This window comes from Macrobrachium rosenbergii, chromosome 37 (assembly GCF_040412425.1).
Source record: "Macrobrachium rosenbergii isolate ZJJX-2024 chromosome 37, ASM4041242v1, whole genome shotgun sequence".
NCBI lineage: Eukaryota > Metazoa > Arthropoda > Malacostraca > Decapoda > Palaemonidae > Macrobrachium > Macrobrachium rosenbergii.
The window spans coordinates 32,855,187-32,999,365 of NC_089777.1; the positions used below are offsets into that span (position 1 = coordinate 32,855,187).

The following is a 144,179-nucleotide window of genomic DNA, read 5'->3' on the forward strand; positions in this document are numbered from 1 at the left end:
AAAACAGTTGCAGTAAGATTCACCAGGTGCTGGCGTGTGGAAGAGGTTCCCACACTTAGTTTAAAAGGGTCCATCCTTCCTTACGAGTGAAGTTAAATTTCTGGGGATGACTATTGACCATAAATTAACATGGGCTAGCCACATAAATGCCCTAAAGTTTAATGTTAAACAATCTATGAATATTTTAAAGGTTGTCTCTGGATTTAGTTGGGGGCTGATAAGAAATCCCTTCTGAGGCTATATGACTCTCTGTGTCGATCTAAGTTAGACTATGGCTGTCAGATTTATTCCTCAGCCTGTAAAACCAAGCTAAAGGAACTGGATGTTGTACACAACATGGGGTTGAGAATATGCTCAGGGCTTTTAGAACTTCGCCTGTTGAAAGCATTTATGTCGACACAGATCATTTACCCCTTGATCTAAGAAGGCAAGAGCTAGGGTTGCGATACATGGCTAGAATGAAAAGTGCTCCCAAAAATCCCTCCTTTCAAGCACTAAAGGAAACAGACTCTCGAAGTTTTTCTGGTACAAGAGCTTCTAAACCATTCCAAATTCGACTGAATGAGGATGTTAGGAATAATCACCTTAAATCCCAGAAAGTCCTGGAAGTAGAATATCCTGTAAATCCTCCATGGCTTATCCCAGAAGCATCAATATGTAAGAAACTGTTTAACAAAAAGGACTGCACTGTAGAAGAGATTAGGGAAAATTCTTAGAGCACGATGTTACCCATACTAATTTTACAAAAATTTATACAGATGGATCTAAGTCAGATAGTGGTGTTGGTTGCGCTGTTATCCTTGGTGATACAGCGTACACAGCTAAATTACCTGACTCTGCATCAATATTTACTGCCGAATTAACAGCCGTAGTGTCTGCCCTAGATTTAGTTTTTTCAAAGTAGTGACTCTAATTTTGTCATATACTCAGACTCTAGAAGCACCTTAGAAGCTATTAAAAATTTAATAGCTTTCATCCATTAATTGAAAAAGTTCAGGAGTGGCTTTTTCGTATATATTGTCGACGTAAATCAGTCTCTTTCTGTTGGGTCCCTTCTCACGTGGGATTCATGAAACGAGATGGCAGACAGGGAAGCGAAAGCTGCTAGTATTTTATCAGAAACCTCTTTTAGAAAAGTGCCTCATACAGATCTAAAAGGTCCCATTAGATCTTATGTTTTAAGTAAATGGCAAGAAAGGTGGACTTCTCCCCTTCTTGCCAATAATAAGAAATATAGAAATATTAGGGATAATGTACTACCGTGGTCTTCGTCATTCCAGCTTGACAGACGAACAGAGGTTATTTTAACGAGATTAAGGATTGGGCACACTCGTCTAACCCATCAGTTTATTTTAGAAGGAAGCAGCCCTCCAGAGTGTGCTTACTGTGACGAGACACTAACAGTGGAGCACATTCTGGTGGTCTGCCCCAGATATTTTAACCAAAGAGAGATATTTTCAGGTAAATCCTGTCTGATATTTTGGGAGATGAAGCAGATATTTCTGCTATCATCTCTTTTAAAGTGTATTAAAATTTTTAACGATATTTAATTTTATTTAATTTATTACATCACGTAGAATTTTAATGACATTAATTTTTTTTTTTTTTGTATATAGCACATCATTCATTAAACTTCATACCCTTATTTATTGGTCACATCACTTCATTTTATTTATTAATCATTTCCTTCATGAATTCATAACTTTAACATAATTTATTTTCTTTCCATTACGGCGCTGAATGGCCTTGTTGGCCCCAGTGCCTGGGCTTTTGCCCTAAATATCATACATCCATCCATCTAGTGGCTCCCCTCAGTCTAAATTAATCTACAAACGTGCTTTAGCCAAGCAGCGGCGCTTTTATAAGAAAGCCAAAAGAGAATGTTGGCTTTACTATATTAATGGAATAAACTCCAAGACCCCACTGAGAGTGGTGTGGCGCAAAATAAGGAAACTGAGTGGAAAATTTGTAGCGTCACCATTGCCCTCATTAAAAATAAATGACACTCTAATCACAGAGCCCACTGAAGTTGCCAATGAGCTAGGAAAACACTTTTCTAGTTTCCAGCCCTAACAATTATTCTCCAGAATTTCAAAGAATTAGAATTCTGAAATGTGTCTGAAGTTTGATTCGGGAAAATCTGAACCATACAACTACAAATTTTCCTAAGAGAACTTCGTGAGGAGCTCTCAAGTGAATCCACAGCTCCAGGTGAGGATACAATCATATATGAAATGCTGAAACACCTCCCAGATGATGCCAAAAATATTTACGGAAGATTATAAACAAAATATGGGAAACTGGAATTTTACCCAAGGACTGGAAAATATCCATAATTGTCCCTGTTAAAAAGCCTAATAAAGATGCTTCCCAAGCCACCAGCTATAGACCAATAGCTCTTACCAGCTGTGTATGTAAGCTGATGGAGAAAATGATAAATACTAGACTGGTTTGGCACCTGGAGACCAAAGGATTACTATCGCCATTTCAATTTGGTTTCAGAAAAAACCGCTCCACCCTTGATCCCTTGCTGAGGCTGACCAACCAAATCCAGCAAGGATTCGCCAAAAAGTGTCAGACCATTGGCATATTTTTTGACTTGGAGAAAGCATATGACACTACCTGGAGAATTGGCATCATGAAACAATTGTACAAGATGGGCATATGTGGAAGAATGGTCAGGTTTATATATTCCTTTTTATCAGACAGACTTTTTAAGGTAAGAGTGGGAAACTCCTTCTCCCAACCTTTTATGCAGGAGGAAGGAGTTCCCCAAGGAAGCGTTTTAAGTGTAACACTTTTTCAGTGGCAATAAATAGTGTGATTGAAAAAATCTCGCCCCTGTTAAATGCTCGCTTTTTGTCGATGACCTTGCAATATACTGCACAGGATATGATTCCTTGTCCGTATGTAAACATTTGCAAAGGTCTATTAATGCTATTACTAAGTGGGCTGATGAGAATGGTTTCAAATTCTCCTCTTCCAAAACAGTTGCAGTAAGATTCACCAGGTGCTGGCGTGTGGAAGAGGTTCCCACACTCAGTTTAAAAGGGTCCATCCTTCCTTACGAGAGTGAAGTTAAATTTCTGGGGATGACTATTGACCATAAATTAACATGGGCTAGCCAATGTAAATGCCCGAAAGTTTAATGTTAAACAATCTATGAATATTTTAAAGGTTGTCTCTGGATTTAGTTGGGGGCTGATAAGAAATCCCTTCTGAGGCTATATGACTCTCTGTGTCGATCTAAGTTAGACTATGGCTGTCAGATTTATTCCTCAGCCTGTAAAACCAAGCTAAAGGAACTGGATGTTGTACACAACATGGGGTTGAGAATATGCTCAGGGGCTTTTAGAACTTCGCCTGTTGAAAGCATTTATGTCGACACAGATCATTTACCCCTTTGATCTAAGAAGGCAAGAGCTAGGGTTGCGATACATGGCTAGAATGAAAAGTGCTCCCAAAAATCCCTCCTTTCAAGCACTAAAGGAAACAGACTCTCGAAGTTTTTCTGGTACAAGAGCTTCTAAACCATTCCAAATTCGACTGAATGAGGATGTTAGGAATAATCACCTTAAATCCCAGAAAGTCCTGGAAGTAGAATATCCTGTAAATCCTCCATGGCTTATCCCAGAAGCATCAATATGTAAGAAACTGTTTAACAAAAAGGACTGCACTGTAGAAGAGATTAGGGAAAATTCTTAGAGCACGATGTTACCCATACTAATTTTACAAAAATTTATACAGATGGATCTAAGTCAGATAGTGGTGTTGGTTGCGCTGTTATCCTTGGTGATACAGCGTATACAGCTAAATTACCTGACTCTGCATCAATATTTACTGCCGAATTAACAGCCGTAGTGTCTGCCCTAGATTTAGTTTTCAAAGTAGTGACTCTAATTTTGTCATATACTCAGACTCTAGAAGCACCTTAGAAGCTATTAAAAATTTAATAGCTTTCATCCATTAATTCAAAAAAGTTCAGGAGTGGCTTTTTCGTATATATTGTCGACGTAAATCAGTCTCTTTCTGTTGGGTCCCTTCTCACGTGGGGATTCGTGGAAACGAGATGGCAGACAGGGAAGCGAAAGCTGCTAGTATTTTATCAGAAACCTCTTTTAGAAAAGTGCCTCATACAGATCTAAAAGGTCCCATTAGATCTTATGTTTTAAGTAAATGGCAAGAAAGGTGGACTTCTCTCCTTCTTGCCAATAATAAGAAATATAGAAATATTAGGGATAATGTACTACCGTGGTCTTCGTCATTCCAGCTTGACAGGCGAACAGAGGTTATTTTAACGAGATTAAGGATTGGGCACACTCGTCTGACCCATCAGTTTATTTTTGAAGGAAGCAGCCCTCCAGAGTGTGCTTACTGTGATGAGACACTAACAGTGGAGCACATTCTGGCGGTCTGCCCCAGATATTTTAACCAAAGAGAGAGATATTTTCAGGGTAAATCCCTGTCTGATATTTTGGGAGATGAAGCAGATATTTCTGCTATCATCTCTTTTTTAAAGTGTATTAAAATTTTTAACGATATTTAATTTTATTTAATAATTTATTACATCACGTAGAATTTTAATGACATTAATTTTTTTTTATGTATATAGCACATCATTCATTAAACTTCATACCCTTATTTATTGGTCACATCACTTCATTTTATTTATTAATCATTTCCTTCATGAATTCATAACTTTAACATAATTTATTTTCTTTCCATTACGGCACTGAATGGCCTTGTTGGCCCCAGTGCCTGGGCTTTTGCCCTAAATATCATACATCCATCCATCCATACAACCCAACCATCATCAGCATGGCTGAAAGAACCCACTGATCCTTCATAGTGCTCGTTGCAAGGTGCAATAGTGCTCGTTGCAAGGTGCAACATCCCCAGTGGGAAAGCATGACTTACCCTGCTGTTGGTCTTCTTTTATTCTCCATATTTTTATATGGAAAAACAGATGACCAAAACAGTCAGCAATCATACTAACGATCATTTCCAGCTCGTGCAGAAGGATACTCATATATAAGGCAATGGTTTGTATCTATTTGGGAACAAATAGGGTATTATTTGTTACTTATCAGAAAGTCACTTTCAAAGCATAGGTTGGTGCTACTGTATTAGAAAGTCACTTTCAAAGCATAGGTTGAGGTGCTACTGTATTCATGTATATTATGATACATTAATGTTGTATGTTCTACAAACAAGAACGGTCGCAGACAGTGATGTGTTAAATAAGTGTGTCCAGTTCTTAAATGGTTGACACCGTTATCGTACCCCTTTCTTTTGCATTGACAACTACCATAATTGTATTAGTTAAGTTGCTTTAATTTGCTATTATCATCATGCCACAAATCTTGCCACATAACTGTTTCAAGAGACTAAAATGAATAAAAAAAGATGACCTTGTTTGTAGGTTACTTGATCTTATGATTTCAACAAGGCGATCAAAAATCTGCTCTTGCACCAATACCTAGATGGGATTAGGAACTAAGCTAACCCCATATAGTGGAAAAGGAATCATGATTACATAAACAATAAAACTGAGTAATAAAGCAATTTATTATTTCTATACACTGTTGGTCAACAAGTATATATTTAAAGATAACTTACACAAATCTTTACAGTTCTAGTCCAAAAATTGGACAATTAACATGTATACTGTAGTAACCACATTGCTTAATGGTTCCTACGACTAAAACTCATCTTAGAGACCCTATCAGTCAATATCAGAGATTGAAGCAAATAAAATGTCATACAAGAGTTAGGAAGTATAAAACTAGGTTATCCCATTATTGCATGGTTTGACTCGTAGAGACTGGAATACATACAGAACTTAATATATCATTTCACAACTTCAAAGGCTAAACTTTCGCACCATCACTGTGCCTTTTTGCAGTACGGACCATAAAAAGAAGAGGTCAAAGAATTGATGCTAAGTACAATACTGAAAGAGACTACAGTAAATTATAGAATACAATGTAGTCATATAATACAGCAATTCAAACAAAGTTTCAACATAGGAGCATTTACTACATTTCACATAAACACCACAAAAATATTAAGGTACAATTTTGCAAAGTAGTGCAACGATGAATAAGAATAAGTCTATGAAAGGCTTGTTACATTTCCAATAAAATGAATTAAATTCCAACAATTATGACAGCTGTACCAACATACATCAAAGATGTTATATCAACATACATCAAACACTATTAACTTCCAAAATTTGTTAGTAGTAATGATAAAAGTCTGATGAACACTTAAATATACACCTAAATATCTTATTGTCAATGCCTGAATATATTCACACTTACCTGGAAGTTATGATCCTCATGAGACATATCAAATCTTTTACACTGATGTAGCACATCCTCTACCTTTCCTTCTCTTCTATATAAGAATTTATATATATTTACACTCATACAATACATATACACCATCACACATATGCACACACACTATATGTATATATATACAGTCAATCCCTATCATTTGCAGGTCTGGTTATTCACTGGGTCACCCTATAATACTCTTATGATTTTTCGAAATAAATTAAAACTTTAAAATGGATGATAACTTGTTCCCACTGTGCATAGAAGAGTAGCGTTATATTCGCAATTTTCTCTGATAATCTGCGAATATCAGTGAAACAGAAAAGCAGTGGCAGAATATTATGGAATCTTTTGATCTGTTGAGAGAGAGAGAGAGAGAGGGTGGGGGCAGGGGGGACTTGCAAAATTTGGGGTTGATTGTTTATAGATATACACAAAATTCCTTGTCATCTTGCCAGGGTGGGAAGGGGTTACTTTTAAGTGTAGGAAAATAAGGTGACCCAAAAGGATAGAAAAATATAAATAGTATGTGGAATTAGTTGCTATGATTATAATTCTTCTAGTATCAAGTTTAGAATGAGTGTTAGTATTTCTACTTCCACCTGAGAAATATCTGTTCATGGACTTTTAAACTCCTCCATCACTCACTTTCAAGTTTCTGTGACCTTCAATTTCATTTTCCTTCTATGGTAAAATCATGCCTTCTGCCTAATTACAATAACAATGTTTCTGAATCACAAGCATTCAAGGTTTAATCCATTCAACTCTGAGCCATAAAGTGGAAGCCTCAAAGACTTGGAAATGACTACTCTTGACTGATGTTTCACTTCCTCTCTTAAATGATCTTAAAACTAAACATCCCCTATTGAGGTCTTACTCTCTACAAAGTGAAAATTGAAACTAGTTTTACATATGCTACTCTCATTAACAATAGGATTCACTGCAACATTACAATTGTACAGTACAGGATAAAGTAATCACAACGTCATTTCACTCATCAGTGCTTTTGTCTTTTGGACTCCTCTTAAGCCCAGCAGAATCTTCTGTAAATCTATTTCTCTCTTTCATTCATTCTTCTGTTATTTCACACATTCCTAAATCAATACAACATATTTTGCCTCTTTCTTGACCATTTTGAACTTCACTGTAAAAGGTCTATTTTGTCACTAATGCCATCAAAATACTGAATAATGGTGAAGTCTCAAGGGGGGTCTGAAGATAATATTTGTTTCTTTGAATACTTCCATAGTAAGCTTAACCTTATGCAGTGCTCTCTTCTAACTCATTCTGAACAGAAACATCTGACCATGACTTTAAAATAAGTTTTTTAAAAAGAACAATAACTGAATACTGTGTTTTGACTAATGTTCATTTTATTTATTTATTTTTGTTTTTTGCAACAAATTTTGCATTCATTATTATCATGAAAACAGGCAACTTTTGGCTACCAGCATCTATCACTTACAAAATAAATGTCTTACACGAACTTGAGAAAATTTACAAGTTCTGAAACCCTGCATTCTGTTTTATATAACCATTCTAATGGTCCTCCTTCTTAGATGACCTACTACATTTTATAAAGCATCTAATTTATTAAAAGAGGCACGAGTCAAATATATTTCAAGACCAAGAATGTAACATGATGCACTGTATCATGCATATTCCCAGAATGGGGAAATGGAATGCTAGCATTACCACAAAGCATATGGGTAGGTACTCTCTGTTCCAATAATTTTTAACCCTCTTGCACTGAAAGTAACTGTTCCCTACATGTCACATTCTTTTTCAATTAGCATATGAGCCCTAAAGTAACACCTCTGTCCTAGTGACAGCAAAGATGGAACAATCTCCAAGTACAAATAAATTTCTTCTATATACACATACTGTTATTGAGTATATTATATACACACAATATTTTATTTAATATATACAGTACAGTATTTACTTCATATTGAGATACCTATAATTACAGTATATATGCAAATACTGTATGTACATAATATACATATGTTAAATAAATCTGTATATGCATAAAATTTTAAGATCTAGCCATTAATCACAATTTTATATGGTAGATTTCCAGTGAAATGAAGTTTGTTCTGGTAACTGAGTGCGTCCTCAACTTACGGCGCTCAAAGTCATGCCATTAACGGCACTAACAGCAAGAATAGCATCAAATTAATGGTGCTGTAACTTGATGTAGCATCAACTTACAGTGCTGTAACTTGATGCAGCATCAACTAACGGTGCTGTAACTTGATGCAGCATCAACTTACGGCGCTGTAAGTTGATACAATATCAACTTACAGCGCTGTAACTCGAGTTCCAGCACCATAAGCTGTTAAAGCACCGATAACAGCGAAAAATTGACTTAGGGCGCCGGAATGGATCCCCCGCCGTAGGTCGAGGACCCACTGTATATGATATATCACATATTCAGACAAGACACCAGAGAACCATAACTCAATCCACCAACTGATCAACAATTGCCCAGAAAAACTGTGAAAATATGTCATTGCTCTGATTGCTTCTAGGGACTGAATAAAGGTTATGACAAAAAGTACTATTCATTTTATAGGTTTACAATAATTAATAACCAGAATAGATTTTCCTTTCATATTCTTGGTGGCTGATAATGAATGGACTACATTTGGAGCTGTGTTTTTCATAACCATTCCCTTTAAATTTGTTCATGCAAAAGATGCCAGTGTAACATATTAAGCAAGCTTCACTTTATGTATAGGCAATCCTTGCTTACCCTAATTTTATAAAGAAAATTACTGAATGAAAAAGCCAGCAAACAGGAGGTTGATTGCACTTGTATGTTAATGGACATCAAAACAATACTCATCCCTTGGATTTTACATTCATTTTCTTGATATTTCCTTCAAAAACTAAGATAATTTCTTAAAGCGGTTATTTCCTTGATGTTTGCCTCATTGCCAATGTGTATCTTTGCTATGCACCAAGAGTAACTAGATTTATTTTCTACTAAGGAAAACTTAATGGTATGGATTATATAAGAGCCAGTCTCCCATGAGGGTGCTCTTGGCTATACACACTATACCTTCAATTCAAGGAACAACCATTGCATGCATTCTAAATATGTAATGTACATAAATGCTGTCTTCCGTAAATTACACTCTCCTTCATAATACCTGCACCTAAGCAACTCTTCGTAAATACCATTATAAATTTGTTTTTGTAAAGCAAAACTGCAGATGTAAGGATGGAACAATGAAGTAATCTGAAGAAAGCAATAAATTTCCTACCTTGTCACAAACACTGCTACACCTATTGGTTTTGCATTTTGTCCTTTTTTACATTTCTTCTACTTTAGCTGGTAGCCCTTGAAATTTTACAGTTTCTCTGCTGGTGGTCCAACGTATTTTCCTTTCTTATATCTGATTCCCCATTTACCCAAATTAGTCCCTCTGTCTCGTCAACTTCTTTGGTTTTTAGATGACAGCTTTCATTAGCACTTTCTGTTTGTTGTTATTTAAATTATTTTCTTCCTTCAGCTTTTGTTCTTTCCCTTTGAATTTATGGTAAACAATAACAAATACTGATTACAAGATTATATTCTTACATCTACATGGGATGCATGCATATTTGAACACGTCAAAGCAATTCTCCAAATCCAATGCAAATTCAGCACTGAATTTCTTACCTGCCCTGGGCAGTAGTATTTGTAAATTACACCGTTGCCTTATTAGGTCAATGGTAAATTCCACTGAGCAACACAACTTCAAAAGCAAAGACAGATGGTGGCACTCATATCACAGCCAGGCCAAACATAATTCTTTAATACTGGAATACAGCAGTGTATATAGATATGTATGAAACATTACATGTATGTTGAAGCGTACATTTGTGTTCATAAGTGTATTTATATTATTAATGATACAGATTAAAATAAAAACTTGAAATTTCAAAACAATGGACATTACCTAGACTGGTGTAAGCACATACTATCACATTTTTTTTTTAAATTTTAATCTTAAGGTGTAATGACAAAAACAAACATGGATACAATTCAAGTTGAACCAGTCTGGAGTCATAAAATGATTATAGTAAAGTACAGCAGTTTTTTTTTTATTGCATCTTCAAAACAGCCATGGAATTCAATTGCACACCGTTCATTTCCTACATATTTTCAGGCAATATTTGTATTGAGAGAAAAGGTTTTATAATGAACACACATTCCAGAAACTATTCTTTTCCTAAAATTCAACACTACTGCAATATGAATCTCATGTTATCTTGTGCTTATTAGTTTCAGTAAACCTGAAATGAGACGCCAGAGCATTTACCACAAACCACCATAAACTAAATTAATTTTCATTTACCAAAGCACAATCACACAATTGTATAATTTTTTTTTCTTTATTCAAAGATTATTCTATGGCCTTATCAATGACTCAATTTATTCATTGAAAAATTGCTTTGCATGACACAAAGTCATTACTGACTACTACCATAAATCTGTATTAAAACAATATGGGGAAACTTAAAAATTAATTTTTGAAAAGTGAATTCGGGCGAAGATTAATCCAAATAAATATTTTGTTTAAAATTACATGCCTGACCTATAAATTTCTTGACAGCTGAGAGAAAAACTAATAAAATAAAATATAACTAAGATGAAATGACTATCCTATGAGGTGGTTTGCAGTAAATACAGATCACCATGTGATAGGGAAACACTGATAAACGTATGGTCATGAATGAATATTATGAATTTTCACTAGTCTGTAAGACACGGTTTACCATTAATCCTTAACAGATAAGGTTTGTGCTTCTTTTCCGGAGTATTTGATAATCAATAAATAAGTTTCAGAAAGAAGTATCGACACAACTATCAATACCAATAAGGTACTGTCATACATTACAGGAGTTGACTAAGAAAGCATATTACATACGCGAACTTGTGAACTGGGCGACTGTCAAAAAAGCACAAATGAGTTTTATATAGTTTCTATAAATTAGATAAAAAGCTAAGCCAGCATTACTGAAGTTCATCCAACCAAATCCAGTAGTCACTTATTACCAACTAAACCAGAGCATGGTCAAATCATCACTAATGTGATAGTATAATTAACGTTCCCATGAATAGTTCCTGGCAGTCCTTTGTAAAGGAGATTTCACTACTACTCCTCTACTTTAAAGTAAATAAAATCATAAATGTTTACATGGGTGTTAGTCACAAAAAACATTTTGACAACCACAATGGTACTAAAGACCCTTGCTAAATACCATTAACCCATGTAAAAAAAAAAAAATTATATCAACAAACCTGAACACATAATTAGGACTAATTTCTTTGAGAAGTTCACAATAATGACTGTATATCTGCATATCTTGCATCAGAAACCAACCAATCTATGAAGCATTAGAACGGGCCAGGCTAGATGTGGACTGAGAGGGTGTCATGTTTGAATCTACACCGCGGCTTAAGTAGGCTCCATAAAACTGCTCCTGTTCATTAAGCTGTTTTTCAAATTCTTCCTCTAATTTCTGTAAAGAAAATTTTTTAAAACTTGGTTATGTAAAATATGGCAATAACTTTTTTTGTATTAAACATGACTGTACACTATAGAACACCAAACAATACCATGATAATATCTTCAACATTCAAGTTTTCTGTTTCACATTACTGTACTATCACATCTCGGCAAGTTACTGCTAAAGAACATTCTTAATCAACAGCAAAAAAGACAAAGCTATTTATATCTGATTCTAAATTCATACATAAAAACAAACTAAAATAGAGTACACTGGAGTCTTCGTATGTATGCACAAATAAAACTTTCTTCATAAAAATAAAATCCTCGGTACTTTATCTGTGAAAAGATGTATGGTTTAGATATTTTCTTACTTTTACCTACAACATGGAAAGCCAGCCATTCAACATAAATGACCAGATACTTTTACGTAATTATAATTATGTAAATTTTTATACATACCTCAACAACTATATCAGTTAGAATGACAATCTGACCAGCAAACGAAGTCTATCAAGTCTCAAAGGTCTAGCCTAATCGACTAAAGTCTTGAAAATCCAAGCATCCAGTTACAACAAATTTTAAATATTTCCACAGTTACAACAAATTTTAAATATTTCCACATGGGTAAAAGTAAATTCAAACCACATTTTTCAACAATATTTGTAAAACCACAAATGCATCGATACTTTTGTTAAGGACAGACCTGCAAATTTTACGAAGATTTTTAAAATGAAATTTGTTAATCAAATTATTATCAAAGAAAATTCCAAATTTAATCATATACATTTCATTATTAATAAGTATTTACTTCATATATTGTTACTAAAATGAGTCTTAATCATTTAAAAAACTTGTCCAACCTACATCGAGTAATTGCTAATTACTAACAATCTCCACCATCACATCATTAAATCTTAACATGATTTTACATATTTTATTAATAAAATAAATAACCATCTGAAACTCTATCATGTTGAATCACACTGACAAAAGTTGTGGAGAAGCAATAACAATTGCAAGAGTTCAGCAATAAAAACTGCAATGTATGATAATTTATGAAATAAACTCTTGCATAATGTGATAACAAAAAACTACACTTGGTTACCTAATTATCAACAGCAAATCCTTATAATGAATAAGCATACTTTTATATGGAACAAGCCAAGAAGCCATGAACTTGCCTAGCAATATCCATGGAATAGAAACCTTGGGTGAATAAGGAGCAAGATATATGAGCATGCAAAGGATAGACAAGCATACTTGACTGTACTCTCAAGCCAGAAAATTCAAACCCCAAGTCTGTGGGAGGCCATGGTATGGAGATTCAGGCACAGCCTAAGGTTTGAAAACAGTGGTTATTTGGTCACAAAACAGCATAAGCATCTATATGTGGAGCAAAAGATGTCCGATCAATAAGGCAAAACTTTATTTCTGAGAAAAATTGCTGAGCAGCCCAAATTACCCATACAGTGGAACCCTTTCCTATGAGCATGTTTTAAGTACAGTACAATAGTTATGCTTAAAGCTGAAAGTGCAATTGCTTTATAGGAAAAGAATTTAACAAACCTACACAATAGAGAACTACTAACTCTTCAAAGTGGATGAAAAGCAGGATTATAAAGAGCTCTATTAATGACATGATGCTAAATACTTAGGGGCAAAACTTAAAAATGAAAATAGTCCTTGATAAATAAAACGTAAAAAATTTTTTAGGCAACCTACTAAATAAACCTAGGGTTTTATTATACTAGAACCTACTGGCATTTTCAGTCCTCTTCAATCAGATTTTTTTCCATCTCATACAAGAAATTTCCTGAGACTCAACAACATAAGATGTCTCATAACTGTAATACTGTAGCATGAGTACCAGTACTAATTCTGTGAGAATGGCATCAAATATTTTCAATAACAAAAAGAAATTCCTGCTCATGCACAAACAGGATGCCCACAATAAAAAAAATTAACCTGTTTTGTAAAACATTAGTACAGCACTTTCTTTGCCATACAATGTATATAATATTAATAGTGCCCAGACTCTGACTTACAACCTACTTATAGCTTACGGCCTACTCACAGTTTTCTAAGCAACCAGCAGCAGAGACTTGTTGTCGGTGTTTTTACTGAGCTTAGACCTATCTTGTCTGGTGTTCCACAGGGAAGTATTCTGGGACCTTTGCTGTTTTTAGTCTTTACTAGTGACATGATTGATGGCCTAGAAAATAAGATAGTACAGTATGCAGGTAATACAACTGTTGTTGCAGGTGCAACTAGCCCTAAGAGAAATCTGGAGCAGACCAGCCAGTGGTGCATGCAGAAGTTCTCCAGAAAAGCTGACTTTACCTATTAGCTGATCTATGCTCTTACTCCATGACTGGTTGTGCACAGATAACACTGCTCAATGATTCAGAAGATGAGACGATACTTGGTGTTGTCTTTAACTGCAAGCTTTCTTTTTCGGCAGTCAACAAACACTAATAATGTCAGATTCAGATCTGTCATACTTCTATTATGGCATTAGATTATTGTTGTCCTGTTGTGTTGGAACAGTTCCCAGGATCATTTAATGTTTGCACATTGCTCAAATCAGTGGCTAACATTTTTCTAATACTGACAATTACAATTCTGACCTTCACTACAAGAAAATGTTTAACCATCTTACATTAATTACTTTAGAAATAAATTTGTGATAATGACTTCGGTGCCACACCCTCGGTAGAGCATGCTACTTTGTGAATAGTCAGTATCCACATTCTACTGAATTACCAAAATACCACAATGACCAATGCCTGTGGTCTTTCGATTTTTACTATAAAACTGTGGAACAATCTTCCTGGCAGTAACATTAATGTAGATGGTCATATGTTTAAAAAAGCTCTCAATACTATTTTAAAGCACGGTGCAACATTACATCACATTTTTCTGTCCTATGCTGTACTGCTGTTTATGTATTAATATATGTGTATTCACCTGATGCTTGCTTTGCAAGGCAGTTCTTTTAGGCTTGTTCCATATGAATGTATGCATATTATGAACAAAAGTAGCACCTGTCTGTCTTTAATTACAACTGACAAACTTCCAAGAAATATAAGAATTAAGATTTTTAATAAAAAACATTTTCATATAAACCCATCACTTTTATATATACAATGTAAAAATTAATTTTAAGCTGCTACCTGGTTCAAAGACCAAGTCTACAAACATCGTTAATTCATGATCAAATGTCTCAGACACTGCAGTGTTATGCATAGCAGACAAGGAGTGATAGTACTGTACAACTATGCATCAATTCTAGGGTACTCATCAATAACTTCCTTACTTTTGTATGAAAAATAAAATTTAGTTTTGAAAATATAAGTCTAGTTTCACCATAGCCATTGAAAATAAAAATCTAGTTTCACCACAGCCCATACCTCATACTGCCTGCATCACATATCAGGATGGAGAATCAAACAAATAAATGCCTCAGACATGGCCGATTATAACCTGCAGGATTTGTACTGAGCTCACTGATAATGACCCAAGGCTCTGAGCAGTACAGGGGAATGAAAGAGTTGGAGAGCCTATTTGGGAGCAAAATAAGGTGATTACGTGTGTGTCTTGACTAAACGCTTATCATTTATGTTGAGATAGTGCTAGTAACCCTGAGAGTATACATCTTCAGGTGGATGAGACAAAGTAAATTAGGCAGACTCGTATATGTCCTCCCTTGAAGGCAATACCTACTATGTTGCTACTACCAGTACTAAAGAAATATCAACCCCTTTACATACCTTAGGAAAACTGAGCATAATTTACAGGGACCTCCAAGATTATATTTAAACTTCTAAGACACGGAAAGTACTCTGACCTTGTAGACTTTAATTCTTACTTACATAGTTTTCCATGTATCACATTTCTGTAGGCCCTACATATATCATGAGTCAGTAGGATGCAGTGTTTTTAGATATTGGTTTCCTATAGTGACCTGTGGAATGGAAACAGTCAAGAGAAGTTCCTTCTAGAATCTCTAGTCCTCTTGGAATAGGAAGCAAGAAAAGGGAGAGCAAAGGGTCCTATGAAATGGTCTTGGCTACCTTGGTTCAACTTTTTGCTAGTCTGTTACATAAGCCAATCGAATGGTTCTTCCATCCTAAGCACATGTGACTATGCATATCTCACTGACTCATTTTTTAAGGTGTAGAGGCCACAAGTGAGCTTTCTTTTCAGTGTGAGACCCAACAATGAGGTATTTTACAAGTGTTTGTATGGGGATTTGGTGAGGCTTTTCAAAACCAAAGACAAATCCCAGTGGGATACTTGGACAGCAAAATCAAGAACCTCATTCTGAAAAAGAAAATCAATATTTAAAGTTCCACTGAAGAAACCACATTAATCTTTGAAGTTCAAAGACTTCAGACACGGCCAATCTGTAGCCTTTAATTACTGAGACTGACAACTTCTTATGGCATTTTAGGGAAAGGTGAAAATCTGCAATCAGTAAGGCGATGGAACAAAGTGGATTACTGTCCTTATTGCACCAACTAAAGAATCAGTTCCAATTTGATCTGTAGATGCTGAAGTTTGAAGCTCTGCAAGATCTAGCAAAGGCTTTTGCTGTTTCTAAAGAAAAGCCCACTCTACTGAGACAACACTGGATAATCTCCTATGAAACTGCAATAATTCAAAGTTGATTGCAACTAGGTATCGTTCCTCCTGAGATTCTCAGCCAACAGGGACTAGAAACTGCTGAATAACTTGTTACTGTCAAAGAGGGGCTATCAAGGTACTTGGAGCCCTAAAGCTTGTCCAAGTACTTTTTCTCTGACAAGTCCAAACAGAGGGAAGGCAAACACTTTCAAATTGTTCTAAGGACACATTGGCAAGTTCATCTTTTAAGTTATTTGACAAGGTTGGTCAAAACAATAAGCTTTGACAGCCTGTAACTGAGTGCCTCTACCCTCATATAGATTTCTACTCCAAGGTGGCAAATTCTATTTAATCTTGTGTCTATATTTCTACTTCAAGATGGTAAATTCTGTTCAACCTTGTCTTCCCGAGTCTTGACTTATGCCACTGTTGATGAGTTGCCAGTCACAACTACAACCTTACATCTGATGAAGGCTTAGAGGCTTAAAAACAAGGCTTTCAATTCAAGGAGGATGTTATGCCTCCTGCACTGTTGTGAAAAGATCCTGACACCTGGCAGTCCAGTAAGTGTTCTTCCCATTGTTCTTTTCATGTCTCTGCAAACAGAACAGTCCCAAGAGAGGCACTAGTGATACAGTATTCTAACTAGAAATCATTATTTTCTGTCTGGTTGGAAAACCATTGAGCAAGATTTTGTTTGCTTTAGATCTTGTACACTGTTGCATGAACCAGTGCTCTCACTGTCTTAATATCCATACAAAGATACACTGCCCCTTGTCAACAGTGTTTGGTCTGACTTCTTCCAACTTATATGTATGCAAAACTGCTGACAAATTTTAACTAGGTGGTACAGGTGGTGAAACAGCTCTTTTGCCAATAATACCATCACCAGCCAGTCAGTCATCTAAGCAGAGCCTCAGGCTAAGTCAACTTCATGTCAATACTATGAGCCACAGGCATAAACGGTGTGTGATTCCTAATGAAAACTTGGGATTCTGTAGCCAAGCTGACAAAACAAACCTTGTATTGAAATATCTTTCCAGCAAAAATAAAGTGAAGGTATTTCCTTGAAACATGTATCAGATGTGAGAATATGTACCCCTGAGGTCCAAGGATGTGGGCAAGTCCTCTTCCATTGGTGAATGAAGACCCAAGACTACATTTCAATCTTAAAAGGAGTCTTCTTACCAAATCTGTTCAACTGCCTGCTATTCACCACCTGTTACTCTGGTAACATCTAGCACCATCTCTATTGTCCGCTTCTCCAGCATTACCTTAATTTCATTATCCAAAGCCTGGAAGCAAACAAGGTCTTGCCTCTACATGCTGAATCAATACTGGAAACATGACGATGGGATCTTGCCAGAAAAGGAAGACTTTAGACACCCCAAACAAATTCTATCACCGACAGCTTTGAACCTAATCATGGACATATTTTCTAGACTACTACCACTGAAAGAAAAGTCAGTGAGGAAACACTGTTCTCATCTCTCACCCTCTTAGAGGAAAACTTCGCCCCAGGCCAAAAAGGGTCACTGCTGCCTCCTAGCTAGTGTTCTGGGCATCTCGCTGCTTTCCATTCCCCTGGTATATCAACTGGGGCCAGTTGTTGAATTCTCAATAAAAGAATTTGGTCTTGTGATGTATTCTGATATCTTGGGAGCCTCAGATAAAAACGAACTCATTCTACATAGTTACCTTGGTTGGGAACTCCTGAAGAAACAACTGTAGTATCAATCTCTGGCACACACAAGTTGACTGAGGGAAGGAAATCTGTTGGCCACTGGTTTATCATATCCACTGCCTGGGCCAACCAATGCCATCTCCATGTCATGCTACCCAAATGTATCTCAACATCAAGTTGATCAGGTCATTGCTGGCTAGTATACTGTAGTTCTAAGCTATGCAGTCATCAATTTTCCAGTTTCTGCTGCCTCTCCAACTTGAAGTTGGACATCCTATCCAGCACACCAGAGGCGGCAGCCTTGTCCTATAGAGTCACGGCTGCTTCATTTACTGGGAGTATAGTTTTCAATAACCATGTGATTCGTGCAAATATAAAACTTCATTTTCTTGGCCAGGGTTACCAGCACATCCATGGCAGCACTCTTACCGTGTCTCATCTCATACAACTTCTTGGTTAGAAGCAACTTCTAGGGGCACAACCAGTCCTGGAACATCTCACAGGAGAATTTGGGCGAGCACACCTTGATTGTGATAACCACCATATGGCTTGGGCAGGTCCCAGTCAAAGATTATGCATGTGACTGTTACCTGACAACTCCTTACTTATTTGTTGAGGCATCCTAAAAGGTAATCCAAATGTAGCTGGGGTATTCTGCATTTATTATGAATTTTATACCATCATAAATTTATTCCAATGCCTAAAGACGTTTGGATTATATTTCAAGTTCTGCATGCAATTATCTGTTGTCTGATACAAAAAATGCAGGATTCTTTTATAAGCCCTTAACTTTTTAATGCTTATTGTTGAAAATAGGAGCATTAAGCAACATAAATCTGGGGTAGGATGTTACATTAACCCTTAAGGGATGGGCTAATTATATATCATGCAACTCCCAGACCAGGCAAACTTTAAGGTTGGCCAATTTAAGAAAAAGCACATCAATGGGAAATGAAAGATATGCAAATGCACATAGTGCAAGAAAAAATTCTAAAAAAATTTCCCTACCTTCCATGGGAAGTTGAAAATTACTATTTACAACGCTCTCTCACAAAACACTCATAAATTTTACCAAGTTATACATGTTTTTTCTAATAATTTATTTTATTTTATTTTGTAAAATTATAATTACAGCTCACACAATATCATAACAGATAAGAAATAAAATCAGTAACAAATTGTGAGCATATTTATTATAAAATAATTACAGGCAGTCCCCAGTTAACGGTGGGCTCGGTTAATGGCGATCTGGCTTTACGGTGCTTGTCTAGTGACAAAAATCACTGATTTCTGCTGATAATTGGGTACTGGCGCCGATACATACCTAACAGAGGCGCCAATAACCGAAAATTGGCACTTTTCGGTGCTGATAAGCCCGAAAACCGCCGGAAATCGCTGATTTTCGGTTATCATCACACCCCCAGAACAGAAGCCCCGCCGAGAACAGAGGCCTGCCTGTACATAAATTTACTGAGATTGGGAAATGCAATAACTTTTTTGGGATTTATATATGTTTTTTCTAATATTTCTTTGCAAAATTACAATTATAACTAACATCATATCGTAAAAAATAATAACTAAAACCAACAGCAATCCCTGGGTATGTTTATGAGCAAATAAATGAAAAGACATGGGAAAGAAAGGAGCAAGACATTCCCCCTTCAAGGCAAGAACAATACTAAATTCCATGAGATGCCCACGACTGATTTGAGCTCAATTCTTTAATTGCCACAATTCATTTACGGGCCATTGAAGTACTGGAAACTCTTTCCCACTCGATACAGCCAAATCATATGGCACGTAATATTAAGACTCCTCAGAGGGGATCCGTCCACCACCCAAAACCTGTTTTAGATCCTCTATTGAGGGGATCCGTCCATTAAGGGTTAAAATAACAACAATAATTCACATATGAAGATTTTTCAGTTATTCTTGCTCTACGTGCAGCAGCACTGAATGAACTATTAGCTACTTGCAACAGCTAATTATATAAGTACAGGCTGTCTCTGGTTATCGGCAATCCAATTTTATGGCACTTGTCTAGCGACAACAATAACTGGATTTTCTGCGATGATAACCGGATTTTTGGCGCTGATATCCGCTTATCGGCTCCAATACACACCTAATGAAGGCGCCAATAAGCGCAGAAAATCGTTGATTTCAGGTTATCAGCGATTTTTGTTTATTGTCACGCTGTCACGAACGGAACCCCTGCCGATAACCGGGGACTGCCTGTATACTAATGCGTACAGTGCCTGTTAATATGAAACTTAGTAAATATTCGATGGGCATTTTAGAACAATAACAAGTTTGAGTATGTTGAATGCTTCAGCTATCGTGATCCCATGATAATTAAAAAATTTAACGATGATGATAATATAAATGAGATGAGAGAAAAGCATTCCAGGCTAATACACTAATTTGAATCACAAATTTTAAATGTTGCTATACTATGGTGAACTTCTTAAATCTAATTGCTGTTCCTTATGCTGTGCTCTATCATGTGATGATTTTATCCAAGTAACCAAACGAAGTTAAAAGCCAACTACAATAATATGCCAGGAGAAAGGGAAGTTGATGTCAATGTATTATTTCCCAGAGTTTGTGATAATAATAACTGGAATTGGAATATAAAATTTAGGCCAAAGGCCAAGCACTGGGACCTAAAAGGTCATTCAGCTCTGAAAATAATGTTGAAACAACTGTTAAGACAGGGTGGAGAACAACATGGAAGGAAAAGAATGTAAATGTAACAATAATAATCATGAGGATAGCACAGGGGCTAATGAGGAAAACTGAGTAGTTCTAATGTATAAGTTGTCAACATTTTTAATAGTAGCATACTGGTTGTCAAAAATTTTTAATAGTAGTCTACTTTTAAGGTCGGTCAACTGGTACTTTATTCAAGGAACACACTGATGAACATCTTGCATGTTTATCATTTTATTGTATGGTATTTTTTGGCTTCAATAAAGAATTATCACCATTACAAACTAACCATCCCCATGGATGCATTTTCAATTTAATAGCATATCACCTGCATAATGTAATTTTTAACCTTTTTCGGAGCACTACATAAACGGCAACTCAGTTTAGAAAGTCTTTCTTTGAATATTTCATCTGAATGTTGCCAGGATATGCTGTATGAATGTAGCCATTACCACTAGCTGACATATGACCAACAGTAATTTTTCAAAGCATTTTTTGGTTTCACTATTGAAGATATGGATTTTTTTTATTAATAAGCATATGTCTGTATTTATTTAAGATGAATTGACAAACATGCCCCTATATTTATATCCCTGAATTTTATATTTTGTGTACTGAGTTACCTCTCAAGTTGTTTTGTATGCCCGGAGTCTTTTCACACTTACTTTTAGTATACTGTGTTATACTTCACTGTTCATCTTACCTTAAAAGATAACCACAACTTTCATTAGAGTAAATTCAAAAACATTATATGAATATATCAGGAAACAAAATCCAGTAAAAAAAAAACTTATTTAAACACATCTACCTTAAAACTGGAGCCTCTTGTGCAAAAAAAACCATTGTCTCCTAGAAATTTGGTAAGCGATACTGGGATTGATAATGTTAAAACCTGTAATCAGGGTGGGTTGAAGTATATCAAATTATTATCTGACTAATGTAGGAAATCATGACATTAAAAGTGCCATTCACAATAGCTGGGATATATAATTTGTTTGTTACCTTTCAGGAGGAAGGTGATGGAATTACATTACAATATATATAAGGAAAAATATGTTAATGATTTCCTTTTGCATGAGTTGGAGTGGTTCTTCCAGAAAGAAATGCTTCTGTGAGACTGCAAACTTAACATACTACAGCTTCTCCCCTACTTACTACCATTTATACTTATTACCAAAAAATATACTGCATAACTTGAAAAAATAAGATCATGGCATAATATAAAAATATGAGACCCACACCAATAAATACCTATCAAAGGTTAATAACACCTGCTTACTAAGGCTTAGGAAGAAAAACTGGATTACATGAAAAAAAAAAATAATGCAAAGTAACTAACGCATACCTTTCATGCGGAACACAACATAAATGCATGTAAAAGTTAACTACAATGAACATAAACTAACCACTGAATTCCAGTTCACCACTCATGAGCTAAATAATATAAAACAGTGAACTTATTCTCCAAATAAAACAAATTTAATCAATAAATATAAATAAAAATAAAATATATACCATGAACACTTTAACAAAATACTGGAACAATTGGTATCAACAACAAATGAAGCATTGCTCTCAGAGAACACACACAGAGTGAAGCAGGTAACTGATAGGTGGCTGAACTTTCACGTGGCTCACACAACTGCAGTGTCTGGGACATCAGAAGCCCACATACATAAGAGTGATGGATTTGTGATGAAAGAAAAAATAATAAACTTATAAAACTAATACATAAGTACTATAACTAAAAACTTTGTGAGACATAAAAGAAGATGCATAAATATAACTGCTAACATATACCTTATATGGTGCTTCCCACATATACACCCATTCCAATTGATGTCTACTGGTTGGTAATATCACTGATCAGTAGTTAGAAATATCTGTATTACTATTTGCTGATTTAACAGGACTGAATACCATATGCCTTACAAGGCTGGGTGAATTGCTTGTTCTTATGAAAGAATGATCATGACAACCAATAACACCTTGGTACTAAAGGTTCTTTACCATGCTTCAATTTTCACCTCTCATTTAGAACAAATACAATTCAGTTATCTTATTGAACCAATTTGTTTTAATGAGATATCAGTGTTTTGGTTTTAATAACTAATAAATAACAAAACACTGTATTGTGGATGAAGATGCAGAATAGTTAAAAGTATCCTAGAGTCCAAAATTTCAGGCTTTTCAGAAATAACCTACATAATTACAGAATGAAGCTAAAGGGAAATGAAAAATTTTTTTTTCATGAAAACTCAGTCTTAGGGACCAACACATCATTCAAGTGCTACAATCCATCTAAAAAATGTTGGCAATGAGTATAAACTGAACTAAAAGTTTACCTCTAACTTCAAACCTAACAGGGAATGTCACAGTGAGTACCGTGTACTCTAACAAGTGAGACAGAAGTAGGGAGCAGCATTTCTCCATCAAACTTAGATGTACAGACATCATCCTGGAGAGTGTCATACAGCAAATGATATTGGAAAGAAAGGATGGATACAATGGTGAGAAAAGTTGAGACCAAGCATTCACTGCTACCACAGGATATAACAGCTGTGCATCATTTCCCAGACATATTACAAATTGTATAACATTCCCAGAAGTCTGCTTCAAACATTTCAATAACCAAATGTTCAGAGCTGATAAACCACGACCTCTAATCTATTGGACTGAGCTTAATTTTGGTTAACACCAGTTAAAATCTCTGGTCTGGACAAGAAAAGACAAGAAAAACTTCTCCAGGGGCCTTTGGTTCCTCTACACATAGGTGAACCAATCTGGCAGGGCCAAGAGAAGGAACACTTGTTTCTAAATATGAAGCAGGAGTGATGAAATGTAAATTGGAGTAGTGGCGCACCACTTGAGGAGTACAGAAACTAGCTCTGCTAAAACAAAAAGGCATAGTTAAAAAAGGTCTTACAAACTGTCATATCAAAGAATACCAACCAGAAGAACATTCGTAGTTCTCTGGTTGACATTTGGTAATCATCCCTCCATATCTGAAGCAAATGGGATTAGCTAATCACTATCACAGACAAAAAGCAGAGAAAATAAATGGTAATGCTGGCATAAGGTCAAATACCTGTCCATGCACTGTGGTGACTGTCATTTTTCCAAGGGACTGTAGCATCCAGAAAATTCAACTACCACGAATGTGGACTAATTATAAGTAAGTTTGTAAGACAAATATAATTAGGATACTATTCCCAACTCAATCATGGTAACAAATTTAATAATGAAAAAACAAAACCCAAAAAATACCTACAAGAATTCAAATAAAATACAAACAGTAAAGTTCTGATACTTTAGGAGACCATACCAAGAAAGTCTACAGTAAAAACTAATTACAAAAAAATTAAGACAAAAATACATGAAAAAGACCCAAAACTACATTACCTGTTTTCGTGGTTTGAGATTGTCTTTCCAGTCTCGCACTTCGCGCTGGTATTCCTCATCCTGACACTTAAGTTTGTAAGTTTCATGTTCCATTAACATTTTTCCTACAAAAAATAAAGAACATAAGCCTTGAACTTGCTTACAACAGCATACTGATTTGTACAAGTTAATTCTAATTTTCACGTTTGAAAAAGGCAACAAATCATGGAGCAAACAAGACGGAACTCTAAAAGCATCCTACTTACGTTTTTCATTTTGCAACTGCTCAAGTTCTTTAGCAGTGGCTTCTGAGGCTGCTTGAAGTTCCTCTAGCTTATGCCTGTGTTTCTGTTCTGCACGACGTTTCTCTGCCTCATATCTTCGTTTTTCATTTTCTTGGAACTGAAGAAAGAAAGCATTAACTTTACTAAATTTAATCATCAATTAGAGTATGTTAAATTTTTTAATTGTCGTACATGAAGTAAAAAGGTCAGTTTTAGGTCTTAAATCAAATAAAGGTGGCACTTCCCAAACCAATCAACAGGTACCCTTCAACACAATAGATGGCAAACTACAACTTACCAAGATAAACAAAAATTAAAGTAATATCAGCTCAAACAATAATACTTGATATCCAGTGATATGCATTTATATATTTACTAGCACAAGAAAAATTTTCAATACCGCTTAAAGTGCTTGATACAAGGCACAATGAAGGTAATGCATCACTATAAGGGACGTGACAGCTACTGAAAAATTTTTCCCACCTTTTTGAGTTTATCTTTTTCATCTTCTTGAGAATCTGGAAGATGTGTGGTGCTGATTCGCATACTCTCACGGAACATTAATTCTCTTGCTTTCATTTCTTGGCGTATCCTCTTTGGCAACTGTCTCCTTTCAACCTGTAATGGAAAAAGGTTGAACTTTTCTGCATAGAATAGCTTGATTGATTGAGCAATTATGGATTATGTAGAGGCACTAAAATAGCTTGAGAGTATCTTAATTCTCATTAGCATCATTATCACATCAGATTCTCCATTGTAAAGTCACACATGAAAACTTCATACAAATCATATACTGTACATCATCCACCTTTGAGGAAAAGGTAAACGTTAAGAGCAGCATATGATGAATGTGGGGTTGGAAATGTTGATGATACCAACCTGTTGATGAAACAGGCCTTGAAAGTGAAGGAAATGACACAAGCAGAAATTGTACCATACAAACTAATTTTTAAAGATATAAAAAAGGCACACAGAAATCAGAAAGTATTTCTCAAAGGACAAATCTAGAACCCTAGCCTCTCCTTCTGCCCTTTCCTTCGCAGAAGCTCCGAGACCAGCCACCCCTACTCCTCCTTCTCCCGTAGGACAAGAACTGCATCACCAAGTTCGTGCGGCATCTTCATCATCATCATTCAATACTGCCGAGTCTTAGTGTGAGACTTTGGTAGAAGTGGATATCTAGTATTAGCATACCTTTATATATATATATTTTCATAGGTTAGTGGTGTTTTTCTTTAAATTACAGCAAGAGTTTTTTTTAAATAGTAATATTTAATAAATCTAAATTTATGTACAGTATCAAAAATACCACAGCACTGTACAGGTACAATACATGTACAATGTGCATTCTCTCCCTTTCTTTCTCTGCCTATACTGAAGTCTATTGCTGATACTTGTCCTGTTCACTACAAAATCATGTATTGTACAGTACTGTATTGTATATACTTTGGTTACTACCCAGCCATCTTTGTTAATAACCAATTGTCTAGGTTGAATACCTGTAAAATTTATGGTTAACAACACACTACAGTACTGGAACAAGTTTTGAGAAGTCAAGAGTTATTTGCTGATTTTCGATTTTTGCAGGGACTGGCACCTCTCACTCATGAACTGCAAGGGATAACTGTACTTCTCCTGCCGAGTTTTATTCTTCTGAGTATTTAAAGCATTGTGAAAAATGAACTGTAAATAATCACAAGCGCATCACTGTCTCTACTTTTAACTTACTGCTTTTCTTGTCTCAATATAAAGATATGATGTGTGCATGTGGCAGGGAAGGTTGGGGTCAGGAAGGACCCCCAAAGGTTTCAACCCACTACCTAGTTTTACATCCTTGTCTACATGCATTAATTCTTTTCTTGACAGCCTCATTTTATAGTGCATCCTACTTCACTGATATACAGTAAACCCCCCTGTATTTGCAGTCTCATGACTCATGGAATCACCTGTTCGCAGATTTCTCTATGGAACATATATACGAATTATTAGCTGAAAATTTGCCTATTTGCAGTATTTTTCACTGAGAAATATTCACTAATTACTGTATTTTCATATAATTTTCATGACTAAATGCACTTTTTGTGATAAAATTATTAAAATATTCAAGTACCCAGGTAGTGCTCGAGTTACGATAATTCGGTTTTGCGATGGGGTAAGCAATTAATACTTATAAGACAGTATTTATAAAATATTTTTAAATTTCGTGCAGGCAGCAGCGAGAGAGACCAAATTACAATAGACCAACTTCTTTTCCTCCATCTCTTTATCCCATCTTCTAGTTAAAAAGTAAAAGAGAATGATAAAAGTATTGTCAGTAAAGTTATACTCGTGTAAATATGTACAGCCATGAATAACTGAATGAGAAGCTGTTATTTTACTTATAACCGAATCAGATAACAACAGCTGTTTAGCTTGTATTTCAACCATCTTACAGTAGTAAACAATTACAGTAGTTAGAGTACAGATGACATTAAGTAGAATAGGACCGATATATTTTTACATTATACCCTTATTCAGTATGGATAAAAGATCGGCAAGGAAATGTACTGCTAAATTTAAGATGCAAGTTGTAGCTGAAGCTGAGAAAACAATGTTCAAGCTGCTATGACTATAAATTATTGTGCATTGGTAACATGGATGAAGCTCAACCATAATTAAAATTGGAGAGAAAGTATTTTCATCAAAACTACTGGGCATGAAAGAACACATATTACTGCTATTTTTATGCCAATAATCGATACTACGTAAAGCTCGTATTATGTTGAAATCGAGTGAAAATAGCAAACAGAATCTTGATTTTTTTTTTTTTTTACACAAAACAAACATGCGCCAAAATGGCCAATGTCATCTATTAACGTATTTAAGTTGCATTTCAACTTAAAAACACTTTGTATAACGAAAAATAACCTTGCCCCATATAAAATAAAGTATCTAGAGATTCATTTACGCTAACTAGAAGCAAGAAAAGTGCTCTGAAATTAGTTAAATACGGCGAAATAAACTTACCACGTAATCGATTTACCAAACCAAAACTTGATCACTATGATCGCAATTTATAATGCAAAAGCAACATAAGAATATATATAATATTACTGGATACAGTGAATTAAAGCACAACATTTTAAAAGATCCATGAAAAAGATGCATATTCGTTGTTAATGTTTGTATGACATTATGTGAATATAGAGTACACATTCCAGATATGTTTTTTCCAACAAACAATGGGTTTTTTAGAACCTAACCCCATTGTAATTGGGATAATACCTGCATATGCATTGTTAGTTTTTTGTGTTTGAATTATCAAAATACGCAGTTCTAAGTGTTTTTAGAAGGGTTCCAAGTATTTGCGGATTTTAGCTATTTGCAGGGAGCATGTGGTACGCATCCCCTGCAAATACGGGGGTTTACTGTATAGTAGTGTTATTAACCTTGTTTCTTTCTCCTTTCCTTAGTATTTCCTCACTACCACAACTATTTAAGATGATTTAAAACAAACTTCTTCAAGGAACTGTGCATGTGATTTGTCATATATAGCAATAAAAAATGTGTTTTACTGTCAATGTTGTATTAGCACTACATTTCCTTTATACAGGGACTGCACCAAAAATGGTGGCTATTCACTTACCTTGTGTTAAATATGACAGGACAGAATAATATCTTAATACAGTACCTCTAGGTCTCATTCGTTTTGTAGAGATGACTGCTGTAATCCCCTTATGTTGTTACTTTAACCTTAATTCAAGAATTTTGTAATTTTATTCTTTATCATGGGACTTCAGCATTCACGGTAATTTCTCAAATATGTGCAAAATATGCAAAAATAATGAAGAATCAAACCATTTTTGCTTGGATTTGGTATAATTGTTGATAACCCTCTTGAGAATTGAACCTTGAACATCTACTGATCTCTGCTTGTACCCCATCACAACTGATGATAAGTTAGTTAATACTTATGTTATGTGCAAGATTTTCCAAGCTCTGACAGATTTGGAGAGATCACAAAACATGATATTACAATTTTCTGTAGAGCTGTGATTCATAAACAAACCAACAAATAAAAAATGGTAAGAAAAATTCTGTGATGCAGAGAGAAACGGCCTAAAAGAAAATTTTGTTCCCAATTTCATTACATATGGATAATTTAGTTTTTTAGTTTTAGAACCAAGCATTACATTCTCTCCAAATCTGATGATACTGATTAAAACGATAATCTAGTTTTTTTAATTTTAGAACAAAGCATTCAATTCTCTCCAAATCTGATGATGCTGATTAAAAGAGCTTTAACAAAACAAAGCTTTAAAACTTCAACTCCTGCAGGTCTTGCCCTATCTATTACTGGACCAAGCAGAATTTTCATCTTTATTGTACCTTTTAGGTTCAAGAAAATAAGTCTGCACCCATCACAAAGATGGATGTTCAACTTCTTCAAGGTGCATATTCCTGAATTTCCTGCTTTCAAATAACAAAAAGCAATAACTTGACAATATAGTGATGGCTGTATTAGCAAAACAAGTAATTTACCTGCTGCCTTTTGACTAGCTCCTCCTCTTTTTGCTGGTTGACTCGTTTTACCTGCTCCAATTCTTTTTCGTGTCGTACCAACATCTGCAAAGATAATACTGGAATCAAAACACAATCTATATCCCTATGTCTATAAATAATTAAATATACTGTAAAGGTTGCAAGGCAAAAGGTGAACGAAGGACCAAAGACTAGCCACCTAGAGAAGAGCAATATGAAGGTATAATGTGTTTTTATAACAGACAAATTTACTCTGGAGCAATTCACCAATAAGTAAAAGAGGTAAAGTCAACGAAAATCTTACGAATATATGAAAACCAGATAGTGGTCCTATTGTCCAAGTTGACAACAAAGATAATATCACACAATACCCATACGACAGGAACCTGTGGCTGAAAGGTCTGGTAAAAGATGAAACCTACTCAAAAAGGTTGCTATGCTTTAATCTATACCAAAAAAAGATGAAATATTACATTATTTGCTCACAGCAGATCAGAAGAATTATGGAATAAATTTTAAATCATATACTAATGCAGGGTTACAATGTCTATGACAGATATGAAATCCATTCATGTCAGAGATTTGGACATAACCACAAAAAAATACTGGAGGATTTGTATGCCAAGTGTGGGAAAAGTAACAGGTTAAAGGACTGTAAATCAAAGAAGACAAAGTGTACATTTTACCTAAGTCTGAACATATTTGACATTAGTTATTCATAATATATGACCAAGTGACCTCACTACAAAATAAAACTTTCAAGCCCAACCCTAAAACATCTAAAATATTTGGAACTGAAGTGTTTCATCAATTTCCTAACATGAATAGGCTTATTCTAAAGAATGGTTTAACCCTAAAAACCAATAATCTTTAAAAATTCGATTTGCTGAAAAAATTGGAACTTCGTGTAGGGTTCAAGAATGTGTCCACGAAATATTATGCAAAATTTGCCTATTTCTCTAGTTATGGCCTAAAATGTAACAATAACTATAACCCATAAAACACCAGTAGCGCAAAATGATTTAGTCTGGTATAGTTTTTGCGAATGGAATGTTAATGTCAATAATATCCTAGTTTTTGGTTATTCCTAGCCATGACAACGCATACCATGACGCCGACTGACGCACTGTACGAGTTGCCTATAAGAGCCAGAAGGACACGTTTTTCATGCATTTTCTAAGACTGTTTTTTCAAAAAAGGTCCAAGAGTTCATTTGCTTCTAGAATGAAAAGCCAAAAAAGTCCAGGCTAGAAGAAAGAGTTCAAGAAATTACCATTGGAGCGACGGAGAGAGAGAGAGTTGTCGCCATCAAACGGCATAGCGATCTCTGCTGATCCACCCCTAAACGCCTCACTACCAAAGGGCAAAGATATTTTAGAAAAAGAAAGCAGTAGCTCGGAGGCTGATATTATAGACGATCCTTAAAATGATTAATAAGTGAAGCAAGACTTGATGAATTACAATCACGAATCCCTAATTGTGAATGTAAAGTAATTCCCAGTCCATTTGATGGATTCTTTTCATCCCTAGAGTAATACCTTGCAGCAAGATCAGACAGGGGACCAGGAACCTAAAATTTATAAGAATGTGTCTTAGGCACATAAATAATCAATTAATATTCTTATTTATAATCATTTTGCATTAATTAATACCCAAAAATAAAAATTAAAACCATAGAATTAATTGTAACACAGTCTTTGAAGTCCCTTTTACTTTTTTATGTAACTAAAACTTTGAAGGCCCGTTTCTAAGTTTTTCGCCTTTAAAATGCATCTCAGTATTGGACCAATCTAAATGAAATTTTAAATATAACATTGGTACAAAGCCGATTTTTAATATTTTGAGTTTCTGATTTTTGGCAATTTTTTTTCTGTAAATTTTCCGGGAAAATTTCTTAAAAAAAAAATTCATATCTCAAAATAATTGAAAAAATCAAAATCCCCGGCTTTGAATAAATACGTGGTTCAAATTTATCACAAAAACCAAAAAGCAAAGGAGGAGATGCATTTTGAAAATGGCCATTTTTGGCCGCTGCTCTGAAGGTCAAACAAAAATTTTTCCCCCAGAAGTTCCACACAATATCCTTTAACAAACCCCTTGTATCAACAACCTGTCGTTAAAAAAGTCGGAAACCGGCCGATCCCCTTAATCTAGTTTGATTTATGACAATTTGGCTAAAGAGCCAGGCACTAAGACTGTAAACAATACATTTGTGGTGAAACAAATACTGTACTTCTTATTCATATATAATCACATCATAAGTTTTCTTTTATTAATTCCACATCCTCTGCTTGTGTATGATGCTTTTCATCTTGCATTACTTTCTCCCTTACAAGGCTTCCACAACTGAATATGTCAGTTTAACATCTTTTACATTGTACAATAGGGTGCTATTACTTTCAGTAAAATAAGAATAAATTCACATTTACACAAACCTGGTGTCGCTGAAGGAAAAATATATCCTTAAGTTGTCTTTTGGATAACTGATGTTTCTCATGTAAATGACGCTCTTCCATCTCCCAGAGAGCTGATTCACGTGACCTTAACAGCTGGTGCTTTTGCTGCAAGAATTGCCTCTCAAGGAGTGCAATCCTCTCTCGATGATCATCTCCAAGACGTTTTAGAGACACCTAAAAAATATGCATATTTTTTTAACGAGGCTTTATTATCTGACTAATATATATATCACTTATAAATTTACATTGAGAGTTGGAAAATTTTGGAAAAAACATGAAAAAAGGGATTATTTGTAAACCTTTCTATCCATTAGCAATTCTAAAAGAATGCAAGAATGTTTTCCCAAGTATTCTTTACATAAATCATATTGTTAAAATACAAAAGACATCTGTGCATGAATAGAGGCTGTAGGAGAACATTTCCCTGGCACAAAATGAGAAAAACTGTTTGACTTCAAATACAACGCATAAGGGGTTTTTGTTCAAGTTCATTTGCATTTCCAGTTAATACTGTTTTCATGCATAAAACCATACCTCATGAGCTTCATGAAGTTTTTCCAGGAAGATCTTTTCTCTTTCAGTCTGGTCTACATCTAGCTTTTCTTTTCTGGCTTTAAATGCATCCTTCCTTTTGTCCTGAAAAAGAAATGTACATAATTTAAAAAAACCTAGAGCATATACTTCACTGGTGTTGCTATAACTTGCGTAACTTGTGTATTACTGGTAATTGTAACAAAATACACAGACCCAATTCAATATTTCTGAGGAGACTTACAACATTCTCTGCCACTGTTCATGCCTTGACATGATTTGATGCTAATCATGTTCTAAGGCACAGCAAAACAAAAAGAGCTAAAAATGTCTGTATTTCTTCTTTTCCATGTGAAAACATGCTTTCCCTTAACCTGCAGAAGAAAATTTCAGTTTGTTAATAAAAGGAAAACTTACCTTAGGAAGGAGATCTATTTCTTGCTTTAAAAGTTTTAATTCTGTTTTCAATGATTCACGGAAAGCCTTGAGTTCACGTTCTTGCTCTGCTCTTATTTTTTTGCTGGCATTCTTCAGTTCAATTTCTTGCTGACTTTCAGCCTTTTCAACCTGTAGAGAGTAAACACAAAAATAAAAATTTCTTAGAGAAACATCAATGGAAAAACCCTTTTTTTTTATCCTTATTAAACAGCTAAATACTGCTATTTATATCTAAAAACATAAAATCTAACTTTTCAAGAAACAAAAATGATTGTGTGTGTCACAGCGAGAAGAGCAGAAATTGCCCATGTACTGACCACCTGCATCCTCAGGTATCCTGCAGCTACCTGTCTAATTATCCATGTAGTCTAAATATGAAGCTACTAGAGATCAGTACTGATGTGAGGAGGAACAGTAGCACCTCTACTTGACAGATACTTTTGGGGGACTGGCCTCTGATAAGTAACAAAGACCCTGCACTTTCTAGATATCTTACAGCTAACAGCAATTCCACATAGTTCCCAACCTAAACTAACCTGTACTTTACATTCAACATCCAATTTAGGAGATACAGGGGTTCTGTTCCTACGCCGAGTCGTAAGCTGAAAATCATTGTAAACCGAAAAATCGTCAAAAATCGAAAGAAAACTTACTTTTAATGCTCTGGGTATATTGAAAATGATGTAAACTGCATTTTTATTCAGTTTTTCATAAAAAAACCTCCAAATTTTGATTATTCTGCCATTTTGGAGCCATATTTCTTCCGTTGGATTGGCATACGACACGTCATAACCCTGGAACATGCGCCGCAAACTGGGAAATAATTTCTGAATATATTTGAAAAGTGTCATAACCTCAGAACGTTGTAAGTCAGACCCGTCGTAACCCAGGGACTGCCTACATATCTAAAAATGTATCATCTTAAATGGTAGCATAGGAAAAAATAATCATAATATGGTAGCTGATAAGTACAGACACCCACTAAGTTGAGGTTTACCTGTAGCTAATTATAAGTCTCATTTGTTCACAAGAAAAAATCAATCTGCTACTTGTTATAATAGGCAGTCCCCGGTTTACGACGGGTCCAGCTTACGATGTTCCGAGGTTAAGATGCTTTTCAAATATATTCATCAGAAATTATTTCCCAGTTTACAATGCATGTTCCTGGGGTTACGACACGTTGTATGCGATCCGACAGAAGAAACATGGCTCCAAAATGGCAGAATAATCAAAATTTGGAGGTTTTTTTAAGAAAAACTCAATAAAATGCAGTTTACATCGTTTTCAATACACCCAAAGCATTAAAAGTAAGGTTTTCTTCGGATTTTTTACGATTCTCGACGATTTTTCAGTTTACGATGATTTTCGGTTTACGACGAGGCAGAAAAACAGAACCCTCGTCGTAAACCGGGCACTGCCTGTACATACGAATGATAGACAATTTGCAAGGAATTGAATGAGAATTTTTGTAGATCCCTAGCCTGCATCTCTTTCTGGTGTTTATGTTATCATATTTGGTAATAATAAAAAAAAATTTATAGCATTCCAAATTTCTGCATTAGGTTGCCCACGGATGATTAAAAAAAAAAAAATCCACAGGTGTTACATATCTGAGTCCTCAATGATACCTAGAAGGGACTGCTAATTTGCAAGTGCCTAATCTAAAGAATGGTAATTCAAAAATATATAAAAATTCTATTTATGAACATACTAATGAATCAGTTACATTATGATTTTCATGAGTGTTTGAAAATTTTCCTCACCTCAAGATAATACCATACATAAGGCCACAAACTACAAAACCTAACAGCTGAATATGAATGAAGTTAAACAGCATGACTTTATCTATCACATAGGTATCAGTACTGTGAAGCATATCATATGTATATAGAGCACTGCATTGTTACAGGAATGACAAAACAGGCAAAGGTGTATTACGCTAAGTAAAAAAAAAAAAAAAATAGGTTACACAAAAATATCATGAAAAAATGGAAATTAGCATATAATGGAAAGCATTCGTGCCAGACCTTTTGCAGTTCCACCACTAGCACTTGGTTGAATTTGGAACAAAATAAAAATAAAGGGACAAAATCACTCATGAATACAAATGTATTCCTCTATATTGGAACTTAATATGTAAAACGTCTTTACACCAGGATACTAACTCTAGTGATACACGACAGAAAAATTATATTTTTATGATAAAATAAAGTTTTATATATACTTACCCAGTAATTACTTAGCTAAGAGTTTCTACTTGAACGGCAGCTTAAATTTTGAAATTCGTGGTAGCGATTCTTTTGTTTTTGTGTAGGTGACAAGACCCCACCCACTTTCGGGGTAAGAGAGAGGACCAACTAAGCCAATAGACCAATTTGTTTATGGAAAAAGTCCACGCGCGGGGAGGAGGATGGGCTCCATTCGTAATTACTGGATAAGTATATATAAAACTTTATTTTATCAAAAAATATAATTTTTATGTAAGTAACTTACCCAGTAATTACTTAGCTGATTACACATTGAAAGGGGGTGGGGAATTGTGGACAGTAAAATAACAATTTACATATGAAAGTTAATGGTCTAAACAAGGCTAACATTGAGACAATGTTTGTTGTTTCCTTATCTGGTGAGAGAGCTGCACGGATAATTACTGCCTCTGGTTGGCGCTCATCTCAACCTGTAGAGATGTGACAGTATAGTCAGAGTCATCTCTACAGAAGTGGGATATTCTGCAGCGAAGGAGTGCTCCGAAGGGTGACAGAACATACAGCAGAAACTTTGTGACAAAGGAGAATACCAAAGGTCAACAAAGCTCAGATCATTGCCCCTGACCAGGGTGCAGTATCAAAAAACAACAAAAAACTAGTAACAGAATCACCTACACCATAAAAATTAACATGACCACTACCCAACACTAAAAAACTGGTGGGCACTCCATTGTTATACTCTCCAGGCTTCCCCAGAGCTCGACACTATGAACAAGGTGAAGAGCTAAACACAGAAGAAAGGGTACTTCCTACACTTCCTCACCTGTCACTAAGCCAGCCAAGGACATCGGTCCTAAGGTACTGCAGTTTTCGTAAATAGTTCCCACATCCCACAGATAGTGCATTGCAAATACCGACTTGTGCTTGAAAGCTACTGATGTAGCAACTGACCTAACCTCATGAGCTTTCACTTTCATGATTTTCAAATCATTTTCTTCCATTTGGGCGTGAGATTCAATAATAAAGTTCCTCAAAAAGAAGGGAATAGCATTCCTAAATAAGGGTCTAGAGGGATTTTTGACTGAGCACCATAAATTAGAAAACAGCCCTCTTAATTTTCTCGCTTCAGTGCAGGTAGTACCTGAGGGCTCTCACTGGGCAAAGCACTCTTTCTTCCTCTTCCATGCCTAAAATATCAGAGAGGCTCTTAATTGTGAAGGAATGAGGCCAAGGTTGTGAAGGGTTCTCGCTCTTCGCCAAAAAGCTTAATAGGGTGGAACAGACTACGTCTCCATTTGAAAAGCCAATTCTTCTGTCAATCGCTTGAATTTCACTTACCCTCTTCACAGTGGCCAGCGCTACTAGGAAAATAGTCTTCTTAGTTAAATCCCTCAGAGAGGAAGAGCGCATGGGTTTGAAGTGATCACTTGATAACCACTAAGTATCACTTCTAGATTCCAAGTGAAATTCTCATTTCTAGAGCTTTCTTGGAAGACTGGCTGGTGTGCTGGAAGACTTAATTAGGTCTGAAATATCCTGATTAGCAGAAATGTTGAGGCCTCTGTGATGGAAAACAGAGCTGAGCATTGCTCTGTAGCCTTTTATGGTGGAAGAAGACCTTCCTAGAGAAGTCCTCAAGAAAAGAAGAAAATCTGCTATTTGAGGGATAGGTGTCTGAGAAGACGAAACTCCGTTTCTTCTGCACCAGGTCCTAAAAAACTTCCACTTTGCCTGGTACAGCTTGTTGGAAGAGGCACGTCTACATTTGGGAATGGCCTCCACTACCGATCGCGAAAAACCTTTCCCTCAACAAGTCTACTGACAGTCGAAAGCCTGTCAGGGCCAGAGTGGACAGGCCTTGACAGAAAATCCTGCAGTGCAGTTGTCTGACAAGACTTGGAATAGCAGGAAGGAGCCTTGGAAAGTCTATGAGGAGATCCAGAAGATTTTCGAACCATTCCTTCTGTGGCCAAAAGGGGGCCACCATAGTCATCCTTGCATTGCTGTGGGAGTGGAATTTCTTGAGAACTTCCCTTATTCCGAAAGGTGGAAAAGTGTAAAGGTCCAGATTCGACTAATCTTGAATCATCGCATCTGTTGCCCACACGAGAGGGGTCCAGAACAGGATAGCAGAACAGAAGTAGACGGCGATTTCGAGACGTTGCAAATGAGTCCAAGGTCGGTTGTCGCCATAATCCCCAAAGGTTGGAGCACACCTGATTATCTAACATCCACTCCGTCGGAAGTTATGTATACCTTAGTTTAACCAGACCACTGAGCTGATTAATAGCTCTCCTAGGACTGACCCGAAGGATTAGACTTATTTTACGTGGCTAAGAACCAATTGGTTACCTAGCAACGGGACCTACAGCTTATTGTGGAATCCGAACCACATTATACCGAGAAATAAATTTCTATAACCAGAAATAAATCCTCTAATTCTTCATTGGCCGGCTGAAGACTTCAGAGTGCTAGCCGAGAACTCTACCCACTCATCCAACGAGGAACTATTCCATCGGAAGGACTTGATTCCGGCAGCTTAAGTTCGTCCGCCAGGACACTGCATTTGCCTTGGATAAACCTTGTGACTAATTGGGTTTGTTTCTGGTCTGCCCAGCACAACAGATCTCTTGTTATCTCACACAGGGAGAGTGAGTGCTTTCCCCCTTGATGTCTTATGTAGCCAAGGCTGTGGTGTTGTCTGCATGCACTGCAACTGTCTTGTTGCAGACTTCTGTTGCAAAATAACTGAGGCCCAGGTGAATCGCTTTTAATTCTCGTAAGTTGATGTGAAGCTGTTCTCCTTCGGGGACCAGATTCCCGAGATTTCTTGGTTCCCAAGGAGCACTCCCCAACCCAGATCCGATGTGTCAGAGAAGTCTAGGTCGGGGTTCGCTGGGAGAGAGATTTCCCCTCCGTCAACCTTTTTACTGATTTCACCAATGCAAGTCCTCCTTTATTTCTACTGTGATAGGAAAGGAGTGAAGATCTTGATTTACCTTCCGATCCCAGTAGGCTCTCAGGTAAAACTGTAGTGGCCTCATGTGCAGTCTCCCCAGTCTGACAAATTGCTCCAATGAGGCTAGTGTGCCTAAAAGACTCATCCACTGAGTTGCTGTGCATGAAGGGTGAGAAGAATTCACCTTCCTTAAACATTCCTTTACTCTCTTGGGGGACAGCAAAGCCTCAACTCTGTGAGTCTAACAGAATCCCAAAATAGAGAATTCTCTGAGTGGGAATTAGTTGAGATTTCTGGAGGTTTAGCAAACAAGAGTCCTAAATCTTGAGTCATGCGAATCGTCTTCTGTAAGTCCTCCATGCATTGATCCTTCGTGGGAGAGTGAAGTAGCCAGTCGTCTAAAAAAAAAAAAAATAAATAAGATCTTTACCCCTGCTAGATGTAGCCAACCTGCTAGGGGGAGCGAGTACTCTCATAAAAACTTGTGGGGCAGTTGAGAGGCCAAAACAAAGAGCTCTGAATTGATAAACTTGGTTCCTGAAGACAAACCTGAGATATTTCCTTGAATCCTCATGAATAGGGATATGAAAATATGCATCTTGCATGTCTAGGGAGATCATCCAATCCCCCTGACAGATGGAAGCAAGAACCAATTGTGTTGTTTCCATTTTGAATTTTGTCTTCACTACAAAGGCATTCAAAGCACTCACATCTAGAACCGGTCTCCATTCCCCTGAAGACTTGGGCACTATGTAGAGTCAATTGTAAAACCCCATCAACTTGGAGTTCCTGACTAATTCTATGGCCTTCTTGCTGATGGGAAAGGAAACCTCTCCTGAGAGGGCCGAATACTTCTCAAACGGGAGTGTTGGTCAAGGGAGGCCTCTCCCTGAACGGGATAGAATAACCCTCTTGAGTACTTTGACTGCCCACTGGTCTGTCCCTCTTGAACTCCATCTCTCCCAGAAGAGGAGCCTCGCACCCACTGGGGCATGGAGAACTGAGGTCTCACCTGTGGGTTGAAGATATAGTTGATGACTCCTTAATGGCTCGGGGTGTGAACCTAACTGATCCTCTGGTCCTAGATTGAGATCTCTGTCTGCCACCCTGGAAGGGCCTAGACAGCAGAGGAGGGGAAGTCCTGGTGGGTACTGCAGACCAATCTCTGTTGCTTCATCAACTGTGTCTGTCAGAGATCCTGTGTGGACTTCTTATGAAGGCTAGAAACAATCTCACTAACAGTTGTCTGCAGGAAAGGATGATGTTTGTCTAGTGGGGAAAATAAAAGCGCTGACTTTTGGGATGAAGTAACACCTTTAGACATAAAGGAAACCCAAAGTTCCCTTTTCTTGAGCACGCCCATTGCGTAAAGCGAAGCAATCTCCTGCGAACTGTCCCCCACTGCTTTGTCCGCGCAGGAGAGAAAACAAGGCTCTTGAACTTTCTTGGCGACAGTGCATAAACACCAGTCCATGAAACTTAATATTTTAAGTCTTGAAAAGACTTTTCAGGAGATGGTACATCTCATGTCGAAAAGAAGACCTACGCTGATTGTAGCTGAGACCAGAGAAGTCCCCCTTGGAGGAGGCAGCCACTCCCAGGGAAGGAGCTTCCCCAGTAGAATACGACAAGTAGTGAGACCTAGAAAGATGAGGGGGGGGGGCCCACTAAAGCAAGCCTTCCCCTGTTCCCTCTTCTCAGAAAGCCAGTTCTTCACTTCACTAAGTGCCTTCTTGGATGAGGACGAGAGAACCACCTTGGGTAGTTCAGCAGTGTCCGAAGGCTGACTACTCATCATGAAAGGCGAAGCCAGGGACAAATGAGTTGCAAGTGAGAAGAATTCGGAGGAATTCTGGAGTAAAGGCTTCAGAAGTGACACATGAGTAGTTGGAGAATCTTGATCTAAATCCTCTTCTTCAAATAAAACTGGAGACAAGGGGGCATCCGATGGAGGTGCCTTAGCAGCGGATGGTCTGTGAAGAAGTTGCAGAATGTTATCCAACTTGCACTGAAGCGGAGCTAAAGCTGGACCCAAATTTGAAGTGGACTGACAATACATCGCCGAACTAGATAAAGCTGGTGCTTGAAGCTTAGAGGCCGACATCAAAACACTGGTTGGTTCCCCGAAGCACTGGCGGCAGGCAGAGGAGACGATGCACTATGATGAGTCTGAGAAATCGGGTGCTACAGGAGGCTTAAGCACTGCAGGAAGCTCAGCTGAATCAGGGCGATTAATTAAAGGTAATATACGGCATTCGCTCGAATCTGGGCGCTTAAGCGAAGAACTTCATTGTACACTAGAAGCAGGGCGCTTGGAACTAGAAAGAAGGCCCTTCTTAGATGAAGAGGGGTGACTCAAAGCTCGTTCCTGGCATCCAAGAGAGGAGAGCCGTTCAGGGCTGCCCCACTTACTGTGAGAGGGTTGAGGACTAAGAGGAGGCTCCCTCAACCTTTTGCTGGGAAGCCGAGGAGCTAGATCCTTGGAAGAAGAATGCCTCTTCAGGGGATAAGACTTGTCGGGAAAGCGCCATTGACACCTACAGTACGGCAAAGAATCTCCCGAACTAGACAAGAGCTGATGCACGTCCGAGATGCCTTTCCAGTGGTTGTCTCTTGAAACAACCTGGGATGCAACAGGCTGGTCCAAGAGGGCGACTGCCCTCCCTTGGGCTAACTGTATGCCTCCTCCCTGGTTCAGGGGAGTATGACAGTGACTGACGCCTGGGAAAATCAGCGGTACGAACAGCCACCTCATCCACTAACACTTCACTTTCCTTTTCTTGTCTAACTTATCCATAAGGACGAACATCGATGCCCCCAACTGGGCCACTATACCTACCACCATATTAATTCTCTGTTCAAATTTATTTTCCATGCTGGCGAAGTGATCGGGCTCGGAGGTGTGACAATCAGAAGCAAGAGTAGGTGGTCTAGGAGTATTTACTGATACAGGGGAAACAGGAACAACAGGAGGAGATACAGCAGGAATAACTACATTGTTAGATTTAGGAGTTGTCTGACTAGCTAATTTCTCGCCAGCTTTAGCGGCTGCCTTCCTCTTGCGATCTCTCTCTAATTTATTCAAACGAGAAATCAGTCTTCCATTTGTGTTCGTCCCAATCCCTGCATTCGTCGCATGTCAAATCAATAGTGCAAACTTGCCCTTTGCAATCTGTGCACAGGGTATGAGAGTCATAGGTAATTTTCATCAACTGGGTATTGCAGCCATTGCTGCAATACCAGAAACTGGAAGAGCTAGTGTCTGACATACTAACTAGCTAAAAAGTCATAATCAGTAACAAAAAACCAATCAAGAAAAAACAATGCTGAAAGGCTACCATACAAAGAATACTTCACCAGATGGGAAGAAAAAACAACTGTCAAAACCAAGCTGCCTAGTCACATGATGTGTGAACGATACCAGCAGCAGAAACAAATTGGTCTATTGGGCGGGGTCTTGTCACCTACACAAAAACAAAAGAATCGTTACCGCAAATTTCAAAATTTAAACTGCCGTTCAAGTAGAAATTCTTAGGTAAGTAATTACTGGGTAAGTTACTTATATAAAATGTGCCTTTAAAAACAAAAACAAAATTGTAAATCATGTAATTTCTTCTTGCAAAATATGTTTCATTACTTTGATTAAATTCTCATGTATAATATCTATTTTCACATGATTTTTTTTAATATAATAATAAATAGCTTTAAGCAGTAACTGATCAGCAATAAGAGGGGGCCTACAGAAGTTTCATGGGGCTTAAGGATTTTTTTTATTAATTTCACTGAAAAATAGTTGAGGCAGCAACACAGCTGAGGAAAGTATAATTTTTTACAGCACTGTCTACACCTTTTACAGACACAAACAGCATTATTCATCATTTAATAAACTGTAATGGTACTGGTGTACTAGTAAAAATTAATACATACTTCTTACATAATAAAAGTTTACATAGCCTAACACTTACCTGTTGTTTCTGTTGCCTGTTCAATGCCTCAACTTCTGTGTCGTAACTACGCAGCAACTGTTGTTTTTCAAAATCAAACTTCTTTTCTTGTTCCATCTTGGCAATGTTGGCTTTTACTGCAAGTTCTTGGAATTGCTTTTGTTCAACCTTCTGCAGCAGTTTCAACTCTCTTAATTCTTGTTTTCTTGCCATGTGGCCCGATGAAAGTGTTCCCATTTCTTCATCATCTCCATAAATAACCTGTGGTGTAAAAAATCATTGTAACTTAATGGACAAAAACTTCCCTTAATGGTACTTTTCCATATAGTAAACCATTATCTTTAATTATCTATGAGTAACATGAGATAAATATTCAGGTTAGTAACCTGATTACCTCTTTTCTTCAAGAGTATTATATATTTATTCATTCTTATTCACCTCTTATTGAAACAACAAACATGAGTTACCTTTATTATTATTATTATTATTATTATTATTATTATTATTATTATTATTATTATTATTATTATTATTATTATTATTATTAACCCAACTACTGAGTCAAGATATTCAATGGCCTTGTCTCAAGGTTTGTCTTTAATAGTAAAATTTACAAATCTTGACTCAGTAAACTGCAGTTGATAAGCTGAAATCTGAGAGTATTCGAGCAAAATTTCAAAAATTTGTTCCGAAAGTTTGGCATTCTATGTTGGTTGAAATGGGCATTTGCATGTGTGTTCACCTGCTGGTGTTAACCTGCATTCCTGCTTACAAGGACTGGGTCTTGCGTTACTCATTTAACACCCAAGGAATAAAAGTGAGACCAATTACAATCCTCAGGATTGTAATTGTAAAATGAAAAGTAAGATGATGAAATTTAGATTACAAGTACACAATCCTTTACCCGAAATCCTCAGGGCCAGATGTGTTCTGGTTTTTGGAATTTTTCAGATTTCGGAACTGTGGGGTCAGGAGCTTATCAAACATCACTATTGCAGCAAAAACATTTCTTTCCCCTTTTTTCATTTTTTTTCATTTTAGTTATTTATTCATTATAGTTTATTATTATTTATTTTAATAATAATGAACTATAATGAATAAATAACTAAAATGAAAAAACATGAAAAAAGGGGAAAGAAATGTTTTTGCTGCAATAGTGATGTTTGATAAGCTCCTGACCCCACAGTTTCAAAATCTGAAAAATTCCAAAAACCGGAACACATCTGGCCCTGAGGATTTTGGGTAAAGGATTGTGTACTTGTAATCTAAATTTCATCATCTTACTTTTTATTTTAGACTCCACTTCTTTTTACCAAACAACTATGCGTTCATGTCTCGGCTGAGGCATCTACATATGTGGCTGAATTCTATCATTTTTATCATGTTTTATTCTTCATTTTTCATCTTTTACCATGAGTTTTAATCCAAACGCATCTATGTTCATTTATTATTCGTACTCTTTATAAAAATAATGAAATGCGTATATTTATAGGTATTTACAGGTGTATATATATAGAAATCACCAGTTAAACCAGACTCTCAGCTAAGACGGACAACCTGGCCCCCCTATTAGTCCGTCTTAATGAGGGTCGACTGTACTGTAAACAGTTAACTAACTTGGACCAGTGATTCAGAGTAAAAGATTTCTTGTTCCTAAAAATCAACAGCATCCACTTATGGGCAACAAATATGCTGTGAATACTTATAAAGGTGCTGTACACGAATCCAAACAAAGTGACTTGAACAGCAATACCTCATCTATAAGTGCACCTCGAAGGAACTTGCGTAACTGAGGATGTACTGGTATGAGAAAAATGTCTTCTGCACATCCACGAAAACATCCAATCTTTCTTTTGGAGAGTCACTAAAACCATGCTGGAAAAACCAAAAAGTATGGCGACAGACACTTCAGTTATTCAGTCAAAGGTAAAATCCAAGTGAATTACCCCTGGTCCATTTCATTCTCTCTATTTACAACCTCCTACTAAAGAATGAGACTTCTGCTGGAGAAGACAAAAGAACAGTAATAGGAGATTAAACCAGTGGAAGGTAACCAAAAATTAATCATAATGCTCCTTTACTGCCTCCACCACCTAAGGTTCTACTCATTAGTCCCTCCAAGCATGCCAGGAGGCTTGCAACTGGCCATCTACCAGAGCCTGAGGGCTGAACTTATCCCCGAAAGGTATAAAACAAGACTTATACCAATATATCCTCCAATATCTCCTTAACCTGTACAGCCAATGAAGAATAAGAGGAATTTATTTCTGGTGACAGAAATTCATTTCTCACTATAATGTGGTTCGGATTCCACAATAAGCTGTAGGTCCCGTTGCTAGGTAACCAATTGGTTCTTAGCCACGTAAAATAAGTCTAATCCTTTGGGCCAGCCCTAGGAGAGCTGTTAATCAGCTCAGTGGTCTGGTTAAACTAAGATATACTTTTTAGCATAAGCATACAGATGCATAAGCGCTGTCACTTCTTCCAAACCGAGTTAGTATAAGCATGAGAACATTAGCCTGCAGCATCAGAAGCAAGTTAAAAACTATCACTCTTCCTTGCTAAACTCCCGCTGGCGCCAAAAACCCTTAAAGCTGGCTTCACGAACTCCCTAGGCTGGCGCCAAAAACACACTAAGCTAGCACCTCAACATCCTAAACTGATGCAGGGAAGAGGCAATATACAGAGTAATAGTTCAATAATAGACAAAAACTTCAACAATATAAACTGAAACTCCATTCAGCATTTATAAAGCACTCGTCAGTCTTGAGTTCGCCTCTTCACACGAAAGAGAAAAGAAACCGAACCATCTACCAAAGATGGTTTAAGTGCCGATTAAGTGGCTGTATCCCAGGAGACGGACTCCGTGACTTCATAAAAAACCAGGACACAAGCCCCAGCAGACCTAAAGGGCACTTCGTGTACCCGAGTACGAGATAAATTACGAAACGTGCTCTAATTGAAGGAGAAAGCTTCGGTTCTCTTCTCAAAATACTTAAAGGCGCTGAAATACTCGAAAATAAGCGTGAACTATTCTCTATTTGGTCTCTTTCCCCAACTAAATGAGGATACAGTGAAGCGCACTGCTCCAGCAAATGCCAATCACACCGGAGATCCTCTGATTCAAACCCTACTTCCACCAGAGGGCGACAAGAGGAGACAGCTGGCGACAGGAAGTGACACCTGGTAACAGGAAGCGACAGCAGCTAGAGTACTACATTGCATCCACAACTCGATGAAAGGGAGACAGTCTGAAGCGACTCAGCTGAGTCCACACAAGTCAGCTAAGTGAAAGAAAACGAGGCGGCAAAAGAAAATGGGAAATGTTGGGAGGCGGGGAAGAGGAGTTACAACTCCTCTCCCACCTCGTCCGAAAGCGATTCAACATACTTGAGAACATTCCCATAAGACACATCCTTTGAAAGCTATGTAGCTAAAATAATATCTAGCTTGAAAACAACAGAAGATACTGTAACCTTGGTATATTTGGAAAGAGAAACATTAATCGAAGCAGAAGTAAGAGATTTGCCGATAGCCAAAGGAAAAGCATGCAAAGAACGAATACGTGCATTTCAACTGGGAAAGAGGAATAGGCTAGCAGACAAGGATTTAGAATGAGCAAAAGATGAGAGATTGTCAATTTGGTTAAACAATTGACAGAGTTGACATAACATCAGAGCAAGTAAAGCTCACTACAGACACACTACTTTTAATAAAACTGTCTATACCTATATAATTAGTCCTATAGGTGCTAACAACCTCATAACAGGTGCCGATGACGGCAGAAGTCACAGGCGTAGCAAAGATTAAAGTTTACCAAAACGATCTTTCGGCTAACGCATTATACAAGGCAATGAGTGTGAAAAACGGAGAGGCAGGTGACGGAGGGCACAGAACCACACTGCCCAGAGAACTGACCCGGTTCCCTGACAGCGAACTTCTTCCTCAGAATCCAACTGTCACAGGGCAGTCCTAGGCTCGGGCTACAGGCGAGTGAGAACACCGACACCTTACCTCTTGAGAGGGAACACGAAAATGATCGCACACTATGGGGGACCCGGACCTGTTCCCTAACCAATTCAGACAAACTTTGTATTGACGAAAATAAGGTTTACACCCTGTTCTAAATTCTCAATATGCTTTTCCTGAACCGAAAGGGGAGCAGAAGGCAGAGCTAGAGAGGAAGCCTCAGTACCGAAAAGCCTAGACTGAGTATGGATAACTACAGACGAAGGAACTGAAGAAGGGAGAGAGACGACTGGTTGATAACCTGACCTATGTAATTACTTTTGCAATCCATCAAATTCCCTTCTCTTCCTATACTAACAAACTTGAGCAGAAAGTCCTTCGAAAATCCCTACTTCCTCGCATCTATTCTCAAGACCACACTTTAACCATTGCAAGCATGAACAGTGTGTATCTCCTAATTACTCAACATCCTGCTAACAAAGTAATCACTCCTATAGAACCTGATGTTCTTAGCCTTGATTCCGGTGGAGGCACCCTAGGAAAAATAAATGTACAGTACCGTGATAGCAGTAAACAGCCACGAAAATTACCAACAAGCGCCTATACATAATGGCGGCAAGGAGAATTCTGACAAAAGCTAAACATTTGAAACATACTTGGTGGAGAACAGGTAAAGTAAACAGTCATCCAGGCAGCCATTCAATATTTTGTCTGTATGGCAACTCGCCTATCAGCGTGGAGATATAAGCTAACTTTAACCATAGGTAAGATTCATCCCAAATAATCAAAATTCTGAAATTCTAGTTCACTTAACATAATTTCTACATAAGAATTAAACTGTACCCATGTCATACCTGTCATACCCACATCAACTCATAAATGTTACATCTTTTCCTCTAAAGATTTGGCAAGTTAGTTTAACACACCCAAAACCTCATAATCACTGTATTATCCTTGAAATTTCTTGACATATAAAACTCCTCCTCAGTAACGAAAATAAATTACCTTGCTTGTAGTTGTGGTGACAACCACACCATCAATAACAAACTTCCTTGTACGTTTCCTAGTCTTCCTTCTAAGGGCCACCATATCCATTTCCTCTTTGGTCTTGCCTCTATTTTTATCTCCAGCCCTGTTGTTAGCGTCGTTTTTGTCAGACATAGGTACTCTCCTAAGAATCACTTCATCAGAATTGTCATCTTGATCCATCCGATGTTTGTTTTCCTTTTCAGAGCTTGTTGTGCTGATGTTATCCCAATCTGACCTATGAATGACAAATCAGAACAAAGATGACAATAATCACTGGGTCATGTGGGTTATCAACCAAACTGAAATTATAGAAAAATTACAAATTTCCTAAATTTTTTTTCCCAAAATGTAATTTGCTGTAGACTGAAGTTTGGGCTTTCAAATAAATTGTATACAGGTCATTGTTGATCAACATTCTCTGCATATAGAAATTTAATCATCAAATTTCCATGGGCCAAATGACTTGTTTAATTCAGAAATAAATAACCTTACACCTTCAATGTGACACTCTTTTTAGTATAAAAAATGCCGTTGCCCAACAATGGGTTTAATTTTTTAATTTGTTATAATCGAATTCTCATTCCATGAGGGCCTGCCATTTACTGATGATGGTTTTACAGACAATAAATAATCAGTAACAAGCAGTTACAATAAATCTGATCATAGCAGTTGTGTCAATTGCTGCTTTAATAGCATCTTCATCTCCCTTAATGTCCAGGCTTCTACAATCACTCCCTGAGTCACTATTGTGCTGCAAAGAAGCTCCAGTTCCACCTAAAGCTTGTCAAGCAAGGGATACTTTAGGTGATAACCTCGTATGGAGCAAACTAACTGAAAGTTATAAATTTCTAGAGTGGTATCTTTTCAATTTCTTTGATAATTTTATTACATAGTTTTGTTAGGTGAAGAGAACTGGCTTGTTTTATGACATTACATAGCAGCAAACCATTCATCTCATTTAGATTTGGAACCAGCAGGGAATATTTCATAGTGTGAATCTTTATGTCTTTGTTCTTTTGCGTGTTGCTTTTGATTTTTTGAAGTTTATGGTTCTATTTTGTGTTAATTAATGATTTCTGGAGCATATGCATCATTCTCATTAAACAAGACAGATGAATACTTGCTCCAACCTTAAGGATGGTCCAAGAATAAGGACATCCTTATTTTTACGGATTCGTAAGCCAATCACCAAACTCACGAAGGTAGATGATGATTACCTATGTCTCTGTGGTCAAATAACATCCTACTTGAGAGTGCTTTTCTTGCAAACTGCAATAAGCAAATGTCAACCCAACAGGAATGAGGATATGTAAAAACCTACCAATTCAAATTGTGGTTTAGCTCTAGGAAAGCCCCAAAAGACTATCCAGCTATCATAAAGAGATGACAGAAAAACGGCCTGTCCAAAGACAGAATAATAATCCCAAAATTTAACACTGATATCAAAGTAAATCTGCTTACACTTCCTGACATGTCATGCAAAAGTCATTTCTTTCTTGCTGAATTTTTACTGACATCTTCCACTTTTACAAACTGAACAAGATATTTATTATTCTCTCAGACTGATGAAGATGATATTAAGTTCTTGGAAAATTGTTGTTATTGATAGATTATCATAATAATTATATATTTCAACTAGACCACTGATTGATACTTTGTAGTTGTAATACAATTAAATTTACTGATGTCAATGTAAGAATAATTATTGTTATTATTATTCTGATGATGAACCCTATTCATATGGAACAAGCCCACAAGGGCCACTGACTTGAAATTCAAGCTTCCAAAGAATATTAAGGTGTTCATTTGAAAGAAGTAAAAGAAAGTAATAAGAAGCCCAGAAAGAACAGATCAGTTTTTACAAAAGAATAAATAAATTACCTAACAAATAAATACACAAAAATGTAATTAAATTATTAAAATACAAGAATTGTTTTATTGTTTTACTTAGTAATGCATTGCACCTTTGCTTGAATTGTCAAGGTTCCAATAAATATACCCATAACTATGAAACGTGGAATGTAAAACCATACTTACTTGTCTGCTAATCTATCTCTTCCAATACCATTTGCTATATGACGTGGTCCTGGAGAATTTGTGGCAGATGTACTTGCCTGCCTTGAGACAAAGTTTGAGTGCATTGGAGTTGAAGTTGTGGACATTGTAGATATAACAGAATCAACAGAAATAACACTGTCTACAGTAGATTCCCTTGTTAATATGGGTCTAGTACTTGATTCAACTGACATCACGCTTGACATCATACTGTCGACTGTCGATTCTCTTGTTAACGTGGGCTTGCTTGAACCATGACTATCTCGTAAATTCTGGAAAGTAATTAAAATAATATAACTCCCTTCAGCTGACATAAAATCTAAACAATCACAGGAGTAGACCATATTGATTTCTTTAGTACATAAAAAAACAACACTGACCTCATTTAAAGATATTTAATTTACCCATCCACTCATCCCTCCACAAGCCACATTACTGTATACGACAGGAGAGCATAAAAAATGGACAGAGTGAATCATGAATGGAATATGAAATTTAGGCCAAAGGCCAAGTGCTGGGACCTATGAGATCATTCAGCACTGAAAGGGGAATTGAAAGCAAAAAGGTTTGAAAGGTGTAACATGAGGAAAACCCCGCAACTGCACTATGAAACAATTGTTAGGAGAGGGTGGAAAGTAAGATGGAAGAAAGAGAATATGAACGGTGGTACAGTAAAGAGAAGGAAAGGGGTTGCAGCTAGGGGTCAAAAGGACGCCGCAAAGAACCCTAAGTAATGCCTACAATGCACCACATGAGGTTCACTGATGCTGCTAACCCCCTATGGGGACAATGAATCATCAAGAATTTCCAATAAACACACACACACACACTCACAAAAGAGTTAGTAAGGATGCAAAGTGGAAGATGCCAAGAATGTTTGGTATAAATGGTAATTTAATGACAGCCTGGATGATAAAGGGGATGTCGCTTGATAGATGATGACACTCTAGTAGAACTGAAAAAGTTTCTTTAAAGTTAACACTGAATGTTAGAAAGAGCACGATAATAAGAGAGCATGCAAACCAGGAATTTATAGAAATAAACATCAGTTTTGAGATCTCTTTAAGTATTTGTAAGTTAAAGTAAAAGAGGCAAGTTTTCGTAGCGATCTCTGGAAGAGATGATGATCGTCAACATATACGGAATATTGTTTTTGTAGTATACACATTTCCTGCAAAATCCAAATAAAAGACAATATAAAATGTATACTTACCCTAAGATTATTCTGTTCTTGGTCAAAGACATCATCATCCACATCAGTAGCTCCTATAGTTGTTCCCTCAATGGTAAGAGCAAGAGGTCTACTATCTTCTTCCACTGAACTAACAGAGCGACCAGTAGAAGGAGTCCCTCCGCTCAGGTTGGATTTGTTAGAGATTGTCTCCTGGAGTCTTGGATGTTCTGCTTCACCCTGAGCAGAGCCCTTGCGTTTCTTTTCCAGAATGATCTGTCCTTTCGGCGTTCGGGCTAAGGCATCCACAGCAACGACAGATATGTGCGTGGTGTCACTGTCACTAGTGACACTAGAATGAGTATCTTCAGCCTCCCCTACTTCTTCAAGTGTGATCTCATACCTTGACCTACAACAAGTACATCATTAATATCATTGCATGTAAATTCAGCTTAATTGATTGTAACATCACTCAACAATATATACTGATTTGCAAAGTAAACACATGGCTAATTTGATTAATTAGATATTTTATAATTCATAAGGAAATACCAAATCCTGTACACACAGACATCACACTATCTGCATTAATATGACTAATACCACCCAAAATAATGGACAAACCCTTGCGGCTAAGCCATAAAACAACCAGAAATGCCTGGGGAAAGCCAGCATTTCATATAATGTACTAGCAAAGTTAGGTTTCATATTTTCATTTTGTTAGTTATAAAATATAAAATAATTCTTATTAGTTACTTGCATATTAAAAGAAAAAAAGGGCCTTGCTATGCATACTTTATACATGTAACAGCAAATGATGGCAATTCAAAATGAGCTTGCATGATTCACGTTTAATCAATTTACAGCTTATTTACAATTACTCACTCTCATGTTGCAAGATGAATCTTTCTGTCCCTACATAAAATGTAAACAACCCATCATACTTAATATTTAAAACATACAAATATGAAACAATCTTGCATTACTTGTATTTAACAGCAATGGGAACTCATACTGCAAAAAATACGGTTTCATGAGTGCACATTACGGTCTTGCAAAATGACATTTTCTATTCATACTGTGTTTTCAGCCTTTAAATTGCAATTATATACCAACATTTGTGGTACCAGAATGTCCTCACACTTAACAGTCTCTAATTTAATATACACTTAAGAGGAAAAATGACACTCCTCAATCACCTCCCTTAGTTTCTGTGTAATACTGGTTACTCTTAGGTCTGTTTAACCCTTAGTGGACGGATTGAGCTTCAGTGTGAAGTAAAACAGGTTTGGGGAGGTGGACGGATTGAGCTTCAGTGTCAAGCAGAATTTCGCACCACTGTTATGGTAATAATGATTCAAAACAAAGGTGCCAATACTTCTACATGCTATAAATTCATTAATGGCAACTTTTATACAGACGAGAGTTAGGCCAGCATCAGTAATGCTTGTGACTTCAAGGCAGAAGGTACTGCATCTCTCTCTCTCTCACATGAGTCTTTTTGTAAATTTGCTTGTAAATATACGAAGGGGCTGCTGTTGTTTTTTGTTTTGGTCTTTTACGATAGTATGTCAGTTGTAAATGTAATTTTACAAAGAAAATTGCAAAGAAATATTAGAAAAAGCATATAAAAGTAAAAAAAAAGTTACTGAATCTTCCTTCTCGTAAATTTATGTGAATATTTTACAACAATTATGCAAAAAATTTGTTACTGCTTTTATTTCTTATCTGTTTTGATATTGTGTGAGCAGTAATAATAATTTTACAAAATCCAAAAAACTTATTTATTAGAAAAAACATATAGGTTGGTAAAATTTACAATTGTCTTGTAAATGAGGCCCCACAAGGGGTTATAAATAGTCATTTTCAACTTCTCGTGGAAGGTAGGGAAAATTTTTTAGAATTTTTTTATTTATACAGTATGAATGTACATGTCATTCTCTTTCCATTGATGTGATTTTTTTTTTTTATTTTGCCGACCTCAAAGTTTCCCCGGTCTGGGGTGCTGCACATTGATAAATTATGCTGTCCCTTAAGGGTTAATGTAAGGGTGAACCTTTTAACCCATAAGGGACAGGCTAAATATATATCAAGCACACCCCGAGACCAGGCAAACTTTAAAGTTGGCTAATTTAAGAAAAACACATCATTCAAAAGAAGATATGAAAATGCACATGGCATAAGAAAAAAATTCTAAAAATTTTTCCCTATCTTCCATGGGAAGTTGAGAGTGACTATTTACAACCCTACAACTATTTACAAGACAATCGTAAAAATATGTTAATTTTACCAAATTATGCATGTTTTTTCTAATAATTTATTTTTTCATAAAATCACAATTACAGCACACAATATCATAACAGATAAGAACTAAATTCAGTAAAAAATTCTGAGTATATTTGTTGTACAATATTTATGAGATTTACTGAGATGGAGAGATGCAGTAACTTTTTGTGAGGTATAAATGTTTTTCTAATATCTCTTTACACTTTTCTTTGCAAAATTACAATTATAGCTGACATACTATCATAAAAGATAAGAACTAGAACCAACAGCAATCCCTGAGTATATTTATGAGCAAATAAATAAAAAGATGTCCTGGATCTGCAAAGAGCCAGTATATCCTCCTCTGATATCTCAAGGCATAATGAGCGATATCTCTCCCGTGCCAACGTAATAAGTTACCACAAGTCATTTATGAACCACTGAAGTGCTATGAACCTCTTTCTCGCTAAATTCATTCAACTAGTATGGGGCATTATATTAATACTCATATGAGGATTCCCGTCCATCACCCAAAACCTGTTATAGATACTCATATGAGGATACCCATCCATCACCCAAAACCTGTTATCAATACTCATATGAGGATTCCCGTCCATTAACGGTTAACAGTGTAGAACATGGCCCTGGTACTTGATAAGTACCCACTGGTTTATGAGCTGGAAACACTTAAAATTCATATTGGACAAAAGAAGCCAATAATCCTGAAGTCAGGCTCTAAGATACCAAATAAAAATGGATGATAGGAAAAGGATTCAGTGGAAGAGGAGGAGTCCACGACATCTACCTTCAAGGGTAAAACTCGCCCTACTGCAACTATCAGTCCCCATAGATACACACCTAATCATTTTTGAGATACATACCTTAATTAAAATTAATCTCGCAAATGTAGAATGACAAGTGTCATTCTAACACTTGAGCAAATGACAAAACTGCTAACAATCCGTGAGATCCTTAAGCTATATGACAATAATAGAAAAGCAAAAATGCAACAGGCAGACCTCGAAGTCAGCTTTCTTCAAACCTCTTCCTACTTGTCACACAACTGCTACTTCCTCCTCTACTACTCATCCCAATTTTCTATGTTCTTCAACATCTATCCAATCTAAGAGTATTTCTTCAGCTATCATTTCTGTATTGTTATCCTCCAGAGAAGCTTCCTAACCCACTAACCCCGACAGTATTCTTCCTGACAAACTCTAACTTTGTAGCATTCTCTCGGGATGGGGAAGGTGAGAATAAGGCAATATCTACAACTTTGCTTCATCTGGACATGTTCATAAGTAAAAATTATCTTTTTATTTTCAAAAAAATTCTAAGATAACTTTCTTTTGCATATATATGGTATGTTGTTTGATATTTTAAGTGAAATTAAAAGAGAAGGTATTCTATTATACGTGACCTGAAAGATGATGAGGCTGTCAGATGCACCACTGTCTTGAAGAACTTAATCCTACACACCACAAATATTTTGTTCTGAAAGTATCCCTAATCAATTTTGTGCAGTCCGCTCGTGATATTGTCCGTGATTTAGAAAATACTCAATAACGTTACCCAAAATGTGTGTTGGTATAGTCACACAAGCTCCAGGTGGAATGAATCAATATAAGTTCCCTTTTTGACTGACCATGATGGAACATATCTCTAAATTAACTTAGCCAATGTCAAGCATAGTTATAAAGGTCTAAATTCTTAAAAAAAGGTGATAAAAACGCACATTAAGAAGCAATCGTGGTAAAACCTTTCCTGTGACCATCACTTCAAGCAATAAACATAAGATTATCACACACAGCACTGAAATTCTTATTATGATGGCAGAACAACAATATGGCACCAATTAACATCTAACATGGAGAGAATAACAGTGCTACTGCTGACTCATGACATAGAAGTTGAAAGGAAAAAGGCGTATCGGGAAAAACTGATACATTACTTTTTCAAGGAGTGGTGCATTAAGGTCAAATGGATCAGAAAATGAGAATGGAAGTACTGTAATATATGTGATAAGATCACAGGGACAGATTCAGTGTAATAGGTGATAAAATTATGATGGACAGTGAGGAAAAAATATTACTGAACAAATTAAAGTATGATAATTTCAAATATGAAAATTTCAAAAATACTTACTTAGGGGATACAGGCTGGGGCTCTGTTTCATCGTGCAAGATTGAGGAATTGGAAATGACCACTTCACTTTCATCTAATTTGTGACCATCATTTGACACAACTTGTACTTCAGTAACCTCTTCTTGTCCTGAATATGGAATATTTGCAATTATTTACAATAATAATTATAAATTATTTCAAAGCAATACAATTCAGACCTGTTACTCAATTTACATTACCAATTATAAGGGGTTTTATATGCAAGGTAAACAGAATTATCATAAAAAACAAAGTTCATCCTTGTGCCACAGCAAGATATTACTCTTTAGGGATCTCAAGAGCTGAGGAATCACATCCTTATTACATAGTTCTTTAAATAATGTGAATTTCTTGGCTATTTTAACTGTTTATACACTTTACAAACTCTTCAAGTTTGTTCATAGCAGCATCAAAACATTGCTACTCGAGGTGGTCACACATAATGGATGACCTTCTGGCATCTTTCAGCATCTTGCTTGACAAATTTTGCATCAATATATTGAATATATTGATGACATTTCCAGCAGAATGAGTGTGTTTGTATTAAATCACTGCAATTACCATGCTGGACATCAACGGTGCATAAAAAAATGGTTATTCATCACAAAGTTTGATGGGATGATGCAAACACACGAAAGAAGGTGCACTCTTATGACGCCACCTTTAAAACTTCAAGAGAAACCATAAGACATACTGTATGGCATAAGATTCTTTGTAAAATCAACTGCAGTAATCTTCAACAATGTGAGGAATACAAAAATAAACCTAAGGAGGTCAGTACATACCACAAAAACAGACAAGTTATCTAGCAGCCACTTTTCATCTACAAATTACCCAAACACTGTCAATCTTTTACTGATTATTTTTAATTTGCCTATAAACAGAATTAAAACAGTTTATGAATGAGTTGAGTAAGTTTCACTTATTCTGAACTGGAAAGAGTAATAGTATATACATCACAGAGAAATTAAAATTAAGAGTAATCCAGACAAATTCTGCAAATAAACTGGTTCCTAGCCTTTCCACATATCTAAAATTGATCAGTCAGTAGCCTGGTCAGGCTGAAATCTTACTAAAGCATGATTTTCTAGGTTAAATTTCCCAGTATTAAACTCTGACAATGCTGCACTTGATTCTTAAACAATATAACAAATCCTGCAGTTCATTTTCAACTCAAACTTTCCTTTTTTAGCAGCAGTTTTAAAACATAATCCAATATGTGTCATATCTGTATTTTTCAAAATACTTTCTATACATTTGTGTTGTATTCAATGTTTCTGTCAACATCATATGCCAAAGATCTTCTGTTCTTCCACTGTTGATACAATATCTGGTCTAGCTGTTAGCTGCTACCTCAAATGTTCATTTTCTAAACAAAACACAGTGAAAGCTTATCTCCAAACATCGTTAATTACAACAATTTAGACCATAGCAAAAATATTTCTTGCCTGGTCCTCCTTGAGATTTCTAACATTAATATACTTCCAATTCTGCCATCAGTGCTAGTGTCTCTCGAGGTGGTACACATTCTCAGTTTATCAGAGTATCAGCAACCTATTTATCTTCTGAGGTGGCATGTTACAGTTCCCAGCAACAGAGAGTTATTAATTCTTTATTTTAACACTTGCCATAAAAGTCTTCCATAACAATGTTACAGGATCTGATGCTTGTAAATTCAAATGTCTTAATGTTACCACATCATTCCACAGCTCTTGTCTTTCAATTTTACAGCAGGTAACTCTCAGAATTTTCCAGCAGGTAGCTCTCAGGTGTTTTTTATTTGCATAAATATTTGTGCATTATGGTTAGCTTCCATCTACTTTTTTGTCTTTTTTTCTCCCCAGTAATGCTTGGGCATTCAATTCTGTAGAAGCTTGTTGAGATAACGTAATTTTTGAAAAATTTTTTTTCATACAACCCATTACTGTTTATATACTTTGCACAACCACCCAAAACAAAATTGTCCCTCATGCTTTCCAAGCACCCTGAAAGCAAAAATATGGCAGTCAGGGTATTTTATATTAACTATAAAGTAGTTTATAGACCATTCTTAAATAAATGAAGTTGAACAAAGTGGACAGCTAAGTGGGAAAATGGCAAAGATAATGGTTGAAAAGCAATGGGTTTTGGAGGAAGCCTGTGAATCGATCCATTTATCACTTGAAAAATTCCCCTTCGCTGACCATTCCCCATAGGGGATATTACCGAAGTAGTGTGAATTCGATAATAAACGACATTTGTATGTTCATGATTGTATATACAGTAAATCCCCCGTATTCGCGGGAGATGCATTCCCCCCCCCGTGAATAGCTAAACCCCGCAAATACTTACAACCCTTCTAAAAATACTTAGAACTGCCTATTTTGACAGTTCAAACACACACACAAAAAAAAAAAAACATTATAAATGCTTACAGTAAACCCTCCCGTATTCGCAGTCTCACTATTCGTGGACTCACATAGACTCACATATTCACGGATTTCTCTGTGCAACGTATCTACCCCTTATTTGTGGAAAATTCGCCCATTCACGTTATTTACTGCTAAATTTAACCTGCAAGTTGTAGCTGAAGCTGAGAAAACAATGTTCAAGCTGCTAATGACTATAAATTATTGTGCATTGGCAACATGGATGAAACTCGACCGTAAATAAAACTGGAGAGAAAGTATTTTAACCAAAACTACTGGGCATGAAAGAACACATACTACTGCTGTTTTACGCGGATAAAAGATAAATACGTAAAGCTCGCATTATGATGAAATCAAGAGAAAATAGCAATGGAATCTTGATTTTTTTTACACAAAACAAACATGTCCCCCCACAGTCAGCCACGGCATTGCCAACGTCATCTATTAATGAAAAAAATAGCTAAATTAATTTCACAACGAGACGAATTTAAGTTATATTTCGACTTAAAAATGAAATTTTTATGATAAAATAACGCTTCACTTATACTTACCCGGTAGTTACATATAGCTGTCGCCTTTGACGCCACGGCAGTATTCAAATTTCGCGCTAGCGCTATCGTTACAAAAGGTGATCCTCTACCCCCCCTCTATCGGGTATCGGGAACCGCCCCAAGAACACGCCATAAGTTTTTGCCCAACTGCCCAGGTGAGGGGAGGAGGGAGGGTTATGATTATTATAACTACGGGTAAGTATAAGAAACGTTATTTTATCATAAAATTTCATTTTCACTTATACAACTTACCCGGTAGTTACATATAGCTGATTGGCACCTTGAGGAGGTGGGGCACAATAAAAAAACAGTACCTGCCGAGAGAACATGGCTGCGCATGCGGACAAGTCTGATGCCCTTGATCAGGTGCAGTACAAACGAACAACAAAACGAGGATCACCTAACATTACCATAAAACCAATACCAAAGATTAAAAACTGGAAGATACTAACACATCATGTATCTCCAGGCAACCTTCAAAAACAACAACCCCAACACCAAGGTGAAAATGTTAGTTAAGGAGCGGACTCCTTTTCACCCTCCCCAACACCGTGTCAGTCGCAATAAAGGGCCCCAGCGTACTGCACTCTTCGAAAACAGTTTGCACGTCCACTAAATAATGCGATGCAAACATTGACTTGCATCTCAAAAGGTGGACTTAACCAAGTCCTTCACAGATAAGTTTCTGCTAAAGGCTACAGAAGTCGAAACCGCTCTAATCTCGTGTGCTTTTACCTTAAGAATACTCATCTCCGAGTCAGCACACTGCTCATGAGCTTCTTTTATCAGGCTTCTCAAAAGAAAGAAAGGGCATTCTTAGAGAGAGGCCTAGAAGGATCTCTAACCGAGCACCAGAGGTGGTCATTGGGACCTCTGAGCTTCTTTCGTTCTCTGAACGTAGAACTAGAGAGCTCTCACAGGGCAGAGGTACCTTCGGGTTCTTCGGGACCGACCAATTGGGAAAGGTCCTTAATTTCAACTCTCTGGCCAAGGTCTAGACGGGTCTTCGTTCTTGGCTAAGAAACCAAGAGTAGACATACATACTGCCTTCCCTTAGCAAAGCCTACTCTTTTGTCAATCGCATGTAGCTCACTTACTCTCCTGGTCAGAGCCAGAGCTACCAAAAAGAGTCTTTTTTTCGTGAGATCCTTCAAGGAGATGTTCGCCATCGGTTCAAAGGACTGAGACCGTAACCATCTCAGCACTACGTCAAGATTCCACGCCACTGGTCTCTTCTGGTCTCTCTTTGACGTATTAAATGATCTAATCAGATCTGAAAGGTCTTGACTCAAAGACACTTCAAGACCCCTATGTCGAAAGACCGAAGCTAACATGGCTCTATACCCTTTAATGGTAGGTACAGCAAGCTTTTTCTCTGTGGAGGGAACAAGAGAAAATCGGCCATCTGGGCTATAGACGCCGAAGAAGAAGACACGCCTTCTCTTCGACACCAGGACCTAAACTGTGTCCACTTCGCCTGGTAAACATTGTCGGAGGATTCTCTTCTTGGCTTCGCGATAGCTTCCGAAGCCTCTCTTTCTGATGAGTCTCCTGACAGTCTGCAGGCGACAAGATGAAGAGCGGACAAGTTTTGGTGGAACCTCTGAAAGTGCGGCTGTCTGAGTAAATCTGGTCTCTCTGGCAGAAGTCTCGGAAAGTCTGACAGTAGGTTTAGAAGGTCTGGGAACCACTCCTGGACGGCCAGAATGGAGCCACCAGAGTCATCCTTACATTTCGATGGCTTGAGAACTTCGAGATTACTTGCCGCAGGATCTTGAACGGGGAAAGGCATACAGGTCCAGGTCCGACCAGTCCATGAACATTGCATCCACGAAAACCGCTTTGTTGTCTGGAACTGGAGAGCAGTAAAGGGGCAGCCAAGTCGTTTTGTCGGTTGCAAAGAGATCTATGAGCGGACGCCCCCATATCTTCCAAAGCTCCTCGCAAACTAGGGGATGTAAAGTCCACTCGTTGGATAGGACCTGGTTCTTTCTGCTGAGAAGGTCCGCTGCTACATTTTTTCTCCCCTTGAATGAATCTCAAGCATTAGTCTGGTCCCGATCTCCTCCGTCCAAACTAGAAGCTCCTCGAGATCTCGTAGAGGGACCACGAGTGAGTGCCCCCTGTTTCCGAATGTATGCCAGAGCGGTCGTGTTGTCCGCCTGACCAAGACGCATTTGCCTTCCACTTCTTTTTGAAAGGCTAACAGGGCTAAGTGAACCGCTTTTAGTTCCTTTCGATTGATATGCCAGTTTCTCTCTTCTCTTTGCCACTGGCCCGAAACTTCTTTTGTCCCCATAGTCGCTCCCCAGCCCTTGTCCGAGGCGCCGAAAAAGAGTTAGGTCTGGGTTGGAAGCTGAAGAGGAAGTCCTTGTGACAGCCTTCCTTCTGACCTCCACCAACGGAGGCACTCCTTTATCTTTTCCGAAATGGCGAATGTGAAGGAGTCCGGGAACTGTTTCCTGGGCCACTTCTCTTGCAGGTAAAACTGCAGTGGTCTCAGGTTTGCGCCCCCAGTTTTACAAACTTCTCCCACTGAAGTTAAGGTTCCCACGAGGCTCATCCATTCGCTCATGAACAAATCTTCCTCTGCAGAAAGTCGCCGATCTTCTGCAGGCATGAGGCTATCCGTTGGTTGGACAGAAAAGCCTGAAAAGTCTGAGAGTCCAGACTCACTCCCAAATAGACAATCTGCTGACTGGGAGTAAGGCAAGACTTCTTCTCGTTGATAATGAGGCCTAGAGACTTTCGTTAATTGAAGAGTCTTTGATAGGTCCTCCAAACAGCTCTCCCTCGAAGCAGCTTTGAGCAGCCAATCGTCGAGGTACATGGAAACTCAATTCCTTCCAGGTGAAGATGTCTGGCTACTGACAACAGGATCCTTGTGAAAACTTGCGGGCTGTCGATAGACCGAAGCAGAGGAACGAACTGATAAACCTGTCCCTCAAGACGAACCTCAGGAACTTCCTTGAAGCTGGGTGTATCGACGCGAAAAATAAGCGCCTTGGAGGTCTATCGAAACCATCCAATCCCCCTGATGTAAAGACGCCAAGACCGACTGAGTTGTCTCCATGGAGAATTTTGTCTTCTGAACGAAGACATTCAACGCACTCACGCCCAGGACGGGTCTCCATCCCCCTGATGCTTTCGTAACCAGGAAAAGACGATTGTAGAAACCTGGAGATAGAGGGGCATGAAGCAGTTCTATCGCTTCCTTCTCCAGCACGGCTCGGACTTCTGAGCGAAGGGCGTCTAGTTTCGCAGAGTTGTGCGAGCACGCCTGTAAAGAAACTGGAGCCTCCACTAAAGGAGGTTTGGAAAGGAAGGGGATGGCATATCCTTCTTTTAAAACTTGGATCGTCCAAGGGTCTGCCGAGATCTGTTGCCACTCTTGCCAGAACCTTGCAGTCTGGCTCCTACAGCTGAATGGAGGACAAAAGGTTCATTTCTTCTCTGGGGCCGCCGAGGTTCTAGGCGTGGCTTTGCCTTTTCCTCTGGCCCTGCCAAAAACACGTTTAGAGGGTCTTCCTTTATATTGTCCATACGAGAAAGCGGGGACGGAAACACCACAAGCACAGAAGCGGTAGAAAGCACAGGCTCTTCGCTTTCTTGGCAGACTCGACAAAAGATCCTGGGTTGACTTCTGGGCTAACGCCTGGGAAATTGCAGCAACCAACTCTTGCGGAAACAGATGAGCCTTGTTTAAAGGAGAAAACAAGAGAGCCGACTTCTGGCTTGAAGAAACACCTTTTGCTAGGAAGGAGCACCAAAGTTGCCTCTTTTGAGAACCCTGTCGTAAATAAAGAGGCCAGTTCTACTGCACCGTCGCAGATGCCCCTATCCATACAATCCACTACTCCTACCACATCATCCAAGAGCTCGGAAGGAAGATTAAAATCCTTAATCTTCCTGGCTAAGGCCGCAATCGCCCAGTCCAGGAAGCTCACAATTTCAAGAGTCCGAAATACGCTCTTGAAAACTTGATCCAGTTCAGAGGACGAAAGAAGACCTTCGCAGAATTAAGTGCGGTCCTCCTACTGGCATCCATGAGACTGGAGAAGTCCCCTGTGCGGAGGCAGCCACACCCAGGAAAGCATTTCCCCAGTCTCATACCAACTCCGGTTACGGAAGGAACGCACGAGGGAGGGGGAAGACAGAAGACGTTCTTTCCAATTTCCCTCTTCTCGGCCAGCCAAGCATCCATCTTCTTAAGGCCTTTCTTCTCAGACGAGACGGACAGGACAAGTTTGGTAAAGTCCAAGAAGAAACAGAATCCTTGTCCTCTTGTACTGGGACCCAGGAGACGGAGGAGCCACAGGCGAAATCGAATCAGGGAAGTTCTCAATAAAGAACTTCAAGAGCTTTTTGTAGGAAGAGAGTTATGAGACTTCTCCTCCTTACACTGCTCCTCTAAGCCCGAGAGGAGTTCGTCAGAAATTGGGGATAAGTCCAGCTGGACAACATCTTCATCCAAGTCTCCTTGAACTGAGACTTGAGTTACACGAGGGGGCTGGAAGGCTAGTGACATATTCTTGCTATATCACCTAAAGAGTTTGAGCCTGTTGAGGAGCCATCGGAGGCGCCAATGGAGGCGCAGTTGATACAGCAACCGAAGGTGGCGCCAAAGGCGGAGCCGCCGGTACCACAACGACAGGAGGCGCCAATGAAGGCGCAAGCGGCGCGCTACCGAGCGGCAGACATAGTCGCCGAGGCGGGCGCCGCTGGTATCACAGGAGGCGCCAAAGGAGGCGCAATCGGCACAGCAGCCAAAGGTGGCGCCAACGGAGGCGCAAGCGCGGCGCCACCGGGCGACAGAACGAGGAGTTGAGGTGGCGCCGCTGGCATCGTAGGAGGAGCCAAAGAAGAGACTTGATTTTAGACAAAAGTTGTAAAATCGAGTCCAAACGGGCGTTAATTCCGTCAATCACAAGCTGTTGAGGTTCATCGAATGCTGGAGCAGGCGCCACAGGACACAGGAACAGGAGTCACAGGAGTCGCTGGCGCCAAAGGAGTAGGCCTCTCAGATGTAATCGTCTGATAGGGAGGATCCGCCGATAACGAATGAGACGAGTCCGACGAAGAAAGCCTCTCGGTTCTGCCCAAAAGCTACAGGAGGGGGAAGGATCCTCCAGAAGAGCCTTCTTCTTAGGAATCTTCAATGGAGAAAGCAGACGAGACCTCTTCAAAGGTCTAGAAGAGTCGCGAAACGCCAACCTCTAGGAGGGGAGGAACTCCAACTGGATCCACTCGACACTCTCCGCTCCTCACCTTTTCGGTGGTGAGGGCCAGCAGCCTGGGAAGCGGCAACAGGACTGCTTGAGGGGCAACTACTCGGGAGCAGGTCCCACTCACCTCCTTTCGGCTTTCAGCATGCCTTCTCCCTGAACCTGGGAGCCTGACAGGGGCCTAGACCTGGGAGCGTGAATGGGCCGAGAAGCTACCTCCTCCACAACACTTACACAAGGCACAACACTCGATTATCACTGCAGTCTACTAACCGCTGCAAATTGTCCCCATTTTCTGCATGGAAGACATAAACGCATTAAGGACTGACACGGTATCAGGATTGGGAGAAACGGTGTCCGGGGTAGGTAAAACTACAGGAACTACAGGGGGAGCAGGGATAATAGGATTTACGAAAACCTCTTGACTACCTCCTGACCTCAAGACCTAGAAGAGGCCTTCCTAATCCTATCTTTTCTAGCTTCTTCATGTACTTCCCCAAAGCACTCCAGTCAGACAAAGTTAGAAGTTCACACTCGCTACAAGTCAAATCAGCAGAACATTTTTGCCCCCTGCATGAAAAGCACGAAGTGTGCGGATCTAAACTAAGCTTAACAAGCCTGGTTTTGCAGCCTTTGCTGCAAAACCGGATACCACTAGAACCAGAATCAGACATAATAGTCTAACTAATAATAACTCTCAAGCAATAACTAGCGCCAGCAAAAAACAACAAACCGAGTACTTCACCAAAAAAGGAATTAGAAGTTCGAATTGTTGAGAAATACTACCAGCAGCAGAACCGTAGACATCGGTTCGCACGCAAAAACTAATGACGTGTTCTTGGGACGGTTCCCGATACCCGATAGAGGGCGGGGTAGAGGGATCACCTTTGTAACGATAGCGCTAGCGCCGAATTTGAATACTGCCGTGGCGCCAAAGACGACAGCTATATGTAACTACCGGGTAAGTTGTATAAGTGAAAACACTTCGTATAACGAAAAATATCCTTCTCCCATATAAAATAAAGTGTCTAGAGATTCATTTATGCTAACTAGAAGCAAGAAAAGTGCTCTAAACTGAGTTAAATACTGCGAAACAAACCAAAACATTGATCGCTATGATTGCAATTTATAATACAAAAGCAATATGAGAATATATACAATATTACTGGATACAGTGTAGTAAAGCATAACTTTTTAAAAGATCCATGGAAAAGATGCACATTTGTTAAGTTGATGTTTGCATAATACGATGTTAATATGTGAATAGAGAGTACAGTTTAATGTAGGCTAGGCTACCATATATGTATATGATATACCATAGTGTAGGCTAAGCCTTGTTTGTTATTCAATTTCTCTTTATACTGAATTATCATCCGTCAATCTGCAATGAACCTACAGAATTAGCCGAAACTTATAATTACTATACCATATATGTATAGAGTATACTGTGTAGTGTAGGCTAGGCTACCATATATGTGTAGATGGTACTGATTACCCTAGTGTTGGCTAGGCTATATTCAAGATATGATTTTTTCAACAAACGATGGGTTTTTTGGAACCTAACCCCATCGTAAGTAGGGCAATTTCTGTATTAACACGTATCAATACAAGTAAAAAAAAAGTTGAGAAAATTTAGAAGCAGGCAATCTGGCACAAGACAAAATTGCAAACAGACAATCTGGAAGAGCAAAGCAAGTGATGTGAATGCTATCAATTTGCACAACACAATACATGCAGATGTGGACCGGTCAAAGAAGTATGGCTAGTTGGGATGGGTGCAATCTTTCCAAGGTTAAACTGGTGCAATGGGGATGAGTTCTACATGGAATAAGGCCTGTTCAAATTAATGAGTTGTAATGAATAAACACTAATTACAACAGCAATGAATAAAGTTAAAATGAATAAAAGTAATCTTTAAAAATAGAGATTACAATAAAGTATCTAAGAATTTATGATAGTGGTGAACACAGAGCAGCCACACAAAAAGTGGCTTGTAGCTGCGAAGTACTACCAGCTGGCTGTCATTTTCTTTTATCTTTTCAGGAACTGAAGGTAAGAGACAATTTCGTGTGCACAAAAAAGTACATTAAAGTATTTGTGATTAAAACAGAAGTTAACTTTGGAAAAATTTTAAACCACAAAAACTATAAAATTTCCAACTAAGAGACAATATCCAAGCACCTGTCAAGGTCAAGTTGATCTCTTCTCCATCTTGACAACTTTTATTTGATGCAGTTTCAACAGCACTTTCAATTGCAGATTCAAGGATTCGCACAGCCTGTTCTTCTGCTTCTGAGAGGGATGGTGAAGATGGAACTGGATGATGTATGGGGGACTCTTGTTCAACATCAACTAAGGACATATTTTCTGCTTCATTGCTGGTCACATCATCTACTATTGAAGGACCTGTTAATATAAAAAAAGGGTGAATAAAGTTCACTGTTTATCAATGCAATGTGAAATTTCTTTTTTACTGAATTACCAGCAGTCACAGTCATTATATATATGAATATTCAACATCAGACTCTAAGTGGTTTTTAAAAGGCATAACAGCATAATAGCATGTACTAAAACTTTGAAGAACATAAATGCAACTAAGACTCTATCAAAAAGATTAGTGGGTACTCAGGGGATGTTAAAAGAATCATTACAGTACTGTGTTAAATTATCAACTAAAAAGTTACACATCTGTGCAAGAATACCTGTGAAGCTGTATATTAGTAAAATATAAGATTATTAGCTATAAGGAATAACAGCAGAGTTAAATGAGTTGGTATATCTTATTTGAAAATGTGCCCATTATTCACACCTGTAAATTGATCAGCAATATGACCTTCAAAGACTCAATATGAACTAGAGAAGCTTGCCATCTCCATTTGCCTAGCAAATAAGAGATCACTACTATCATCACCAATACTTCAACTAACCCACCAAGTCATATTTCTGTTTTCACAAGCTCATCCAAAGGATGCATTCATCAAATGTATTTCTGTTCAACATCCTAAAATATTAAAATGGAATTACTGTACAAAGAAAATGTGCAAATACAAGTTCATGGTTTGCATAAAAACTGTTTGGCTATGTATACAGCAAAAATTTTTTAACAAAATTAATCTTTTTACCAGAAATAACACTAAAGAAAATATCCAAAAGATCAGAAATGGCTTGAAAAAAAATTCACAATAATAACTGATTAGTAATAAAGGAATAGCACTTGATTAACAGTTCTGATGAGAGGAAAACCTGCTTGATGATGAAAGCAGTAAAAGAATGGCTACCTAGTTGTGAGTTATGTAATCCCACTAAACTAACACATGTAAACCCCTTCTCCTGCCTCTCTCAAGTGAAAGTATCTTAAAAAAAACTGTACTGTACTGTGTGCATTTTCTATGAAAACAAGAAGAAAAATTATAAAAAATGGTCTTAAGTTAACTTAAAATTTTGTTCATGTTAATACTGTACTGTGTAAGAAATACTGTAACCATGAATATTTAATTATTCTTTCCACTGTACAGTATAACTAATAACAGTTACCATAGGTATACAGTATTAGAATTTATAAGGCTATAAATAGGTTGTCTGTATGATCAGTATGTGTATACAGTAAACGCCCTGTATTCGCGGTCTCATGATTCGCGGCCTCACGTATTCACAGATTTCTCTTTGGAGCGTATCTACCCATTATTCGCAGAAAATTCGCCCATTCACCACATTTTTCACGGAGAAATATTCGCTAAATACTGTATTTTCATCTCATTTTCATGACTAAATGCACTTTTCGTGATAAAACTATTAAAATACTCGAGTAATGCTCGAGTTACGATACTTCACCTTACGATAATTCGATTTTGCAATGGGGTAAGCAATTAATACTGATAGACAATATTATTCTTTAAACATTTTTAAAATTTTGCGCGGGTGCAGGCAGCAGCGTAATCAGGCAGTGAGAGAGAGACCAAATTACAATAGACAACTTTTCCTCCATCTCTTTATCCCATCTTCTAGGTAAAAAAGTAAAAGAGAATGATAAAAGTATTGTTAGTAACATTATACTCTTGCGTAAATGCGTACAGCCATAAACACCCAACCAAGAAACTGTTGTTCTGCTTATAACCCAATCGGATAACAACAGCCGTTTACCTGGTATTTCAACCATCGTACAGTAATAAACAATTACCGTAGGTTACGGCACAAATGAGGTTAAGTAGAATAGGACTGATATTTTTACATTATACCCTTATTCTCTTTGGAGAAAAGATCAGCGAGAAAATATACTGCTAAATTTAAGCTGCAAGTTATAGCTGAAGCTGAAAAAATAATGTTCAAGCTGCTAATGACTATACTGTAATTATCGTGAATCGGCAACATGGATGAAACTCGATCGTAATTAAAATGGGAGAGAAAGTATTTTAATCAAAACTACTGGGCATGAAAGAACACATTACTGTTATTTTTACGTGGTAAACGATAAATACGTAAAGCTTGTATTATGTTGAAATCACGTGAAAATAGCGAACGGAATCTTTTATTTTTTTACACAAAACAAACGCCCCCAAATGCCCACTGTCAATCGTCATCTATTAACAAAAGTAATAGATAAATTAATTTCACAACGAGACGTATTTTAGTTATATTTCAACTTAAAAACCCTTCATATAACGAAAAATAACCTTGCCCCTTATAAATAAAGTATCTAGACTCTAGAGATTCATTTACGCTAACTAGAAGCAAGAAAAGCACTCTGAACTGAGTTAAATGCAGCAAAATAAACACCGCGTAAACATTTCCAAACCAAATCATTGATCGCTATGATCACAATTTATAATACAAAAGCAATATAAGACTATATATACAATATTATTGGATACAGTGAATTAAGGCATAACATTTTAAAAGATCCTTGGAAAAGATGCATTATTTGTTATGTTGACATTTGTATAATACAATATGTGAATATACAGTAGAGTGTAATGTAGGCTACGCTACCGTGTATGTATACAATATATCATAGTGTAGGCTAAGCTAATTCTTGTTTGTTATTCAATTTCTCTTTGTATTGAATTATCATATGTCACTTTGCATGAACCTCCAGAATTAGCTGATATTAATAATTACCATACCAAGTATGTAAAGAGTTTATTTTATATTGTAGGCTAGGCTACCATATATGTATACATGGTACCGAATACCCTAGTGTAGGTCAGGCTATGTTCAGGCTATGTTCGAGATACGGTTTGGTATTCCTTACGTTTTTCCAACAAACGATGGTTTTCTTTTTTTTTTGGAACCTAAATCCATTGTAAGATAATACCTGTATAAGCATTTTTTGTTTGTTGTGTGTATGTTTGAACTATCAAAACAGGCAGTTCTAAGTGTTTTTAGAAGGGTTCTAAGTATTCGCTGGTTGCACTTGGGGTCTTGGAACATATTACAAGTGCAGACTGGGATCCAACTGTTGTATAAATCAAAAAGCTACAAGGAAGGGACATCACTTTTTTTTTAAAGTTTATACTCAAACATAAGAAAATATGTACCAAAAGAAACAGAACCCTGTAAAAAAAAACATTGGATGAATAGCTCCTCAAACTTTAAACTGGAAATAAACATGGAATAAATGGAACCTGTATACTATGAAAATTGAACAACCATAAACCTTATTAATAATAAGCCATACTAATGGGCTTGTAAGGAATGTCTTATTTTATAAGAAAATCATATTTGACAGGAAAATACAACAATCATACAACTGAAAACTTTCCTTTGTAAAGGGCAATTATTTTTTCAAGGTTTAGATTCATTTCTCTTTGTGAAAAAATGGCATTCTACATCAACATTACAATTAACTTGTGAAAATCTATAAAAACCCCTAAATGTATGAAAGAAATGTTTCGAAATTCTACCCATCTTTTCCGTAAGAGTAGTCATAATCACCATTACCCCAAAACTCACCCTTATATCTCATAAAAACACTTCTAACCCTTTGAGATTCACACGATTTCAAATGACATCACCTTAATCCCAACCCGTAAGATTCTGATGAGGTTACTGGCCAAAAATCTTAGGTGAGCTTCAATGTGTCATTTTTGGTTCTTTTCCTTTTTGAACATCTTATAATAAAGTAAAGGTATTCAGCTGCAAAATGACAAATCAGGCCTTACAAAATGATAAATATTTTTACAGCAATAGCTAAACGAGAAACATTATGTCCATAACTGGACAGTGTGCTATGCCAGAGCCATGATTTTTGGACCCCCAAAAATCTCAAGGGATTTGCAAAGGGGATATTATGGGATTCGCAAAGGGGATATTATGGGAAGTTTAAAAAACTCAATACTGGAACTTTTTAGCTCCAAATCATGCCAATCTACTTAACATAAGTACTTAAAGATTGGCTTCATAAATTAATGATTCACAAGACTATGTAATTTCCACACACTTTTCTTAAATTTTGAAGGATGTTATTGTACAACATTATTCTATATGCAGCTGGTAACAGTTGATTAAAAATAACTTACATGACACATCATCTGCACTGAGCTAGTGGCACCTTATACCTATTAATTTAAATACCAACAAAATTTTCAGAAATACAGCCAGCAACTACCATCCTTTCAGCCATGAATTAATAAAAGCATCTAGCAAGAGTCATGACTATCCTGCTAAAATATAAAATGAACATGAAGTCTACCTAGTGAAAAAGGTCAGAAAAGAACATTCCCCAGTAAACCCTATACCAAAATGAAAAACTACTCACCAGAGTAAGTGACAACACTCTCTTTCCTTGTAGGACTTTGAGTCCTGGGAACATCAGGTGGTGTTGGGGTTGGGGTACGTACTATTACGGTAGCATCACTACCAATAGAAGCAATGATGGTCTCAGCTGGTGGTTCAGGGGATAGCGATTGGGGAGCTGGTACCACAGGTATTTGAGGGGAAAAGGAAGCTTCACTACTTTCTTTAAGCACACTTTCTGCTGTAGCAGGGGCGGTTTGTGACAATACTGCTGTGTCTATCAGAGACTCTGGGGGAGTTGTTGGGGATGAACTTGGGGGCGATGGTAGAGCATAGACTTTCGCCTCAATATCACTTGGTACTTGTTCTTCATCAGATTCGTGTACATGTTTATCTCTATTTGTATCACTTGATTCCTTGAGATCTGCAGGTACTGCTATCTTAGAAGCTGAACTGGTGTCCTTAAAAGGAGGGGGAGGAGTAAGAGGTTCTGCATCTTGGGCAACTAAAGCAGGATCTATATCACTGGAAATATGTACAGATGAGGGTTTTTCTTCCTCTTTTGACAATAGCACTTCATCATTGACCACCTTTTTATCAGTGTATCTGTTCACAGCATCTTTCTTTGGCTCTTTAGTGACAGACTCATCAACATCCATCTTTTCTTCAACTGTAATTTCAGGAAGCACACTAGTTTTGACATCAACCTTTACATCCACAGATTGGGGCTTTTCCTCACTGTCTGGAATGTCTACTGAGGATATTGTTATTTCTATCTTTTCTTTAGGCATGGGACTTTCAGAAGGAGTTACTGGTTGCGGTGCTGGTCCCTTATTAGGTATGCTTGTGGGAACCTGCTTACTGGGGCTTGTGACAACTTGGGTACTAATTACTGTTTCAGATTCTACACTTTCCGACGCTTTATCTGTTGGTGAGGGAGCTCTAGGTTTTGAGGCATTTGTGCTAGCTGGAACAGCAGGTGCAGGTCCTTTCTTTGAAGGAGTGGAGGAAGCACTAGAAGATGGAGTGCTGGCAGGACTAACACTAATAGGAGGAGGAGGAGCAGGACCTTTGGATATACGTCGCTCACCTGAGCTTGCCACCGCAACCTATGAAAAATTAAAAATTTGTAAAATAACTCAAGAGAATCTTGTTTAAATATAAGTCAAATAAAAAATTAGTATTTACATAATTAAATAAAACAATTGGAATTTACAAACTGTCTACCATCCATTTCAAGTAGGTTATTGACTTTATTATTATCATTGTTATTTGTGTCCAGAAATTCTTCTCAGAAAATATAAAAATTCCATTAACTAGCTCAACAAGCATTCACAGAATAAATATTTAATGTGTAAAGTTAAAATAATAACCAGTGACGTGTGATAAAATACAATAGAAAAATTAATACATTTTAAAACAAAAAATATAAACTGTGCATAGAATATAAAAGAAATAGGTAACATAGGCATAGAGACTGAAACTTATGAGCATCAACATAAATAATACAACCTTAAAACCTGACCCCAGTTTTAAGGAGAAGAATTACATTTTTGGCATAATACTACTACTAAAACAGAGTACAACACCCAAAATTTTCCTAGTTTAAGCCAAAGCCTGATACCACTACAAAGACTTTAGATATGACCTTCTACTTAAAGGGTAATAGCAGTTTTACAGACATATCAACCTAAACCAGAGGAAAATTAAATTATCCATATTGGTATAATGATTTTAACATTGCAATGCCCTAATCTTGAACTCTTGCCCATAAACTCTTCCCAGTTCAATGTTTACTCAATTGTAGAGCTTAGTAAACTGTGTCTGGAATTCATCCACTCAGGGGAGAAAGTTATACAGAGATTATCAAAGTTAAAAATTATCAAGCACAAATTTTATGAATCTCTTATACAACTATAAAACTAACTCATGGTAGCATACCACTGAAAATCTTACTAATAAGCAAATCACGAAGTCTATAAAGCCCACAACATAGAGACCATAAAACTATTGTCACTCACCTCCTTGCTTTCTTTCTCAGGAGTGGAAGGTTTATCTTCATCAATTGGCAGCATACTAACAGATTCTTGATCTTTCACTGTGAAGAAAATAAACTGTTAGATAAAACTTCATATTGCCCAGTAAAATTCTTGAACACTGGGAAAAGTGGCAGTCATCCACATTTATACAATTCCCTTGAAATAAAACACAAAAAAGTTGTATATTTGTTCAATGTTTAGGAAAACAAATTTGGCCTCACAACATAGGAAATTAAAATACTAAACCTGGGTGATACTGAGATCCAAATGTAAAAATTGCACAGATACTATATGTATTATGTAATTTTAAGGCAAACAGTTTTCATACTATACAAATCATTTAAAATATTTTATTTTTGCTGCAAAGCATCAATTTCATATCCCACACACTCATAGTCACTAAAAGAATGCCAAATCAAATGCATAACCTATGATACTGAAGACAAGTCATTTTTTCAAATGTTACCATGAGGAATTAGTCCTCTTCAGTCACCTACAGAACTACATGAGCGGTAAAAATACCAACAAATAATTTTCCTATCAATATATTGGCATATTACATTTTAAGAAATTCACTAGAGTTAAAATTAACTGAAAGGGACTTTCTACACTGCAAAATGTGCACAGCAAATTTCTTTATTCATTGCTAATCTACCTGTCTCTATTAGCATAAAAACTTGCATCAAATTAATATTTTGGTACTGTACTGCAATTTAACAATCTATTATTTCATGTAATATATTTTCAACTAAAGCAATTTCAATTACTATTATTTCGACTAGGCACAATAGCTTTTGTAAGGTTAATACTTAGGTGGTAATAAAAAGAACTGAACGTAACATTGATAAAAACAAATTGAACGTAACATTGATAAAAACAAATTATCTCAATTTTGGAACTCTAGCACATATGCTATTGTTTAACCAAGCATTTCAATTACAGCAAAGGATTTAAGAGTATGCATATACTGCATATATAAAATGAAGCTGGAGATTTTGGCAGAAATCAGTGGAGGCCCTCATCCATCTTAGTATGGTTTTTCTCGCTGTCGTGAGAACGCACACCACATAAAACAATAACATTAATGTAAATCACTTTAATAACTAAATATAACATTCTTCATTACACCCGTTATATTAGGTCACTCCAGTCAAAATGGAGCAATAAACATTAAGTCATGCTTACAAAATACCTACAGCAGAGCCTACATAAAACCTGTACAAAACACTGGAAAAACCAGGAAAGTACACTGACTAGACTCACAAAGAGAAACAATGACAATGCAGATAATCATCTTCACTCATACCAACTGCTGGGGAGCATTTGCTTCACTAATGAACCAGTGAACAGAACTTTTAGCTGGCTGTTTCTGTCAGGTTTACCTGATTACTATCTGAGTTCAGTGTGCACAATACTTAACCCAGTTAATGAAGGGTCAGAAACTGTAAGTTACAGTGACTGGATACAAAATGTAACTTATTATTTATAATCAGCATCCACTCTGATTTTCTTATGAATATTGTGTTACCTGTGTATCTCTGTACAACATAGAAATACCATTTTCTTGTGAATCATTTATGATCAAAGTGTATATAGTACATCAATCCTTTGTTACCTTTATACTCTCATCACTGTATTTTTTACTAAGGGCTGAGTTTAATTAAATTTATATATAAATATGTAATTTGTTTTTTTACAACAACACTGTAATAATGCTTAATAGGGTATACTGGAATCTGTATTACTTAACGGACTTCTCTTGGTCAAAAGACTTCCAGTCTTGTTAAGTCCTCCAAAAATGACTTAACAAGACCTGAAGATCCTGTATCACATTTAACCAGAACCCTCTTACCCCAAGTAAAGTTGATAAAAGGTTCTCTAACTTATACCAGCAGTCAAAGGTAAGTAGGTTTCTTTCAATTTTCTACCATTTAAAATCCAAAAAACAGTTATCACACATTTCATCCGCACAAGGAGAAAGGTAAAGTAAATGAAAAGATGAATAATTTTGACAAGTGTCTTTCCTAAACGGAACATTGATTTCATACCACTGTGACACTCAAGTCCACTAAATAACTAAATGTGTACTATGAAGAGACTACCCTCACCAAAAAAAAAACAAGGGAAAATAATATTTAAAATATGATGTAACTAATCTCATACCCCATACAGTAGTAGGGTATTCAACACAATACAATACTGTGCTAATATATTTTACAGAAAAATTCTGTGTAAGGGATAAATACATGTTGAAAAGACTTATTTTTCCCCATGCATAATCCTTTAATAATTTTGAAGTTACAAAGATATTTTTCTAATTCAAGAGAAAAGACAATGAACTGTTGCCATCATCAAAATAGTACAGATGAATTTTAGTTCACTAGGTCAAAATGCCTGATAAACCTCATACACAGACCTTCAAACAAACTTTAAGTACAATACACAATAAAGGACCACCTTCATCAGGGATAGTATTATCAAACATATACAACTCAACATGCACTTTCACTGACACTGCATACTTTAATAAAATCTAAAAATACACAAAATGACATCCAAAAAATTGCTTGATTAGTATTATACTTACAAAGTTCATACGGAAATGATGCTTGTGGAAATTAATAAAATAAACTTACCATTAAATGAAATACTTTCATTATTCACAGCAATGATGCTATAGTTATACATTCCATCAAACCAAATTAAGTATTAAAAACTGTGTGTGCACCCTTTTGCATTAACCTCATTTTATGAGTGACTAAAGTAGTGTATGCAGCTGTTGATTCACACTCTTGCAAGTCCTGTCATGAACTTGGAAAAGTGCATTTTTCCTTATCAACATTCCTTTAAAATTGTTTCACTACACATGTACAAACCACTGCTTTACAGGTGTCTTTATGACCACTCTTGGCAGATCAAACATGGCCCAGATTTCCAAATTTCATCAATGGTAGGGGACAGATCAAAAGAGGCTACCAACCGTGGGGGACACAACCTTATCTTTTTACATCTCTCTTTCTGCTTATCAGTAAAGAACAACTTAATACCCTGTTACCATTCTACAAGATGGGAGAGAAGACAATAAGGAAACTGCCTTACAATTGCTGATCAGATTTTTTTTACCCGAAGCAAGCAAAGAAGAATAAACCTTCAAGTTGCATTTCCTTAACTGCAGAACATGGTTTTCATCAAGCTTGTAGAAACCCAAGGCAATATGAATCAAGTCTAGGTCATCAAGATGATTATTTCACACAATGTATCATAGGTGGTAAACAATTTACATCCTCTCATTTCACAGTATGAATGTAAGAAGGAAATCCCAAATTCCAAAAGGCTTTAAAGGCAAAAGCCTCCCATAGTAATAAACAAGAAGCAGATGGGGCACAGTCCCTCATCAATGCTCCTAAAATTGGTAAAGAAACTAAGACTATGGCAAAAAAATTTATACAGAATGAGATGAATAAAGCAAAGTAACAAGCTGACTCAAACCAAGGCAGTATGATTGAAGCAGACATTAATTCATCATTATAAATACTGTACTGCTAATTTACTCTTTAACATAGTCACATCAACCGAAATATGAGAGATGGAAAAACTATGAGCCAAGTTATTTAGAATAAAGTGACCATCACATTTTTTCATTAATGATAGAGACAGGTATGATGTAGGTGATGAATACTAACAGCCACTAACTAAATTCCAGAAATGACGTTAGCAATCACTCAACATCCAGAATAAAAACTACTACACTACAATGTTTATGACTGACATTTACATCACTGTTCTTAAAACAATATAGGTTTTGCATGTGCTGGCAAAGGCAGATTTCTATTTGCTACACAAATGATGATATTAGTCATGGAAGCATATTCAATTTACCAAAAATGGTATTGTTCGGTAAGGTCCAAGAGAATGGAATGCCTGTCGACGGAAGATGGAAAAAAGGATAAGAAACATACATAACCATAAGAAAAAAAGTTAGAAAAGCAAAAATTAATAATGATAAGACTTTCAGAAAAATTACAACCATTTCAATCTGTGGTGTCATTATCATACCACTGCCAAAAAGGATCATACTGACAGGGGGAAATATTCACATCTGTAATGAAATTCTCCATTAGCGTGTGACAATGAATCCAAGTTAGATATGGAAAGAAGTCAACATCCACCACCATACTGATGGCTGAAAAAAAGGATGGCCCATGCAATTCTACACTCATTTTCCTTTCTGTCTTCCATGTTAAAGAAGTAAAGCAAGGAATATATATGAGCCTTATTCTGAACTGTGATTCATGCATTTCAAAAGTATGGTCTCTGCAATTTTTTAAAGCAGGATGATCCCACAGGACCATTATAAAACTAACAGAACGCAGGATAATACCACAGGACCATTACAAAACTAATGGAAGTTCCATAGAGTCATACAGGAAGACAACTAACTGACTGGGTTCCCTACAGACAATCTTGAAGGGAACCTCAAAAATTTGCTGGAAATATCTCAAGTTCTTAAAAAAATTTAAAAATTTATAAGAATACCTAAAGATACAAGTTGGTTGCCTTAAAACCCTGGAAGAGGGTTCAGATTTCTAACAGACAGATGTCAGAGGCATCACATATTAAGTCATCATTCATGGAAAATGAAGTAATGAAGAATGAATGAAAAATGTGGTAAAAGAGAAAATATTAGTGAAAACGAATACTGTAGTAAATCTGAAGAATTCCAAAAAAAGGTGGTCTCACTGATAAGTTGACAGAGATGATTTGGAATTTAGGACATAATTTGGAATTTAGGACATAGTCTGACCAGCTGAGGCTGGTAATAGAGAAAATTGTAAACAATGTTTGTAAACTAAAACTGGAAAAATATAACCTACATAAGAAATGTTTCAAAAACATAAACCATTTATACTCTGGAATATTCCTCCTGTTATAAATCACTGGCAATACCATAATCTAAAATTTTTAGATAAAGTAATTCATCAGCAATGCAGTGTATGTTGTTCACAATACCTGTTATAGATTGTTAGTTTCTAGTCCTAAAAGTAAAATGAAATCTTATTTCTCTAGCCAATGAACCTATTCAAACTTCTGCAGTACATCCTCTACACCATACTGGGGTTTCCCAAAAAATTTTTAAGGCCTGTTTCAGTCACTTCTTCTCCTCTCTAGTTGACACCAACAAATTTCCTGTTCTAATCAAGTAATCTGTCATCTGCAAATTTAAATACAGCAGCGACTTCCTCATTAATGTGGGTTGCCCTTCCTGTTTTTGTTTTAACTACCCTACATCTACAGGCTAGTATCACTCCCTTCATGGTATACCCCAAAAATATTTTCCTCATTTTGCATCTTTTTACCTTGCCATCAACCCAAAATTAATATGGCATTCCCATCTCAGTTTTACAATACAGTACTTCTCATTTGCTTGTCTGCTGAATCTCCATTCATTACATTCTTCATTTTCTCTGAAGATGAACCCTATTCATATGGGACATGCCCACAAGGGTCAGTGGCTTGGCATTCAAGCTTCTGCGCATACTACCTCTTTGGGTTTTTACCCAAACTTCACTTCAGAAACAAGTCAAGTGATAATTACTATGACCCCCTTTTCTAGCAGACCCCTGAACTATTCCACATAAATTTTGCTTTCCAGCAACATTAATATACCTATCAGTAATTTGATAACCATTTTCAAGCCTTGCTTTTGACTCTGTCAAAAAGGAATTCAGTTCCATCTGGTGAAATTTCTCAAAACAGCTACAAAATGTAAACATTCCTTTGATATGGTTATTCTTATTTAATATGCATACTACTAAGATTTGGGTATGATTAAAAACTTCTTTTACTACATAATGTCTAGAGAACACTACCTTGTAAAGATTTTACAAGCTAAGTAATTTATCAAAGGAAGAAATGAAAACATAAAATGCAAGGAATGGAACCTAACAACATTAATTACATACCTATTATATTTTCCCACCACACCAAGACATTTACATAAAACTGCCTTAGGAAAATTCTATTTATAAGACTGTTAGCCAACTTAGCCCTCCACAAAATTGGATTCAACAATACAAGTACTAAAACCAGTTGTAAACAACACTCATTTGGGTAAAGTGGTCCGTTTCCTAAAAGTTAGTTCTGGCAATCACAAAAATCAAATCACTTACAATTAAAATATCTCCCTTTTCCATTTCTATTTCTCTATTAGTGTAATTTAGTGATTTACATCACTCACCTACTCAACAATATTCAATTATTTCTTAACTGCTTCAATCCTACACATTTGTAAAACAGTAATGCCATCATTCATTACAGAGGTATACAACAGATTCTAAATTGTTAAATGACTTACTTGTGGTGGATTACAATAGATTCTAAACTTTCAAATAATTTGCGTGTAACTTCATTTCATCATACAGCTTTTGAAAGTTAATGCTATACTGTACTTTCAACTTCTACTATTTTCACTTAAGTATGCTTTGCCCCATCTGACCAACCATAAGCACGCACACAGTAATCGTCACTAATGCTACAGCTGAGCAAAAAACTTAAAACTTGATTTCAAAGCCATACATTCAGCAAAATAAAATTAAACTTTTTGCAAAGCTTTGCTAATTCTACCTCAACTTCAAGCAAAAGAACTATTCCAGGCCTTTTACATGTCGTCTTAACTGTTAAGCAATTTTAAGTGCAGTATCTTAAGATATACTCAATACAAACTTTCAACAAAAGAATATATTAATTCATATATACTTACATAAGGTGGTGGAGGAGTTGATAGAGAAGGTGTCATCAGGACTATGCTCACCCTCACTGTGCCGTGAAGTGCGCTGATCCTGAAACACCCAGGCAAATGAATGAACTTGGCAATGCAAGAAACAATGGTTCTATATTTTCATAAGAAAACTGATAAGTAAAGTAAAATTAAAAGCAGCTAATAACCAATCACAAGATAAAACTCCATGCATCAGCAAAGCCTCATTTTTACTAAATAAACTGGGGAAATACAAAACATACTAACAGATGAGACCATCCGTACATGACATATAACCTGGCTGATCCAACGAATCCTCAATTTAAAAACCCAAATATACGTATATACTGTATTCACAACATACAGCATAAACAATTACATACACCATATGCCTAATTTTATCATCAATTTATAGCACAACTGCTTGTGCATACATATAAACTCTATTCATGCGACAAAGCATACATTTAAAAGTTATGAATTTATACATCCTGTAAATATATATATAATAAATTAAAATAAAAGGTGGTAATATATCTATAATTTGAATGTTAACCAACTCATCTTAAAAAAAAAAACAAGACAAATGATATTCACTATACATTTCATAAAGGGTAGGTGCAGCCAATGAGCTACTGAAACCACAAATTGAAGAGATATCTTAATTATGGGTACAAAACCATCATTTGCATAAAAACCCAACATTTAACTTGATCATAGGAAATTATGGAATGCACCTCCCAATGCTTTTTGCACAAAGAGTATTTAAGCCCTTCTTCATATCAATTAATTCTGTCTTAAAGTCATACTTTTAAAATTCAAAACTTTGGCAACAGATAGATTTTCATATCTAGCTGTTACTAACACCGTGTTACTGGACAGCTGCCTCAAATCTCTTCTCTTTCTTGACATTTTTGTTTCCAATAAACTGTTTTTTATGTTTTTACTGCAATCTTTTTTCATCCCAGCATTCAAGTTTAAGGCAATGCATTTCCATAAGGGTACTGAAGTTCAGCTGACAACAATATGGCCAATCCATTAGTATTATACAAACATCTGTAGAAAGAAGCATCTTCTGGTACACAATGTCAAATGCAACTTAATAAGGCTTTAATATAAAAATATCAACCAATGCTTCAAATTATTCTCTTTAACCAACCTCTGCAGGTAAACCAATACAGAATTTAAAATATCTAGTTACAAGACCAGAAAAGTAACACCGGCATGTAAGAAAACCCTATGGAGAGAACACCTACAATAACTCCAATTTAATTTCATATGGTCTGCACTCAGACAAGACTTGTGGTTAAATCCCTTGACAAGCACTTAATCAAAATCTTCTTCGATACCCTCCTTTATCAGTGTGAATGCCAATAATGCTTCAAGTTCCCATAAGGATTTCTCCTGTTTGTTCTCTCTGATACTGACTTCTGACCAGTAACTTCCATTTAAATGTATTTCTTTACAGTATGTGTTTTTCTAGAGTAATGTTTACTATCACAGAGAATCAATTGTCAAATACCTTACATACTTAATGCCACTATTTTGTCATTACAAAGGTTATCATACATAATGAACATTTTTTAACTATACTGATCAGATCAAGTTGAAGCTTAGTGATCAGATAGAAGAGTTTGCATGGTCTCATGAGAAAAATATAAGAACTTAAAGCACCAAGGTTAAACCTGACTCCCACCTGTATACTCTAATATATTGACTTGCCAGGAAAATTCATTGCTACCATGGTAAAATAACCTAACTACAGCTGTATTAATAAAAAAAAAAATTAGTTTTAAGGGAAGTATCCAAATCTACCTAAACTTTAAAATCAAATTCCCACAAATTCTATGTTTGAAAGGCACCCAAGTTCCTATATCCTGGAGGATAAGCATCTGTATTACATTCTAGTATGTGCAAGTGCAATTTTGCATGTGTATCTCTAAGTACGCAAGCAAGGTTGGGTGTGTGTTAAATATGGTAACTTTTCAAATAGTTAAGACAATATTCTGTATATTATCAACTTCCATTATTATTATTATTATTATTATTATTATTACCTGTATTATGATTATCATAATCATTATTATTATTATTATTATTATTATATTAGCTTAATAATACAGTACCAGTGAGTACTGTAAAATCTCAAAATGACTACCAAAAGTACTTGTTCTTAAACAAAAGCAAAGTAAAGTTGAAGAATGTAGACAGCTAAGGAGATAGGGACAAAAGAGGTAAATGGAAAAAAGCACTGCAGCTGAGGACCAAGAGGGCACTGCATAGAACCTTCAGTACCATCAACAGTGCACCAAGAAAGGCACACTACAAGTGGTCAAGAGCATAGAGAACTTTTACTGTAACAATTGCACCACCTGGGAAGGAAATCTCTCTCTCTCTCTCTTCTCTCTCTCTCTCTCTCTCTCTCTCTCTCTCTCTCTCTCTCTCTCTCTCTCTCTCTCTCTCTCTCTCTCTCTCTCTCTCTCTCTCTCTCTCTCTCTCTCTCTCTCTCTCTCTCTCTCTCTCTCTCTCTCTCTCTCTCTCTCTCTCTCTCTCTCTCTCTCTCTCTCTCTCTCTCACAACATTCTAATTTTCTAAAAGGCATGAAAATGTAATTTATTTTAACTTTGCTTTAGAAATAGTTGAACTGAGGAATGTGACACTACAGTATTGTTTACTCAAACAAACAGGACAACTGCGCTTAATGGCTGTTACAATAATGTGAATGGGCCTGTTAACAAAGGCAAGCTTTCAGTCTTACACTTATGCTAAAGCTTACACTACTCTAAAATTATGATGATATAATTATACTCCACATTGCTTGCCTAATTTTTCTGGCTTTGTAAATGTCTGACACTGATACAGATGCTCTTGGAAAATCAAACTTTTAAAATTAATAGTTTTTTCGCCCAAGGTCCCCTCTCTAACATCAGCAAACATTAAAAAAAAATTATTAATTGCTTTCATAACAATTACAATTAATGATCATGTCTATTTGGCTACAATTTAGTAATGGGTAGATTTATCCTTGATTTATTCAAATATCACTATTGCTACAGCACCTAATGCTGAAAGAAATACTGGAATTAAAAGAAAAAATCAACTTGATGCTCCTTGCATGCATCAACTGTATTATGGGCACAAGAACACACTTTTATGTGCGTGTATTTTAAAACCATGCAAAAGTTAAAGATACATAAATACAGTCAAATTCAAAACACGTCTACCAACATTCATATGCATAATTAAAACTATGGCACTCTCTAAATTGTGAAAACAATAACCAGTGAGCACCAACAGAGCACTGAATTTGACTGTATAAGCTGCAGGAAAAAAATTCTCAATACTTCAACACATTCCCTCATGGCCGGACACTGATAATAACAATATGCAATAAAAATCTACGTATAAAAAATTGTAAAATTTAGCTATTCCAAGTAAGCAGCACTTAAACATCTTCTATAACCTGGAATTATAAATTAAACCACATTATAAACAAAGACATGCAATATAATGACCAAAAAAATCAAGAACAACATATAAAGTAAGGCTCACCAAAGACAGGCAACATGCTTTTGTGAAAAATTTACCATCCTGGTAGCTTGACCACTACGTGAAATATTTACATTACCTATTTAAAATGTAATTTATACATTCTGCTGCTGTGTAGTTGCACTTTGAAGGAACTTCCTACAATAAATTCAAAAGCTGTCTACACAAAATTTTAAAAAGTAATTGCTGATAGTGAAAAAATGCACAAATTGAACATGTTGCAGTATTTGCAAACTGAAAACACCAATTAAGTTTTACTACATATATTAAGAAACTGAATTTAACCAAACCTAAATACTGTATTCATTTTGTATCTGTGAGTGCTCTACATGTATGTGATGACCAACCATATTAGTACTAATTCAGATAAAGATAAAAATACAAACAAAAAAATTTCTGTGCAAAAGTCCATTACATGTGAGCCTGTCAGAAATTGAGGAAGCAGTTTCATTCCATTCCAGTAAATACAAGTTGAAGTCTTTCGTGAGAACATTTAGAAAAATGACAACAACTGACAGGGTTATCCCAACTAAACACACCTTCATATACAGCTGTTACACTGAACTATAACTGTAAATAGTAACTGCTAAACTTAACGCTCATGAAAATATATGCTGTGCTCAAGTACGAAAATAACACAGGCATCTACACTACAATACCCATTTCAAGAACCCTTTCAGGAGCAAGGATCCACTGCTGAATTACTAGGATTCCTATCTAGAATGTATGATGGTGTGACAACTGCCTACATTGAACAGATGAACCCCTGAAGTCAAAGGTCACATACAGTACATGCGTACCTTGGAATACTGAGTAAGATAAACCATCATTAGCACCATTGGCAAACATGCTCACAGCAATGAGCACCCTATCAATACAGGATCATTTACAGTTCTCACCAATGGTTCTTCAAAATGGAACTGCTAAAAACAGAACCCTCATAACATTTGTGGCATGTCATCATGGAATTACTATGCAGTATTTCTTTTCAGTATCTGTATTTCATTTTCTAAATTTACCTATTATTGGAATTAAGATTTTATATAATTTCTAAATATTTTTCAAGTTGTACCTTGTTAGGTTCCCTTTTCCTTTCCTTAGGTTAGTGTGACTGATAAATTGAAAAACACTTACATATCAATATTAATGTATATCAATATAATTTGTGTACAAGTCTTGAATGTATTTTCCTGAAAAGACCCTACCATACATATGATAAAAAGCAGGATCTCAAGGTAAACTGTAAAACTATAACTATAATCATTATATTCTGTAATAGTTTAATCATTTAAAATTTCAGAGGCTATTAACATACCAAAGGACAAAAAAGCTACATCGGGCTAATCTAGAAAATTTCCATATGTTCATGACAAAAGCTATATGAAATTACTGACTTAGTTATGTTAAAAAAAATTCAGCAAGACCCCTCTTATCCTTTTACCTTAACCGTACCTAATGAATCTAACCTAACCCAGTTTGAAGTGCGAGGAGAAGTACGTTGCTGACTAGTCACAGTTTTACTTGCCAAAACCCAAAGCCAAAGCAATCTTTCTTTAGCAGTTTCCAGGCCCCTGAAACAATCTGGCTTTTCCCAAATCAAGCAACTAAAGGGAGGTTTTGATGCTTCCCTTCCTTGCTCCTCTAACGGCAAAACTTGCGCAATGAAAACTAGTTCTAAAATGTAGCCATCACAAATCAATGAATCTAAGCTACCTTCAGATCTGAAGCCATGTACTGAACATAGATCTGGTGAAGTACCTTTTGAAGGTATGTTACTAAACTGTTCTGTAACAGATCAACATGAAATAACATGAAGCTTCACTGCCTAACCAATCCTGTTCCCAAAACTGGGAAACAATCTCTTAATTTCTTACATTTCAATAACTGCCATCTATTGGTGTACTGACCTGTTATTTCCTCTTTATAACCTAGAAGTACTGTACCAGACATCCTACATCTACAATGTTTTTCTGGAGAAGTGAATAGTTATCTAAACACATTTTTCATCAGGACACCTTTCAAAACTTGGCTGCGAATCCTATCATGAAAATATTGTTAGCACTGAAAAAAGTCAACAGGCCCATTTAATTACTCCCCAAGCCTATACAATAACCAGTGTTCAGTATTTATGATTGAAATTCAAACGCCCAATCACTTATGTCAGTTAAAACTGAAAGATTCCAGAAAAAATTTCAGGCACAAAATCTTCAAAAATGGTACTGTAAACCTTTTACTGTACTTCACTTTTTCTTTGGCAAGAAATTTTATAAGTATTTTTATTTTTCTGAATATCATCTATATCTACCTGTAGTCTCGTAATTTTTCTAATTTATCCAAAATGTTGATGTGCCCTTTCTAACTGCCTTCTTCATACCTACTTTACAGTCCAGTAAGTCATGAAGTTAAGAGAAACTTGCCCTTCCATCTCACAGTGCACACACAAATCTCTCCCCATTTGTTCTTGTATGTGCTTGGTATGAAAATCTACACCTATATATATATGGCAATTCTGGCCATTGCTTGTAGTGCCATTTGTTATATTCAATGCACATTACTAAGATCATTCCCACATTCTCCTAAGCATCAACATAGCCACCTTCTTAACTGTTCTTATTCCTTAGCTCCTTTACCAGAAGCCTTGTTTTAATCAGCTCTCCTATCCATTCATCCACCTTTTTAACATTCTGCATCTTCTGCTGCTCATCTGCATCCAGCAGATCCCAAGAACTTCCCTTTCCTTACTCTTTTGTAGCTTCTTTCATTATTATAGTAAACAACGAAGGAATCAGGAATGACCATTGATGGACACAAACATTTTTCTCAAATTCTTCTAATGCACCCTGTCACTGTCCTTACACATTTGATTTTTTCATTTTTTTCAATTGGAACCTTCTTCAATATTTTCATAACATGCCTAAGTACTGTAGTCTTATTCCTCTATAAACTCCAACTGATGTGTTTCCTCTTTTTTTTGCTGTAAAATATCAGTCATACTTTTTCTACTCAACAGATCCTACCTCGTCCTTTACTAAGTTTTAAATCATTCAGGTTGGTTAATAAATGACAGACTATACCAATGCTTTTGGAGAATGCTTGTACTCCTAATTGCCCTGACCCAGTTTTTCCATCTTCCCAAGGTTACTTAAACTTTTTCAGTTCATATTCACTGTCTTTACTGAAAAACGGAACAAAATATTGCCGCTATCATCCCATTATTTGTTTCCTGTCAAATGTTATTTTTCCATTTTCATATTGCAGACTTTCATACTTTTAAACCTTTTCCATTTTCCCTCGGCCACTTTGCTACCTTGGTTATCGGTGGGGATTCTGTTCCGATGGCATGACTGTAAGTGAAAATCACTGATAATCAAAAATCAGCAATTCTTGGGGCTTTTCAGTGATTTTTGGCTCTTACCAGCAGCGAAAATCACCGATTTTCGTCATTACACAAGCGCCGAAAGACCAGATCGCCAATAGCCAGGGACTGCCTGTATTCTCTTTCCCCCTCTGATGCGTTAGCACCAATTCCATTCCTCACATCTCTTAAACCTTGACCTTTTGTCACCTGTGTTTGTCTCCCTCATCTTTTCTCTATTTATGATGAGTTTACAGAATATCACCTTCTTTCATATAATTTTTCATTTATCCCACAATTACGTCACCTGCAATTTAATTTTTGACCAGTATGCCTAATCAATACACAATTTTTTTTGCCAATTCCACCAGTACAGCAAACACCCCGTGTTTGCAGGGGATGCGTACCAACGCGGCCCCCACCGCGAATAGCTAGAACCCGCAAATACTTAGAACCCTACTAAAAACACTTAGAACTGCCTATTTTGATATTCAAACACACAGGTATTATCCAACTTATGATGGGGTTAGGTTCCAAAAAAAAAAAAACCACCATTTGCTGGAAAAACATATCTCTACTATAGCCTAGCCTACACTAGAGTATTCAGTACCATGTATACATACTGTATATGGTAGCCTCGCGTACACTATAAAGCATACTCAATACATACACGGTATATCAGCTAATTCTGGAGGTTCATGCAGAGTGACTTATGATAATTCAGTACAAAGAGAAATTGAATAACAAACAAGAATTAGCTTGGCCTACATTATAGTATATCATATACACATTCGGTGGTCTAGCCTACATTATATTGTACTCTATATTCACATGGATCTTTTAAAATGTTATGCCTTAATTCACTGTATCTAATAATATTGTGTATATATTCTTATATTGCTCTTGTATTATAAATTGCGATCATAGCGATCAATGTTTTGGTTTGGAAATCATTTACACGTTGTTTATTTAGCCGCATTTAACTCAGTTCAGAGCGCTTTTCTTCCTTCTAGTTAGCATAAATGAATCTCTAGATACTGTATTTATATGGGGCAAGGTTATTTTTTGTTATACTGTACAAAGTCTTTTTAAGTTGCAATATAACTTAAATACGTCTCATTGTGAAATTAATTCAGCTATTTTTTTTTTTTACAGATGATGTTGCCCATTTGGGAAGTCTGTTTTGTGTAAAAAAATCAAGATTTCATTCGCTATTTTCACTTGATTTCATCATAATACCTGCTTTAGTATTTATCGTTTCTCGGCATAAAAATAGCAGTACTGTAATGTGTTCTTTCATGCCCAGTAGTTTTGATTAAAATACTTTCTCTCCAATTTTAATTACGGTCAAGTTTCATCCATGTTGCCGATGCACAATAATTTATAGTCATTAGCACCTTGAACATTGTTTTCTCAGCTTCATCTACAACTTGCAGCTTAAATTTAGCAGTATATTTCCTTGCCGATCTTTTACCCATACTGAATAAGGGTATAGTGTAAAAATATATCAGTCCTATTCTACTTAACGTCATTTGTACTATAACCTAGAGTAATTGTGTATTACCGTACGACGGTTGAAATACAAGCAAAAGGGCTGATGTTGTCCAATTCAGTGATAAACAAAACAACAGTTTCTTGGTCGGTTGTTTATGGCTGTACACATTTACTAACAATACTTTTATCATTCTCTGTTACTTTTTCAACTGCAAAATTGAATAATCATAACGTGAAATATCGTAACTCAAGCACTAACTGAGTATTTTGATAGTTTTATCACAAAAAGTGCACTTAGTCATGAAAATGAGATGAAAATACAGTAATTAGTGAATATTTCTCAATGAAAAATACCATGAATGGGCAGATTTTCAGTGAATAATGCGGATATATGTTCCATAGAGAAATCCATGAATAGGCAAGTCCGTGAATCGTGAGACCGTGAATACGGGGAGTTTATATACTGTATTTTTATTTTTTCATGTCACCACCAATGTTACTGTGCTTGTGCTAGCTCTTTTATATTTAAATCCCATTAACAAAAAATATCCATATAAGTTTTAGGCGACATCTCTGCCACTTCCCTGCCTTTTCCTACCATAGTTCCACCATACACCACTTTTTTTAACAGAACTTGTATTGTCTCTAGTTTATCTTTCACGTTCCTAGCCTACTGAAAGGCTGCTGGATAATAAGGCTGTTTCATCTTCAAAACTATTTAATTTATAGGACTGTCTCTTTTTCTCTCCCTGTCAAATAATTGCTATTCAGTTTTTCATAATTCTCATACAACTTGTAGGCTACAAAATATTTATTTCCAGCAAGATATAAAATTTTCAAAATCTTGCAAAATGACATTCCTTAATATCAGCAAAATTAATTATCAATTCAATATTCCTGTCCTTACAATACCATATTGTAACTTAAAACAGTAAAAATACTAAATACCAAGAAAACCTACAAAATAAAATGGAATTTTCTTAATGACCCTCACTCTACTTCCAAGGACATACCTTCCATCTCAACCTTAAAACTTTCATCTCTCACTGATATTTCATCATATTTTACTATTGGCAAACTAGCAGTCATTATCAATACCACTACTAGCCTTGGATAAAATAAATCAATGCACAAACTACTGTGTCATTTAAAACATAGGTTAACAGCACCGAAATCAAATCTCAAAAACTGGATCTCCATGCAATTTTATCTGAAAGCAAAATTTTTTTACCAATAGCAAAGAATGCAGCATAAAAAATCCTAAAAAAAGCAGTAGGATTTACATTAGCCAAAATCAGTTTCACTACCCAAAAAAGAAAAACTTTGCTCTAGGATATAATTCAAAGTATAAAAAGAAACAATTTCCCATGCCTAACTAAACTGGCTTACATTACCTCATCAAAATTAGTTACACAAAATATCAATTTACCAGAAATTCCTACTACTGTACTGTATTGGGCATACTCAAAAAATTTTGGAAAACTAATTCAAAACCCTACGCACATCACCTTCAGAATAGATGAACACTTCAACATACCTCTGGTACAACTGGCAGGTCCGTGGGAGGGCACTCAGTGGGACCAAAAGAAGGGTAATGTAAATAGGACCACCAACTACATGTTAAGTTCACTGAAAACCTATATTTCTATTTTCATCTCACATTTAAATTCTACTGGCCTCATGAACATCATCATCATCATCATTATCAAATGTTCAACTGTATCTATGTTACTACAGTACAACAGAAAATTATAAAAAATATGATAAAAAATATGTCCATATAAAAATAACTGGGTATCTTTGCAACACCCAAATTGAAAGGCAGAATGACACCTAAAAAAATACTAATCATTTAAATAACCTACAATACAAAATGATCTAGAGACACTTTACAACATAGGACTGAAACATGCAGGTAACTAGAACACTTCAAGAATTTCCATAACTATTAAAATTTTCAATAATGAAGCTGCTAGTAACTATTTAGATATACTAAATATAACTCCTATGACAATAATACTTCTGCTAATAGCTATTCAAATATATCAAATAAAACTCCCAACAAACTTTAGAAATTTCTACAAGACTTGCAAAACCTGATGTTTTCAAATTATCCTTATGTCCACGAAAGTCAACATGAGCAAGGATTTCATAGATTTTATTTCTAAAGACCAAAGACCTATGAAGGTTAATCGTATTTCTCAACTCTCATACATGTGTCTTGGAGGATTCAGGCTTAAATGGGGGAAGATGGAACATGACAAACAAAGCTGGAGGCTTAGGCAGGATAAGAACAAAGACAATTTACAAAAAGTAAAAGACAGCAATTTAGCTGGAGACTAAATGAATGGTTTTAAAAAACCCACACCAGAGCTATTGTTCCACAGAGCAAGGCACATTTACTGCAGTTCCAGATTAACATAACAATATTTGAAACATCTTTACACAGACTGCTGCTTACAGCTCCACTGTGAAAAAAGTAAAATCGTCACAAACAGAAACTAACTCAATAGAAGCAACAGCCAATCCTACTAGAGGAGCAGCATTATTTGCAAGCAGTCAACAACAATGAGTGGTTTATATATTATTCCTTCAAACCAAAATATGTACAAACTTTTTAATATTTACAAAACCAAACTAAAATGATGATGGAAATATGGTATACTAACACAAAAACAAATGAGTTCATGTGCAACAGATAAATGCATTGCTCATGACACATGACGTAGAACTTCCAAGAAATGGGGCAACTGATCTACACAGCATTGTACCCAATACTGAATTACTGATTAAAGTAAAATCAATACCACATGATTGTATCTACAGGAGTTCCATCTATCAGCAATTTCTGGTCACAATGTTCTTGCAGTTATAGGCACATGAAATACAGTACCACCAATTGAGTAAAAATGCACCTACTCAATTATTGCTGGATACCATATTAAAGCAAGACTAATATGCTCACAGTTTTTAATATGTTAAGGCAGAAACCTACCACATGACTTTCATACCAGTCTTATTGATCTATACCTACGATTACAATACATAAAATAAAACATTCAAATGCACTGGTTAATATCTTCCATAAACACCACGAATGTACTGGTTAGTATCTAGCAGAATGAGAATGTCTTTGACTCTTTTTAACTAAATCAATTTACCATATCTGCCAGATGATATGATGCATAAATAAGGTTTAAAATACAGACACCAACCTATTTACGAAAACGAGTTATGTTCTGGACAGCCATTTGTATGTTGAATTGTTTGTATGTTGGTTACTGTACTCTTCATGCCTATTTAGGTATAGTATGATACAGTATAACGTCAATACAGTACTGTATGTACAGAATAGCCAGGCAAAACAAAATTTTAACTTACGGGTGGCAAAGGGGAGCGCTCTGGACACAATTTCAATTTGTGATCCCGTTTGCTTGTTTCTCTGAATGTTTGTAAGTTGAATGTTTGTAAGTAGGGTGGTGTCTGTATTACCCGAGCATCTACTATGCCCATTTCACAAATTGGAAACCAGGTCCCAAAAAGGACCAGTCTTATATAGGCTAAACTATGGAGTCGGATGAACAGTAAAGCCTACAGGAAGTATGGCCAAAATTATAATCTATGAGCACAAGCAGCTTGTTTACAAAAAACATAAATAACAGTTTAAAGTATGGGCTATCCCTATACGAAGATAGCCTAAGGAAGCTCGCACTGTTAAAAAATATTTAATACCCAGATCAAAAAGTCCTTTAGAAATAAGACAAATTTTAAAGTAGCTCAGTTACATTAGTCATTTGCAATACTGAATAGAAGGCAAACAAAATAGTAGCGATGGTACTACACCCTTGGTAGATTGCCACTAGAAAATAAGTTTAAATTCCTTCTGATATAGCAATTCTCTTGACGTAATATTGTATTCCCTCTACAAAGGATTATGAAAGGTTTGCAGATAATGATTAAGCCTCCAAATATTGACATTTTTTATGCTTGCTATGTAGCCTACACTATTCTCTGAAATACCAGTTTATGATAAAACAACAAAGTAGTCTCAAACTATTCTTGTAAAACAGGTGTATCTTAAGCAAAGATGCATCTTTTCCCCATCAAAATTCACAAAATTCATACACAACAAAATTAAGCACAAACGAAAACATTGTAACTTTTCTCTATCTTAAATTTAATACATATCAACTGAGAAGAATTTTAACAAAAGTATTGTAATTCAATTTAAAATAAAAACCACTGCTTAAGCATCAGTTTTATACAGCATAAACTGTAAATAAGAACAAAGTCAGAGTAAAGAATTAAAAGTGCCGCTCCTGTGAAAGTTTTCTCTTGTTAGTAAGAAGTTCTAGGCAGTTTTGTTTCTGTGATAGGATGTGCAGATGAAGTTTTTTCTTGTTAAAAGTAACTGCTTTTATTTCTGCAAATAAGACACACACAAATGCTTCCTCTATTCAAACTATTTGCAAATATACTTCCCATATGAATTACCCATGATGGCAGGCTAAGTATTAAAATACATTCAGAGTAACCCTCTTCTTTCCTTTAGTGTCATTGGTATTTCCCTTTCTTTACTTGGGTGTTTGAAAACTCAGACTACAATTATATTTTTTACCATACAAAGATAAACTATAAAAGCATGAAGAATAAATACAGCTGAAATTTTTTTAAAATCATTAAACAGGATAAATTTGTTGTTTGTAATCCTTTGCAAAAGGCAATTGATGCTATTTTCCATCTTTAATGTAATTATCAAAAGAATGTTATCAAATATTTAACATTAATGCAGCAAAAGGCCAGGGAATTATCATCATACTCGCATCTCATTGCAGTACTGAAAACTTAACTCTACATTATTTGTATATTTTTAATTAACCTAAATGCAGATACCTAAATGTGTTAACTTAAAAGCAACTTAATTGCACATATTACCCTAAAAACAAAATTTCACATCCCATGACAGGCAACAATAAGTTCTCAAAACTTTCCCTGATAAATTTTACAATAAAATTTACCTGTTCACAAAGTTTACCTGAAGTTATTGGTCTTTTTTCATAAACAGTACTAAATTTACAAAACCTTCATTTGATACTGATTTCCTATGCTGACAAATATGTATCTTCCTGAAACAAACGACATGCTTTAAAAATGAGATTGGCTCAAGAATTACTGCACATCACAAAGCATATTTCAAGCAGACATGCATCTAGTACATCCCTGAAATGACAGTATTGCAGCCATCAAGGCGACACGCAAAGCATCATTACTAAAATCACACTACCACAGCAAGGCTCGTATCAAAAAAGAGTGCAAATTAAACTAATATTGTGCATGTCCTTGAGCACCATAGAATTCTTCAAACAATACTTTCACCAATACAATCCAATGCTCAACTGATGCCTTTCTCGACTTGTCTCAGTAAGTTAGACCAATCAATCAATCTAGATGATCATGAAGATGTCTGTGTCCCTTCACCAAAAGCTACACTGCTTTCTGCCTTTTACTTTTCATCCAGTCCCAAAGGTATCATCCATAGCCTGGTTCATAAGATATACTAAAACCACTACTCTCCTCCTGAGCCACTCAAGATCAAATCATTCAGGTGAGCCCTAAGATAGCCTAGCAATGTGACTCAGGGACTTATTAACATAATTTAAAAAATACACAGTTTATATTTATATACACAGAAGCAAGACCATGGGCAAGGAGAAACCCCATATCTCTTTTGCCAAGATGACAGCATATATCCTACTTTATTTTTACAATTTATGTTCTCAAGTATTTTGCACAATATGTTTTCATATCAAAAACACATATAACAGCAAATGCCTCTAAGTCTTCGAGGCACTACATATACTGCACCTCAACCCATCCTTAAATAACACAAGTGTTCCTCTTTCCCTCAATCATTAGGAGACCCATACAACAGAGGTGTTCCTCTTTCCCACGACAATTAGGAGACCCATACAGAAGAGGTGTTCCTCTTTCCCACAACCTTTAGGAGACCCATACAAAACAACATTAACTAACTGAAACTACAACACTGACGCCCAACAAGAAAGGCACCACTATGACAATGATGGCATGTTGGTACCACAGCTAAAAGCAAGGCTACAGCTGTTTAACCTCAACTATATAGTTTAGAGTCCAGCAATGCCAGCCAAGCAGCAATGAAGTCTGTCATGAAGTCAAATGGCACAATGAAATATAATCCCTGCAATCACATCACAGTCCAAAAAGTACACAAACACACATCACACTGTCCTGCTCTTACATCTACTTTAAATTCAACTCTTAAGCTGTGACCACATCCTGCTCTGACAGGATACATTGTCAACTAACTATATTTTTGGAAACATTTCAGTATGTTTTCCTTAGCAAATGAAAAGAATGCCATCTGTGTCCATACTCTACAGAAGGAATACTAATGACATGAATATACGGAAACTCCTAAGTGATTTATGCCTCAAAGAAAATACAAAAATTAAGAAAGTTAAGTACTGAAACTAACTTGACTGTAATAATAATAAATCATAATAATAATAATAATAATAATAATAATAATAATAATAATATATATAATAATAATAATCATCATCATGCATAATTAATAATAATATAATAATAATTTTATAGCTGCATTTTTGATTTTCAATTTCTTTCTTCTAATAATTCGCTTTTCCTGAACATCAATATTAGTCAATAATTGTCCAATGTTCATATTTCGATGGATGAAAAAGCGTATTTCTTACATTAGAAATTCTTTATTTTAAAGTATTACAGCAGGTTACTGAAACCTGGCATGTAAATCTGTAGATTCTCCTGATGGTATTTTTAAGGGTATCTCTTCTTTAACCTGCTGTAATACTTTAAAATAAAGAATTTCTACTGTAAGAAATATGCTGTTTCATCCATCAAAATGTGAACATTGGACAATTATTGACTAAATGTTGATGTGCAGGAAAAGCGAATTATTAGAAGAATTGAGAAAACTCAGTATAAAATCAATTTGCAAAATGCAGCCATTTTATTCAACAAAACTTGCCTCAAAGAGGGTCTTCTTCCTTCGAATAATAATACTAATAATAATAATAATAATAATAATAATAATAATAATAATAATAATAATAATAATATCATTATGATTATGATTATGATTATTATTATCATTATTATTGTTATTATTATTTCCCTAGCAAACCAGATCCTGTCAACAGTAACTTAAACTTCTTAATATGTCCACTCAATCCTACTGATTTTTTCATCACACCAGGATGCAAATGGTGTTATAGAACCTTTTCAGCTCCTAATAACTTTAAAGATATCTATCTACCACTTAAAATTTTCACATCCAAAAACTTTTACCATTCTTTGTTTGGTGCTAATCCAACAACAACACTTTTACCTTTCCTTTTGATACAAAAGGTTAGCACTCATCATTTAGATATTTTGCACAATTCGCAATCCACTTGTAAGTTGTAAACATAACAAGATTAGTTTTCACAATGCCTCTAAACTAGCTTCTTTACAAGCATTCAGGATTGTGGCACACTTACTTCCTATTCATTTCAGTAAAGATAAAAAAAAGTTGCTTTCAGGGAATAACTCAGTCCTATCACAATACTGATGATGCAAAACACTTCATACGTGTTCTCGGTGCCCCTGCAGACCCCAGCCACAAGTTTTGACCATTCAAGCAAATTACAAGGCTTAACTTCTATTTTGCTATCTGAGATTATGAAACGGTATAAAATTACAATATATGTATTTAGACTGTCCCAGTTAAAACTTTGAAATTACAGTATATGTAAAAATGAAATGTAGCTACATGTAAAAATAAAAAAACTTAACAAATTCATAACAAAAGATTTTGCACAAATAAAAGAACCAAGAAAAGTGGTATACTCGTACAAAATTCCCAACTAAATTTAAACTTCAGACAAGTTGTTCTAAATGTAACCCAGACATAAGTCTGTATATTAACTGAAGTGGCATCGTGCACTAATAGGCATACATGTAACAAATACCAATTCATGAAAGTTAAGTTTTTTATATACATTTCATAACTATTCCATAAGACTTAAGGAATGAAGATTGAAAATTACAAATGCAAAATCCTGATTCCAAGTGTGTGGAATTTATGAAACTAATGATTACTATATTTATAGCAATACAAGATGTCTTCAATTCTATACTAAGTACTACTGTTGATAAAAGACTTATAGACTACACTGTATATTTGTTAGAGACCCTTTTGACTCTTATACAGCTGTGGATTGAGTTTGAGATCTGAAAAAAGCATCTGGGACTTCATCAATCAACTCCTTATGAGATTCAGAACAAAAATAAGTAATATACTGAATATTACACTACATAACTTTCATGACTAAATTTGTTACAGTACAATAAACCTCTAAATAAATTTCAAGTCCAGTATTCAGATTCTGATTTACTTCAGATGGATTTGAATCAACAAATATGGCAATGAGGGAAATACCAAATGCACCAATTACTGCATTACCCAGACAAATGAGAACAATATAATAAACTCAAAACATCTCACAAATGGATGTAACAAATAACATGCTTATGGAACATAAGCATGTTAAGGAACATACCCATACTCACAATGAGATTTATGACTATATACATGTGTTAGTCCTGAATCTATTGTTTAAGAATTTATATTATTTCCATTAAATTTAGTAATATTTAAATGTTCAGACCAATAAGAGCTAAGAATTTAGGTTCAGTACTCTGATTACTTTACAGTGATCCCAAAATAAGTAAATATGTTCAGACAAGAATATTCTATTATAGCATCTTTCACTATCTATCTGCATACAACTGATTACAAGATCTAGATCAACCTCTCTACACTGGTTCCGATCAACAACTTGTATTAAATGGGTATGTCACCTGCAATGTGGGTTCAAATCTCTCATGAAGAAAATAAAATCTTAATTCAAGACCTTCATACAAAAACTAGTTTTCAGTAAATTGCTGACATGTTTTTAATATTTATGCATATCATATAAATAATTTATGGAATATATAGGATCGAAAGTTGTAGTGTATGGGGCGGTGGAAGTGAGTTGAATGAAGTTCTTAAGCCACTGCCAGACAAGTCAACCTTGGTCAACCTTGCTATTTTCTCATGTTAATGTTCACTTTATTGTTTGTCAATAAATGACTTGACATTGCTCTGTTCTTTACCTGCTTAATGTTATTCATCTACAACTATTATTTATTTCATTTTCTTCATATACAGTAACTTTCTTTTCTATATATTCCCTATACAGTATATATAAATACTTTACATATACAGCACATATTTGCATTTATAAGCAATATATATGTATACAGTATTAAAAAATATATGTGCATGTACCTGCATACATACTCCTATACCAAAGCAACTTAACTGCTTAATAGATACAGAGATATATATAAAAAGATGTGGGCATTTTGCATGTAGCATATAAATATATATATGGAAAAAGTAAGCAAACTGCATAATCATAAATATGAAAACCCATTTTACTTAGGAACCAAACTGCAAATGATGGTGATGATGTTGCTAAGACCACTAGTAATAATATTAAGATAAAATAAGGATAACAACACAACATTGAAAAAGAGGATCTAGTGATGAACATCTAAGACAAACAAACCACTTTTCTTACCAACTCTTTTATACTGATCCTTTTTTTTCCTCTTTCTCTTCTGGAGGCATGGAAATAAGCAAAGAAGGGGTGCTACGGAAAAGAGGGTAGTATAAAGTGCGATGCCACTCACGAAAATTTCAAGCCACGGTATGTTCGGTAAATTCCAAAGCACTCCTTGTGTGTTATGCAATTACAGATACCCTAGCAGATATGAATTGCTAAATATAGAAGAATATTCTACCTATATGATACATTAGCAAAAGAAGGGTTCTGGAATTTACTAGATAAAACAACAGCAACCATATTCTAATATCTTTACTGTTATTATTTAAGCAATATTCACCCTAATTCAGAAAGTGTTAAGGGAGGGGTGTTTGTTAAAAATATGGTTAACCCCTTGGTTGGTATCAGTAATTACCTAAGAAATTTCCTCTTGACAGCCACTGAAAAACATCTATGCATGATTATCCACTTACAGAAAATCTGACTTTGAATACTCAAATTTTCTGCTTTTCTCAAAAGCTATATGACTTCTATTTAACTAAATGCTTCCAACAATTGTCCCTATTTGTGAAAATACACATTACATTCCCTTCATTAGTGCCAGTTAAAACTTAGCGAGATACCAACCAATAATTAACCAACAATAAAAAAAGGACACCAATGTAATGCATTAGCTTACATAAATATAGCACAAATTTATTCTACATTAATTAACTACATATTAAAATATATTAAGTCTGGCATAATTTGAAGTGACACAAAAATATTAATGTAACAGAAATATCTCCATTTATGTGGGTACCGTATCCCACTTTATAATGAATTAGAAAGAATAAAAGAGGACATACAAGGTAATACTCTGGCTTTTGTAGGGGAACTACGCATCATTCATCATGATGTTTTGAAAGATGGTATCTTCAGTTACTGAAATCTACTGAGAACTTCTTAAAAGTTATTAATTAGTTCTAACTAATCTTGAAATAAACATCTGTTAGCCAAAATGTACATGGTAAACTTTTAACAAGGTTTCAGATCTACTCAACTGGTGAAAATTTAAAAAATAAATTTACCTAATAAGCTTAAGACACCCAAAAGCCAGATCCCAATGTCTCCTTGAGATTACACATCCATGCTTGGTGTCGTTTGAAACACGGGTTTCATTAAAACACAACATTTTAAAAAATAAAACATCTGGAGTCACACCCACTGAGATGTAAGTACATTCAACAGTTAGATGCGGAATAAAATAGAGAACACCAACGATACACTTTGTTGTATCTTTGTTTATACAAATAGCAAACATCTCTGGAGTCAAATAATATCAAATTACACAAAGATCCTGGATAATTTTTGCTTTCTGAGAACCACAATCCAAACTAAAAAAAAAATTCATTTTAGCCAAACTACCCAAGCCACAAACTGGTCAAAACTCATACTGCTGCGACAAAAAGGGACGTTACCAAATGAAAATTTTCTTTAGGTTATAATAAGAGTAAGATCAAACAATTTTCTTATTCACAAAGAGTAATACAGTAGATGAAACATTTACAAAATAAAAGATTACATTCTCAGATGTGTAAAAAGATTTTAACTCTTCATCTAGACAAAATTTATGGTAGTCTAGAAAATTATGGAGCTACTCAAATTATCTTCAATCATCCTTCACCTCAAACCTACACTAACATGTGCTTTGCCTTCTTTTAAGACTCTGTAAATGCAAAATAAAAACTCAAAATATCCCATACGGTTAATCCAAACACTAACAAACTGGGTACTTACCTCTGGATCATCTATGACATCTTCTTCAACCACTTCAGCTTTGTATTCCAAAAGCAAATCCCGTATGGGTTTAACATCTAAATCCCGATTAATGAATGGATGCTGCAAACAAAAAAAAATACAGTTAGTAGATAATCATATGATTTACCCAAGGAAAAATTTTGTTTTTCAAATTAGTCTTACAATTTCTATTGGCATAACCTAAAGAACTGAAGTGACAACATTAGTCCACCAATATACAGGCAATGTGTATAAGGCAAAAACTTGAGATTCTCAAGTCTTCAAAACATGAGATGTTTTAAGTACACCAAAATAAACACAGCAAGAGATATAATGAAGCTTCTTACCAAGGTGTACGTTCAAATTTATTACCAATATGACTAAGAAATCTGTTGCTGTGATCAGGGATTAACATCAATTTTTTTTTCAAACTGATCAAAATATTAACAGGGAAAGGGATTCTGATGTTAATAAGACAGAGTCCTCTCAAATAAGAAAATGAGTTTTGTAGGTTGCAACAGTTGTCACGTATTACGATAAAAACAAATCACTCTTACAGTTTATCCCTGTTGAAAACCGGATAAAACAGTAGTTTACATAACCCACATACTGATGCTTATAGATCCACTTTCAAGGAAAACTTGGAAGCCCAAATTTTACAAACTCTACACTTATATTGTAAATGAAAAGGCTCACTTTATTGAAAACATATTCACTGCATCAGCAGGAATACACAATTTTGGTCAAGGTCACAATAAAACGCTCCTGTATAAATGATAAACTTCCACCATCAAAAAGCTACAAGAAAAATTCTCATGTGGCAAAATGAAAATAAACTTTTAAGGTCTAATGTACTATCATCACCTTGATCTTGTTTCATACTTAGCTCTTTCAAGTAACAAGTGGCATTTCTAACTTGTTACCAAGATCTCAAGGACTAAACACCATGTCAATGACTCAACTGCCCCTTTCTTTTCCAACTACTGCAGATGACTTATGGCGGCACCATTCCCAAACTTTACAAAATTTCAAACAAAACTGAATGTTCAATGTTCAAACTCTCATTGGCATTGTGAAAACTGGAAAATAAAAACTGAAAGTGTTCTAACAAAACAATTCTTCACCTTGAGGAGTTCTGCAGCTGATGGTCTCTGGGCTGGTTCCTTAGTAAGGCACTTGGCTATAAAATCGTTGAATTCTTTAGAATACCTGCAAGGATGAATAATTATCAATTAAACCATTAACAAAAAAAAAAGGATAATAATGAACCAAAAATACAATTTGTTGACCTTGTTAAGAATAAAACCCTAACAAGTATATTGCTGGACAATGCAACTTTTTTTCTTTTATGACTTGCTGGTTGGTTAATGAAGATCTAAACATATTATGTAATTTTTCTTTACACAATCCATTTTAGCATGCAGACCCTCCTACTGAAAATGGAGGTCAAGTCATTACATATGATCCTTTAATTATCCGGATCGCCATTACCTGGAACTTGATATTACCCAACACACCTAGACCAGGGACCAAAGCCCCAAAGATATGATATATATATATATATATATATATATATATATATATATATATATATATATATATATATATATATATATATATATATATATATATATATATATATATATTCAAATATATATATATATATATATATATATATATATATAATATATATATATATATATATATATATATATTGGAAAAACAAAAAATTGGAAAACCACTCTCTGATAGTTAGCAATGCTGCAGAGCTTCAACAAAATGTTGGTAACCGTACTTACACTCATAAACAGACTGAAAAATGGTTCTGGGGGGTGGGGGAGGCCTGGAGAAGTTTCCAAGGTGGGGGGTGGGTCGGATGGCTTGGCGCCACAGGAGAGGAGGGGCCGTAAGACTCTGTGGAGAGGCTCACTCAGAGAAGGGGTTGTTTTAGAAGGTTGGTGGAGTTGGGGAGCAGTTTCCCTGGCTGGGAGAGGGTGGGGATGAAGTGTTGGATGGGTGAAGAGGGTAGGTAGACTCTGACTTGCTAGAGCTTGTTGTGTCTCCTGTTTTTATCTTTATGATAGTTCATATTTTATTAATGGATATGCAAAGTATGGCACTGAAACTTGAAATGAAATACATCAAGCATAAAGATGAGAGAGAGAGAGAGAGAGAGAGAGAGAGAGAGAGAGAGAGAGAGAGAGAGAGAGAGAGAGAGAGAGAGAGAGAGAGAGAGAGAGAGAGAGAGAGATATCACTCATTTTATTTATATTTAACACTATTCTTGATTATATTTTTATTGTATTTCCTCACATTTTATTTTTACAACCCAAAAGATAAATGCAACTGTGTGCGTAAGGTACATACATATGCACATAATCATTCTCATTCGCTGGTGTTGGTGAGACCAATACCAGAGTTTTGTTTTGTTTCCTGCTTTTATGCTTGATATTTCCACATTTTACTAATGGATATGTACACTACTGTACTGTAACAAAGCAAAAAAATTAAAACCAAGAAGAGATATATGGCAGAGAGAGAGAGAGAGAGAGAGAGAGAGAGAGAGAGAGAGAGAGAGAGAGAGAGAGAGAGAGAGAGAGAGAGAGAGAGAGACATCACTGATAAATGTCATATGTACTAAGGCTGTACACACAGGGTGCTTTAAACAAACACTGTTTTCATGATAGGAAAAAACGAGTAAAAAAAATTAAATGTGCCATATATACTCATATATCGTTTGATTTCATACCATGTGACCCTTAAAATTTCATCCATAAACATGATTTCATAATATACATATCCAATGTATCATGTGAGTTACATTTTCCATACCCCAATAACATTAGACTAACCTCTTTTCCTCTTTAAAAGGAAGCTTTTCTGGAGTGCAAATTGAGATGTTCTCGCCTCCAGTTAGCATACAAGGTCTGATTTCTAGTTTTAATATGGTTACTCTTGTAGGCACTACTGCTAAATTTTTCTTTCTAGTATTAATCTGGTTACTCTTTTCTGCATACTAAGTTTTTTATTTCTAGTTTTAATTTGGTTACTCTTGCCTGCATACTTGCAAGTCTTTTATTTTCAGTTTTAATTTGGTTACTCTTTTCTGCACTGCTTCTAAGCTTTTTACGACCTTCCTCTACAATGGCACCGAGAATTGGACAGCATACCACCCAGTGCACTGTAAAAGGTTGGTACTGTCTCCTCTTCCCTAGTAGTAAATGAACACTTAACGTATTGCAGTATTTTTACTTTATTAGTTTGTAAGTCACCTGTGATAATGATTCCTAGATCTTTCTATTAATGACAACTTTTCACATCTTTAACAAGTAGATAATCTTTGGCATTACTGTTTTTACAATGTACGTGAATGACTGGATTTATCCAAGATGAATGGCATCTGCCATTTTACAGACCATTCCATTATATTCTCCATGTCTTCTTTAAATTGCTTTAATGCTGTACTGGCAACCAAGCAAGGAATGTTGATAAGTAACTGTCTAAAATGCTACTCACCTACCACTGATATACTTTCTTGGATTATTCTCTAAATCTAATCCAATACAAGCTATCAATTATTCCCTTCAAAATATCCCTCAAACGAGAAACTAAAAAATTTCTGTGTTCTTTACAAAGTGCAATGCTAAACAAATATTGCAAAGAATAAAACAACTCAATCAATACCACCCAAACAAATAACTGTCACTGCAAAATGTTTACATCATGTATATACACTACTTTTATAATACATTCCCACTGCATATAAAATTTTTTTGAAAAATGGTATAGAATTAGTGAAGATAACAAATTAAACGTGAACATTTTACAAAGCATACCTTTACCAAGTCACTGAACATATGAATCTATTGCAATCATCATTCACACTCATCACATTCTGTATGTCCACTCCAGAGAAAGCCTACTTATTCATACAAAAACTTTTAAAAATAGCAAATTTTAAAATTTGTATTTTTCCTAACATACAAACCTGAAGTTCTTTATGCAAGATAAAGCTCAGGTCCATAAGAGAAATCTTGTGCAAAGAACAAAGGTTTGTATTTGTTACAAACATATAATTAATCACCTTTCAACTTTAATGGCCATGGGGAAAATAATCCTTAATTTATGTCATTCACTTGGAGGACATGATAACAACACTTACAATAACAACAAAGAGATTGTAATTGGACAAACACCCTCAATACAAGCCAGTTAAAAATTTTTGCGCCCTCCATGGCCACATTTGGCATGTCACTTGCGCAAACTCTTTTCATCACATCCACTTTTCTTGTTACTTTCTCCCTTATAAACTTTTGTAAAGTTAAAAGTTTATACACTTACTTAGAAGGGTAATCTAGTCTTGGGGGGTCTGACTTCTGAATTTTGAGCATAACACGGACGGGGGAAACATCATGATTTGGTGGGTCCATCTGTGCAAACTCTATCAGAGAGATGCCAAGAGACCATACATCAGCCTAGAAAAAAACCATAAGAAATCAAAATGCAGACATACAAGAACATAAAATGGCATCAAAATATGGACTTATAATTTTTCGTCTATATTCTAGAGTAATCACAACTTTAATATTGCTATAAACTTGGATAAGACAAAATGTTCAGTTCAATTCTACCAAGACTGAGCCGATCACATAACCAAATAACAATATTTTACTGAAAACCATTAAAGTATACTATTCTTTCATTTTTTAATGTAATGACAAACAGGGCAGGAAACACAAAGGTCAATTTAGCACTGGCAGGATGTAAACAAGTACACAAGGGAGAAAATGTGGCACTTGGGAGGAAAAGCGATGAATCCACCTCTCAATAAATATGAGATTTCAAAAAACCAAACCAGAAGCAAAAAAGAGATTTCAAATCATTGGCAATAGTGGGAGAGAAATCTCACCAAAGATTTTTAAAGATAAGAACAAACATTGTAAGGAGACAATAATCTCTAGGAAAGTACACTAGCATACATATATTAATCTCTATGTAAATATAAGTCCTACTAAAAGTGTTTTCAAGGGAGCAGCAAAAAACAAGGCATAACAGAAACACTAAACTTTAATACAGAAAAGCCTCAAGAAATCATACATGAGGGCATGAGTACCAACATATCAGCATGGTTGTGGCTGTATATAAAGAAAATCCTCTTTTTCAAAACCAGCAGCTCTTTCTCACACGGCATAAGAAAGAAGTTTGATAGGATGAGAGACACCTTCCCAGCAGGAGTGTGCGACATCTTTATCCAATACAAGAACCATCATGAACTCTGGTACTCGCGAGGCATGTACATATGCAAGAACCAAAATTTTATACTTGAATATGACTAAAAGGAAGACAGATGGGGGTGGGGGGTGGACAATAGGCCACTGCCTTACGAGAGGGATAACAGGATGGATTCCATGACGACATATCTATTACTGCAACTAAAATGCTCCCAGCATCCAAATTTGATGTAGGCACCATTACTGATGCAGATGACTAAGGGACTGTTGCAAGTGAGTTCTCTACATATGAGAATTCCAGGTACCAAGTAAGGCATCAAAAATAAATTTATCATACAAGGGTAAACAGTTTTAAAGCCAAGAAATTCAGGGAAGCCATAGAAAAGCATGGCTGAATGACAGAAGATCAGCAGGGTAACAAAGGGAAAAATAAGTGCACTACAAAAAGGTGTCTAAGTAAGAACAATCCAAAGAAAAAGTTGAAAACAATTTTGGGTCGAAGGTACGAAATTGTAACATCAAATCAAGTAAAAAATTCATAAGCAAAATAATAAAAAACAAATGAGGAATAAAATAAAAGGAAAGAGGGTACATGTCACAGTAATTACTGCAATGCCCACTACAAGAGTAAGAGAAACCATTTTTCTTACAATACCATTCATCAGTAAAAATATGATGGAAATACACCAATATACCTTATAACTGCATTCATTTGAATATTACAAGATGAAAAGTTAAATGATAAATGAAAAGTATGGTAGCATGAGGGAAGAATAATAGTTATAAGAGCCACGCTTCAAAGAACAAACATCACCTAGGCTGGCAAAGTTTTGACTAACTGATTACTTCTCATAACATAATGTATTGTTTTTGGCTAGGGTTCACCTTTAGATTCAAGGTTTAGCTAAATTTCCCCCAAAAGGCCTTAAAAGTTTCTGTAAAAAACGTCTGTCTGGACAGTGCTTGAACCATCTAAAGATGATTACCTTATAATCATATTTGGCATCAATAAAGGTTTCGCACAATATCACTTCTGGCGCTAACCAATATGGCGTCCCAATGAAAGTGCCTCTCTTGTCGTATGTGTTCTTGTTTTTCGCAGATACACCAAAGTCAGCTGAGAAACAAATTCAAAAGAAAGAATTAGAACATGGAAGATTTTTCAAAAAAATATTCAAATCATAAAGCACTGGCCAATTTAGTGAATTCTGAGCACATATATCCCTGAAATAATCAACATATCTATAAAGTTTGCTACTAAGTCCAATCATCAAAACTACTAATTATCAAGTTTTGATAATATTTAATAAAAAACCTTTAACCATGTTGACCTCTTGTCCAAAGTCTCAATTATCCCTGAAAATGTACTTTCTTGTGTCCCACACACAAAGCAGAAAAGCCAGGAGTGGCCATTCACTCATTCATTTTTATTAAATTATAAAACCCACACACTATAGTTTCTTAATTGATATACTAAAATGTCAATACTTTGTACCAAGTTACTTTGGTCTGGCAAGAATAAGACTTTCAAGTCAAATTTCATACCTTAAAAATTTAAGGATTTCTTATAAGCTTCATTGTTACCTAGTCAACAAAAATACCTGTCCATTTAATAATGATTGTCTCAACAACTGCAACTCCTATTTCTCTACTCTCTTCAAATACTGTTTATCATTATATTAATGTGTACATAAAACATTCCCACTTTCTTTATATTTAAATAAAGAGATTTTATTAATGTGTACATAAAACATTCCCACTTTCTTTATATTTAAATAAAGAGACTCAATAAATCAGACAACTTACCTAGCTTTACCCCTCCATCCATTGTCAAAAGAACATTACCCGCTTTTAAGTCCCGATGTATCACCTGAAAAAAAATATAAAGTGCCTCATTAGGAGCTGAGAAAAAAATAGGAGCTGAGAAAAAATATAAAGTGCCTCATTAGGAGCAAGTTAAATAACCAAACTAGGTTGAACATCCACCTCATGAAAATCTAATAGTTAAAAAAGGACAAATACATACCACATCATTTACATTAACTACTGCAAAAAAATCCTAATACATTCAGTACAACACTTACTTTGTTATCGTGTATATAACATAATGCTTCACATAACTGCTTACAAACGAAAGCAATTTGTGGTTCAGCAAGAGGCCTGTCCAAATCCCGCATAATAGTGTCCATAGCCCCTCCATCACAATACTCCAAGTACATCTGAAATACAGTTTTAAAAATGAAACATAATATTGAGAGAGAGAGGGACAGAGAGAGAGCGTGCATTTTTTTTTTTCATTATGTGCTCCCATCAAAATCCATTCCATATTTCCCAGACTTTAAGTACTAGGCTAATAACTGCCAAATGCCATAAAAATAGACAAGTCAAATCTCATAAATCTCTTTTGGGGAAAAAATTCACAAGAATGACAATTAGCATATGCTGAGAAACATATCAATCACAATAATTGCTGTATAAAATTTATTCCTTACTGAAGCATCTTTCTCACAAAATATTATAGGTTCTTGCCTTAATCTAGGTAATGAATGTAATGTGTAAAGTTAGTAAACTGAGAAATTACTCTGAAAACATTCTTCCATCATAGTGAAGATTAGGGTAAAACTTCACTTGAATTTGCACCAAATTACAAAAGTCTCTTAAGTACAAGAGGTATTTAATTACAACAGTATCTCACAGTATAGAAGTTCAGTAGAATACTAGCACTGTTTAAGCTAAAATCTATAACTGGCAAGAAACTTAGCTTAGCTAAACTATTTATGAATAAGTGGAACTTAGCAATATACTGTATATGCAAGTAAGCTGGAAGTGGATGGTACTTGGCATCACAAATAAGTGTGGGATGACAGTGTCTACTAGTAATGAATCGTGTGGTAAGGTTTGTAACATGCACAATGACTGACACTAACTTCAAGGTCAGTCTGATCTAATTAACATCACTGTCAATAATGATTTTGCCAGGATATCCCAGTACATCTTCAATACTTTTCATATGCACTTTACTATTCCTTAAGAAACTACGTATCTTGAGACATCACCTTTTAACAGAACTGAATGTCTCGTAAATCACCTGCTGCTACCTCTACAATATATCGATAGCTTCATTTGTGAATGCTGCTTAGAATACAAAAGTAAATTCTTAAATCACCTCCAGAAATTATCACCTACAATATTATGTTGAAAGTGTCACAGAAAGCAAGATAATGCAATAACAATGTAACTGTGTGTTTCACGCTAGTACAAGCTCCTTACAATTACAGTACATTGCCTATATGTAGTTTTTGGTGTATGAGATGAGCTACCATACACAAGGCCTGGAAATTGTTACTTAGCATCTATAGCCCTTTCAAATTCTAATAATGCAAAATTATATATATAGTTTTCCAACTGTTCAGTTCCAATGAGTGTTTATTACATTAGCCTACACATATAACAAAAATTGAAAATCTACTAAAAAACATTTGGGGGGAACATCTAACAAAATCTGGGATAAATAAAGACAATTTGCAAAAAGAACCATACTTGTAAATTAGTTTGTCTTGACCTGTACACTGATAAGCAATTTTGCATGTTCTACTTTTCATCTTACAAGTAAAAAACGTACCTTAAACCACAAACTATACATCACCAGGGGGAATTTATTCAAGTAGCTACCACTTACAAACAAACTCATTGCATCTAATAATTTTTTGGGGGAAAAATTTTATTTCAGGTGTTGGAATTTACATTATCAGGTACCTTAAACTTATTCCTTTCTGTTTTTACTTGATTAGTACAGTCTTTCAAACGTATTTTAAATTTAAAAATTCAGTTGTAAACTGCATATCACAGAAATATTCTGTCATAAGAAATAACTATTTAAAATCTGCACCCATAGCAAATGGCTGTATTGTTAAGAGAGTGAGAAACTGTAAATGTAAGAGGCAAGCTAGTGATAAAACTGGCCAGTGAAACCTGAAGGGTTAATGTGGAATTATACTTGATTTTTTTTCTTTGAAACATTAAACAATGAAGAACTTACCAATTTATTTCACTGAACATGCAAAATATGACATAGCTACTTTACAGAAAAGTTAAGTACACATGCTACAACAGAATACTCAAAAATAAATGAGAAAATGGAATCATAAATCTTACCCATAACTTTCCGTCAAAGTGGTATGCTTCAATGAGTTTAACAACATTTTCATGCTTAAATTCAGAAAGAATATCAATTTCAACCATAAATGTTTCAAGATCCTCGTCGGCTTCTAGAGTGACTTGTTTGAGAGCAGCAGAGAGGTTCGTCTCTCGATGCATTGCCTGGGAGAGAAGGGGGGCAAAGATCAATCATATCAGTTTAAACAGATTACAAAAATACAGTACATAAACACAGTAACATTTTAACCCCAATTATCAAATCTTTAAATTGCTGTGTTGACAATAATACCTAACAGGATAATCAATAGCCAAAGCCTTAAAACATTTAACTTTTCCTAACAGTTCAGTTCTATGTAGCAGCAAGAGCATTTTTACACAAACCTCAGCCTAATGACAAGAACAGTCCTCCTGTAGTAAAAGATACACACAATAGTGTAATTACCAGTACATTTTTTCTGCTATAAATGAATGTCCCCAAACATTTGCACTGAAATTTCAAAAGCACTATACTGTACTGTACATAATTCTATACTGTCATTTCCTAAAATGACTCTAGTGTTTGGAACCATATTAATTGCAATATGTATACTTTAACTTTACTGAAAACAATCAACGTAGCACCTATAGGGCCATACAAACTAGTCAGCATTATGTGATGCACTGTGTAAGTACTGATGGGTCTATGAGTTTTTACCCTCTACTTCTCATTCATGCTCTTTAAACTTTTCCTACTTGGCTGTCCAATCTGCAACTTATTCATGCTCCATTTTCCAGTCATTACAATGATGAATTTTTAATTACTTAATATTTTTCATAGCTAACAAACATACAGTCTTAATGTTAGGATAAATCTTCTAGCGCCAGCTGGAAACCAGTAAAAAACATAAAATTGTAGAACAACGTATTGGTGGCAATGGAGTTTGGCTACTCGGGTGAGATGGGAGGAAACAACCGACCTACCTTCACCCAAGTACGCCGTGACGTATCAGTTTCTTCCAGCCCAAGGAATCCATTGGGAAGTGGCAAGAGGTGGGCAATATACGTTACGACCGTAGGTTTGTTAGCTATGAAAAATACAAATTAATTAAAAAGTTGTCATTTGTTCATATGCGGAACACACCTAGGTCTTAACGTTAGGATAGACTCACTTTTGGTGGGAGGAAAGGAACTCTTGAACAGACTGGAGGTTCAGCACACCAGGTCTTGTTCTCGGTAAGGTAAAAGCAGAGAATAGACAAAAGCCTCTGACTAGTCTAATAAAGGATATTAAATGATCAGACCACTGGGCTAATATACATTTGTATAGGAACAATGTATAAATGGAAAAAGAGCTGTGTCTGTTAAGCCAACAAACCTACATTAGCCACCAATTTGTTTATCATTCCTCTCTTCCCTTGTTAGAGAGAGAGGAGGGACTAGCTTCTGCAAAGAAATATTAGTATATTGGAAAACTTTTCTCAAAGAGAAAGGCACTCACTCACCTGTATCTAGCCACTTCCAGCTCATGATGGATCAATCTTCCTACTGTCCACCATAAGAGAAGGTGGGGAAAATAGATAGAAAAAAGACCAGTCATCTTATTCACTCTCCTTCATAAAATCATCTTAGGTAAGATACAAACTGTCCCGCTAGGTAAACTGGATGAGCTACACAACTTGCTGAGCAGCCACCACCGGACCAAAGGAAAAAAGTGTCCACGGACCTGCGGGCAACGTCCCAAAGATACAAGGATGTGAAGGTTGCTTGACGAAGCCACATACCAGCCTTCAAAATCCTATAAACAGACAAATTCTTCTTAAAGGCTAATGAAGGGCCTAAAACCTGAATATCATGTGCTCTTGCATGCACTGTGTTGAATTAGAGGTTGTAAAAGAGCTGTAAGTACAACTAATAACCTCACATAGCCAGAAGATGGTATTCTTGGACACTTCTTTCTTGTTCGACGCCTCAGCCTAAGGTGGCGAGTCCTTTTCAGATAATCATGCAGTGCCCTAACAAGACATAAGTGTAACTTATCTGGGTTGTTGTCAACAAAATATCCTAAGGATGGAATGGAAAAGGACTCAAATCTATCACCATGAACTGAGGGATTCTGAGTTTTAGCTACGAATTCCGGGACAAATTTGAAGGCTACTGACCTCCAACCCCCTGAGTCTTTAACACTAAAAGAGACCCCATGGAGTTCGCCTACCCTCTATGATGAAGCTAGAGCCAGCAAGAAGACTGTTTTAAGGGTCAAGTCTCTGTCAGATGACTGTCACAACAGTTCATGAGGGGCTCAAGTGAGACTGCTTAGCACCATAGTCAGGTTCCAATTAGGAATATATTTTCACAATGAAATGGCATTACACTGTGATAAAAGTTTATTCTTATTATCATTCATCACCTTTTCCTTAAACTTTTGCGCATCTACTATGAGCCTCTCCTAAGTAACACATTCCCACTGTGGAATTTGATACAACTTTGTTATAGTACTGTATTTCAAATTTTTTGTTTTGGTAAATGTTATTCAACATAGCACTAGCTTGTCATCCAGATGATATGGCCACCAAGCATGAAAAACCATCAAGAAACCAAAATGTTCTCAGTACTATAATCATAAACTTCTCTACAGGTGTCCATATCTTCCAACATGTATTGCACCTTAATTGGTTGATTAACTGATTTATAGATTTTAGGCATACATGCCAAGCACTGGGGCAACTAAGGCCATTCAGCGCTGAACCAGAAATTGACAGTAAAACTTTGAAAGGTGAAACAGGAGGAAAACCTCGCAGTTGCACAGTGAATCAATTGTTAGGAGAGGGTGGACAGTAAGATAGAAGAAAGAGAATATGAATGGAGGTACAGTAAAAGGAATGAAAGCAGTTGCAGCTGGGGGCCGAAGGGACGCTGCAAAGACCCTTAAGTAATGCCTACATTGCACCACATGAGGTGCACTGACAGCACTACCCCTACAGGGTGCAACTTAATTGGGTCGGTCAAGGACAAATAATCAAAAATCAAATTATGTAGTTACAATAACTTTGCTTATAAAGCTAAATAAAATTATAATGAAATCTACATAAGCAGGGCAAAAAGTACTGAAATATTCAAGTACTGTATTCCAAGATCATTTCTACTTACTTTGTACACTTTACCATAAGGCTCCATCTCCCAGCTCTCCAATGATCTCCCAAACTTCTTCGGGATTGTCAAGTAAAACATTGTGAAAGACTTTCTTTTTCTTATTCGAGGATCCGCCCTTGAAAATATCTTTGAATTTGGAGATGAGCGGCATCTTTCAATAGCACCGGCTGTCCAATTACATGGTATTTAATGCAACCTGCAAACAAAAACAAGAATCAATATAAGTACAGTGAATTGGGACAGTTGAAGCATTTTCAACTACTAATTTCTTCCCCAAACAGCAAATACCATGCATTCAGTTCAGTTCTTTAAGCATGAACAGGTACATTTATAAAATACTAATAAATAAGAAAAAGGTAATAGTAAACTTTGCACACCATAAAGTACTGTACAGTAAAGGTACTTATCTTTGAACACTAATTATATCACAAAGGATTAGGCATGTCATGACCAGGATGTTTGTACTTCAGTGCACAATTATATTTGCAACAACTGTATCTTAAGAGAGAATGATATTGAAAATAACTCGGGTATTCAAGTCTTCACAATGCATAACCTCAAAAAAAGAATGCTGATACACACAGTTGTGGGTGTATGTTAACTCTTTGTAAATCAGGATAAGAATACTGTACCCTTAAAACACACCCTTAAAACACAGAAATTCGTACACTAGTAATTTGGTCAACTCATTGAGATAATCCTTGTAACTACATCATTAAGTAATTTTGGGGATAGTTATAGAGGATATTACATTACAGTTCTTTGAACTCTAAAGGTATATCTCAGAAACTGAACTTCCAAATTTGTATTATATTTATATTTAGCTTCATCAGTTTTACAGTTTTCCAAAGACTAATTTTCCAACTTCCATGTTTCTGGAAGTTTCTTGGAAAAATTAATCCTATTTTTGTCCAGCTCAGAACTAAATTTGAATAAATTTTTTATTTAAACACAAAAGATAAATGTGAATATGACCTACAACACAGACTTTTTTTCTTTTAAAAGGGTAAAAAATCCTAAGTATATAATGGGTTGGTTAGTTTAGATGAAGCTGGCTTATAACAACCAAAGCTCTTGGTCTAAAGGCAACCCATAAATGTCATAAGACAGAGACGGAGCAGATAATTTTCTACTTGCATTCAGCCTGGGACTTTTGATTGAATCACGATTTCTGTCTATCAAACAGCAATTAAAGCTTCATTAAAATTTTTTAATCTTCTGAAATTCCAAATAAAATTGAACCTGAAAATGCACATTTGTGTTATTCAGCTATCTGGGATGCTGGGAAGGGGAATATCATTTGTTAATTCATGTATCATTAAGTACAAACAGCTGGTCATGATCTTACAGTCAGTATAATAGATTAGGCCTATTTACAAGAAATATGTCAAATCCAATAAATGACAACCAATTTCACAGCTTAACCTTAAGAAGCCTTTACTGTACTAACACATAAATGGTTTAATCTTTGAGATGACAACTGGCAGCAAGAAAAGCCTCTAATCTGTTAATCCTCCTGGTAGCCTAAGCCTAGTGAGGTTTCCCATTAATCTCATTATTTTGACATTCAGAACACTGCACTAGGCAGAAATCAAATTGTGTCATCAGCCAAAAGTCAAAATGCTTTCCTAAAAAGGTCATAAAAGATGATCTTTTCACTGTTTAATCTCAGCCTGGAAGGTTCTCTGTACTGCATGACCTCCAAAATGTTGAAATTCAAAGCTCTCTCCACAAACTTAAGCACAGAGTCATTCCCTTCTGAGACAGTCTTCCAATTATGGTTAGCCTACTTGTAAATTTTTGAATGACCCTTTTGTCAATTGGTTGACAGGTAAACAACAAAAACATTGTCATTAACAAGTTCACGAGCAGGATTATGGGCACGAAAGTTATCCAGCATCGAGGACAACCTTTGAGTCATCCATATGAACTTTCTAATAAATTTTATATGAGTATAAGATGCACTAGGTCATCTACAAAAAAAGAAACTCCCAGGGGAACTTTTTTCTGCACTGTTTTGTAGCTTCTCAAATCACTATGATACACACAGGCTTATCTCAGTGCAGACACTTACTGGACAATAGCATTCATCTCAAAATTATTCAACTTCCTTCCCTATAATTTGCACTAATTTTAGCTAAATCTTGGTTGTAAAAAATCTGCTACCTCACACCTACAATTAGGAAAAGGGATTGATGCACATAATGTAGTACTAAAAAGCATACGCCTACATAATGTTAATACTAGTGGACCAAGAACATTAAATAAAAAAATACCAACGATAATATTCCTGTAGTAACTAAAGTGCCTCTCAACTACTTTCTCTATTCTCCTTGTTGAAATTCAATGACAGTACAAAAAAACATCCCTCCAAACCCCTTGTGCCTACAGTGAAAACTTGGGCATCACACTTCACATGGTCAAAAGAAGCAACACTAAAGTAAAGACCAATCATACAAACTTCATGACCTGGTTCTAGGGATTTCAGTACAACACTGGACATAAAAAGGAATAAACCATAAGCACCAAGGTTCTTGCGTAAGCCAGACGGTACAATATGAAACATGATCATTTTCCCCGTCATAGTTCACAAACTTTAGATAATACATGTAGGCTAGCCTACTGGAGTTATAGAAATAGGCCAATAATGGTTTACCATTTTACCAAATTTGACAAAAATCACTTTTATCTACATAAGAAGAAATGCAAAGGGGTGACAGACAATCTCCTTTCTTGCACATCCAGGCATAACTGTCAACCTTCCTACTAAACAAGACTGATATTCCTTCAATTATGTAGGAGTTGTAAAGACAAGGTAAGAGTGATCAAACCCCTCACAAAACAGACAGACCATTTCCTTCATGAACATCTATGCAAGGTTGTCTAATTTTGTACCAAGTTTGAAAGAAATATCTTTGACCAAATACGAGTATTGTAGTTGTGACAAGGTACAAGTTACAGACAGACAAAGAGTATCTCCCGTCATAATTTCTGCAATACTAGTTTTTAAATTGGACTGAAATTGTTTCATCCTCATAGGACTTGTAATGAAGTGTCACAGGCAAACCAATGAACATGAGTGTCGAAAATATATCAACAAAGCAAGTATGACATGCATGCTGAGAAACAATTGATATCCCTTCACGAACATCTAAAGTATACACATTAGTCTACTCTTGTACCAAATTTGACTGACATCCCTTAAACCTCATACAACAAGTTGCAATGACAAGGTAGGTATAAAAAAATACTAAAGATGGGCTGAAGGACAATCTCCCCTTCATACACATCTATGCATGATGATCTACTTTCATAGTTACCTAATCTAACTGACATGCCTTACATCACATAAGAGTTATGACCTTCGAGTTCAGTCTCATGATGTCACAAACATTTGAGCGATGATATTTGATTTGATACACTCAAGCCCTGTCATTTGAGGTTGTATTAATATGAAATTTGTGAATGTAACATATTTTGATACTGTAATTTACACAGCCTATAATGTGTGAACATTAAAGAATCTTGTTTTCCTTAATGAAAATGGATTTCTTAACTACCAGTTAAAGTGTTGTTGTCTATCACAGAGCTTATATGAGGCAGCTGTTGTCAAGGGGACAGCAAAAAAAAAAAAAGGACATTTAACTGAAGTGAATCAACAGATATTCTCTTACAAATTACACCTAGAAAGTTTCAGCTTGGTTGTAATTCTGGTTTATCTTTTTGTTCAATTTGAGACTCATAAACCTTTTAAAACCTGCTGAATGAAGTAATTGCAAGTGAAATACCCACAAAAAATTTATGCTGGACCAAGAATGGGATAGCATACATTAATGTTAACTGAGTAGACAGTCAAGAGTAATACTGTACTTAGATATGGCAGCTAAAATAAAAGGCAGTTGGTGCTCATTCTTCAGTGAAATTCTTGAATGAACACTGATGCTGTGGTATTTTTGCAATTTGTAATATTCCTGTTGGATGTGAAAAAATTTATATATAACATACAAATGTTTTTATAACTGTCTCACCTGATCAACAGTACCAACCATTTTTCTTTCAGAAAAACTGTACCACCTCATAATTTATTGGATCAAGGAATCAGAAGGAAAGCAAGAGGCTTTGTGTATACAAGGGGGCCCCACATTCTCCCGCAGTATACATAAAAAAGAAATTGACTGTTAAGGTATAATGCATCAATAATAATCAAATCCTGGAGAACTATATACAAAACAAACATGAGACTAAAATCTATCAAGTCTGGAACAAAGAACTGAAGCTAGAATAGCCTATGATAATGAAATGAAAGAACTGAAGCTAGAATATGATAATGAAATGACAAAGTTGGAGGCTACCTTCACGCTTCCACTGCTGGGTAGTGGCTAAACCCTCTAAGCTGTAAATACTTTCACAACTTAAGTTGCTTCATACACCTACAAAGGAGGGTCATCAGCAGCATGTCAAACCCCATACACACACATTGTCCCATCCACTAATATCTTACATGCATTCTCACACTTCTTGAAATCTCAGATCTCTACTTCCAATAACTGTGTCACCCCCTCTATTCAGCCCTTTCTAATTATTCCTTTCCTTCTTCCCCTAATACTTATGACCTAAACACTCTTTAAATCACCCTATCAATATCCATTCTTTTCTGATGACTGAATCATTGAAAATATTCTGGTACATCCTGTCACCTGCAATAACCTTTTAAACACTTCTAATTAATTCATCCCCACATTTCTCGTTCCAGCAATTCCTCTGACATAGCATATACTGTGAAAAAATTAATCTCAACAGCTTCAACCTTTTGCCTTTCTCTTACAAACAAAATCTAAGTTTCACTTCTATAAAGGAGAGCTAGTTCAACAATTCCTTCATACACAATCCCCTGCACTTATCCAGCTACCTTTCTGCAGTACATATATATTCTGTGACACCTCTTCTCTCATCTGACCATCATTCACTATATTAGCGACCAAATATTTATACAAATCAACTGCTTCAATTCTTTCATTCTTATCTTGGTATTTGGTCACCACACAGGATGTTCTTTAATAAAAAAGACTCCTAATATTGCATATAAGAATCCAGCAAGAAACTGAAAAGCCTGAATTTCCTTTAATAATTTTAATATTGTTGTTCATGCACCCAGTGACTCGTCTTTTTCCATTAAGGAGTCATTAATGAAAAGCAACCCTCTCACTTAACTGTCAGACCTCTTTAACAGTTTTGTAAAAAGACTAAATGACGTCCTCCCTCCCAAAAATGAGAATGTCACTCAATTTTAGCTCTTTAGGGGTTTGGTACTATTGGTCTTTCTTCTTTTAAAGTTCTTATTGTTATTTTTACCCCTCTAATATTTATGTGATTTTAACCTAGTAAATTTTTGTTTGTATACTTTGTACACTATAATTTGACAACCCTGATAATGAGACTTGAGAAATTCTAAAAACTTTTATCTATAAACACAGAATGCTACTCTGGCTGCACACACTTATTTCATTCCTGCTATCCGCACACACACACACACATGCATGCATAAATAGAATCTACTAATCACTTTCAGCTGACATGGTATATATAAATTTGTATTAGTCATAATGACCCATTAATCTCTCAACTTCCCAAAGGTTTTTTGGATAAGCTTTGCGTGTTGGTTCAAATTTTGCTTTGGAAGGTAAAAGCTTCTTTATTCCCCATTCAGATATAGGCTTGCAGTGGTGACCACACCCAAATGAAGAAAACAGCAAAGAATTCAAGAAGTTAATACGTCAGCCTCTATTAAAAATAAATGTGCATATATACTATACTGTCTTTACCCTAGCCTATAATTAGCATTAACTACTTGACTGGGAATTCAGCACACCCTAGATTAATTTGTTTAGCAGATTAACCTTATCTAACAGACACGGTTGAGTGGCATTAAACCAATACAGTGTCTTCTACCATTACACTGACAGAATAAGTGTGAGTTTGGCAGTGTGAACTGTGTACATACTGTACAGTATATCTAAACAAATGAACTCTAAGCAGCCAATTGCATAACACATAAGGATCATGTCTTATTTTGAGATGAAAGGCATTTGAGATATCTGTGCCACATACACCACCTAACAAATACAGGTTTGTCAGACTGTAATGTTTCTTCATCACCATCATCATCATCTTTCAAGTCTATTTTTGGAAGCCTTCATGAGACGTCGCTTGGTCCATCTGGCAAGCCCATACACCTGACAGTTTTTTTTGTTTTGTTTTCTTATCTAACTTATTTTCCCTGTCATAATTATTTTTTAACATATATGTAAAGTTTGCTGGACATATTAAATAAAACTGGGTGCCATATATTTGTTAGTTAGATCTCTCTTTGCAAGGTTGTTCCATTAAAAATTCATTTACCTCTCAATATTTGAATCAAATTTTTCAGATTCACTTTCTCTTGTTTTATGCATTATCATTATATATTGTTGATGCAAACCACACATTTATATGTTAACCATTCCTTCATCTATCTAACAAATAAGTCTATGGGGAACATCAGTACAAATCTGGAGATTTAGGAATGGGACAACTAAAAATAAGTAAACTACACCAACATAAAGTAAAAAAAACATATATCACAAGGTAAGCAGCTAGAAACATACAAGTTCATTGTGTAACCATTAGCAATCACAAAAATGATTAAGCATGAAGATATGGCACAGACTATTATAGTAAGTATATAGTATACTGAAAAATGATAGGATGATTCATAACCTAACCTAACCTAGGTCATGTGGTCCTGACTGGCTGTCAACCCCATTTTTACAATTACAGTATTGCTTAGGCTGCCTTAAGTTTGTTTGATTGTACTTACAGTTATGAATCTTATTAAAATATTAAGTAATGGAGGCCAACTCATCCCAGTTACCCTATGGCTACCACCTTGTTTTCACACATGACAACTGAATGATTCAAATGAAGTTTTCAATCCTTTTGTGACATACAACCAAGGTTTTTTAGTTCCAACCTAGGTAGCCTGTTTAGCATGAAAATTAATGCAATGAATATATTAATTGGTAAATTAACCATATAAACTTCAGAAAGGTTAAGTAAATTTCTTTATTTCCCTTTGAAATGTTAATAATTTCTAGATTTCTTCATTTCCACTTATAACTTTTAGGTTTTTTTGGCTTGACACTCCAAAGACAAATGCCTATTTTTAAATACCCAGGTGAGGCAAATGCCTACTTTTAATTATCCAGGTGAAATACTGATTAGAAACATTCTTTAACACTACAGATTTTGTTTCCACTTGGCCTAAAAATCTGAGATTCCAATGAGGTCATCTGTAGAAAAAATTCAACCTTGAATAATCTTATGTCAGGTAGCATTGGGAAGAGGTGTGGAAGATGTGCAAGAATATGATATCTCCCATGAAAGTAGCAGCTTTTCCAAAGTGAATTTTCATTAAACCAACCATCTCTAAACAAAGATTAAAATTTTTATTTTTCTCATTTTACCAAATATTTTCATTTTTCTAATTAAATGCACAACATGTGATACACAGGACAGGTCTTGAAAGAGGTGAAACATTTCTGTTGCCTTGAGGACACACTGAACTTTGAAAGAAGAAATGAAAGCACATTGAGAAAACAGGTAACTGCAGCATGGATGAAAGTGGGAAAAATACCTAAACTACCCTACTGGTAAATAAAAACTGAGGTGGTGTGAACATGCGATGAGAAGGGATTAGAAATAGTCAAAAGATGTAGATGAAAACAGTAGTAGGATGACAATATATCAAGGTCATAGGAAATCAGTGAAAAAGTTGTGGAAACCCAAAGGAAATGGATGAAAAAGGGGGCAGAAAAACTACACCAGATATGAGTTCAGGCAAAAATGCACAGTACAGAAGTGGTGAGAAATCATTACACATCTAACCCATGATGGGGATAGTTAATATAAAAACATTTATAATGATTATCTCAAAAAACATCTGTGGCATAAAACAACAACTATGTATGTAACTTGTTGAAGTAAACAAGAACATAAAAACTTAGGGGAGTAGAGCTAATTCCTGTTGAAATCTTGACCTAGGCCAGTCAAGTCAGACTAGGCAAACAGATAATGCATACTAGGGAGTAATGGATCACATGATGGTACATTAATGACTGTTTTGGAGGACACTAAGGACCCTATCTACAGAAAATATGAACCTTGTTTATAATTCATAAATTTTTATTTTAACCATTTTACTAATTACATGATTGTTACTGATTAAAACCATTTTCAACATTTGTGTAAACTTCCAACCCACAATCTAAGTATGGATTAATATGAGTAACTATCCTTTAATTCAGTATAAAGTACAAGGTACTTTATTCTGTACATCAATTTAATAAAACCATCATAGTCCACCTGTCCTGATAATAGCATGTATAAAAGTTAACTTTGACAACATTCATAGAAACAAACATTGCGGCAATGTTGGATGCATTGTCCATCTTCAATGAAAATATATCATTTAGCCACCTTCCAACTTTATGAATTGGTATGCAGATACTGTCTTCAAAAAATGCAAATGATAGGCTTCTACTGATATCAGAGAACGCCTTACAGTAGCTGTTCATGGCCTATATAGTAGCCTTGTAACATTTAAGAAATTCCAAATAAAATTTCTGCAAAAAGAACTATGAAATGCCTGGTTAATTCTTGTGAATGCCCTCAAAGAATACACTTTAGGCTAATTTAAGAGTTACATTATTTTGGTTAATTAGCCTAAATATATTTCTCCAATACAAAAACATAGCCTCTGCTAACTCTAACTCAGCTTTCTGTAAAATTTTGATATTTCATGGGCTATAGTTCCTATCATAGTAGGTGCTTATGCGGTAATTAATATCTGCACACAGGACCTGCAATATCCCCTCGTACAACCTGTATGTCACTTGAACGATCCGCAAGTCCCTACCCTAATTCAATGCCTCTGACTGCCAATTAACCTAAGGCGGACAGAACTTTTTCCCTGGTTCTAAATTAACTCGGATAATCTAGTCCTGGTAGAAGTTGTAGGAAATAAACTTTTTGCACCGAAATAGGTTGAGAGTAGACATACCCTACAGTTTAACCTAGAAAGGACTTCGCAAGCGATACCAGCCGTAATGTAGACTTCCCACCGTGCGAAATTTGTCTTTTGAGCGTACACCAACCCACCAGGACATAGAACGCATCCTAAAACCTAATACCAGTGGGTCTGTTATCCCAGAAACGAGTGAAGGAAAGTCTTGCAATGGCCAAACTTAGTCATCACGTCTGCAGTCATCAGCCCAGCCTACCCTAAACAAACCTGGGAGACCTCAATGTCAACAACACTTATACCTCTTCTCCAAGCCCTTCGGTTCCTCCGGAATGGCACGAGAGCTCACTACAATCATTCAAGAAACGTTCGCGATGACTAAATCCAGTCAGGTCGGTTTACTTCCATAACAAAACAACGTAAATCACTTAGAGACTTCTCACAACATACGCCATATTGTGTATCACCACACCTCAACTACTGTAAGCTCGGACTACTAGCTGACCCGAGAACGAGTCTAGGGCTGATCAGTGTTATGCCCGTTTTCTATTCCAGCGAAGTTTTATTTACTTTTATTCGCAGCCGCGTTCTGGGGCATGTCACGTTTTGCTAGAAGTGGTGTCGTTTCTGCCTTCCATGAAATGCAATGGTCATCACACTCCTTTATAGAAGCAATCTTGGTCTGTGCCATATATAAAAAGAGACATATACTATACGATTATATCATTCCATTATCACTGATTCACGTATCGCTCTTTAATTGTTTTACTGAGCAAATGCCTTTAGAGAGAGAATGTTAACAAACGCAGTTCATAATGTTAAGAATCTGAAATGTTTATTAAGAATTCATTGATAAACAGTGTAAACTCATTTCTCTCATATATGGCTGGTCATTTTCCTTATGTTTTTTCCATGCAGGCCAAAAACAGCTAAAAAAGTTTACCGTTCAGTGTCCTCAGTGACAAGTACAGATTACAAAGGATATGTGAAAAGTGTTCGATATATTAGTAATACATTATTATTCTTTTATTATACTATACATTTCCATTCGATGGTTGAGACTGCATCAACCACGTATGTTACCCCAGACAACTTTCTGAGCAGTTCATATGCAGCAAACCTCACAGGTAAAATATTAACACAAACATCGCAATGCTACATTTGCCGCTGCTTCCTTGTCACGACTGTTTTTGCATACATTGGTATAGCCACTGCCAAAAGAGAATTTTTAGTTATGCAAGTCCTGAAATAATACATCTTGAAATAGAGGTGTCTTCAATTTGTCTTACAAACAGTTTTATTATAACTGTTGTTGAAAACAAAACAAAACAAAAAAAATTATCAATTCGAGGATGCTACTGGAACGCAGAACCAGATGTCGTTATCTAGACCAATCCCGAACGAGAGAGAGAGAGAGAGAGAGAGAGAGAGAGAGAGAGAGAGAGAGAGAGAGAGAGAGAGAGAGAGAGAGAGAGAGAACTCTGTGTCTAACCTCGAAGAAAGCGATGGAATCGCACAGCTAATGTAATTATTTTTCGATATATGGAGTCCTCTTACATTGGCCCTGAGGTTACGCAGAACAGATTAAGGTAAGCTGCCATACTGTTATTAAGAGTGAGGAAGACCGGCAAAGAGGTACTCGAGGGTAAGAGATGAAATAAAGTACAATCCACAACAATTGTGCTGGGTAGACCCACCTGTTGATTAGTGAGCATTCAAATGCTCTGTCCTTAAATAACTTTATAAATTATGGAACCGTAAAAGTTATTTTCCCCTCATTTGGGTGAAACGCAGTGAAGTGAAACTTATACCTTTCAAGTAATAAAGTTTTTCATTGGTCGTAAAACCAGCAAGGAGTTGTAACTTTATTATGGGGACGAAACATTTATTGATGTTTCATTAGGATTCACCGTTGAAGCAGTAATGTGTCACTAATAAATCTATAATTTTGGTCTATAAAATTATAGATTTATTAGTAACACATTACTGATTTTGACAACTACCTATTATTTATTTCACTTCTTTTTTAAAAATTTTCCTTGTAGCTAAAAAAAAAAATTACCTAGGTACTTAAACTCGAAGGTTTCCTTTTACAAGTAGCTTTAAATTTACGTAATTTAAACATTTCACACCAATACGAATCATTTCTGGCGAATGAAGACTTTTATTAGTTTACGACGGCTATGCTGTGGAGATGCCTCAAACCACTGTGACCTTCGTTAATGTCATCTTATCAAAAACACAGATTTTATTACCTTAGATTGTGTACGATTACCCAGGTGGAGTTGTGCGCTCTTCAGTGTGTGATCCTTAGGATTTGCACTTTACAATACATTTCCTGATAATGGAATTATAGAAAATGGGATTTTAGACCAAAGGCCAAGCGCTGGGACCTATGAGGTCATTCAGCGATGAAACGGAAATTGACAGAAAGGATGTTTGAAAGGTGTAACAGGAGAAAACCTCGCAGTTGCACCATGAAACAATTATTAGGCGAGGGTGGAAAGCAACGTGGAAGAAAGAGTACATGATAGGAGGTACAGTAAAGGAATGAAAGAGGTTCCAGCTGGGGGCCGAAGGGACGTTGCAAAGACCCTTGAGTAATTCCTACAGTACACCACGTGAGGTGCACTGACGGCGCTACCCCCCTACCGGGCCTGATAATGGATAATCTGATAATGGATACCTTGTTATTTGAAGCTTTCGAAGTGGGACAAAGCGATGCCGATGTTGTCTGAGAAAATTAATGACGTTGGCGGCACAATTGGGAGTCGCTGGATTTGCATTATTCTTCGGCAACTGTTTGATTCCTCTGGTGTTGATGATTACCATTGTTCTTATCATGAATCATTAGTTCAGTGTTGAGCTCGAAGCCTTCCATTGTTAACGTGTTCACACCGATGAGAAAATGTCTCTTACCTGTTTCTGGATTTATCCTCGACGTTATTTGCAACTCTCGTTTTGATGTAGGACGGCAAGAACAGACTGATTGATATTAAACCATGAACTGGCTTCACTTCAACTGCAGCCATGGATGTCGATTTAGACAAACCGAAAAGAATAAAAATTACAATAAAGAAGAGTCTTTATTTTAATTTATTTCAAAAATAAACTTGAAGTTTCCATCAAAATGATTGATTTATGGCTTATGAAGTGATTACAAGTGGATGCATGCGGTTCTCAGCATTTATCAACTGAAGTACTACAATATGACTAAAAATATCAAATAGGTCATCAAATATTTATATGTTGACTTTTGCAACGCATCGTCATTTCCTTGCTGATTATAAGCGTCGGTGGAGTGTAAACTTTATCTAGAGAATAGTATAGTATTGAATCTACAAAGCAAGGGATTATCTGTATATATATATATATATATATATATATATATATATATATATATATATATATATATATATATATATATATATATATATATATATATACTTATATATATATATATATATATATATATATATATATATATATATATATATATATATATATATATATACTTTTAGGGCATAGTTTTCTCTTATACAATTTTCGTTAAAAGCAATTGCCTTAGTGGCATCAAAAAATTTCTTGCAGGCATCTTCATACCATTGGAGTGTTTTCTGATTCACGTTCGTCAATTTCTGGTGAAAAATACGCAGACCTCCTTCTTCCAAAAATCAATAAATGGAAGGAAGTCTGCGTATTTTTCACCAGAAATTGACGAACGAGAATCAGAAAAACTCAGCCAGTATGAAGATACCTGAAGAAATGTATATGTATATGTATATATGTATGTATATATATATATATATATATATATATATATATATATATATATATATATATATATATATATATATATATATATATAGAAGACTTATTTAGATATGAATGAGAATCAGTCTGTTTGTTTTAAGTACTGGAATCATTATTTACATATGAATAATAATCAGTTTGTTTTTTTAAGTACTGGAAATTATCATTATTGAGAAATGAATGATAATCAGTCTGTTTATTGCAAGCTCTGGAAATCATGATTTATAAATGAATGATAATCAGTCTGTTTATTGCAAGCTCTGGAAATCATGATTTATAAATGAATGATAATCAGTCTGTTTGTTTTAAGTACCATAAATCATTATTTAGAAATGAATGATAACCAGTCTGTTTTTTAAGTACTGGAATCATTATTTAGAAATGAATGATAATCAGTCTGTTTATTTTAAGTACCAGAAATCATTATTTAGAAATGAATGATAACCAGTCTGTATTTTTTAAGTATTGGAATCAGTATTTAGAAATTAATGATAATCAGTCTGTTTTTTAAATATTGGAATCAGTATTTAGAAATGAATGACAATCAGTCTGTTTGCTTTAAGCACCAGAAATCAAGTGTAAACTTGTAAAAAAAACTCATGGCTTTTCCTTTTACTAAATTCTACAAAAGAGGATCAGTGATATAGTTTTTTTTTTTTATTTATGACTTCTTGAAAGGAAATCACACTGATATGATAACAAGTGAGTTATCAGTGAAAGAATTTATAAAATATTTGCAAGTGGCGTCAGTGTCCTCAGCAACTTATTAAAAATAGTCAAGTGACTTGTAAAAAAAAATTAAGAAATAATTTATCTGATAGGTTCCAACAATGGAGTTAAGTTCATGTTACGATGAAGACTTTAAAATCATGTCTTGTGTTTGTATGCTGTTACGATTACGGGACGCTCTATGAGCAAGAGCCCGTGCTGACATAAAGTCAGATTAATCAAAATCAACAAAGCTGTTACGAAATATGTCTTAGTTAAATTAATTTCTTCTCGCTCTACCGAGTTTTGAGTGCTCCTAATGGTATTCAGTAGAATGTAGTGGCGTTCCTTAGAAGATGACTTTTGTATTCTTTTACTGATACAGCTATAGATAAGATCCTGTGCTAACAGACAGAACAGTATTTTCCTAGATAACTGTGGTGTGATTTACAGGAAAAATGTTGTGCTGGTCGTGTCGTTATTATTTGATAACACCGCTTAATGATTGTTTTTGTGTTCGTTACGCTACGACACAATAAAAAAGAATCCGGTTCTTTGTATTTTTATGATTTCTGAGCTGAGGAATGATAATAAAATATAAAATATATACACTTGTTCGAAAATTCAAGAGATGTTTTTTCAGACTTCATAAAACTTACAAGAAAAAACTGAGAGGAGACAAATTTGACTTTATCTGTGACTAATCAATCAACAGAACTGAGAAATCTTGATTCTTTTTTTATGTCGTTTCATTATCTCCCCAACAGGAATTCTCTGTAGGAGTCTGCTTCCTTAGTCTCATCATTTAAAAGACCGACCCCGTAGAGGGGTAGTGCCGTCAGTGCACCTCATGCGGTGCACTGTAGGCATTACTGAAGGTTCTTTCCAGTGTGTCTTCGGCCCCTAGCTGCAACCCCTTTCTTTCCTTTTACTGTACCTACTTTCATATTCTCTTTCTTCCATCTTACTTTCCACCCTCTCCTAACAATTGAGTCATAGTGCAATTGCGAGGTTTTCCTCCTGTTACACCTTTCAAACCTTTTACTGTCAATTTCCGTTTCATCGCTGAATGACCTTATAGGTCCCAGTGCTTGGCCTTTTGGCCTAAATTCTACATTCAATTCATTTAAATGACCGAGGTTTGTTTGATAACTATTATGACTGTCTCGGTTTCTCTTCTACACAGCAATAGATGGAAAGCACAAAAGTGGAAAGATTTACAACGTTGGTAAAATTCACTTTAATGGGAAATTTCAGTTGCCAACTAATAACCAAAATAAATTCTGTACAATATCATCACAAAGAAATAAAGAAATCAGAGTTTGGAAACTAGAGGAATTTCACTGATAAATCCAAAAGACATATAGATGTTTTGATGATATGTTTATAGTTGGCGAGAAAATCAATTATTGCGTAATTATGTCAATTATTGATCTGCACAGCTTGGAGATTACAATGTTTTGGGGTCAAAAGTTAGTTTGGCGGCGATTTATTTGTGCAAAAGCTCATTTTTTCATTCATACATTTATTTTACACGAATAAGGGACAAAGCCGTGTGAAAGGTCACAAGGATGATAAAAGCTTGTGTCAAACACCGTCAAAAGATATTGAATTACGAGAAACCTTTGTCACCATGACAATCATTTCTTAAACTTCTTGTCGACAGAGAGACTTAACTTTGGTAAAGCCAGAATGAAGGTCTCCGGATCTTATCTTAAGGAAGCCACACTAGTGGTGAAGATGAGGATTAGATTTAGAAATATGGAAAATGTTTAAACTAGGCGATGTTCGGAACACGTTATTTACAGTGTTACTTGGAGCAGAACAGTAGTTAAAATGAGGTATTGGTTGCCATATATGGAGTGAGTAAAACCAATTCATATATCTGAGGAGAGTAAGTTCTGGAACCAAGAATATGGTAGAAAATGTCAAGACACTGTTGAATTATTTAATCTACAAATTTGTCAAATGATTAGAGGTAGAATTGTATCAAGAAGAGCTTAAAAGCTCAAAGCTTTCTATACTCTTTTTTTAATTATCGCTTGAGAGTTAGCATTAAACATATACATTGTAAAAATCGTACAATAAAAATGGATCAAGGACGAGAAATGGTGAAAAACGAAATCTGGAGAATAAGAACTCGTGTTAATGTGAATACCTGGATTGAAAGAAAAAAAAAACGAAGTATATCTAAAAATATCACTACTGGAAGTGAGGAAAGTTATGTAAACAGGTGAACTGTTACGTCACGAGTTATATGTGCAACGCTGTTAGCAAGATGTCAAAGGAAAGGAGATAAAAAGAAAGAAAGAAGTAGGTATCAGACGGGATTTATAAAACAATAAATGACAATTTTCCTCAAATGATCGATTTTGACATTCAGATATTTAGTATCAATTTATGTGAAAACGTTCCCAAAACTCATAGAAACTGAAATAGACAAGAAATATCACAAAATTTCGAGACATTTTAAGAACTTTAACTTTACCATATGAAAACAAAGCTTCTACACAAGAGCTGAAATTAAATACTTTTTAAGTGGCAACTGCTAATGCACCACTTGAGACTCATGATAATCGTGTATAACTTGCAAAAAAAAAAAGAGAAAATCTTTATTCTGCAACTGGGTCATGTTATGACCACAAGCAAGCTGTAAGGGAAATGAACAATCTCGCCTAAGGGAGTATCATGAAGGTGATAATAATTTTAGAATATGAACTTCAGCTAGAAACAAGTCTCGGTAATGGGAGAGCGGCGGGGAGGGGGGGTGGGGAGGAGGGGGGGAAGACTTGCGAAAACCATCAACAGGATTTCAGCAAACTAAAGAGTGATTTTACCAGTCTTCAGCAACTGCTTATTTTTCTTTTCATCAACAGACTAGCTTTTTCCTACGGCTTCGAGACACGTATCGGAATACCACCACAAAATGAATTGCTGAATAAGACTATATTGTTGCTAAAGTTCTGCTTCTTAAATGTTTAAAGGTCACTGAGCAACAGAGCAAGGGACAGGTCATTGCTTGGAGACCGCACTTACGCAGAATATGATCAGCGCCCGTGCCACTACAGGTTTTCTTGAGTTAGAATTTACTGAAATGCTAAAAAAAATAAATCAAACAATAGGCAGGCCGAATGAAATTATACTTTAGTCTAACATGATCTGTTTATATATATGAATCTGGTATGATAAGTAAACTACATCCAAAAGATTTTGTCTGGTTGAGAATAAAGTTTTAAGGAGAAGACTAGATGTCGGATGGGAGGATAGAGTGAGATATGATGCTATAAGGGAATTATACGAAAGTTCCGTATGTAGCTGAGATATGATGAAGGGAGATGGTGATGGCCTTAACGTGTTCTTCACACTGCCCCAGGGGGAATAGGCAGACTTACTTGGATGAGAACTATGACATGGGAAGCTGGAGATATGTTGATTTGTGTGTGTGTGTGTGTGTGTGTGTGTGTGTGTGTGTGGAAAGGAATGGAATGGACTAAAGAATTTAGGCCAAAGGCCAAGCGCTGGGACCTATGAGGTCATTCAGCGCTGAAAGGGAAACTGAGTGGAAGGTTTGAAAGGTGTAACAGGAGGAAAACCTCGCAGTTGCACTATGAAACAATTGTTAGGAAAGGGTGGATAGCCAGATGGAAGGAAGAGAATATGAATGGAGGTACAGTAAAATGAATGAAAGGGGTTGCAGCTAGGGAGCGAAGGGCGGCTGCAAAGAACCTTAAGTAATGCCTACAGTGCACCGCGTGAGGTGCACTGACAGCACCACCCCTCTACGGAGGTGTATGTATGTGGGGCTGATATCAGTGTGCTCTGTGAAGAGAAAAATATAAATTGTATACAGATGACTAAGAACGTTCTGAATTGAATAAAATCAGTTCTGTATATGGATTTTGTTTTGTTGTTTATCAAAGCTTTTGTTTTCCTCTTTCACTTGTAAGGATTAGTTGAAATGTTGGTCGCACGCATTCAATTACGTCAGTACCTGTCAAACCCTGACATTTTACCGAGGGTCAAGTTTATTTATGCCACGCAAGTAGTCATGAAATTATTATTTGATGTTGTATCACTTCCCTTAGTAAAACGATGTATTTCATATTCACTGCGTTTTCGTTTATATCGTGGGCTGGTCTCATGCATGATCGACCGTGTCATGAGGATATTGTCCAGAATTCAAGAAGTCTGTGGAGTGACTGAAATATTTATTTGCTATGTGTGCGTGAGAGAGAGAGAGAGAGAGAGAGAGAGAGAGAGAGAGAGAGAGAGAGAGAGAGAGCGCAGCACTTACTTAGATATATTGTAATGATCTGAAGTTAAAAATATATCATATATCTTAGACGAAAATGAGAAAGTTAGTCAGCATAAGGGTTTGAGCTGAACACAGACATTCAATACAGCAGTCCTTACTGGGGATTTGGCTAAGAAGAAGAAGAAGAAGAAGAAGAAGAAAAAAAAAGAAGAAGAAGAAGAAAACTGATAACATGGCGGATTGAGCTAAGAAGAAGAAGAAGAAGAAGAAGAAGAAGAAAAAGAACTGATAACATGGCTGGTTTAGCTAAGAAGAAGAGGAAGAAGGACTGATAACATGGCTGAATTCAGAAGGGTCTGACAGTGAGGAAGACACTGATGAACATTCCTAGGTTCATAATCTTATCACTGAATCCTAAGAAAAAAAAAAGGATGCAGATCTTCCTTGTTTACTCCTTCCGCCCTCATTCTTCTGTCCTCTCCAAGTAACAAAAGTTTGTTTCTCGAGATCTATGTTGCCCCTTGGCCCTGCTAATGTTAGTCTCATGGGTGCGTTTTTCCAATTGTGTACTGATGTAAAAATCTTGCACATATCGGGGTCATGTTCCTTGTTTTAGCTATAAAAAAGAGTTATACTAAAATGAACTACTGTATAATAGCAAGTTATCTAATGCAGAACATATGTGGCAATATTTAATTTATTCTTGAATAAAATTAATATTGTTGCTTACTTGTTTGTTCATTTTGGCGTTGGTTCACCTGTCGAATATACTTCGGTATTATAATCCTAGTCTTGGTATTATTGTTTATTATCAGGGCAATATTTCAAGAAAATGTCCAGACACTGATGTATAATATATATATATATATATATATATATATATATATATATATATATATATATATATATATATATATATATATATATATATATGTGTGTGTGTGTGTGTGTGTGTGTGTGTGTGTGTGTGTGTAAGCAACGTGTATGGCCACAAGGAAAGTGAAACAGTAGAGTGCGAGATCTTTCGCCTTTACTCTGAGGCATTGTCTAGCTCTGTTTATAGAACGTTGTTATTCATGTGATAGTAGTTAGGGTCACAGGTACACATACACATACAATACAATACATATATATATATATATATATATATATATATATATATATATATATATATATATATATATATATATATATATATATATATATATATATATATATATATATATATATATATATATACACATATGTAGATATATATATTAAGCCACAAATAACTGCTTAATACCAAATTCATTATATCTGGGGAATAACACATCCAATTCTTAGTATTACAGACTTATCTCTCAGCCTTCATTTTGGAAATGGGTTGACCCGTTAACTTCGAAAAGACAAAAATGCTCATAAACGAAAGCAGAATAAAAAAGCAATTAAGGTATGCCCGACATAGTAAAATTAAGGATATATATATATATATATATATATATATATATATATATATATATATATATATATATATATATATATATATATATATACACATACACATTAAATAAAGAACGAACACGCGATTGAAATAAGTAACTGATATAAAGGAAATGTGCTAAATATGTTAATTTGAAATATCTACTAAAAATGTCTTTTAACTCTTTGTTCTGACGTCATAGGCAGGGCATGCTCTTGTAAAAAAAAAAAAAAACTGTTATTCTGCATTTACTCAAACGGTGACATTTGAGAGCCTATGATCCGACGTGCCTCGTCCCTTTCAGGAATTTTGATTGTCACATGCTGCAAAAATGTTGGGGAATATTAGTGTATGTGTAGATGTAAATACTCGTACAAACTCATTTGCATACGAGTATGTCTCTCACACAGCGTGAAGGTTGCTTTCTTAAAGGTGCCAGATCATATAATAATCCTCGCTATCGCTTCAGGATGGACGTTGCCATGAGAGTACTAAGCTTTCCTTCTAGCTACGTAGTTCATTTTTCTTAGTTTATAGGCATTACTCAATTATTTTTTCATGACTAAGATCATTACAGTAGTATACTACTTTCTGCCTAACGTAAGCATTTTGTGACACGTCCAAACCAATGTATATTTGCTTTTTTCCTCGAAGGAGTTGAAAGTAGACGAAATCATGGAATTGAAAGTAGACGAAATCATAGTTCATCTTTGATATACCTATTAATGGAGTGCGCAAGTCGTTATTCTTCTGTACGTATGGATGAGTCATTGGTTCGCGTATTTTAATCAGCGTTTCCTCCCGAGCGAGAGAGTTCGAAAGAGAAAGAATCCGGATGTAAGTCATTGTCTTTAGGCTAAGGAAAATTTAAAGTTGGAGTTTTGTTGAAGCTATATCCAGAAAACAGCGCTGACATTGATAAGGTGTGAGAGCTACAAATGACAGCAAAATTATTGGAGTTTAAAACCACGGCAGCTATAAATGTTTACAATAAAGGTGCAGGCATGATGTCTACATCATTGCACCTGATGCACAGTTTTAGTGCAGTCTCGTTAATTTTTTATGATGCTGTGGTAGAATATTGTTTAATGTCAATCTGCTTTATTTTTCATTCTATGTTACTGCACCAGCCCAGGAATATTGAATGTTCGCCTTCATTATTCGGTTTATTCTTGCTGGATCCCAACCTTACTATCCTTAATATGCGTGAGAAGTAGGTTTATACACAAACGCATTTACACACTATTTCATACACAGCTTATCAGAAAGAAATGGGTACCTATCAATTGTCTCATCAAAGTTCATGTGACTTTCGACTTAATATTCAGCCCTATCTATGTTCAGCAAAGCATATAGAAATTAACCATTTCATAATTATTTTAACAAATAATGTGTTTTTTATCGATGCAAAAACCACGGTTGTATGACGTCAGATTATGGTATTTAAACAATTAGTGAATCAGATAATCTCTGTTAATCTAGAAACAATGTCACGGAATGTCAATAAAGCAAGCCATGTTCATATTTATCTTAAAAGAGTGAGGTTAACATATACCCACAAGTTATATCTGAGATAACGAATATTTTGCCCATTTAAATGGAGCTTATAGGTAATCAGAAAGACGTTGAAACTATCGCTACCTGGTCTTGCGATTAGTAAATAGAATAAGTAAATCTAAGGAAACAATAGCGATGAAATTTGTATTTTGTCAATTCACAATTTTTCTTTACGAATAAATTCGAAGTGTGCCAGACATATTTTAGGACTGGATAGTCCATGATTTCATATGAACAAAACTAAAATTCGCGACGCATTTGATATCAAATAATCCAAGATCTGTTTAGTGTGAGTAAATTCGAAATTAGGCGGGCATGGCGTGGTACTGAATAATAATCCAAGACGTGTATTTCGCAAGAATAAACTCAGCATTAATCAGAAGAATTTTATATTCAACAGTCCAAGATCTATTATATTCCTAATAATGTCATAGGCAAGATGGATCCATATTCCCGACAGGAGCAGAACTGTTTGTTGTTATTCCCACAAGCTATTAAAAGGCATGAAATCTTCTTTGGTGCTTGTAAGCTGCGTGGAGTCTTTGGAAGGGCTCACTGCGCGGCGCTCAGGCGGGCGAAGGTTGGAGAGAAGAGGCGTCTCTGGTGCAGCAGTTGCTTTTCAGTCTTTTTAATGGCTTTCCTAGTCAGGTGCAATCAGCCCACGTTTTCTTTAATAGTTTGCCCGGGACATGTCCTTCGATTTGCTTTTGTGCTAATAAGTGGGCAGTATATTTTGAAAAATGGATGCATGATGTAGTTTATACCGATATACTTTTTTTTTACTTTTTGAATTCAGGCAAGATCACCTGCTGGCAATCAATATCCGATTCACTCGACAGAGATCAGCCTTGGCGCTCATCTGGGAAGAGCAATGAATGAGAGCCCTCTAGATGAACGCAGTTTTGAATTTTTTCGGTCTCTTTAGGACAACATCCTCACCACTCAAGTAGCACTTGTTTTACTTATACACGTGAAACTGCCTACTTACTTTTATCATACAGACGAACAAACTACTGCGTTGGTGTGGCCTAATTCAAAATTGTTGTCCTTGTCAAACTCTCTAACGAAACTCATCGGTCTAGTTAAGGGTGTTAACTGTTAGTAGTTTCAAGTTCAGGCTCAGGGTTGTGGCTTTGCCTTTTCAACGGCGCTTCACAGCAGCCTGCCGATGTGACGTGTTTTCTAGAATATTTGATATATTCGAGAATTCTGATAGCTTGGGATAAGCCTAATGAAATTTAAAGGAAATTCCTCAAGTGATCGAGTTAACTTGTCACTAGGACTTGCAGATTTACTCTTGATTTTTGCAGAAACTGCTTTTATCCGGTGATTCTATCAGAGCTGCATTACTCACGTTTTGTAAGCTATAATTGTATAAGGTCGAGAATCCCAGCAGTTTTAATGCCTGCTTTGTCTGAAATTACCTGTCCCATTCATTCTTTTGAACTTCATGTGGATGAGTGACAATATTTTTGCATAGTACCATAGTTTTTGTAAACAGACTATTACGAAAAGTAATTAGTACTATGTAAAGATATATTTTTAACTTTAAATTTTTTTTCATATGCTGGTTTTACGTGGCAATTATTTCCATTATACTTTCATAAAGATATAGCATAAAACACTATATTCCTCCCTAACGCTAATCAATGACTGTACGTAGCATGGATGGCATTTCATCTTTATGATATGATTAACAGACGACTCTCTATGCTTGAACAATTTTAGATTTAATGAAAAGTTTATATGCTATTCTTTATTGTCCACACCATTGCAACCCCTTCATTCGCATGACTTTGAATGAAATGTGGGCGCACGGAGAGGAAGTTGCGCAATTATAAGCTTCATAATCCCTGGCACTGAGAGGGAGGTTGATTTGGAGGTAACAAATTAATTTCGCCTGTATTTCCCACTGACCTTTCATCTGCTGAAAATGGAGAGCTGATTGATAGGCATCGGACTTTCCCATTATGCAAGCGAAAGTTCATCGGAGTTACGAGAAGCGTAGGAGGAGGGTAAGAGGTGAGCGCGCGTAGGTATCGGTCAAATGGCGATGATGTGGGAGGCAGTTAGTGAGTGATGCGGGGGCGGGAGATGGGAGGGGGAGGGAACGCAGGCGGAAGTATTTCCAAGTTGCATTTTATTCTTATGACGCATCTTTGACTTATACGGACCGCTTGTAGGCAAAAGAAGTCATTGTTAACATAAGAGCAGCTTAAATAACTTTTTTCCTTGACGTATTAAGATACGGTGTGTCATCCCTTTGAAACCTTTTTTTGCTACAGATTTGAAGCCAATTCTCGATCACGACTTACGTTTTGGCATTCTCGAGCTTGTCTTCCTTTATCTGCCAGTCATTTACTTCCCAGTTACTTCTAGCAGAAACATGATTAACTTTGCCCTCAAAACAGCTTTCTGAAAAGTTGAGAATAATTTTTTAAAGTTGTCATGATTTAACGATCTTAAACGGAGTTGAGTGATGGGACATTTTTTTTTTCACAAAACCTTGCTAGAATGTTCTCCCTCGAAGAATGTTAATTGCTTGTTGAGGGTAGGTATGATAAAATAGTGACAGTACAAGATTGAGAATATTCCTTTTTAGGGACCTGAATAGTTCATAACTCACCATTGTCAAGAACTTGGAGTCTTTATTTTCTAGAAACTGTAGATTTCTTACTTGCAAAAACCAAGAAATCATCATTCTAGGAACCCGTTACGTCATTTCTTGCTGGAAACAGTTGGATTCAATTTGCAAGTTCTTAGGGGGTCTTCCATTTAAAAAAAAAAATTACAAAGCGTAATTTTTAAGACTTCAGAAAGCTGCGGTTTTCGAGAACTCAAAAAGTTTTTTTTTTTATAAGAATCAGAGTCTTCATTACCTTTTCCTCGTAAATCTCTAATTTAATTTTCAGCTTTCTTATCCTGATCTGTTTGACTGAAGAAAGAAAGAAAATAAATGAAGACATAATGCACCGGTGTGCAAGTCTGATATTTATTGTAGTCCTTTCTGTCGGATTTCCTTTGATAGTTTCCAGGAACCGTCTTTTTCCAAAGTCAGTTCAAATGAAAATTTTAAATCTAATAATTAAAGGTGGTATGCTATCAATAAGTTTCTAATGATCTAAAAATCAGAGTATCATTATTATTATTGCTGTTATTTACACATCCTAGATAAAGAGTGGCTTTCTCATTTTCTAATTCAGTGTATCTATCTGTACATCTTGGACTGACTGATCTTTAATCTTTCAGCTCACCTCCGACCTTAGATGCTTCTTTCAAGTGAATACTCTCATCGTTTACCCTTATTTTCTGCTTATGAGTATTGTTAGAAAATAACTGGCCCACGCCCTGGCTACACGGGCTCTGTGCGACTGTAAGTGCGCTCTTGAACTTTGTTATGTATTTTTAGAGATATAACTTTTTAACCTTTTGATTACTGCGTGTTTAGAGTTAATCCTTTAAAAGTTTTTTTTTTGCAACGAGATTAAAAAACATTGATTGCCTTTCATCTCTTTCGTCAACATTTTGTGAACGGTTTTACACCCCATATCAAAGTTGCGTTGCTTCCAGATTTTTCAGGCTTAAACCCACATTAGGCTCACTCTGTCGTGAAGCGTCACCCAAAGTGATTTTGCTCTTTCGTGACTTTGGTTTGAAATTCCCCTCTTACATTCCAGGCGTTGATCTGTCATTTTTTTCTTGACTAAAGTCTGCATTAAACCTAAGCTATCTTGTGAATTTAAGTCTTCAAATTCCCTGCTCCTGTTAAACTTATTTACGTGTTATTCCTGCTGAGTAAACATCCACACGTTATCATCACCCAATTAGACACTAAACGGAACCTCAAGTGCATCATCTCTGCATGGGGCAGCCTGTCTCTGCCTTTACGGGATAGGATTTTCTTTATATATTTTATATTAATAATGTTATGGATTTCTTTTTTTCAACCAAATTCTTTAAGAATCACTAATATGATTTTTTTTTCTTAAAGCAATACCTTGATGTAGTGCTTTATCCCTATCGCGGCTTGCTTAGTTTAAAAGAAGAATTACTATAAGTTTTCATGGCACCCATTTGTTTCTTACTCTTTCCTTTATAGGCCTATCTCTTCTGGTGCTGCTATAGTATGATATCTACCGAGTTATTTATTTACTTCCTCAAACTATATATAAAACTATTTGATCCCCCAGGGGCTAGTACTAAACACGGCGAAACAGTGACTCACCTACACTTTCGCCTTGTTTAGTACTAGCCACTGAGGGATCAAATGTAGAAAATGGGTGGTAGATATCATACTATAGTAGTACCTCTTTTCTTTTATATGCCTACTTAGCACCAAAATCTTATTTTTCGTGGACATCAAAACCAAAAATTTTTCAAGACACCTCCATTTCCTATCTCGTAGCCTGACGAAAATACTACGTTAATATTTATATCAGCAAATCAATTAGCAACTCAGCAGAAACTGCTCTTATTAACGGTAGTATTTTTCTGTTGATGGTTTTATTTTTAAATGCCAAGCTGAATGTCATTAGGAGTTAAATATCACACCTGGCCTTCAGCGCTCACTCTTTTAATGCGCTGCATAACTTATCTGTATTTGACCTAACATATGGATTGGTTGAGCTTCTATTCATCAAACCATTTCAACCATGAAGGTGTTATACAACCAAGAAGTCGTGAGACATCTTCAGTTTTGCAACTAATATTAACTATTTTTTTTTATTCAGTAGATGAAGCCTATTCACGTGGAACAATCCCACGGGGCCATTGACTTGAAATTCAAGCTTCCAAAGAATATGTTGGTTTCAACCTCCCGTCGCAGACCCCACACCGCGGCAGTAACTGATCATGATACAGAGCCGGTGATTTTTCATCGTCCTGGGCGAGGCGCGAACTCGTGACATCTGAGTGGCATTCCAAGACACTAACCACTATACCAGCGACCAGTACTTGGTGCACGTTTCGGCGACCAGCTGTTAAAAGACGCCAGAAAATTATGATTCATCCCGTCTGTTATTGTTTCACATTCTCGGTGTTCTGAGAAAAGGTGGATTTCAGGTGTTCCGTCGAATTACAACTTTTATTATCTGTCGTCACACCTGTGCTAAGTGACCTTCTGATTCTGTGCTCTGGCAGTTTCTGAGCTGAAACAGTTTATTTAAAATTTGGAAAACGATAGAAAGTAAATTAATTGTTTTATTTGCTAATTATACTGTGCGCTGAATGAGTAATATATTTTCATGGAAGTCGGATTAGTTAGGATAGAATTTTCGTGCACTGTTAAAGTGGAAATAACATTCCATAAAAAAAATGTAAAATTCCTGAAACAGAACTTGCTTTTTTTTTTTTAAAGAAACCCTTTGTTAGTGGGTATGAAACATGAAAAATACATAAGAAACCAAACTGACGATTTAATTTTCCAAAAAATAAAATGATAGAAAATACTTTCTAATTCGCAATTTACAACAGAAAAGTTTCCACGCATCCTAATCACTTGAGGTAGGTAGGTGTCAGTTTGGCCTCAATCCCCCACGAAAATAGATCTCATTTGCAATCCTTTTCACAGCGTACCTGAGTTACTAGTATAGATAATTAGTATTTGATCTTTTATAACGAAGTAGTCATTAACCAGTCCTGCTACAGCCCGCCAAACAATAGACGGCAAGCAAAAGTCTGTCCATTCTACAGGCGGGAGTAAATTTGGGCGGACAGTCCTCTCCGTCGAACTCCCTCCGTCACCGCACAGCTTTAAAAGCAACCATTGTTTTTCCACCTTTGATATTTCAGAGTTCTGGCTCAGAATAGGTTGTCAATGCGCGTGTTAGTCATTAAAAGGGGACAATAATAGTGCGAAAATATTTTTGTTTATCGCTAATGCACGCGCACAACTTACTCTTGCAAAAACATCCTCGGCACTTGAGCAAGTGGGGGAAAAATGGCAGACGGGAACAATGTTGCTTGCAGACTGCATAACAAAAAATACCAAGAAGTTGACTGGCTTGATTTCAGGGGTGATCAGAATGAACTATCTGAATGATACGATACTACGAAACTTTGGGGACCGTAAATATAACTCCCTAGAAGGATGGAAAGGTCTGTTAGGGGGGCGTACTGTTTTGCGACAAAACTATTAGCATATGTGACTCAGCAAACAAACTAGAACTGAGTTGTGTGGTGTGAGTTTGAGAGAGCGAAAGCTTTGTAAAAATAAGTTCAGGCTCTCCTCTTTTCTATTGTGCTGAATGTCTCTAGTGTACTCTTTTTGCTTCCAGGCTGATCTCTACATCTCAGTGTGTCGGTGACCCATCCATCACAATAAAACTTGAGGTTAACTTGTTTCTTTTTTCAGTCTGCTGAACACATCGTGAGCGCACAGACGTAGAGATTATATTGCAATGACGGAAATTAGCTCTTTTAATTCCTCATACAAGCCCCAGGTTTTACGAAGGTTTTTCAACGAATTAGTAAGACACGCTAACGAATTTCAGTCATGTACATTGTCTGTCGTAGATATCTTGAAAGCAACGAAAAGGTCCCTTACAAATTCTGTCGCTTACTCTGTATTACTGGGATATCTATGAAGCATTGTAAGAAGCCCTTTCTCTTTGTTAACGAAGCGGTAGTTGATTTATATTTCAGCAGTGTAAGATATTTGAGTTTTATTATTCAGAGATGTAATCAGGTACTGTGACTGCTACATGCAGTACTGATTGCTTGTGCATTTTCCAGTCGTTCTTTGCAAGCGTAACTTTTAACAGGGTAGAATAGAATATAGAATTTAGGCCAACGGCCAAGCACTGAGACCTATGCGGTCATTCAGCGCTGAAAGTGAAATTGATAGTAAGAAGGTTTGAAAGGTGTAACAGGAGGAAAACCTCGCAGTTGCACTACGAAACACTTGTTCGAGAGGGTGGAACGTGGGATGGAAGAAAGAGAATATGAACGGAGGTATAGTAAAAGGAACGAAAGCGGTTGCAGCTAGGGGCCGAAGGGAAGCTGCAAAGACTCTTAAGTAATGCCTACAGTGCACCACGTGAGGTGAACTGACTGCATTAATCCCCCTACTGAGAACTTTTAATAAAACCTGATGCAAATAGCACAAAGTAGCCTTTATAATCTCTAACTCCTAACATTTAATCAACAGTGAAAAATACCGTTGCCTCACGGAATCCCATAAAAGCGAAGCTAAATAGCTTGGGCAAGATCAGTACAGCTGCCACTCTTGTGATTTCAAGAAGAACGATGTTTAAACACCTGTGTCGCCGCCCTATCACTGCAGCTTTAAAGATTCTTGTAGTTGTTGAAACACAGACTTGGTTAATTGTCAAACCCGGACTTAACACAGTAGCCACCAACCTACCACTAGACCTTTAAAGATTCTTTGGTTCATTAAACACACCTCGGCCAAAGTGCCCAATTTTGAATTTAATCTCGCTGTCAGTAGCAGATCCTCAAAGTTGGTGCATTTCGTTGATCAAGAACAAAGCTTTGGAATTTGAGCGTAATTCAGCTGTCACCAGCCCGGAATTACAGCGGCATTAGTAGCCATTGACGTTACGGTGCCAGATAACAAAAATAAATCAGTCAACCATCTCTACAGCTTTAACCACAAGTCTTCTCTCAGACGTTTTGTTTTTATCTTCCAAGGTGGGATGCGTATTCAACAATAACACCTCTGAATCACCAATAAATACACAAACGCAAAGTATACACACACATATATATATATATATATATATATATATATATATATATATATATATATATATATATATATATATATATATATATATATATATATATCTTGCATATACCTCTCTCTCTCTCTCTCTATATATATACAGTATATATATATATATATATATATATATATATATATATATATATATATATATATATATATATATATATTTGTGTATATATATACATATGTACATATACATACATATGTATATATATAATTTATACATATATATGTACATCTGCTATACATACAGATATGTGTATGTATGTATGTGTATATATCAGGAGATTGTAACGTCACAAAAAAAAAACAAGGTCATGGGATCCTTGGGGAAAAAGTCTAAGAAAGCGATCCACAGCTTAGTGGCAGCGGGAGCGAAACAATAATCAAACCAAGCCCTTCAAGGAATGCTCATCACTACTGAATAAATGTGGGAAGCTGTTACCTGGTAGGTGTTTCACTAATGAGGAATTCAGCAAGGAGTCTCTGACGCCAGTTGAAGATGAAATTTGTATAAAATGATCCCTGCTCTAAGATCTCCGCCGCATGTTAGGTTATTGAACGAAGATGAAATATTAAAGAATCGATTTTCAGGAACTGTTAAGATGTCTTTAGCGCGATGATTTATCCTTTATTGCTTTAATTAACCTGCATAAGATATGGAAGCGTAAACTTTCACGTTTCAATATACGAAAACAATAACTTGAAATGTTTTATTATATTTTTTTTTTATAAATGAACAACGCCCACTTAGTAGAAATGAACAATATCTCTTCTAAGGAGAAGTGATAACTTTTCTAAGTTATCACTTTTTGTTTTATAAGTTATCAACCTTTCTTTTATAAGCTGATAAAGCCCTTAAGTACAAATGTTTTCTGCTCGGGTATATGTTTTCTTTAAGCGTAACTGGGTTGGTCTGTACAGTTGCAGTTTCTGTGATGCGTTTAGTGTTTATACTTACGTGAATTTGTAATTAATAAATCTTGAATTTGACGTCCGTTAATTTACACACACACACATTATTTAGATATAAATATACATGTGTATATATACACATACATTATATATATACATATTTATAGACAATATATATATATATATATATATATATATATATATATATATATATATAGATAGATAGATAGATAGATAGATAAATAGCGTTATTTTTCCCCACATTTAAACCTACATAAATGAGCTTTGATGATGATATTAGGAGAAATAAAACACATCTTGATTGTATTAATTTCATTGAAAAATCTCAACACAGGTGAACCCTTTGCAGGACGAAAGTCTTTAAGAAGAAACAAATGCTTATAATACAAAATAACATGAGAAACATTTTCTCATTATTAGTTTTGCATTATAATCATGTTTACCTTAGGGAAGCACGGAAGTAATTAGGTGAATCCATGCTTGTGTCCATTTGACTTTTGTGAATAACACAAGCCCGAGTTAGAAGGATACGAGACATTTTATAAAGCACAGTGGATAAAATTAGAATGGTCTATAATGGAAAACTGCAGTATCTGCAAAATTTTCGAAACTGAGACATGCCACCTATCGGGCTCGTGAAACACTAATACACAAGTTACTGCAGTTTCAGAATGATTCTTCAGTGCTTTATTTAAGGGGTCCCATTTGCAGTATCTGCAAAATCAGTAGTAAGACAAGGGAAAACTGCAGTATCTACCATTTCTGTTTTGTGTTTTTGCAGATATTGCAGTCTTCCATTGGAGGGCAGAATACAAATTAAAATGAAAGAAAACAAACAAACAAATAAACAAGAATTTCACGAACGAAAGGATTTTATTGGCCTTCATTAAATTAGTATATAGTTCCTCGCCAAGGCGATTTGCATACAAATGAGCTAATAATGACAAACATCGAAAGCAGATCGAAAGAGCTGGAAGAATCTCGGTCAACACAGACTTTTAGAATAATTAGGAAAAGGTAATAATTTTTTCCATCTCCGAATATGAATTTTCCATAATGCATTTTTCTATTGAGTTCACTCTCACTTCATGTTATCATGTTTTGTCACGTTAATTATGTATTTTCATTAATTAAGTTTAACTGAAACTGCATATTTAGAGTCCATTCCAGTACACACCATCACAGCGCAAGGTTTTAAATCTTCCTTGTAAAAGTCAAACTATTATTTGTGGCTGACACCAAATTCTATATTGAACCCTGGAATACCGAAAAAAAAGTTATAACAATATAGCTTTTGTTTCAGAGTGGCATATTCACATGAAAGATATGAATAAACCCAGTTTATTTGTTCGAGGAATTTCTGACAAGCACAAAAGGTTTTTTATTTCCGTTTCGTCCATTCTCATTACCGTCAGGATTCTCGTATCAAAAATGAATATGAATTTTGATATGTATTGCCATGTTAACAATGAATGGAAGAGAGGAATAGTTTTATTTAAAAGTTATCAATTATTAGTTAAAGACTATTAATTTGGAATTGGCTGATGAAATAAAATATGAAGCAAATCAGTCCAGTTCTCTTCGATACTCTACTGAAGCCTGGTATAGAAAATTTGATTATCCTTCTGTAAAATATGCCAGAGAATCGTAAACAAAACAATCAATTCTTCTATAAAATTTCGTGGGGGTAAGGAACCACAAAATGTTGGACGGAAGCAGATTCATCGTTTTTGATTGTGTTGGGAATATGAATATTCATGGAACTGGAATTTCTTTTAGAGGTGAGTCCCAATATTTTTCCTCACAATTCTTTTCTTGTATATCCGGGGTATAGAAGAGCATTGTTCTTGTTTAAGAATTTCTTATGACATATATATATATATATATATATATATATATATATATATATATATATATGTGTGTGTGTGTGTGTGTGTGTGTATGTATATATATGTATGTATATATATATATATATATATATATATATATATATATATATATATATATATATATATATATATATATATATATATATGTATATATATATATATATATGTATATATATATATATATATATATATATATATATATATATATATATATATATATATATATATATATATATATATATATATATATATATATATATGCATGTATAATAAATAAAGTGACAACATATCTGGCTCTTAGATCAGACTTGACAGGCCGTTTTAAAAATCTCCCATAGTGTCTATCAAAACATTAACTTCAGAGTCAGTCGTTATGACGATTTTTTTTTCTTAACCGTTTTAGCACCTGTCCAGAATGTCACACAGGCTGTTCTCGTTAGTCATCTGTCATGGCCTCTCCTTGTCCTGGCATTCCAAGCCTTCAAGATGGTTCCTGGTTCCTAAGCGTTCACTCCACAAACACAGTTGCGGGCACACTACACTATTCGCGTGAGATGCATTTTTTTTTTTAACTTGATACATTCTTAATTTATACCCTTTCTCTTTCATACTTTTTATTAATTTTTTTTTAACTGAACTCCGTTATTTTTTTTTTCTTTTTACAAATTTAAACGTCTTTAGCTTTACTTTGTTTAAGATTACATCAAACTTTATTTTAATCCTTGCCCAATGTCCTTTTCTACAGCAAGAAAGCATAAAAAGTTAGTGATTTTTCTAAACTAATTATTACAAAAATTGTCAATAAATTTCTACAGATGCAACAAGAGATTCACGTATCGATTCTTCTCCTCTTAAACAGTTCCTCTTACCTGTCAAAGTGACTCACCTCCTCTGTGCCATTAACACCTCTTCCTTTGTAGTTCTTAACTATGTTCTTCTCATAGGATTTGCAGTGACCTTTAACTTTCTCCTTTACAACGACTTAGTTCTCGGGAAGAGTTTGCACTGACCGTCTTTTCGTTCTTTTTAATTTACCTTTCATCTTTTCTTCTTCTAATACTTTATCTTCACACTCGAGGCTCCTTATCTTCCCTTAATTATCCTCCCGAGGCCCTCCAAGTCCTCTATTTCCATCTAATCTCATTCCCCTAACTTGGCCTTTCCTGAGAGAGAGAGAGAGAGAGAGAGAGAGAGAGAGAGAGAGAGAGAGAGAGAGAGAGAGAGAAGATAACGAGCACTTCGTGAGAGAAACCTCTTGCCCGAACCAGCAAAAAAAAAAAGGTGCCAAGTTAGTAAAAGACCTTGATTCAGATTTTTTGGTATTTCCTGTCTCATCTACGCAGTACCACATACCAGGAAAGTGTGGTATGTAACTCTCTAGTACAATTTATTATTTGTGGGACTGGGCTAAAATTTTGCAGCCTTGCCATGTTTTGTATTCGCTTGAAAGATCAGCGGTAATATGATAACAGCCACATAATTAGCGTATCAAGGCGTTCTTGAAAAATCAGTGGTGACGGGTACATAACGGACTGAGTCGAGATAAATGACCGACTGTCAGTGAGGATAAATTCATCTTTGTTTCTGTTTCTTCCTTTTAAGTTTTCTGTAAAATGATTGAGATGGCTATTTGTCTGTCCGTCCGCCCTCAGATCTTAAAAACTACTGAGGCTAGAGGGCTGCAAATTGGTATGTTGATCATCCACCCTCCAATCATCAAACATGCCAAACTGCAGCCCACTAGCCTCAGTAGTTTTTATTTTATTTAAGGTGAAAGTTAGCCATGATCTTGCGTCTGGCACCGCTGTAGGTGCCAACAACCCAAGCCACCACCGGGCTCTGGCTGAAAGTTTCACGGGCCGCAGCTGAGAGTTTCATGAGCCGTAGCTGAGAGTTTCATACAGCATTATACGCTATACAGAAAACACGATAGCGCCGAAGAAACTTCGGGGAATTTTTTATTTGTTTGTAATGTCCCACTTCCCCGAAGGCGACCTGAAAGAGCCGCAGACTTACTCGTCATGTACACAATAATGCAAGGACATTCTGAGATTTATGCAGCGTGCTCTATATATTAATTGTCATATCCACGCTGTCATAACACTCGGAGATTAACTAAGTCTTTCATTTTCTCCTGAAAGACTTGATGTTTTCAGTCCTCCTGATACCAAGTGGGAGTTTATTGTACAGTCTTGGAGCGGCAAAATTCAAGGCTATCTTTACTTTTTCAGAGTAAAGGAATCTCGTTATGTTTGGACTCGAGACATGCTTCTGCAATTTAAGTCTAATACAGATAATACTGCATATGACATGCGCACTTGAAAATGTAAACATTTTAAGCTGTGGATGAAAGTCTCTCATTGGTTACTCATTAATATCAAAAGAGCCCGATTCATCGGATTTATAAGATATCATTAAAATTATTTCATACAT

General features: G+C 35.8%; 1 protein-coding gene across 1 annotated transcript; it reads right to left on the reverse strand.

Annotated features, from left to right (window-relative positions):
- Positions 1-5,550: 5,550 nt before the first annotated feature.
- Positions 5,551-119,818, reverse strand: LOC136825455 (STE20-like serine/threonine-protein kinase). The gene is given in 28 exon segments (XM_067081926.1): positions 5,551-11,858; positions 24,270-24,373; positions 24,515-24,650; positions 25,016-25,150; positions 29,054-29,137; positions 31,489-31,683; positions 32,044-32,145; positions 32,458-32,607; positions 41,610-41,849; positions 46,563-46,821; positions 48,624-48,913; positions 49,855-50,221; positions 54,223-54,349; positions 64,606-64,830; positions 69,179-70,265; positions 71,178-71,254; positions 73,783-73,803; positions 77,956-78,034; positions 97,804-97,905; positions 98,928-99,012; positions 102,145-102,278; positions 104,021-104,151; positions 104,841-104,904; positions 105,119-105,253; positions 107,190-107,354; positions 110,319-110,336; positions 110,338-110,517; positions 119,682-119,818. Coding segments are annotated over 27 exon segments (4,782 nt in total). The 5' UTR covers positions 110,473-110,517; positions 119,682-119,818; the 3' UTR covers positions 5,551-11,723.
- Between the last annotated feature and the right edge of the window lie 24,361 nt (positions 119,819-144,179).